The sequence below is a fragment of the Lotus japonicus genome, chromosome 2 (genome assembly GCF_012489685.1).
Source record: "Lotus japonicus ecotype B-129 chromosome 2, LjGifu_v1.2".
NCBI lineage: Eukaryota > Viridiplantae > Streptophyta > Magnoliopsida > Fabales > Fabaceae > Lotus > Lotus japonicus.
The window spans coordinates 77,188,275-77,294,945 of NC_080042.1; the positions used below are offsets into that span (position 1 = coordinate 77,188,275).

The 106,671-nt window shown below is 35.8% G+C and overlaps 15 protein-coding genes and 1 long non-coding RNA gene across 21 annotated transcripts; 10 read left to right on the forward strand and 6 right to left on the reverse strand.

The window, feature by feature from the left end:
- The first annotated feature begins 1,374 nt into the window (after positions 1-1,374).
- On the forward strand, positions 1,375-6,612 carry LOC130739759 (uncharacterized). Of its 3 annotated transcripts, XR_009019952.1 has the most exons (6): positions 1,804-2,332; positions 2,447-2,518; positions 2,656-2,800; positions 3,774-3,918; positions 4,130-4,204; positions 6,232-6,612. It is a non-coding gene; the product is annotated as an uncharacterized LOC130739759 (long non-coding RNA). The 3 variants fall into 3 exon arrangements; XR_009019953.1 differs by lacking the exon at positions 4,130-4,204 and having other exon boundaries at positions 1,375-2,332; positions 3,650-3,918; XR_009019951.1 differs by lacking the exon at positions 4,130-4,204 and having other exon boundaries at positions 1,826-2,332.
- A 1,456-nt stretch (positions 6,613-8,068) lies between these two features.
- On the forward strand, positions 8,069-11,848 carry LOC130739761 (probable leucine-rich repeat receptor-like protein kinase At1g35710). Its single transcript, XM_057592159.1, has 11 exons — positions 8,069-8,467; positions 8,572-8,719; positions 8,859-8,930; positions 9,645-9,716; positions 9,949-10,020; positions 10,118-10,261; positions 10,361-10,441; positions 10,548-10,619; positions 10,781-10,852; positions 11,447-11,518; positions 11,594-11,848. Exons 1-11 carry the CDS (start codon positions 8,374-8,376, stop codon positions 11,682-11,684), a joined length of 990 nt encoding a protein of 329 aa, XP_057448142.1. The 5' UTR covers positions 8,069-8,373; the 3' UTR covers positions 11,685-11,848.
- Positions 11,849-12,037: 189 nt separating this feature from the next.
- On the reverse strand, positions 12,038-14,673 carry LOC130739760 (pentatricopeptide repeat-containing protein At2g20540-like). Its single transcript, XM_057592158.1, has one exon. It carries the CDS (start codon positions 14,531-14,533, stop codon positions 12,980-12,982), a length of 1,554 nt encoding a protein of 517 aa, XP_057448141.1. The 5' UTR covers positions 14,534-14,673; the 3' UTR covers positions 12,038-12,979.
- Positions 14,674-15,802: 1,129 nt separating this feature from the next.
- LOC130739762 (remorin) lies at positions 15,803-17,951 on the forward strand. Its single transcript, XM_057592160.1, has 6 exons — positions 15,803-15,965; positions 16,291-16,376; positions 16,465-16,719; positions 16,794-17,163; positions 17,288-17,369; positions 17,587-17,951. The coding sequence occupies exons 1-6, from the start codon at positions 15,940-15,942 to the stop codon at positions 17,776-17,778; spliced, it is 1,011 nt and encodes a 336-aa protein (XP_057448143.1). The 5' UTR covers positions 15,803-15,939; the 3' UTR covers positions 17,779-17,951.
- A 453-nt stretch (positions 17,952-18,404) lies between these two features.
- On the reverse strand, positions 18,405-20,450 carry LOC130739766 (uncharacterized). Its single transcript, XM_057592162.1, has 2 exons — positions 20,138-20,450; positions 18,405-19,668 (listed from the first exon to the last, which is right to left on the reverse strand). Exon 2 carries the CDS (start codon positions 19,518-19,520, stop codon positions 18,735-18,737), a length of 786 nt encoding a protein of 261 aa, XP_057448145.1. The 5' UTR covers positions 19,521-19,668; positions 20,138-20,450; the 3' UTR covers positions 18,405-18,734.
- A 1,493-nt stretch (positions 20,451-21,943) lies between these two features.
- Positions 21,944-23,316, reverse strand: LOC130739763 (glycine-rich cell wall structural protein 2-like). The gene has a single exon (XM_057592161.1). The coding sequence runs from the start codon at positions 23,209-23,211 to the stop codon at positions 22,321-22,323; it is 891 nt and encodes a 296-aa protein (XP_057448144.1). The 5' UTR covers positions 23,212-23,316; the 3' UTR covers positions 21,944-22,320.
- A 17,422-nt stretch (positions 23,317-40,738) lies between these two features.
- On the reverse strand, positions 40,739-42,439 carry LOC130735704 (SKP1-like protein 1A). Its single transcript, XM_057587614.1, has 2 exons — positions 42,108-42,439; positions 40,739-41,628 (listed from the first exon to the last, which is right to left on the reverse strand). Exons 1-2 carry the CDS (start codon positions 42,390-42,392, stop codon positions 41,518-41,520), a joined length of 396 nt encoding a protein of 131 aa, XP_057443597.1. The 5' UTR covers positions 42,393-42,439; the 3' UTR covers positions 40,739-41,517.
- A 687-nt stretch (positions 42,440-43,126) lies between these two features.
- On the forward strand, positions 43,127-46,137 carry LOC130739767 (uncharacterized). The gene is made up of 5 exons (XM_057592163.1): positions 43,127-43,383; positions 43,558-43,690; positions 44,530-44,654; positions 44,778-44,924; positions 45,756-46,137. Exons 1-5 carry the CDS (start codon positions 43,183-43,185, stop codon positions 45,885-45,887), a joined length of 738 nt encoding a protein of 245 aa, XP_057448146.1. The 5' UTR covers positions 43,127-43,182; the 3' UTR covers positions 45,888-46,137.
- Positions 46,138-47,251: 1,114 nt separating this feature from the next.
- LOC130739768 (UDP-glycosyltransferase 708G1-like) lies at positions 47,252-49,107 on the forward strand. Its single transcript, XM_057592164.1, has 2 exons — positions 47,252-48,838; positions 49,003-49,107. The coding sequence occupies exon 1, from the start codon at positions 47,365-47,367 to the stop codon at positions 48,748-48,750; it is 1,386 nt and encodes a 461-aa protein (XP_057448147.1). The 5' UTR covers positions 47,252-47,364; the 3' UTR covers positions 48,751-48,838; positions 49,003-49,107.
- A 2,318-nt stretch (positions 49,108-51,425) lies between these two features.
- LOC130739769 (uncharacterized) lies at positions 51,426-52,587 on the forward strand. Its single transcript, XM_057592165.1, has 4 exons — positions 51,426-51,747; positions 51,844-51,933; positions 52,033-52,129; positions 52,255-52,587. The coding sequence occupies exons 1-4, from the start codon at positions 51,540-51,542 to the stop codon at positions 52,394-52,396; spliced, it is 537 nt and encodes a 178-aa protein (XP_057448148.1). The 5' UTR covers positions 51,426-51,539; the 3' UTR covers positions 52,397-52,587.
- Positions 52,588-53,794: 1,207 nt separating this feature from the next.
- On the forward strand, positions 53,795-61,833 carry LOC130739770 (uncharacterized). 3 transcript variants are annotated; one of them, XM_057592168.1, is made up of 15 exons: positions 53,795-54,001; positions 54,297-54,694; positions 55,907-55,984; positions 56,157-56,212; positions 56,672-56,791; positions 56,901-56,971; positions 57,649-57,742; positions 57,888-58,091; positions 59,380-59,631; positions 59,776-59,884; positions 60,042-60,109; positions 60,983-61,052; positions 61,136-61,210; positions 61,320-61,402; positions 61,532-61,833. In XM_057592168.1, exons 2-15 carry the CDS (start codon positions 54,377-54,379, stop codon positions 61,605-61,607), a joined length of 1,674 nt encoding a protein of 557 aa, XP_057448151.1. In that variant the 5' UTR covers positions 53,795-54,001; positions 54,297-54,376; the 3' UTR covers positions 61,608-61,833. The 3 variants fall into 3 exon arrangements, with proteins under 3 accessions (XP_057448151.1, XP_057448149.1, XP_057448150.1); XM_057592166.1 differs by having other exon boundaries at positions 53,796-54,001; positions 61,311-61,402; XM_057592167.1 differs by lacking the exon at positions 53,795-54,001 and having other exon boundaries at positions 54,278-54,694; positions 61,311-61,402.
- Positions 61,834-63,157: 1,324 nt separating this feature from the next.
- Positions 63,158-64,227, forward strand: LOC130735705 (hevamine-A-like). Its single transcript, XM_057587615.1, has one exon. It carries the CDS (start codon positions 63,212-63,214, stop codon positions 64,109-64,111), a length of 900 nt encoding a protein of 299 aa, XP_057443598.1. The 5' UTR covers positions 63,158-63,211; the 3' UTR covers positions 64,112-64,227.
- A 669-nt stretch (positions 64,228-64,896) lies between these two features.
- On the forward strand, positions 64,897-68,337 carry LOC130739771 (clp protease adapter protein ClpF, chloroplastic). Its single transcript, XM_057592169.1, has 9 exons — positions 64,897-65,032; positions 65,375-65,765; positions 65,874-65,933; positions 66,189-66,283; positions 66,435-66,607; positions 66,937-67,049; positions 67,515-67,560; positions 67,796-67,836; positions 67,907-68,337. Exons 2-9 carry the CDS (start codon positions 65,430-65,432, stop codon positions 68,048-68,050), a joined length of 1,008 nt encoding a protein of 335 aa, XP_057448152.1. The 5' UTR covers positions 64,897-65,032; positions 65,375-65,429; the 3' UTR covers positions 68,051-68,337.
- Positions 68,338-69,426: 1,089 nt separating this feature from the next.
- On the forward strand, positions 69,427-72,102 carry LOC130739772 (putative pentatricopeptide repeat-containing protein At1g69350, mitochondrial). The gene has a single exon (XM_057592170.1). It carries the CDS (start codon positions 69,637-69,639, stop codon positions 72,094-72,096), a length of 2,460 nt encoding a protein of 819 aa, XP_057448153.1. The 5' UTR covers positions 69,427-69,636; the 3' UTR covers positions 72,097-72,102.
- A 5,855-nt stretch (positions 72,103-77,957) lies between these two features.
- LOC130739773 (uncharacterized) lies at positions 77,958-84,965 on the reverse strand. 2 transcript variants are annotated; one of them, XM_057592172.1, is made up of 4 exons: positions 84,559-84,965; positions 81,824-82,066; positions 80,730-81,558; positions 77,958-80,397 (listed from the first exon to the last, which is right to left on the reverse strand). In XM_057592172.1, the coding sequence occupies exons 2-4, from the start codon at positions 82,046-82,048 to the stop codon at positions 78,203-78,205; spliced, it is 3,249 nt and encodes a 1,082-aa protein (XP_057448155.1). In that variant the 5' UTR covers positions 82,049-82,066; positions 84,559-84,965; the 3' UTR covers positions 77,958-78,202. The 2 variants fall into 2 exon arrangements, with proteins under 2 accessions (XP_057448155.1, XP_057448154.1); XM_057592171.1 differs by having other exon boundaries at positions 81,824-82,050; positions 84,559-84,964.
- Positions 84,966-91,953: 6,988 nt separating this feature from the next.
- LOC130737061 (uncharacterized) lies at positions 91,954-92,778 on the reverse strand. The gene has a single exon (XM_057588831.1). The coding sequence runs from the start codon at positions 92,776-92,778 to the stop codon at positions 91,954-91,956; it is 825 nt and encodes a 274-aa protein (XP_057444814.1).
- Positions 92,779-106,671: the final 13,893 nt, after the last annotated feature.

Genomic DNA, 106,671 nt, shown 5'->3' on the forward strand with positions numbered 1-106,671 from the left:
GAAGAGGATTGTTCCCTCTGGACCAAACCCACTTCACAATTGATTTGATTGTACCGATTCCCAAAGCCAGCAATTTCACCAGGGCTAACATCCTTAGGTATATCTTGTTCTGCAATATATCTGCATGTTTTGCTTCAATAATTCAATTTCATCAAACCCTTTCTCTGTATTAGGCAAAAACCATTTGCTTGTTTCTTCACTGTCTGTAATTATCAGCTTTCTTGGTAGTAGTAGTAGTAAGCTTTATGGCTCTAATTACATGATTAATTTTCACCAAGTTCTTGCATACATTACCCACAAGGCAAGAAGAATGAATGTTTGTATATCAAAGGCTAGAGCTACTATAGCATGCAGAAAGAGACAATTTTTGGAAGGAATGGCTGCTTTCAGTGCTTTCAATCCTCACAACAGATTAGTATATGTTAATTTATCATAAGTACTAGGCAGGGTTTTGGATTGCAGTATGCAATCTCAATTGCGACTGCAACGAAATGAGTTTTGGATCAGCATCATGACCACAATTGCAGCCACATCAATGAGTATTTGTTCTCGGTTTGGCAACGTAGCCGCAACCACAATCGCAACTGCAATATAAAACCCTGATTATATGCTCTATAAGCTATCTTTTGTTGTTGACCAAATTTGTGTATTGTACTGAACTTTTTTTTTTAAAAAAAAAAAACTTTATCCTTTAGACTTTAGCCTTGGACAATTTCCCATTTCCATGCTTGTTTTTGGTTTTCTATCTTGAAATCAGAACCACAGAGTTGTGTGAGAATGTTGTAGAAAAGGAGGAGGTGAATCTGAAAACAAGCATGGAAATGGTCCTTTTTGGAGAGAATGTGGTTGGAGGTGGAGGACTCAGGAGGACCCCATGAGTTTCATTAATGTGGAGCCACCAAGGACAAGGACGCATCTATTTATGGGTGTTGGTCCGGTTCTGATGTCATTATGTAATCATTCATGGAATCATGGTAATGTGTCGCTCAGCAACAATTTTCAACTTTTATTGTCAATTCTAAATATTCATTGCTAGTTGGTATTTGGATAAATGGATGTGACTTGTATGTATGTATACAATTTACGGAAGGTTTTAACTACAGGTGTATGATATGAGGAAAGAGATAGAAATAAAAATGTGTGGAAATAAAGTATATAAAAAATGAAATATGAACATATCATTATTATATCACTTATCATTGAAATGTATCCAATGTCAATGTAATGGGTTCTAGCGTAATTCAAGTCATTTCCGAATTTCGATAAAAAAAAAAAAGTGGATACGAATTTCTACACAATTAGGTCATAGTTGGAACCTTAGCACAAGAATATGTGGGTATATATGAATTTTAGGGGTATGCCTATTTCACAACAATAGTGAATTCGGGCTAGCAAGAAAAGACAATTAATCCAAGGTTCTTCTTCTCCTTAATTTGGTTTGCGTGTAACATGAGTCTATGATGTGTTAAGGCAAATTGTTTAATTACACCCTTGTGGTTTCGGGTCAGAGTTTGTTTTAAGTGTATGGAGAACTTTTAATGTACACTTATGTTTTTACAGAGCTAAAATTGAGGGTTCCGTTTAATCTTTTTCGTCTTTGGGTATTTACAAAGATATGGATATTAAGATAGAAAGTGATTATGCCACAACTATCAATATGTTGTCTTCTAGTGCTAGGGTTAGATCGCGTTAAACAGATTTAGATACACTTTATGCACTTGAGAAATGTCTCATCTAACGTATACTACTAGACTTTTCAATTACGGATCTCGTCGTCGCGGAAGCTTGTACTAAACGATAAACGACTGACTGCAATATCTATAACTAACTAAAGCTAGAGGGTTTTAAGCACTGTTCATCAAAAGAAATCTGCAAGGGCCGGGTCAAGGGTCGGGTCTTGGAGCGGTTTTTCGATTACCTATGCAGGAGAACCCGATACAGCTGCAAAGTAGGGCAGGTAGCCAGGTACGGCCAATCTCCTCCTGCAGATTGCAATCTTCTGCAATCTTCCCTCTACCGCATTTGCCCCTCTCCTTGAGCTTGAATATCTGAGATTGGTTGATGATGTTTGCTATAAAAATTGGATCGAGTTTCATACCCTGGCACACTTGGATCGGATAATTCTACTACGCTTCCTGATCCGTCGCTCCGGCAGCGGTCACTCGGCGCCGGATGAACGTCTCCGCCGAGACCCTCTTTTCTGACCCCTAAGGTGTTCGACTATTTCTCCAAACCAACCGTCCGCGTCGAACACCAAGCAGGTGCAGAAGCTCACTGGGTCCAAGAATGTGAGGATTAAGACCCAGCTTGACCCGAGTTTAGTGGCTATAAGGTATGGGAATTCATGGTTTTTTCTGTTCTATATTATATTTGGAAGCTCTTCTACAATTCTACCGCTGAAATCAATTTTGGGGAGAAGCTTATATGAGCTTCTTATGTGTATAAGAATTGAATCCGGAGAAAGAGAAATAGTAGCTGATTCTTCATCAAAGGAAAATAAAGCATAAGATGAAAAAAGGTGAGCATGAGATAAGTAATTTTTTCTGGGTGTGATATTTTTACTGAACTAGGCATTCCTATAAGAATTTTTATAATAAAGAAAATCAATGATTTGATCCTTTGATGAAAACTGTGATCTGATCCTGCTATGTACAGGAATGATTTTATGCCAGTTTGGTGTAGTTGGAAAGCAACATGCTCACAGGAGAGATGCCTCCAAGACTTGGCAAGCAGCTAGGACCAGAATTATTGTTTGGAAGAAACCATTCTGTTCAATTTAATTGGTTGGAACTTTACATAGGTACTTTACAATTCATAGGCTAATGCCCAAAATTAATTGCTAATTCACGATTTTGTGCCATGCATAGCCTTCAAGCTGGAGAAATTCTCAAGATTAAGTTTGATGATGCTAATTTCAGTGTTGTTGATGTTGCTATTGGTCATGTAGCTTAAAAGATTTAGTAGTGGTCCTATTGGATGTCTTTGTGTTTTGTCATATTTTCGTGTTCTAGACCTTCCATTTGCTTTCTAAGTTTACCCTTATCATTTTTGTTGCATCGTTTATGTATCGCTTGGCTATCCATGTAATCACCGGACTATGCTCCAGTTGAAATCTCTAATCAAGTTTCTATTATGTATATAAGTATTTTACATCATTCAAGTTATTACTGCTAATTCTTCTTCATTTGTGTCTTTCCCATATATTGTTTATAAAATGCTAGACTCATCCTATTGTTTCTGGAATCTAAATATGTTGGATTTTACTTTGAACTTTCTTTGATATACCTTTTGGTTTATGTTTGACTAGCCAAGCCATGAATTATGAGGGCCTGTGGTCCTCATTTTTGATTCCCTGGACAATTATTTTATGAACGGTGGATGTTCAAAGTTAGGATTTGTACAATGCTATATTTCCCTGTTGTTATTCATTGTTGTTCAGTTTTGCAGCAATGATGAATGTTGTAACATTGTAGGATCACCTTGAAACTTTATTCAATGAGCTACACTGCTACACTTATGTGTCTTGGTGAACTAGGAATATATGATGTGTTGTTTCCACTTTTATACTTATGCATTGTGGCTTTCAAAGTCTCCTTCAATGTGTCCTTTTGATTCTCATAATTTGCTCTTGGTGCCTCTATGTTTTTAGGTTCTTGAAGGATCACCCAGAGTTCCTCTTTCACGATTCTCATTACAATACCAAAGTGAATAGCTGTATGAAATGAATATTTTAAATACGAACAGTATTGAATTTTCGTCACCTTCTCTGGCAGGTACAATAAGCTATGCAACTTTATGAGGAGATGAAACATTTGTTGTGGATCCTCCAATTACCCTCTGGATTTTGAAATGGATGCTTGACTGAGATCTATGTTTTGAGAGCTCCCAATCACAACACCACTTGAATGAGCTGTCTGTGTAAGACATTTTAATGTGTATTTGACTAAACTTTGCCATATGATATATCCTGATTTTTTTAAATGGTGGGTTTTGAATCATTTATTTCTTGATGAACTTTGATTATTTATTAAGTGTTAAAGAGTTTAGCCCATACACTCAGTTTCCTTGAAAAGTGTTTTGCACTATCAAGAATGTTGCCTCAAGTTTTTATCATGTGCTTCTTTTTCAGATAGTTGACTGGTTTTTTGAACAAGGATGGTGATTTTGTTTCAGTTAGCTAACTAACTTAGGACCATGAATGCTGGTGAGTGTCCTTATAACACTGAAACTTTTTTTCTGGAGAGATTTTTGCAGGTAAAAGGATTTGGAACTCCTGCTATAACTGACAATGTAGTTAGTGTATGCATATCAAAATGAATATAGTAGCTTATGGCAAACACTTTAGACTAGGACGGAATGGAGCATAGAGCTGGCAACATCACTATTTTTTTCACCACCTTAGAATTACATGCATTTACTAAAAAAAAAAATTATGTGTGACTTATTAGCAGTTCTGGTGTTTCTGGTTAGAGCAAAATGCTTGGACATTTAAAGGGAATATGCTGACCTTAGACCTGCTATGGACATATAGTTTTGTGGGATCTTTTTAGTGCTCAAAATAAGGAAATTTCAGTGTATCTTATCATGTTTAAGCTATCATGATAAGATATTTTTCCTAGAGTTGTGTTGTGCACCTGTTGGATATTTATCTATTAATGATATATATTTGGTGTTTCTTTAAAATAGTTGTAGTCCCTTTCCTTGCTGTTTTTTTATTCCTCTCTTGGCGTTCTTTTCTACCAGCAAAAATGATTTATATCAGGTTTTATTATTTCTCCAACTACCTGATTCTGGAGAAAAATGCTTGAAGCTTTAAATTCGACATGAAGCAAGAGAAGACTTTTTTTTAGTCTGCGGCTAATTGTGCATAAGGATGACATTTAAAGTTTTAAGAAGATACTAGCCTGCTTGAAAGACAAATTTTAATTGTGCATAAGGGTGACAAATTTTTTATGATTGAAAGATTTAACCTCCGTGCATCCACGGGTTAAGCAAATACTTCTCTTCTATACTTGCCTGCAATCTTGCCTCAAATCTATCCTCTAACTCTTCAAAACAGATCCATGCAACCTGTCTCAGAAGTCATGATTAAACCACACTAACATCAGGCTCCAAATTCCTTCCTTTTGATTTGGACCAATGATAGAACACTAATTCTGATTCTAGGGGAAGTTTCATTGATTACACTGTTTAGTAGTAGATTCCAGAGCCAAGGCTTCTATAGATAATATTTCTAGACTTACAAAATACTCAAAACATAACTTCTCCTATCATATACTGTAATTTAGATAGAAACATAACTAACTTCCCTTCTGACTATAGATTCTGTTATTTAATTCTCCTTCACACAGTAACTGCCCTACATTGCAATTCCATTGGCCTTGTGGTTACTTCTGTGGAATAAACATTCTGAATGGTCGGTTTTCCCAGCACATGGTCCTCCCCTATCCAAACTAAGTCAGGGGTTTTGTCCTAACAGCTAATCAATTGTTGTCTAATTAAGTAATTATGTTTTGGGTGCCAAGAAACTTGAGCTCCATATTAAATTCTGGAGCACCTTCTATTAATCACTATTTTTATAATTATGCAACATCAAATTTCCTTATTGAAATTTCCAATCCTCAGGAGGAAAGCTTGCAGAGGCTACAGAAACGTATAGATGTTCCATATGATAGTTCATAGTTCTATAGTTCAGCACCAGGCAATTGTATTAGTTTTCTTCCCAAATAAGGGGCAATTTAGATTCTAATATTAAAAAGACTTCTATAGATGGAGATGGGGATGGATCCTCTATGTGAGATTTTCACTGGACACCTCGCCCCCTTATGGACAATTCAAATTTGTCACCCTTATCCACAATTAAAGTTTTAAAACTTTGATTTTTAAAGAAAATATGTTAGGATTATGTATGAAACCAAATTCTGCTTGATCTTTATCCTCTTCTGTATTGGTTTGTTAGAACTTTTTGTGTGCTGAATCCATTTGTGTTAATAATTGTCATGCAAAAACACCCTTTGTTTTAGTGACCGCTAATTTACCTTTGTTCTTTTTTATTAGAATCTATATACCTACACTGTGATGTGCAAAAATCCACTTTTGTTGAACCCATCTATTTATGGTTTATGGTGTGCAAAAAATATGCTTTATGCTTATCAGAATGTTGTTTGTAAATTTTAAATACTGGTTCTCTCTTTATGAGACTAATAAATCTGGTGATTAAATCTTTTGCAGGAATTGAAGGAGAAGAAGAAATTAGCATCAGCAAGAAGTAGCATGTTGAATTGAAGGAGATGGAACTAGCATCACAAGAAGGAATTGAAGGAGGATTAGAAATTAGTATCAGCAAGAAGTAGCATGTGGAATTGAAGGAGATGGAAGTAGCATCACAAGAAGTAATTGAGCAGTTTTCGTTTGAGAGAGAATGGAAAAAATGAAGAAATGTGAGCCAAGTATATATTTGTACTCATTTATCTTTATGTAAAAAACACAATTAATTGATCATTTTTCCCTTTATTTTGTATTAAAATCCCATTATCTGTACTTTGGAGCATTTTTTTTCCAGCTCCCACAAACGGTTGCTTGATTTTAAATAAAAATGTATGCTTCATGAAATTTTACTCACAACTAATATGAACATTATTGTGACAGACTTATGAGCAATGAATGTCTGAATTTGACTCTTCTTTTGACAAGTCTATATACATGCTATTGATACCCCTTAACTAAGGTCCAGTTTGGAAGAGCTTATTTAAGCTTATCAGACAGCATAAGCTCTTATGTCAGTGTTTGGGAGGGCTTATGCAAACAACTTATGACCTGCGATAAGCTATTTTCAGCTTATTTTCATAAGCTACTCAGGATAGCTTATGAGAAACAGCTTATGCTTATGTACAGCTTATTTTCAACTTATTTCAATAAATTTTTAAAAATAGCTTATGAATAAGCGCTTCATAAGCGCTTAATTAAACTGTTTTTCCAAACGGGGTCTAAACTTGCCTTGACTTCTTGTCTTTTCGTGATTTAGCCATTTTGTCGTGTAAATGTGAGCTTATTAATCTCTATAGATCCTATTACTGCCTATTAGACCCACGATAATGGATTCATGAACAATAAATTTCCCTTTACAATACAACGACAAATTAAATTATTGATTAATTGTATTACAACTAACATGTATATTATTGTTTAAGTGTATACATAAATTTAATCATTTTTTGTTCTACATTTGATACGATTTTTTTTATGGAAAGATTTAACCTCCGCGCGATGCACGAGTTGAGTATTTTTTTATAATTTTTTGTAGCATATTCTTGCTGGTGTTGTTACTCACCATCTCCGGCACCGTTCTCAATCAGTAAACATGATATTGCCTCATGGGAACACAGAGGAATGGACAATCAAATGGGCCACAGGCAGGCCTCGACAGGGTGTTTTTGGTGAAGGCTGGTATAAATTCTGCAAGGCGCAGAGATTTTGCGCTGGGGATGAATTGCTCTTTTTTATAATGCCAGATAACACTACCTTTAAAGTTGAATTCCATCGAACCTAAATTGTGGTGTGCTCAAGTGTTCTATGCTGAAGTCGTGCAATTTATTTCCAGTTTGTGTACTCTGTTTTGACCAGGTAAAGCTGGTTTTGCGTCTCCTTCGGACATCTTTGCCCGAATTTAAATATCAATTAAATCTAATTTTAAATTATATTGTAATTAAATATTTTTTAGTTAGAGCATTGATTTAATTTTAAATTTTAAATTTAAAAAATAAATAATATAAATATATGTTGTATGGTGGGATCCGAGTAATAATAAAATAATGAATCATGGTTGAATTAAATTAATAGTAATTTTTTCAACGAAATCAATGATTTAGAGCCCGTGCATCGCACGGGTATAATCACTAGTATACTCTATTTCTATGAATGATGACGGAACCTCGACATCATGATTAAAGGATAAAACGAACTAATTACTACATTTCACCTTATGGTTATGAGTTATGACAAGTGCAATTACTTTTTCTGGTAAATTCAGAACCAAGAGTGTAAAAAAACACAAATAAAATAGGAGGAGAAAGAAGAGTTTTCAGTGCCGACTAGTGTGTGTGAAATCTTTGTTTCCATTTTCCAACTTGATGCCGCGTTCGGCGAGTCTCTACTTCCATTAATCATTCACCAAACTTCCCACTCCACTTTCCTCATCGAATCGCAAATCTGCAAAATCTGAATCACAAACATCTCAATCTCATTCAACAATCACCACCACTTCAGATCTACGAGTCCCTTTTCGCAATCTCAGAATAGCAACAAACCGCAAGATCATCGAATTTCCCAGTGTGTGTGACAAGAATCAGCAGCAGCAGTAGCAGCGTCTTCAAAATGGCGCGGATACCCATTACTTCACTCACCCTCATCCTCATTTCCGCACTATCAATTCTCAACCTTGCGCACTGCAAGACCCTCAAGCGTGACGGTAAGGTTTAACCCGTTTCGTTTTCTGTCACCCTTTATCTGATTTCGCTTAATGGGGTTGTCGGTTTTGCATTTTCACGTGATGGGTCGAATTTGGTTTTGCAGTTAAGGCTTTGAATGAGATCAAGGCTTCGCTTGGTTGGAGAGTGGTGTATGCGTGGGTTGGTGATGATCCTTGTGGTGATGGAGATCTTCCTCCTTGGTCTGGTGTTACTTGTTCCACTGTCGGTGATTATCGTGTTGTCACTGAGCTGTGAGCTTCATACCCCAACTTCTTCAATTTGATTTGTCTTTTCATTTTCAATCACATTTTGTCTGGAAATTTGATTTTTAAGTCTAAGATTTGTGGTCTGACATTGGTATTACTGGGATTGTTATCTTGTTGGCTGCAGTGAGGTGTATGCGGTATCGATTGTGGGACCTTTCCCTACTGCTGTGACCAGCTTGTTGGATCTTACAAGGCTGTAAGTGTCTTCCTTAATTTATGTTACATTAGATTTTGATTCTGTAAATAGCTTGAGAAGTATGTGTTATTGCCTGGTACATATGGTTTGTTGAAGTTTGATGTCAGAGAGGACAATATGGAGAGTTATATGTGGATGCTTTTAATGTAGATATCCAGAATTGCAAGGATCTAAATTGGTCTTCAAATTCTAGCTTTCGTAGCGGAATTGGATTTCTGTCGTATAACAGCATATTGAAATAGTGATGGACCTATAAACTAGTTTATGCGGTATGATGTATAACTTTATTTACTCTGATGACTTTTTATGTGCATAATTGATCTAACACCCACGCGCACACAGGAGGGTGGGGTTAAATGGGTGTGAATGATAGGAAGCATAGAGATGACTAGATTAGAGCATATAAGATAAGCTAAGATCTAGACTACCAAATACCAATGAGCAGGATGAGTTACCAAGTGGGGGGGGGGGGGGGGCTTCAAGAGATTGATATATGATAGGTAGGTGGGTGGGAATCAAGAGAAGTGGCAATAGAAGGTTATGATATACATGTTAATGTTATGATGATGCACTGCTGGTTTGCTGTTAATCTATCTTTGATTTTCTTTTTGTTCATTTTAAATTACAATACTGAATACATGTAACATCAAGTACTTCCATTTTACTTCTCCCTTCCAAACTCTTAGTAATAGAGGCACTGTGTGCTTTTGGCAGGGATCTCCATAATAACAAGTTGACAGGGCCTATTCCTCCTCAAATTGGACGGTTGAAGCGTCTTAAAATACTGTATGAATTTTCTAATCCTTGTTTGATTCTGGTTTGTTTGTCTTTATATTTTTTATTTTACTTCTATTTTGATTTGATGTAATACAAGGGCATAGGAAAAATTTGCTTGTTAATGATTTGTGAAGATTATACTTTTTCCACTTCTTATATGTGAACAATTGTTGATCTTCTGTTCACTTTTGTTCTGTAATTTGAAACTTGTGGTTTATTGTTGGCCTTTATTTCCTTCCAGCAATTTGAGGTGGAACAAACTACAGGATGCAATTCCTCCAGAAATTGGCGAGCTTAAAAGTTTAACACATCTGTGCGTAACTTTTACTTTCCTGTTAACTTGAGGCTTGTTAGTCTTTCTTTCCCCATTTTTTAGTTTTATTTACAATTAATGTCATATCCTTATGCAGGTACCTAAGCTTCAATAGTTTCAAGGGAGAAATTCCCAAAGAGCTAGCAAATCTTCCAGACCTTCGCTACCTTTATCTTCATGAAAACCGTTTAATTGGTAGGATACCACCTGAGTTGGGCACTCTACAAAACCTTCGGCACTTGTAATATTCAAATCCTTTTAAAAATATCGTTTTACAGAGTAGTTTATTTATAACTCACACCAATTTACCTCATTTTGATACTTACTGTCATGTTTATAGGGATGCTGGTAACAATCATTTGGTGGGTACCATAAGGGAACTCATTCGTATTGAAGGTTGCTTTCCAGCACTCCGCAATCTGTAAGTTCTTGGTGGAGAATCATTTTCATCCTGATGTTAGCAATTGATCTGTAATAAATAAATGCAGTGATCTCCAAATATTAACAAGTTTTGGTTTGATAAACAGATATCTAAACAATAATTATTTTACTGGAGGAATGCCTGCACAACTTGCCAACTTATCCAGTCTTGAGATCTTGTGAGTATCATTTTTGTTCTTTCCCTCTTTACCCCTTATTGTTCCTGTGTGTGAGAGATACATATAGATGGACACTGTTGCTAAATAACAAATTTTCTGTTTCAAAATTTGTCTATTATTTCTTAGAATTCCATAACATGTTGACTGTTTGTTGGTGGCAGGTACCTGTCCTACAATAAAATGTCAGGAGTTATACCATCTAGCCTTGCTCATATTCCTAAATTGACATACTTGTAAGTATTTATTTCAACCTAATTCTTTGATAGTTTGTTGGACTAGTTGTTGAAGCATATACATTCAAACTAAAGTAGAATCAATACACATTAAAAGCATTATATATAAAATGTGGAGTCCTTTTTTTTTTTTTTCATGAAACAGTTAATTTTATGTTTCGTTGTAGTATACGTATACCTGTCCGATAATTTTCTTTACCTTCGCTTCCTAATATTTATGCATTTCTTCTATGGCTAACATAAAAGTTCCTTGATAACTTACTGTAAAATGTAAATAATTACTGAAAATTCAATGCATGGGCATTTTTGCCATATCAGCTATTCAGCTTGTAGAGGTCATATAGAAAGTTGATGCAAGTTTTGTCTGCCCTTCTCAGCGTTCAGTTCTCTGATTGCAAAATAAGAACTAGAAACTCATGTTTTATTTACATGGGGCTCAGATTTCTGTCATCATGTGAGAGTGGAAATGGGGATTTACTTGCCATCTGCTAGTTAGACTGACATATATGTGCTAAGACTAAGATACTAGCAAGAAATATGTTTGGCATCTTTGTGGAGTATTAGCAATTTGAAGATCTTTAATCTTTATTTCAGGTACTTGGATCACAATCAGTTTTCGGGGAGAATTCCCGAACCCTTTTACAAACATTCATTTTTGAAAGAAATGTGAGTTTCCAACAGAGTTGACTAAAGTACTCATCATCTTGTTCAATAAACTCAATAACTATGTGCTCTTTGCAGGTACATCGAGGGAAATGCATTCCGGCCTGGTGTTAAACCCATTGGTTTCCATAAAGTGCTTGAAGTTTCTGATTCAGACTTCCTTGTTTAATGAAACTCAACATATTTAGTTTTTTAGGAAGTTTACGTGTATAATTAATGAAACAATAGCTCCTCTGATTTTCTCAATGAAAATTGCTATATGGGTAATTCAATTTTTGTCACGGCTGTCTTGTCAGAAGAATCAATAAATAATAGTGTTTTTTAACTCTACTATTTATGAGCTTTTCATGTCTTAAAGAAGTTCATCAAATAATAGTTCTGGACTCTTCATATCAACTTAAAATAGAGAAAGTACAATATTTTTTTACGCTAAATCACAAATGCATTAATATTGAGAATTAGACAGCAAAGATGATCATTGTAAGCCAAACGGGACACAAAGTCTGTGGCCATATTAGAAGAAAAAGAAGTAATGGCGAAATACAATCTCAAACAACATAGCCAAAATAGAAACAACATCGCTCTTCCTCTGCCAAAGCTCAAACAAATTATAGCAAACTTGTCTTGATGTGAACATCCCAGAAACATAATCACACGCAAGGGAAAGAGCCCACTGAAGCGCTAGCGCCTCAGCGACCTGAGGTGAAAGGTCTTGAGCCACGATTCCAAGCAAGTACCGCTTGTGAGGATGAACTGAAAGAAGCATCAATTAATTTAGATAGCACCTTCCATAGGCTGCAACCACACATGCGTGTAGAGGAAGCAAGAGTGACATGAGAACAGCACACATACGTGAAGCACACAACAGGACATCTGCAACCTCTGGCCGAGCCCCCTCAAAGACCACCTTACTTCGACACCCTCATAGCGAGAAAGCCACAGCAAAGAAACACTTGACAGTGTCGGCCTCTATTTCCACTAGCAAACCAGCTAGAAACTCTGCGAAGGAACCTGCAGGACAACCATCCATGCACAACCCCAAAGGACTAGCAAACCAAACTGCTTGAGTGAGAAGACAAGAAACTAGAGAGTGAAGCATTATCTCAGGCTTGGCAACACACATGAGACACAACAAGTCAATCAGAACACCCCTTATTCACGAAAGAAGTCCGCATCAGCAGAATCACCATCAGAGTTCCCCTTAAGAAAGAAGGGATTTGTTGCATTCCGACGTCCATTCAACACCGGAAATAAGGTTAGTGTATAGTTGGATTTCTGGTGAACATAGTGCCAATCTAGTTTAAGTTTCCTGCAACGCAAGCGGGAAACCAAGCAGGCACTAAATCTTGGCAAATGATGTATTCATTCCACGTGAAACCGCATGGTTGGCAGACACTAGAATGGATGTTGTAATTAATAAACAAGCCAAGGGAAGCTACTTGAGCCCTGGATTATCTAATGATTCTAGTCTAATTGCAGATGCATTTTCTCCAAAATTGAGTGTATTTCGTCCATTTGTGGATGTGTTTTCTCACCAGCAATGAACTCCATGACAACCCCATCAATCTCAACCGAGCTGCAACCTGGTGCCTTGTCTACCCTTTTGTTTTTCATGACATCCCTCACCCTTCTTACGTCAGCATGTCTGCCAGACGCTGCATACAAATTAGAAATTAAAACATACAGCCCACTGTGATTATCTAACCGTACGAGTCTTTCAGCTGCAAGTGTAGCTAGCTGAGCTTGTCCATGATTGCAGCATGCACTCAGAAATGCCCTCCAAGCCAATGTTTCTTCAGAGCCATTGTTTGAATTGGTTATTCTTCTTATTATAACCATAGCTTCCTCGAAGAACCCAGTTCGGCTTAGTAAGTCCACTAGACAACCGTAGTGTTCACTTTTTGGCTCCATGTTGTACACACTGAACATCTTATCTAACAACTTCAGACCTTCAGATGCCATTCCTGAATAGCTACAAGCAGTAAAAACAGCTATGAATGTTATATCATCAGGTTTTATCCCAAGCTTTTCCATTTCTGAAAACAGCTTGAGCGCTCCTATTCCATCTCCATGCATTGCCAAACCAGAAATCATAGCATTCCAACACACAATGTCTCTGTCCGGCATCGAATCGAATAATCTCTTAGCCAAGTCCAAATTCCCACACTTAGCATACATGTCTAATAAACTAGTACTCAAACGAATGCTCAACGGTAGCCTTGCTCGATTCAAATATCTATGAACCCAAACGCCGGTGTCCAAAGCCCCCATATGAGCACAAGCAGAAAGAATGCTCACAAATATAGATTCATCAGGCCCTATATCAGTCAGCTGCATCAAACGAAACAAATAAAGACCTTCCTTGAAGCAATTATTTTGCACATACCCAGAAATCATGGCACCCCATATCCCCTTATCCTTCTCCGGCGTTTCATCAAAGAACAATCTAGCCGAATCAACATCACCCACCTTTGCATACCCCGAAATCATCAGACTCCATGATACTGCACTTAGGCTAGGAATTTCATCAAACACCTTCCTTGCAGCTACCATATCACCAGACACACAGTACAAAGCAATCAAACTATTACCCACAAAGATATCAAACAAAAGACCCAATTTTGAGCTATACCCATGAACCATTTCCCCCGAAGAACGATCTCGAAGCGCGGCACAAGCCTTCAACACATAAGGGATGGTGTAGTTATCAGGGCTCAAACCATTCCTCAGCATATTGGTAAAAACGTGAAGGGTGCTGTTGAGGTTACCATTGATGAGAAAAGCTTTGATGATGGTGTTGCATATACAGACTGTGGGGTGTTGAATGCGTTGAAAAACTCTACAAGCATAGGTGAGGCTTCCTTGATGAGGGTGTGAGCAGAAAGCCAAAACTCTGCTCAGAGCAAAACTATTGCTGTCAAGGCCTGAGGTGAAAACTTGGGCATGTGCTTGCTTGAGTTGCTTCATGTTCTTGCATTTCTCCAATAGTGTTAGGCATCTCTTGCTGCAACTTGACATGGGAATGAAAGGAATTGCAGCATTCAAATTGCCACATTCATCTATATTTGTGTTTTCTGATCACAGAAACAATTGCTTCCACCCTGCAATTTTATTCAGACTCATTTATTTTCACATGTAACAACATCATTTAACGAATTAGTTTATAGTATACTGATGGTAAAAGTTTCAATAAATCTAATTAAGAGTCCTATAAAACTGTTTTCCGATGTATAAAAAAAAAAGAGTCCTATAAAACTTGTTTGTGTTTTATTTATGTGATAAACCAATCACTTGGACTTGGCGAACTTATTTCAGCTTATTTCAATTAATTTGGTATCAAACAAGTTCAATTGTTTTAGTTTGAATTATCAGCTAGCCGGTTCGAATCGATGAATACCCCTTAATGTATATATATTATTTTTTTAAAGGAAATTTATATGTATTTTTTGATACAATTCATTTTAATTTTATTATTTGAATAAATGAGTATTTTTTGTGTTCTAATTATTTTATTGATTGTGGGTTGAGAAGATCAAGTAAAATTATTAAAAATGAAGTGTACTTATCATTAATGTATTTCGAATGTTTTAATCTAATCTATTTAAAAACTAAAGATCCAACTAACTTTCTATTTGTATTTCTTGGTTTTTTTTTTCTCATTCCATGACAAATGTGATTATGATGGCTGGTTCTTCATAAGTTAGTTTCTAGATGAGTGTCTAAGAAGTATTTTTCTTGTCTCTTGTATATCAATTTGATTAGGCAGTCCAAGATAACTAGGCTATATTGTTAAATGAAAAAATTGGATGATCCTTAAGGTGTTTTTTATTATGAGTTTGCATCGATACAAATGAAAGCCGTGTGCATCTCAAGATAAAAGTGAGTGAAACTTTTCTTATAAATAATTATGAATAATGCATTGACTTGAAAATAAGTTTACATTGCATTCAATTCATAAGGGTTAAGACTTAAACCACTGTGAATGTATGCTCTCTCATCCATTTTTCCTTTGTTACCATCAAGTATCCATAGATGCTCAAGACATGATAGAAAGTGATGTTCTATTCCATCCTTAATTAAGGTTGTTTAGGAGAATCTTCAAACATTCAGCAGAGAAATATGGATAAGAAAATGTGGTCCAGAAGGTCAAAATAAAATCCTATGATGAAAGCCAACTCAACAAAGAAGAAAAGAATCCATGTCTTCCCCCAAAAGGCATTTGAATTCCAAACCAGATACCACATGCAAAGTATATTTAACCTTGCTTCCTCTCTTCTTAATAAACAACCCATGACTAACCAAAAGAAAAATTTCTTTCCAAGGTTTCTTAGCTTTCAAATAAGCACATGTTAGTAGCCAAAGGAATGTTGACAAAGCATATTACTCATAGAAGGGAAACCTGAGAGCAGAACTTGTCCAGCAGAATGGAGAATTTGTTAAATCAAATGAGGTTAGTCGTTCTGGCTTTTCACCCTAAACTTCTTGGAAGATAAACATATGTTGCTATTTCATGCCAGCCATAGATTTAGCTGAGCTGAAAAGAAACAGACTTTCCTTTTGTACCATATTTACCATGTAACATGGCAACAAGGTTACAAAAGCTATGTTATCATGGTTAATTAGTTTGCAATAAATTGAATATCAGAGAATCCATCAGGTGTCTGATCAACATAAAGTACTTTTTTGTTCAACAAATATATTTTTACAGATATTGTATAAAACCAGAACTAAAGGCGCTCATAATTATCATCCTTCTACATGAACACTTTTGTTAGGGTGCAATTTTCTAGTGTGGAGCAGGACAAAGCTGATGGCACTGGGGATCAGAAAATACCAATACAGAAAACTCAATCTTTCAAAGGTATGGTTTTAATGTTTTCTCATAATTTTTTTGCTACAAAAAACAATGAGGTAACTTGTTAATAAACCATGGTGATCATTTTTAGCAGAGAGGAAAAAGGGCCAGAATTGGTTGCAGAAACAGTTTGTAAGGAAATCGAGTCGTGGTGATGATGATGACTCCAGAGAACTGGAGCATGCTGCTGCTGTAGCTGCTGCTGCCTTAGCAATTAATCAGCATGAATATGAGGTCTCTAAACAGAAGAGTGAGAGCCCGAGGGCCTCATTGACCAAGACCAAAAGCAAGGAGGATAGGGGAAAATCTTCAATTTCCCTGCTTGGAAGTTCATCCAAGCGATTCTCAGGTAATATTCACCATTTTGAGAAAAGCAAAAAGCAAAAATTCACAAGTATAATGAACTTGTGTGCATATCTTTAGGTTCATTTAGATCCAGGGATGAGCAAGGTAAAAAGGTGCCAATATCCTCACCTACAGAAGAAAAGAAGCCTGAAAAGGCCATTACCCTTGCACCATCAATGAAAAGGACTTCAACTGGTAAAAGACCTGAGACCTCAGCACCAAAAATTCCTCCACCACCGCCGCCGCCTCCACCTCCACCAATTAGGCAGGCTTCAAAAAAGCCTGGCCCTGTACCTAAGACTCCATTGAGACCAAGCACTCAAGAAACACCAATTAGGCAGGCTTCAACAAAGCCTGGCCCTGTAACTAAGACTCCATTGAGACCAAGCACTCAAGAAACAAAAGCAGATGAATGGGAGAGAACCGAGCTTGACAAGATCAGACAAAGGTATTTGGAAGTTATGTTCATTGAATTTCTACCAAAGAAACCGTTCTCGATCAGTAGTTGAGTTAAGCACTTACCTTGAATCATGCATTGTATGCAGTTTATATACTAATATAAAAAATGACAGGTACGAGAAATTGAAAGAGACAATAGATTCATGGGAAAACAAGAAGAAGATGAAAGCCAGACACAAGCTAGTTAAGCAAGAGGTAACACTCAGCCATTCTTTATACACTGAAATTAGACTTCAAGTTTTGGATAATTCTATAACACTACCATGCACATTTTAAGAGTACATCATGCTTCAAATTGTTTGATGAATGGACTTATTGGCTATTGTGTGGTCTTAAAAAGAATGTTTCTTGGAGAATAAAATATTAAGCCATAAAATTATTATAGAGTGCCTAATCACAAACTCAACTGCAGAGTGAACTTGAGCGGAGAAGGTTCAAAGCTTTGCAGAGTTTCCAAAATAAGATGACGAATGTAGATAAAATTGCAGAGGGGGCGAGAACCAAGGCGGTGGAAAACCGAAAGAATGAAGAGCTAAAAACAAAGGAGAAGGCAAATGCAATTCGAACAACAGGCAAGCTGCCAGGGATTTGTTTCTGTTTCTAAGATCACCAACTACATAACGTCGATGGGTTTTGGGAACAAAAAAAGATCTAAACATTTGTTTCATAGTTCTATCTTGGTCTTCATTTCTATTGAAACATGACATGTTATGATAAAAATTGAAAAAAGAAAAACTGTAAAGTTGAGCAAATGTATGAGTTACTTCTGGTGTGAAACTAGTTCCAGTTTTACTTGCTTTAGGTTTTACTTTAGGTACTAATAATCACCTCCACAGTTTGATAGTCAACTTTCAGGAATGACAAATTAACCCGTAAGATGACAAATGTTATGAAACTTTAGTGGTTAAGTATTTAAACAAGGTAACCCAAACTGTTACTTTCCCTTCATTTTCACCTACACCAACTTTGGAGGCCACACAAGAGAAAACTATTCTGAAGTTACATGGGTATTTAGGATCACTACATCGAAAATAATAGAAAAGAGGGTTTGAATTTAAGAGAACCCAAACAAGTAGCATGGATAGGTAAGCTACTATATTCAAGTGAATTTAATCTGGCAATTCAAGTAAACGCAAAAAATATTAAGCCAAAATGACACGAAACGCAGGTTATCAAGCCTACACTTCCAAATATTAATATTGCAAGAAACATATTCTACACGTAATCACATATCCAAAGCCATTTGGCACATAAAATTTTAGCCTGTAATCCTTGTTCCTTTGTACAATAGTTAATCACCCACTTCAAGAGAAAAAAGGAATTAAAAAGCAAATTACAACTGCCCAGAGCAAAGTTCTATTCAAGATTTTTATCTTGAATTTGATGTGAAAATGGCATAACTACAAAAGAAAGAAGAACCATAAAAACATGACCACCTACAAATAACAAAAAAAAAATACCATAAGGTAGAGGTTAGAACAATCAACCCAAACGTATATAGTGGAATTTGTTGAAGTTGAACTCACACGCTGCCATTGTCCGTAGAAGTGAGGCTGCATCTTAAGATGTTATTTCGGTTATCAGCCTCTGGATCGTAGGGAATGCAAAGTACAATACGAGGAATGATGGGATAGCAAAAAGAATAGTGAGTAGCAAGTAAATGACTAAAATGACAGCACTGCAGGGAATGATGAAAAAGGCAATCAAAAGGAAAATGATGACTAGTGGGAACTTGGATGTAAAATGAATGAAGAAATCCAGAGATTTATGTAGGGAGAAATTGTGTCTCTCTCCATCACTGATACCAACCTCACTGTTGGATCCCGACTGTCCAGAACGACGAATAATTGGGGAGGCCCTTCTAAGGTTACAAGTAGTACCTTGACTTCCCAGAAGGTTGCATTTGGGAGACCAATTTGGTTGGCTATCCACACAAGAGGAATGCTTGTGCCTATCACCGTTCCGACTCTCAACCATCCAAAGAAGGAAGTAGTTCTTACGAGGAAATTTCAAATTCCCCTTGTAAATGAGCCGGAACGATAACAGGTGGCACCATGGACAACAAATGAAGAGAGGAACCCTGACTTGCTGAGTAGGAAATTTCACCATAGCCCACTGAAGTCCAAGGACACAATTTTTACACAAGGTGTGGCCGCACCACAACACATAAGGCACATTCTCAACAATGTTGAAAGATTCCCAGCATATTGGACACTCTAGCCCTTCATCTCTGCTGGCATTAGAGCAAACCTCATCATCCGAGCATTCTGCAGAAGTATGACTCGGCTCCGCGGAGCGCCTTTTCTTTGTAATGCTCGTAAAGGCTCGCGACGCGAAACTCCACATCGTGAAAGACGAAAAAATTTAGAACGCAAAGGCAGCAATCAGTAATCACAGAAATGTCACAGCCATTATCCAGCAATAGAACCACTTTCCCGCGAAACCAGCAGTCACTCTTTCCCTAATTAGCCGCAGCCGCCGCCTCAATCAAAATCTATATAAATAAATAAATAAATAAATAACTTAATTTTCATTAGACTGCTTTACAATTTATATAAATAAAATCAATGACATCTGAGATTTAAATGCAGAAAGAAAAGCTAACCAAATTTCCAAGTACTATGAGTGTATATATCATATCAAATTATAAACAGCACCTCTTGGTTCTAATACAACTAATACATAACATAACCATAAGATTCTTCACAAAATTGAAAGGCTACAATATTCTATAAGTTGATTAAGCTTCTGTCCATAAACTTGAATCCCAAATTATAACGATTGATTAACTATTTTTTATTTAAATCTGAGATGAATTAATGCAATTATAATTTGACAAAAATTGAAAACCTAATTCGCATTATCTTCTTGTTCATGAGCTGAAAGAAACTAACGAAATTGGGAAAATGAAAAATCTAGGTATTGGTGCTGGAATCGCGCGAAGTGGAAATGGAAAATCTTACCGTGAGAGTGAAGCAGGTGATTTGAGAGGGAAGCGAATGGCATCTCGGGGATGAATCGGAAAATTGGAGGAATCTGGAAAAAGGTGAGAGGAAAGAGTAGAGATCGATGGAAGAAGATCGCGCTCTCCCTCTGTCACTCTCTCTCTCTCTCTCTCTCTCTCTCTCTCTCTGCAAGAGGAAGAAGAAGAAGAAGAAGGTGGTGAGGTGAGTTATATATGAGGAGAAGAAGAAGAAGAGAGGGAACGACGTCGTCGGAGAAGGTTTTGGTTTTGGGAATGATGGGGCTGGCAGGCATGGCCTATTTGGTCATAACTACTGTCAACATAAAACAAACCAACACCGGTCAATTCTGCGTTCTATGCGGATTTGTAATAAACTTTTTTTTTAATATTACATTTAAAAGTAATTTTTATTTTTTAACTCAAGACAAGAAAATTTCTGAGACCGGAGGGTGTAAATGACTTGTATCTTAATGTTTCAATGAAATTTAGATATCGTCACGTTTAATGTGGATCGGTTCATTGAGTCTAACGAAAATTCAAAAACATATGTAACGGGTCATCTAGGTTTATGTCATGTTTTCTAATAATAAACAAAAGGGTGGTGCTGACAAGATGTTTAGGAAGCCTAACAGCGCAATGGCAGAGCTTAGATGCATGAGGAAGCTAGATGACATTGAGGAGGCAGTTGGAGGCAGTTGTTGTCGCCACGGCACCTCCCTGACAACCTTCACCCGGCCACCACCACCACTCCTCCCCTACAACCGTACCCATTCCACAAAATGATATGCAACACTTTACACTACAAAAAGTTGCCATCACCTTCTCCAATGTCATAGCGATAGCATCCTTACACTCCTATATATTTTGTCATATGATATTCCTTGTCCTCAACGTCTCCTCCATTTTGCTTGTTTATGGATACGACCCGCATGAAACTACAATTCGATCTCCGAAATAAAAAAAAAGGTCAAAATAATGAATCATGAAATGTTAATTAGAATTCTCCAACAATTCAAGAATCGTTCAAGCTAAATATGGTTAATATGCGTTTGAGTTTTCAAATTCAACCCACCCTCCAAGTTATGAGAGGTTGAATCCAATCCAAAAAATGCCCTAAAAAAGCATTAACTTTCTAAAAAAATACTCCATGATGGTGGTTGTATTAGATTTGTGCACCAAGTGGTGGTGCAAATTGGGTTTTTGGGATGATGGTCGGGTGTGGGTCTAGCTAGAGGATCCTGCAATGATGAGAAGGAGGCGCGCCGGTTCTACGGCTGATTTGGCACAGTGACTCGAATACAAAAAAGACTTTTAAATAGTTATCAGGCCAGATGAGACTTTCAATAGGCTCAGGCCTAAAAGAAATTCTATGAAAGATAACATGCCAGACTCATGTCTTAAACTTTTTTAAGTAAGTCAAGCCTATTTAAGCAAATTCTAACCTAGCTCAACCTATTTCCATCCCTAGGTAGGACCCAACTTGACCCAATGCCCCGTGTCTCGACGATCAGAAGGTCAAACAGAGGTCAATACAACCCTAATTTGCAGACTTGACAATGTTCTTGGGTCAAAATTATCCAATCTAACCGTAACTCTGTTTTCCACCTCAAAACAAAAACTAATGTTGTTTTCAATCAATTCAAATCAATCCAAACATTTTTCCTTCTAAATACTTGGACCTTTGCAGATTGATGAATTTGAGTATTCTAAACACCTATGGCTAAACAAACAAAACAAAACCACCCTGAAATACCACGTACCCAGAAATGACAAAAGAACAATGGAACGAAAATTAAAACAACCATAAGAAGATTATCATGTAGTTTTATTTGAGTCCAAGGTAGAATACATATAAGTACTGTCATTGTAGAAGAATATACATTGCTACATATGAAGTAACTGGATAGCACTATAGCAGTAGAAGAACTCTCTTTTACAAACAAAAATACAAAACTATATAACTCATACACAACAAAATTAGGAGTCTTTACAACCAAAACTCAAAAACACATAAAAAGTAGAACATAGTGATGATACATACACAGATACACTAACATTGAAATACAATATATATAATTGGTGAAATATTATTCAGATTATGCTACACAAGGTTTCACCGGACAACCATTGAGCCATCTCAGTGGTGTATTATTTGGGCATAGAAGATCTCCATCCCTCAGTCTAATCACCATAACCGTATCCACCACCGGAGCGACCACCGGAACGATCCTCACCACGCTCATTCCCATATCCTCCGCCACCAGAACGTTCATGATCCCCATATCCACCGGAACGCCCTCCATCACCACCATGCCTACCGCCAGAACGACCATCACCGTAACCATCACCAGAACGTCCTCCATCGCCATAACCACCGCCGGAAAGGCCTCCGTCACCGTATCCAGCACCACCGGAACGCCCTCCATCATCGTAACCACCACCACCAGAACGCCCTCCATGGCCGCCGGAAAGGCCTCCATCGCCGTACCCAACACCAGAACGCCCTCCATCCCCATAGCCACCACTACCGCTGGAAAGGCCTCCGTCACCATACCCACCACCACCACCGCCAGATCGACCCCCATGATCCCCATAGCCGCCAGCAGAATGTCCTCCATCGCCGTAACCACCGCCGGTACGGCCGCCAGAACGGTTATCATCATCATAACCACCGCCAGAGAGTCCATGACCGGTGGTCTCAGAACGCCTACCCCCATGTTCATTATCAGAATGACGGTGGTCATTCCCATGTGAACCACCGCCGGAATGACCAGTGTTTCCGGCGGAGTTTTCAAACTGGTGGAGATAATCAGCTGCCATGTCAGCATACTTGCCGATGCCCTTGGACTCGTCTAGCTTCCCGTACTGACCAGCAGCGTCTAGAATATCGGCGGCGGCATCAGCAACCTTGCCCCTGTCCATGTTGGCTCCAGGTTCACGGTGGAGAACGGCATCGGACAGAACCTTGGCAGAGGAGAGCAGCTCGGAGTTTGAGTGATGTTGGTTTTGTTGGTGTCCCTGCTGACCATGACCGCCGTAGGAAGAGGAGTTGTTGTTGTATTCAGAATCCATTGTTGTTGATATTTCTTGCAAGAGAAGAGAAAAAAAACAGAGTGTTGTTTAATTCGTTAGCGGTGTAGGGGATTGGATATTTGTAGGGGAAAGTGTGCTAAAAAAATATCTATGATTTCTATGTATGTATGATGAAAATTTTGTGGTTGAAGTAAAAATGGATATTTAATTTGGGTGTGTCCTTGTATGTAGGAAGCTTTTGACCCGGAATCAAACTCTATGAACGAGCTACCACTTGCTTCCTCTGTGTTTTGTCACGTGTCGATGCATTATCAAACTTCCCTCATGATTAAGCTTGAACAACCAACGCTATTGGTGTCGGTTGATCTACACTTATTTTCACTCATTCTTTTCTACTTCTAGTTTTTTTTATAATTTCTACTTTTTTTTTTTTCTTTATCACATTACATATCATATTATTTAATCTCTTTTTTCTCTTACTGTTTATCTAAGTGGAGGAAAAACACAACCGTCAACAAACTTGTGCAATGATACATACACACTTCACTTTATCTTTTATCTCATATTCACACATTTTTCTTCTTATTTCTCGATGTATTTCCACCTTCATCTCCACTTAGATAAATGAGAAGAGAAAAGAGAGAAATAAGTGATATGATTTGTGACGTAACAGAAAATGCAAAAAAATATAGAAAAAAGATATGTAGAAATAAGAGTAGAGAAAAAATGAAGTGTGTATGTATTATTACTCATTTACCTTCTCCCTGATCTCCTCATGTCTTTGGGTCAAATTGGGTTGTTAACATACTCTTTTCCTTTCTTTATCAATTATATATCACTTTACTCTCATATGTGTTTGCTCTGTTTTTTTTTGTTTTGTTTTGAACACTTTTCGAATACACTTTCATCAGCATCAAAAGGAAAATAATTAATGTATCATCCACACACCCAATTTTACCATACACATAGAGAGAAAGAAATGGAAAAGTGAGAATTGATAAAAAGCAAGAAGTGAGAGATATGTTGATTGATGTATTAAGAAAAATATGTGAAAATGATATAAAAAATGTTGGGCGCGGATATATTAAAACTAGCATAAAAAATATGTTTTTCAATTGCCATCTTAGCCCATTTAATCACAGGATCAAGATGTGATTTGTCCTTAGATGTTCCTATCTCACAAATGAGATTGGAGCTACCACTTTATTGTCTTATTTCAAAATAGAAAGAGAAACTGAGTAAAAATAAAATGTAAAAAAATTGATAATTACATATTTGGTGTCCATTAGAAAATGAGCACTTTGCAGTTAGTCTTATTCCACTAAGGGGACAACATTCAAGTTATAGCATCAGATTCTTAGGAATAACGTTTTCATGAGTATTATTTGCGAATATGTTTGATTAATAGAAATATGATAAAATAAGTTTTTGTATATGGTAAAATAATTCTCACTCTTAACTACTTTTTGACCTAAAATTAGACCTAGCTCAAATTTTAAGATTAATATTTAATGTTTTTCAGGAATATTTTAGAAATATTTCATTAAAAAGAATAGTAGAATAAAGTTGAAATGGCAAGTTATTCCATTCCTATAAAAATGTAAATTCTTCCTCTTCAAATGGGAATAAAAGTAGACAAAGTATAAGTAAGTTACTAGTATGTAAATCAATAATCATTAGAATATAATTTTAACAACTTGTACCAAAACATGTGTTATTCCTGTATGAAAATTTATAAAATGGAACAAATAATTTTAACAACTTGTACCAACTCATATTTGAGCTCAATGGGACCTTTGATTTTAGGAGTTGGGCTTTACGGTAAAATCTTGTGGATACATAGTTTCGACATGGACAAGCCTGTAAAACAAAAAAAGCCTGTTTAGAGATGATCCAGCAATGGGCTTGATTTTAAAATTGAAAGCAATGAGCCTTGAAAGTTCACGTGTCTTGCCACTAGCCACTAGGAATGGCAACATCTTCAATGTTGCACTTTCATATTTAAGGTAAGCTACACCCCACCGCAAAAGAAATATGAGGACATCTCTAAGCTGTGTCGATAGAATGACAACATAATGAGCCGGTAATAGAATATGAAGTTGTCACATACTCACATCACTCTAACACATTCAATATAAAATACTCCCCATAATATAATGTATGACAACATGGTGAAATCGTGACAGGAAATGAGGTCTTATGTCACCACCAGATATTCATATAAAAAGAAACAAACTGAACCGACAAAGCCAATGCTTTCTTCCATTCATTCATATATTAAAGTGTTTCATACATGGCCAAACTAACAGATGGTCTATCTCAAAGGAGTGAGCCTGAGAACACAAGCTGAATTGGTTTGAATTGCCATATCACATACTGATATCTGGTATAGGCTTTATGTTGCTAATTTATTTTGTGTTCTCAGGTCACCCCTTTGAGCTGACCTGTTGAACTATGGTTTTACATTTGCAATTGTAATGGTGTTACGGAGATTATGTGTAAATGCACATTCAAACTTGCAATTTAACATAACATATCCAAAATGAACCCTCTTCTGTTGTTATGTTTTCAGATTTCAAAACATGTTGCAGGTTGCTCTGTGCTCCTTCTGAAGCAGAATTTTCATACCAAACCATGCTTGCCAAGCTTGTGGAAGGTCTTGGAATATCAATGGTGTTGTTCCTACACTTTATTTTCTATACTCTTACTTCATACCTTCCTTTTGTAGGAAAATGAAAAGGGAAATAAATTCCTCTTTCTTTTTTAAATAAAAGGGAGGTGTGGAGTAGAAGTGTGAAAAATAAAAAATACAAGAATAACATGATTGCATAAGTATAGACGGTTGTAGCAGTCGTTAACACTACAATTTTGATTCTTGCCACAGATCATTTTACATTAAAACCTCACTTTTGTCTCTATCTCTTTATTTTTTTATCACATCATTTATCATATTTCTGAATTTCACTCTCTTTTCACTTTAGGTACGACAAATATGTGGAAGTATATTTTTCCTTACCACAAATTTAACAGCTCCACACAGCAGAAATGAATCTTACAAGGAGATCAACTTCTAAAGGGAATCACGAAGGAATGCAAAATTGGAAGATACTGCACTTTTGCTTCATGTTAATAATATTTTCAATTTTTTTCAAGTCTCCAATAGCCTCATGTTTGAATTTGTACTTTTACTCTCTGAACCAAATTGTTGAAGAAACTAGACGTCGCATATTTTATCCAGTTCAGTGGCAGTTAATCAAGTTAGCAGCAATCTTAAATTCCAAAGGAGGATAGCCTAATTTGCTAGAAAATTAAGAACCAAATGTAGATTTTAGTTTTAACTTGCTAGCAATATTATACATCAAGGCGATCTGTAACAACTGCAAGGGATGAAAAATGTTGTAACACATGCAATAGGTTCATCAGAATTGATGCTCTTGCAGAGCTCCATTTCATGGAACTTAAACAAATGATACTAATAAAAGGGTCCTCTAACCTTAAACTAGATTCCAACTGTGATCAAGTGCAAAGAACTACAAATTAAACCAATTTTACATAATTCACATTGTGAATCTGTGTGTGTCTGTGGTTATTGAGCACAGTGCAAATCTCTCTTAGAAACTTGTGGATTGACTGTTTGTGCAATTTCTCCGGTGGTTGCATAAGCTTTGACTTGTAGGTGGACGACGCATTCTTTGGATCTTTGTTTTCGTGTGTTGTGTCTGTTTGGATTGTTTACCGGTTGTATGAGTTTTGGCAGTGTCCTGCAAAGGTCCTTCTTATGTTTGTAATTTATTTTGTGTTCTCACGTCACTCCTTTGAGCTAACCTGTTGAACTATGGTTTTACAATGCAATTGTGATGTGATTATGGATAATAACATCCATGCAGTTTTGGAATTTAAGATACAAAATGGCAAAATTACTCACAAAAATAAATCTCGCGTGAATGAGTTATGTAACAACTGCAAAAAAAGGGACAAAGATGGGAACATGCAGTGGATTTTGAAGCCATAAGCAATTAAGCATCAACTGTGAGTCTTACAGAGATAATTACATGCAGTGGAAACATGATATGGAAGGATATTAGTGCTAACCTCAAGAAAACCAAATTAGAAGGCCTCTAAACAGCAACTGGAGTTTTTAACATATCTGCCCCTTGTAAGAGACAACATATATGCTATGCATGTTTCATCTGTCCCTTGCCTTTCTTCATTTTGAAACTTCTTTCATTTGAATATGCAAAAGACCCACATTATAAATAAATGCAAAATTTAATATGACACATCGTAAATTCAATGCTTCCCAATAATTAACAAAGCCATAGCCATATCAAAGTGAAAAAGAAAAAAGAAAAATAAGTTATTGAATGAATAATTACCAGGACTGTGATAAACTCTGAAGAAAACTGAGAAGAATTGTATTGAAACTCACACTGAATCCAAGAAGATTCAGAGGAAACTCACAAACTACAGAAGAACCCACTGGTTATTCGAGAGACCAGACTCTCCACTCTTCCTAACAACTCAGAAGTCATTCTAACTACCCTGCTAACTACCCTTTATAGTAGGTAGTTGTCAGTTACAAGGGACTAACAGAATAACAGAATCCTAACCCCCCATGGAGTCAGTTAGAGTCAGTTACAGGGTTATTATCCCCTGCTACTCCCCTCTTTCTCCTAACATAGACCTTCTTGACTAAGGGTCTATACTTATCAATACCCCCCCTATGAATTTCATCTTGTCCTCAAGGTGGAAATCAGGAAAGACTTCCTGAATCTTGGCAGCCAATTCCCAACTGGTTTCACAAGCAGGTAAGTTTTCCCATTGAATCAACACTTCTACTTGACCAGCAGCATCCTCCCGCATGTCCAGCACAGCCTCAGGGACAGCTAGGAGTTGTTGTTCCTCAGATAGTGTCTCAGGAAGTGGTTGAGGCACAAACCCTTGGCCGACAGCTTTCTTGAGCAAAGAAGAATGAAAAACAGGGTGGATCCTACTATGTTGTGGCAAATCCAACTTGTAAGCCACCTGCCCAATTTTCTCCAGGATCTGATAAGGTCCATAAAAGCGAGGACTGAGCTTCTCATTCACCCGGCGAGCCAAAGATTTTCTCCTATAGGGCTGCAACTTCAAGAACACCTGATCCCCCACCTCAAAAACCACCTCTCTACGATGCTTGTTAGCTGCTTGGCTCATGAGATCCTGGGATTTCAACAAATTAGCCCGCAGATCAGCCAATAATTCATCCCTGGCAAGGGTAAGTTTGTGGACCTCCTCCAAATTAGAAGGTATGGAAGAACCCTGCAAAAGAGAAGGTGGGTCTTGCCTATTTAAAGCCTTGTATGGGGTCATCTTACTAGAGACATTGTAATTGGTATTGAACCAATATTCAGCCCAGGGCAAACAAGAGACCCATTGCTTAGGCCTGGACCCTGTCAAACACCTCAAATAAGCCTGGAGACACCGATTTACAACTTCAGTTTGCCCATCAGATTGAGGATGGTAGGCAGAGCTATACTTCAACTGAGTCCCCGCAGCTCTGAACAAAGCCTTCCAGAAGTTACTAAGGAAAACAGAGTCCCTATCCGAGACTATGGAACTAGGGAAACCATGCAACCGGACTATCTCTTGCAGAAAGACAGCAGCTACATCACTGGCAGAATATGGGTGACTCAAGGGAATGAAGTGTGCATACTTGGTCAAGCGATCAACCACCACAAAGATGGTATCCTTCCCCTTAGATTTAGGCAGCCCCCCCAAAAAATCCATTGAAATGTCAGCCCAAACTTGAGTAGAGACAGGTAGAGGTTGCAGTAATCCAGATGGGGATAAAGTGTCATACTTGTTCCGCTGGCAGACCTCACAAGCAGCCACAAAATTCCTGATGTCTTGTCTCATTCCTTCCCAATAAACCACAGCTGCCAGTCTCTTATAAGTTCTAAAGAGCTCGGAATGGCCTCCCACCAAGGAAGAATGAAATTCCCTAAGTAAAATTGGTATCCTGGCAGATAGCTTAGGTAGCACCAACTTCTGTTTGTAATACAACTTCTGGTTAAGAAGCTGATACCCCTTATGAGAAGTAGAGTCCACCAACAAGTCCTGTATAATGGACAGCAACCTAGGATCTCCTTGCACTTCCTCTTGCCACTCCTCTAGGTCCTGGATATGCACCACTGAAATAGCTGAATAAGAGGCCCTCCTAGACAAAGCATCAGCAGCTGAATTATCCTTGCCAGACCTATATTGGACCTCAAAATCATAGCCAAATAATTTGGACACCCATTTGAACTGCTCCTCAGCCCATAACCATTGGTCAGTGAGGAATTTAAGACTCTTTTGGTCTGCCCTTATGATGAAGTGACTGCCTAAAAGGTAGTGCCTCCACCTCTGAACAGCCCTCACCACAGCCATCAATTCCCGCTCATAAACAGATTTTCTCTGTCCTTGGTCTAACAAAGTGGAGCTCCAAAAAGCCAAAGGCCTGCCCTCTTGTAAAAGGACTGCCCCCAGACCTGTACCGGAAGCATCAGTCTCGATAACAAAGGTCTTGGAAAAATCAGGGACTGCCAAGGCTGGAAGATCAGTCATGGCATCTTTGAGCTGATCAAAAGCAAGTTGTGCCTCCTTACTCCACACAAAACCATTCTTCTTGAGCAGCAAAGTCAGTGGCCTAGCAATTTTCCCATAGCCTCGCACAAATCTTCTATAGTAACCGGTGAGACCCAAAAACCCCCTCAACCCCTTGACATCTTTTGGTACAGGCCAACACCACATAGCCTCAAGCTTCTTAGGGTCAGCCGCCACTACTCCATGAGATATAATATGGCCCAGGTATTCTAATTTCTCTTGGCCAAACAAACACTTTTTCTGATTCAGTTTCAACCCATTCTGGAACAGCAACTCAAAGACTTGTCCCAATTGAATTATGTGGTCTTCCATAGACAAGTTATAGACCAAAATATCATCAAAAAAGACCAAAACAAATTTCCTTAGTAAAGGCTTCAAAACCTCATTCATCAAGGCTTGGAAAGTGGATGGAGCATTAGTGAGCCCAAAAGGCATCACTAAAAACTCATAGTGGCCCTCATGGGTCCGGAAAGCTGTCTTCTCTATATCACCAGCTCTCATTCTAATTTGATGGTACCCCGATTTAAGGTCTAGCTTAGAAAAAACCTTAGCCTCTCCCAATTCATCAAGTAACTCATCAATAATGGGGATGGGAAATTTATTGGGAATGGTAATCTTATTCAAAGCCCTGTAATCAATGCAAAATCGCCAGCTACCATCTTTTTTCTTTACTAAAATAACTGGACTAGAAAATGGACTAATACTAGGCCTGATAATTCCAGCAACTAACATCTCCTTGACCAATTTCTCTATTTCAGATTTTTGGTAGTGGGGATACCTGTATGGTCGAATATTTGGTATGGTAGCTCCCTCTTGCAGGTGAATGGCATGATCTTGCACTCTACTAGGGGGTAAGTCCTGTATGGCAGTGAATAACTAAGTATAGGAAGGAGTTTCTGCCACTGGTAATTTCAAAGAATTCACCAGATCCTGTGAAATGAAATTGTGTGTGGCACCACAATCCACCAAAACAATGACCTTATGCTGCCCCAACTCTCCCCACACCTTCAAAGACCTTCTAGAAGTAAAACCAGCTATGCTCTTGAGAGATAACTGGAACAGTTGTGGCTCAACTTGGTCTGTGTCGGCTTCAAGATTTTCCTCCTGTTCTGGATCCTCAACCTCCCCTTCACCCAACAACATCACTCGTAGTTGCTTGTTCTTGCAAACATGGTTTGGGCCAAACTTTTCCTCACACCTGAAACACTCCCCTTTCCTAATCTTCTCTTGCATCTCTGCCTCAGATAACCTACGAAAACCAGTAGGTCTCACCCTTGGTAAACCTCTGTCCCCTGAACCAGTCCCAACTGCAGGCGCTGGATTGCTCACTGCAGCTGTTGAATTCGCAGGTCGCAACGGATTCCTCTGCCCCGTGTCCATCACCACTGATCTAGACGGAGGAAGGCTCCGAAAATTAGAGCCCGTTCTTTCCCCCCAACCACCAGTTCCTGCCCTCTGAACCGCACTGTTCTTCTGCTCCACCATTAACGCTTTTTTGACCAACTCTGTCAGATTCTTTGGTTCATAAAGCTTCACTTCTGCCGCTAATTCCTCCTTCAATCCGTTTAGAAAAACCTCTCTCAGGTGATCTTCTTCCACACCTTTCATCATTCCAGCAAATCTCTCGAATTGCTCCACGAATTCCGCGACGCTGCCACTCTGTTTCAGCGCTAGCAACGCTGCAAATGGACTCTGCGAAACAGAGGACTGAAACCTCTCCAAGATCGCACGCTTGAACTGCTCCCAAGACGCATGCAGGTGACAAGGTTCCCACCATTGATACCAGCTTAACGCTCTTCCATCCAAAGCTACAACCACCGCTTGTAGCTTCTCTTCCTCCATCGCTCCCTTGATACGAAAGTACCTTTCCAGTTTGTTGACCCATCCAAACGCGTCTTCGCTTCCATCATAGACTGGAATCTCCATTTTACGCCAGCGATTCGCACCTTGCGTCGCCGTCTCCGCATCCGGCGCCGGCACCGTAGCCGCCTCTGGAGTCGTGCGCGTCATCTCCACCTCCTCACGGTTGTGCGACAATCCTTCCAATCGCACTTCCATTTGCCTCAGTCGCTCCTCATTTCCTGCTCGATTTGCATCACGGTTCCTTCGATCTTCCTCACGATCCTGATCCAAACGATCCAGAACCTCCAAGATCCGCTCCATGTTGCGCTCCACACTCTCGATTCTTGCCTCCATTCTGCTCTTGACCATAGAAATTCGATACCACAGCTCCTGGATGGAGCTCTGATACCAATGATAAACTCTGAAGAAAACTGAGAAGAATTGTATTGAAACTCACACTGAATCCAAGAAGATTCAGAGGAAACTCACAAACTACAGAAGAACCCACTGGTTATTCGAGAGACCAGACTCTCCACTCTTCCTAACAACTCAGAAGTCATTCTAACTACCCTGCTAACTACCCTTTATAGTAGGTAGTTGTCAGTTACAAGGGACTAACAGAATAACAGAATCCTAACCCCCCATGGAGTCAGTTAGAGTCAGTTACAGGGTTATTATCCCCTGCTACTCCCCTCTTTCTCCTAACATAGACCTTCTTGACTAAGGGTCTATACTTATCAGACTGTGGGAAGAACTGATAGAACTACCATTGGAGTTGTGACACAGTTGATTAAAAGCTTCAGCTTCAGCTGATTTAGGATCACAGATAAATTATCTCTAGAAAACCTAAAAATAGTAGAGACATGAAGAAAATCATTGAGGGATATTTTAGTATTAGAAAGAAGAGAAGAAGAAAATGAAGTAAAGCCTCTAGAAAGAATTGGCAGACCTTGTCCACTGCCCACATAAACTTGCTCCTGACCAGCCATAATAATAGACTCCATGAGCTGCTGAGGGTCATTGGTAACATGCTAACTAGCCCCTGAGTCAGCTTACTAGCTCTGTTTAGTTGAAGGAGCATCAGCAGTATTGGCAACAAAGGCCAAAAGCCTACTATCATTGGTAACATTTATAGATTGATTAGCTTAAGCAGGAAGCTACTAGAATAACTAACTATTGAGCAAAGCATAACTGAATAACATGTGCTAGCTCATTATAACAGAAAGATAACAGCCTAGCTACTATCTTAACAGCATATGCCAATTAAGCATAACAGAAAGTATAACTTAAGACTAAACAGAAATAACCACAACAACTAATCAACAAATCATACATCTAACAAATTATAAAAAATAAAAATTCAAAATATAATTGAGGCTTAATACATAAGAAGGCCCCTGAAATTGTAAAGGGAATCAGTTCCAGGGCCTGTAAAATTTTCGCATCAAATTGGGTCCCTAAGAAATTTTTTTAATTCAATTAAGGCCAAATCTCAATTTTGTCCTAGTCATCAGTGACACCTGGCTTTTATAATTTTTTTTAATTAAAAAATATTAAAAAAATAATTTTTAATTCCAAGTCAACAAAATAATCAGAAAAAAAATTTAAAAAACTTAATAAAAACCTAATCTAATATTCCTAAACTAAACAACCTAATAATCTAATAAACCTAATTTAAAAATCTAATCTTCAACACCATCATCTTCATCCTTCTCATCTTCAACACCCAACACCTTCATCTTCTAAACCCAGTAACATCCACCCCACCTGCAACCTCAACATCCACCTCCAACACCATCCCCAAACCTCAACCTCAACCTCCACCCCCCACCCCCAAACGGCCAAACCAAAACTCCACCCAACCCCCAACTCCAACTCCACCTGCAACCGAAACCCCATCCCCACCCCCAGCACCACATGACACACAACCTCTCCTGGCTACCAATCCACTCACGAGCCACACACCACAACCCCACCCCCACCCTACAGCAACCCCCAACCACATCTAGATCGAGCCACCCCAACCCAGATCGAGAGACCAGGAAGAAAGGTGTGAATCAGATGCGGGTTTATCATCGCGGAGGAGAAAGGGAAGAAGACGAAGAGAAGAAAGGGAAGAAGAAATCAGAAACCTTCTCCTGAATGTCTCTGTGTTTTAACCCATCGATTGTACAAAATTTTCTCTTGGTTGGGGTGGTGGTTGGGTTGAAGCTGCGGGTTGGAGGGTTAGGGTTGAGGGTGGTGTCGGGTTGAGTTTCCTGGTGGGGTGGGGGTTGGGTTTTTTTTTGTTAATTTATGATTTGGAATAAAAAATTTAAGTTTTCAAAATTTTCAATTAAAAAAAATAGAAATGCCACGTGGAAAAGCTGAGTAGGCTAAAGTTCGAGCCACATCATCTGCTGGACCACTTTGTCCTTAATTGAATTAAAAAAAAAAATTTAGAGACCCAATTTGATGCGAAAATTTTTCAGGCCCTGGAATTGATTCCCTTTACAATTCCAGGAGCCTATAATTGAAAAAGACTGGATTTTCATCATGAAAATTTAAAATAACGAAGTTTAGCTTGAAAGCACCTCACATGGCTCTACTCTCAAGCATACCTCTAGCAATCATTTCATGAAAAAGTTTTTGTGCCTTATCATTCTCTTTTTTTCTAAAGAGAGCACAAATAATCTTGTATTGGTATCCCTGCTCCGAGTTCCTTGTTATTTATACTTTTATGTATCAACCATCTAGTCAATAGCAAAATGTAGAAGCTACTAAAAAGCAGGTATTTCCAGTTACAAGTTGACCTTAATTACCTTTTAATTTGAATTGGAATTTTTAATTGATTTTTGATAGGGTGAACTTGGGTATTTTGGTGTCTTGCCTCATTGGTTGTAGATATTTAATCTTTGTGAAGCATTTGATTGTTTTTAGCTGTGTTAGGACTTAGGATGTATTATTCAAATTTCTAGAGGGTGTATTAAACGACGCCTCATTGGTTTTAGAAACATTGAATGAATGTTTTTTTGTACAAATTATTTTTTTCCAGTTTGGATTAATTTCTTATGTATGTAAAATTAGGAAGCAGGGTGAAAATTTTCCTTTTTTTTTCCTAGAGATATGGCGGCGGTTGTTTATGATTTAGCGGCGGTTTGTACCGCTGTGAAAATATAAGAATGAATGTGTTGGGGTGGTGTCTTTGGCAACGGTTAGAACAACTGTTAAATATTGGGAGTCGGTTTGTGTTGCGGTTCTCCCAACCATTGTTAAATCTATTGGCGAGGTCAGTTTCTCGGTGGTTGGCCAACCGCAAGCACTCCCCTATAGCAGCGGTTTGAACTGCGGTCAATTCTACATACAAACGCCGTGAAGACCTTGTTTTGTTGTAGTGAGCTTTGATGCCGAAGAAGCGACCATACCTACCTGCTAGTCTTGTATCTAGCCCAACCAAGAAAATTCGCATAGGACTCATCAAGGGACTTCGTAATGGCTTTCGTGCAACCCGTCTTCGACAATTTGTGCAACTGGATCCAGAAGGGGACCTTTGTCAAAGGCACCTGAGCCGGGTCACTACAAGCATCGTACAAATTCAGGGCCAGCATATGCTACACCTATCAAAGAACTAAGGCACCGAGTGAAGGACAAGGTCCCTGTCTCGAGTCAGTGAGAATTTGAACGTGAATATATCCATTCCAACATGACGAGTTTCCACGTAGTCTCGAGACTGCCACAAATCAAACATCACAGTCTTGAAGACATTTGAGCTAGCAGAGTGGTGAGCAAGCACTCTGCCCACAAGGCAAACATCAACCTCTAATTAAGTTAGGGTCCTCCACTAGTGCTCCCACATTTAGACCCTGCACGCTCTCATCGCCGTCAAGTATGATCTTCGATTCCACCATATTCTGACCCATGGAAGAGAGAATTGTAGAATTCCAGCAATGGAGCCAAACACAACAAAAATAGTAACAACATAGTCAACGCACCAGGCACGTACGTGCAAGCCCTTCACTTCACCAAAGGAAAAATGATCACACGATGTCTCATGCAAACATACGAGAAAATTATACTTAGTCGAATGATTTTATTTGTTAAATATTTGAATGATCTTTTATATTCTTAATTAATGCTTATTATTTTTTAATAGTAACTATATTTTAGTTTTCTATTGAAAAATGCAAATTGTGGAAATTAGATTTTAGTTAACTAAATTCCGCATAATGAGTATGAGTATAGACATATACGTATGTAGAGGATATGAGGACGAATATTCAAGTTTCTATCCACGTGGGTATGAGTATTTAAAAAGAAATTAATATTCTGATGTATTTAATATTTTAATAATAATTTTTTTAAAAGTTAACTAGTGTAACTCAACACAAGTTCCTTTTGACCAGTTATACTAGGTTCATGAGGTTAATTTTATTTTATTAAAAAAAAGATATTAATAAATTAAGTAAATAAAAACCACATTTTATTTATTCATTATCACTTTCATCCTTTAACTCCAAAAACCCTGAAAAGGAAAAAAATTATTCACCTTCTTTAACATTCTTTCATCACCTTCATCCTCCAACAACCCAAATTTTTTTTACCTGTGTTTCATGTCTTGAACGCATGAAAACCCATGTCCAAGGAACTCAAACCCAGATCTGAAAACCTCTATCTTGCACTGTTTGGGAACCATATATGGACAACCCAACTCAACAACAAACCCAGAAACCCAAACCCCTCCTTCCCACCATTTTCTTCTTCATCTTCAGAACCAAAATACCTAATCCATAATAATTCCTCATCCCAATGCGACGTCGGTGATGCCTTCCTCCACCGCTCCCTTCGTCGACGAGTCATATTCCCACCACCCTAAGGCCCAATCGAAGGTCAATTATCGGCTTCCGGACAACATGATGGGCCTCTCTCGGCCAGATCCTCGACGATGAGCTTATAGGAGATCAGATCTGAGGACGACCTGTTCTCCATTACGTTGAGAAGCTCGGAGGAGCCACAAATGAATCGGGTCGAGGCGGAAATGGATCGGACCAGAGCGGTTACTGCAACAGCGTTCTTGGTGAGAGAAAGAGAGCCCCGAGAGAAAGAAAGGGACGAGATCGCAGGTTGATTTATGGGGTTGGATTTTGGAAAAAAATAGATATTATTGAAATAGAAAAATTAAATATTAGGAAAATGAAATTTTGTTTTATTTAGAAAAAATAAGAATAACTGGGTAAGGTTTAAACCCATCCAATGTACAATGTTACACAAAAATAAAATTATGTCAGCATAACCGGTTGCATGTCATAAACCGACCGGTTGTCAACCGTACCAAAAGTGTGATTAAGAGAGAGTTCTATTTTAGAGTGTGGATTCAACAGAGACATAACCTTGAGGGAGCCATTACACTTTACTTATCTTCTCCGGGCATTTGATTCATTGACAACACTTTGTGCTCCTCTACAACATTTACATTTTCAGGGGTGAGGTGAGAGTTTCTAACTAAGGTTGATTTTCAAATTTCCTTTCATGTTAAAATTTTCATTTTTATCAACAAAGCTTCAATTCAAATTTCCTTTCATGGGTAAAAGCCAAGCTGCACCTGAATTTTCACATCAAAGCAGATCAAAAGGGCCACCCACAACCATGTCTATGGCTCAACAAAATCCAGCAATTATGTTCATTCTTCGACCGCTTCTGGTGAATAAACGCCCATTCATGAGAACGAAGTATTGTATAACTGATGAACAACTCGTTAGAAAGATGGAGAGATTTACCTGGCAGAAGAAAAGTGCTCTAACAGTGGAATTTGTTGTGGGTCCGAAAGTGAGTGCTGAGAAGTATGAACTACTTCGGAATTAAATTGTCTTAGATTTGGTGACTGATGGAACAGTGAGTCGAATCCGCATAACTTAATCATCTCTTAATCAAGTTTGTATTGGACCCATCATCACCTTATTCCTTCTGTAAAATCTCCAGCCAGATACCGTGAGAGCTACTATTAATTCATTTTATTCTTAATCTCGCTTTTGTTTTTCCTTCACGCGTTGCGCTGTTTTTTTTTTTTAAGGAAAATCATATTTTTTTCAAGCATAAATGAAATGGTAAGAAAGGTGGGGTGGAGAGAGGACATCTTAGGTTTTAATTTTTTTTTAAAATAGATAAGCAAAATTACAATAAACCCATAACTGAACCATTTTTAAAAAGTAAAATTTGAGTTTTTTTTTTTAATATGATACTCATTCACAAAAAAATAGTGAGAGTATCATAGCAAATCTCATATTTATTTATATATATATATATATATATATATATATATATTAAACATGTATTATATGTGGTTTTTTTTGTAAGCATGTATTATGCGTGGTTATATAAACATCCATTTTTTGTTCCTAGAATGAAAAGAATCTAGAAGTGTCTAGATATACTTTAAGTTCATATTTAAAAAAAATACATATTAGTAATATATTTTTATAGAAAACTTATCAATAAATAGAATTGTGATTAAAACCAACAAAGTATAGCACAACTGGTAGGTAGTTGGACTCTTTAACCATCTAGTCCAGAGTTCGATTCCTGGGCGGTGCGTATGGTGAATCATTTGTTGGGAGAGGCCTACCCACTTAATGTGATCTCAGAGTCTCGAAGGATTAGTTTCGTGGCTGTTGGCTGTGGGGATACCTTGAAAAAAAAAATTGTGATTAGATGATTTCAATGTTCAATATTTCATTTTTTAATATTTAAAGTAATATATTTAGAAATTAACTATTTTAATATATATTTAATCTTTGAAAAAAATTATTATCGGTAAAAATGTAATAAATTAATTAAAAAGGACAGCAGATGAAACAACCAAAAGATGGAACACTTTTTGGAAATGAAATTAATCATCATTAGTTTTTCATTAACAACCACACATTAATATTAATCATCATTAGTTTTTCATTAACAACCTTACCTTATTATGAAATTGATAAATAACAAGTAATCATTAAAAATAAAATGTTAGAAAACATATTAATAATTTAAAAAATATAATTTTAATAAAAAAATTTTATTTTTTTTTTAAGGTTTTTAAGGTCTTTTTAGTTCCTTATTGAGAAAGACAGTCACTCAGTCACAGGTAATTAGCTAAATTAGCTGGCACCCAGAAAAGAATTACAAATAAATAATTTACACATCATTTTTATTTTACAAATAATACATTATACCCCAAATAAAGGGTTGTCTAAATGACCCATCTTAAAATTTGGGTTAAATAACCCAAGATCTAGGTGGACCAATCACATTTAAGATAAATTAGTTGATTTTTTTATATTTTATTTATTAATTTATCTAGGGTTAAATATGATTTAGGTCCCTGACTTATATACATAAATATAAAATGGTACTAAAAAATACACAAAAGTTTTAGTCCTTGAAATTATTTTTCACATATATTTCAGTCCCTCAAAAATTTCTCACGGTTTGTATTTGCCATAGTTTATTGCCATGGTTTGTATTTAGCAAACACAATACCCCGTCGATTAAAATTTTTCACCTTGCCATAGTTTGTTCCTCATCATTTGTACTTAGCAAAGACAAGACGACGTGGGTTTCATATAGATATATAGATCTACAGAAGAAAACATTAATTTATGAAACATAAAAAGGTGCATTCACAAAGGGTTGCATAAGATATAGTTACCCATGGCTGCGTTCTTTGATAACCCCAATGGTTGCATAAGCTGGACAATGATTTCATGGTGAATTTTTAGGTTTTGAAATAATTATGTGGGGAGAAGGACTAAGTTTAATGGAAGAAATTTTTGAGGGACCAAAATAGATGTGAAAAATAATTTCAAGGATTAAAACCTTTGCACTTTTTTTAGGTACCATTTTAGATTCATTTGTATAAGTTAGGGACCAAAAACATATTTAATGCTATAAATTAATAAATAAAATATACAAAATTCAACCAATTTATCTTAAATGTGATTGGTCCACCTAGACCATGGGTTATTTAACCCAAATTCTACCCACCCTGATTCCTATCATCTTCAACCTCCAGCCCCCACCACCTGTAGCCATTATTCACCACCTGTGCTGGGTTTTTGAACTGGGCACTTGAGATTGGTACTGAGACTTGCTTGGCAATTGCTCGATTGGAGATTGGTTGCAGATTTGGGAAGAGAGTGTGATGGATGGTGGACCTAACGTTGTTTTGAAGATGGGACCATTTGCAGATCATGGAGATGCATCTGAGTCATCAACGCCACCCAACTGACCCAAGAGAGGGGAAGAAACAGAAAACAAGCAGAGTTATTGTGTGTTTTGCATTTCTGGGTTTAAGCTTTTGGCTATGGGGTTTGCATTTCTGGGTTTGAAGTCAGGAAGAAACAGAACAGCAAACATAGTAACTCAAGAACCAAACTGATTGTGTTGTTGGGTGGCAAAGTAACTCAAAAACCAACTCAATTTCACACTCTTCTTGTTATGTTTTTGTTAAAAATTAAACTTATGAATTAATTGTGTTGTTGCGTTGTTGAATGAGCTTATGAGAAGGGATGGGTGGTGGTGAGAGGGAAGAAGAAGATGGTGGGTTGACAAGGGAGGAAGAAGAAGAGGTTAATGATTAATACATAAATTATTTGGATAATAATTATCTATGTTTTGGGTGTTATGTCAATTAATGAAATCTTCATTATGCAATTTAGACAGAACATTAACGGAATGAATAAAAGTGTTGACGGCAAAATCATATGAAATACAGATTGCCTCTTATAAAATAAGAGATCTAAATCGTACACTTGTGATTGATGAGGAACGAAAAGTAAAATTAAGCCATTAGTTTAAATTACAAAAGTGAATGACTTTTGGCATACCACTTACTGTGAGTGTACAACTGAAGTTTTTAAACTTCAAAAATAGTAATTTGGGTCTCAAACATCACACTCATGTCAGAAAAATTTCAAGTGAAGAGAGCCTTAGTAGTTGAGAAGACCTCGTCACTGAAAAATAAAATTAAATCATAAAATATATTAAAATTAAAAAATATATCAAAATTATTGTTTTGTTTATTACTTTATTTGATAAAATCTAAAATCTAATATATGATTGGAAAAACAAAAACCTAAACAAATCTAATGTATGCAGCGAGTAAAAGTGGCGGTTGGAGCCGCGACAACAACGAAGCCCGGTGGTGGTCTGTTGGGCTGCGATGTGGGGGCTGTGACGCGGAGGAAGACATGGTGGCTTGCTGGATTGATTATGGATCTAGTGGTGATATTGAGATCGTGACCACACCCATTTTTCTCCAATCTCTACTAATCCAGAAATTTCATCTCCATACAAGCAAAATATAAAACCCTATAGTTGAGGTTGAGGAAAGGTTCTGGAATAAAAAAGATAAGATGAATTAAGATGAAGAATAAAGAATGTGCGGGCAGCTTATATTGGTGAATTTAAGGTCCAATCCCCTAATAGGGTTTCACATCACTTAAAAATTGTCACATAGAACAAAAACATTTAGAAAATTAACGGAAAAGTGAAGGGGAATCAAAACCTTTGACAGAATATAAGGTTTGAGATCAAGAATGCTATTTTTGAAATTTATAAACTCCAATTGCATATTCACGTTAAATGAGGATTAAAAGTACATTTAAGCATAAAAAAAAAAAAAACATAATCAAATATACCCTTAATCTCGAGCTCCCAGTATTCGCACTTAAAAGGACCAAAAGCAAAATATTCAAATGCTCATGTGGAGTGCGCAAACATATAATTGTCCAATAAAATGAGAGAATCTGGGGCAATGTGTCAAGAAAACAAATATTCAAATGAACCAAACGTAGCTAATGTAAGAGACATTAAGCCACATGCAACAAAAGATCAGGAACAGAAGTTCAGCAGTATAATAAACTAAAGAAGAAAGATTTTCCTAATTTGATCAGGAGTCTTATTTCTGATCATGAGTTCCACAGTCTCGCAAGTGAGATTCAAAAGGTTCTTTATGTCCAAAGCATTTGCAGCCTGAAAGGAAGAGCAATGGAACATGGAATTAAAACATTATAAATTTGATACAGGAAAATGTCAATAGCAATTTCATGATAGATAACGCAAATTGCAAACAAACATTAAAAGTGCAAAAGCTGGCCGAGGCCACCAAGACCAAAGCCATATATGTAATCCATTACTGCGTAGTTGGGCATAAAAAATGCATACAGAATTCGAACAAATTGCATAATCATGAGAAGTAAAATGTGCAGGAATAGAAAAAGGGATAGATTTGCTTAAAGTATGCAAAATCCTATCAGATAAGTGTCCCATCCTCTTATGTAAGGAAGGGCTGCGATATCATAGTATTAGTAATGACATAAAAATCAAACAAATACCTTAATCCCAAATTTCATAATAAACGATTACCACATCACATAATAGTATTAAAAAAAAACTAAATATGAAAACACGAAATCTGCCAATCATAGAAAATATTGAGAAGAGATGCATACCTTGACGAGATCCTTGAGCGTGGGCACATCAACCTTGACGAAATCAGCATCCCATTGCTTGAGATCCTCGATGCCTGAACGGGAAGCGTCAACGTGTTTTTTGCAGTATTCAATAACCTTGGCGAATATCCTGCCGGTGACACTTGGAAGATCAATATTGCTGTTATCGGCGCAATCAGCCTTAATCATGTGCTCTATGCACCCCAACTGAAGCGCCACAGCCTCCTCGACCTCGAACGCCTCACCGTCAGAACTCTTTAGGGTGATCATTCTTGTAGATGCCATGAATCGCTAAGCCTAATATGCCTTTCAAAGTTTCAACTAAATTTGGAGTAATCTGCTTGTGCGTGATGCCGTATGAATCAAGATTGATGCGTCCCTCCGCTTATTTATAGAGCCAGCTTAGACGTTGCCTAGCAAAGATTCGTTTTTTTTTTTTACATTGTTGATTTTTCTTCTTAAATCCTAACAAAATCCCAACAAATTTTCTTTTGTTCGAGATAATATCTATATCTTTTTTTTTTGAAAGTGATAATATCTATATCTAATCTAATTTCATATCATGATTTGAAATAATATAAGAGCCGTTAAATTCTGAGGGATATATTTTCCAAATATAACAAAAAAATAAAATCTAAGGGATATCCGTTAATTTGAATGTTGATTAGTATTTTTGCTATTTTCATATTCAATATTTTATTTTGGGGTGTGAATATTGTTTAGTTCCAACAAGATAAACTAAAACTTGAAATTATTTAAAATTAAAATAAATTATATGCATTAAGTTGACATCGAATATAGTATTTCATTTCATCTAATATATTTTCATATTCAATATTTTATTTTGATGAAAAATATTTTTTTTTTAAAAAGCCTCCATCAATATTCATTAACAACAACCTAACCTTATTATAATAAAATTGATAAATAACAAGTATTTATTAAAAATAAAATGTTAGACATATTAATAATTAAAAATAATAATTTTAAGCAAACCTTTTTTTTAGTTCTTTATTGAGAAAGACAGTCACAGGTGATGAGACTACCCTAATTCAGAAAGCTTGGTAATATATCAATGGAGATGGAAGTAGACAGTGAGAAGAACCAGCAAGACACAGTGATGGTGAAAGAGAAGGATCTCTTCAAAGCTGCTGAAGAAGGTGACACCTCAACCTTCCAAGCATCGTCCCCTGAAACACTCTCCGAATCCCTCTCTCTAAGGAACGAAGACGCTCGCTCCCTTCTCCATGTTGCCGCTTCTTCCGGCCACTCCCAGGTACCCTTTTAACCCTCCTCAAAAGGGTCTCTTATTTTCCCTTTCAATTGCTGTAAAAACATGTTCTTTTTGCGTTTGGACCAGAACCGAAATTAGGGTTCGTAAATAGTGAATTCAAGCTTAAATTTTGGGGGAAATGTTAATTTGTCATGTTTGTTGATGGGAATGTATCAGGTGGTGAAGATATTGTTGTCTGCTGATGCATCAGCTAGTGTGGTAAATAGTGCTGATGATGAAGGGTGGGCGCCGCTTCATTCTGCGGCCAGCATTGGGAATTTGGAGATAGTGGAGGCTTTGTTGAGCAAAGGTGACTGCTTTATTACCTTTAAAGTTTAAGAGATTTCCTGATGAAGCAGGCTGCATTTTTCTGATTATTGTGTATTCCTTGACAAATTTTATTCAGTTGAACTTAATTTTTTAGATTTAGATAGACTTTTTTTGTTAGTGATGTTTTCCAAGGGGATATGGTGATTTCAATTGAATATTACATTTGAATAGAGTTGAAATGTATCTTCTCCAGCTTGATGATGTTTATGCCCCTTCCCCCACTTAAAGCCATCTTTTAGCCCTATTCAGATAATGGCCTAGCATTAAGAAGCTTCTGAATTTAGGTAGAGCATGCTATTGAAAAAGTGGTACTGGTTACACAGTTAGTTGAGCGCTGTCAACAAGAAAGCTGTACCCATGTTGTGTTGAATTTCAGTATCTCTTTGGATGCTCCTAGTTGCATTTTAGAATTTCATACTAACCTGTCAAACATTCAGTCTCTCTTTTGATTTAAAATTGATGTTTTGAGTTAAGTATATACTAACATATGTGATAGATTGTAGTGAAATGTTGTGTCCCGTGATTTTTAGAAATTGATTCCTGTGTTCGCTTTGTATTGCATTTGGGTCTAATGTTGTATCTGTGTTTTTTAGGGTGTTAAATGCTTTTTTTGGTTAATTTTCATTTCATAGTTGTTAATTGAATATATTATCGAGTGCTGTCTATACGTTTAAAATTATGGAATAGCTCTTAAAAAGTTCACAAATCTAGTCATAGAATAATGCAGTACCATTGCATTGACCAATACGTCCATGTTTATATTTCATTTACAATGTATAAAATTTATCAACTATCTTGAATGTTCTCCATTTTTGTTAGGAGCTGATGTTAATCTAAAAAATGGCGGGGGCCGAACAGCTTTACACTATGCCGCCAGTAAAGGTCGGGTGAAGATTGCTGAAATACTCATCTCACATGATGCCAAGATTAATATAAAGGACAAGGTTGTAGCATGGACACATTTGATATATGTGTGGCATTGTCGTCTTCATGTCCTCCATTTTTCATAACCACATTGTTAAGATGACATATATAATAATTTAGTGTATGTCTTGTACTATAATCAGGTTGGTTGCACCCCATTGCATCGGGCAGCGAGCACTGGGAACTCTGAGTTGTGTGAACTTCTGATTGAAGAAGGGGCAGAGGTTGATGCTGTAGATAGAGCTGGTCAAACTCCTTTAATGAGTGCTGTAATTGACCGTAACAAAGAGGTATACTATTACTTATTCTATTTGTGTGCTTGCTTGCTCTTATGGTTACCTTATTAAGAACCATAGGTTGACTCATTTCCTGTCACTGATTAACACTTTCATCACTCATGTTATATTTAATTGATGATAAGTGCCCTAGCAATAGTATCAATCTTTTTTTACACTAAAAGAACAATTGATATTCCTAGCATGATATTTAAAGACGTTAAAATAATTTTCCTTTCTACTATTGAAAGAACATTTACATTCCTCCTTGTGTATCTTCCTTCTTCCCCCTCTGGGACAAAAACTATCTTAGAGGGATATATCCAAAATTTTCACTCATCTTTCAGCAATTTTTCTCTACAACTATGTATGCCTTTTATATTAATAAATAGATTAGACGTTTTAGGTAAGATTAAACAGCAAAGAATAAGGATTGACACCCAAATATTTGCTAGTCATGACTTTATCGTACTGCTTACAACTATTTCGGTTTAAAAGGAAATATCGGTTAGTAGTAGACTAGTAGGATGTTATTGTTATCAAATGTGGAAAAATTGGTTGGAGGCATATGGAAAACTTCAAGATACTTATTGGTAGTTGATATGTACCTCAGAACACTTTTTCTTTAATTTTTTTTATCAAATATGTTCGGTACATATTATCACTTACAGGATTAAGTATCAATGGTAAGTTAGTTTTAGAGTTGACTTCATTAGTAATTTTGTAATCAATATATACATAGAGTAGATTGGTGTCTATGATGAGTAGTTATGTTATTAGAGTCTCATAATTCTGGAACAACACACATTTATTCATGTTCATAAATCTCTATGTCTGGTTTCGCAGATCGCCCTTCTTCTTATAAGACATGGAGCAGATGTGGATGTGGAGGACAAGGAAGGGTACACAGTGCTCGGTCGAGCTACAGATGAGTTTAGAGCAATATTAATCGATGCTGCCAAGGCCATGCTTGAGTAATACAACAAGAAGAAATTAGAAAATTGTCATTGATGCAAAGAGAGCACAATACAGCAAATTAAGGTTGCTTTTGTTGAAAAAAAGTGGTCCTCCGTACTTTGCCCTGATCATAGAAGCTGTTTTTAAAGTGAGATTTTACTTGTTTTTGGTGTTTATGTATACAATCAGAGCTTACGACTTGTTAGATCATGCAATATGCTCTATGTAATGAAAGGTACATAGTATGTTGAAAGGGGTTATTTATGCATTATTGGTATGTTATGTTGGCAGTTTAAAAACAAATTAGAGATGGAAGATTAGAACTTTTCAGTAGAAGTGTGATAGGCATGCAGAACTCAAATCATAGACAATATCAAACTCTATGATCCAACATAAATTTATTAGATAATCACAGTATTAACACAAAACACCACTAAAAGGAAAGGTTTGGATCAGGAAGAAACGGTAAACTTATCATAAAGCACAGAATTATTAAAAATTAACGCAAGGGGAAAATGGAAGTGGATAAAAAAGAGCAGGCATGCTTCATCTCCAAGGATCTGGTGAGAAAACCTAGGTTGTTGAGATTTTTTTTTGAAGTTTAGCAGCTTCTGCTGTTGTTGAAGATAGGTTGTTGAGATTAGGCTGGTAAGTTAAAAAATGTTAGAAACTTTTCTTTTGTCAATTCTTACATGGTAGCTTCACACTGAAGATTTGAATAACTTTTTAGAATATTTATTATTGTGACTTAAATATTTCTACATGATTATTCCCTTTTCTTCGAGTGAAAACATATAAAATTGAAGGGAAAGAATCCATTTATCAAAATTTCACAAATTCTTATTATGTGATACTTTTGTATCTATTTTTTGTATATCAATACATGATGATAGAGAAATATGCATAAGTTGAATTCCAAGGGAGAGTAATGGGCCAGCAGACCGGTTCGCGAAGCTAGGAGCGAGTGCAGGTCCGCCAGGACTTCAGATTTGGCATGAACCTTGTTTTGAAGTCCAACCGCTTCTTCTTAGGGATGAGCTAGCTCTTTAGTTTTTTGTTTTTTGTCTTTTAATTTTCCGTTGTACCAAAAAAAGAAGAGAAATATGCATAAAAGATACACACAATAACATCATGGAATGAGGTTCAATAAATTAGGCATGAGTTTCAACTCTCAACTAACTTTGACTAGCCAATGAAATGAATTAGGAATTTTTTTTTGGTCAATAATGAATTTGGAATATGAGTCATGTCATGATGTAAGTTCGTTGAATTAAGCAGGATTTGGATTTTGAATCCTCTCAGGCTGCTTCACCCGCCGCCTAAGAGAGAATGGTAAAATAATTAAATAATATTTCTCTTTGATTTAATCCAAGCCTTCAAATTTTAAAATGAATGGTGGTCCAGACATATCAGGACTTCTATCTATGCAACATTTCTCTCCCTACCAATTTCCAATACACAGAAAGCAGAGCAGAAATCATCAGTGAGTTGCTAAAACATGTCTCCTGCTTCTGTTGTTCATGTTGCTCTATTGCCAAGTGCTGGCATGGGCCATCTCACTCCATTTCTGAGGCTAGCTGCTCTGCTTGTTCGCCACCACTGCCATGTAACTCTCATCACCCCTCAACCCACTGTCTCAAAGGCAGAACAACACCTTCTCACTCGGTTCCAATCTTCTTTCCCTGATGTCAACCAAGTCCAGTTTCATGTTGTTCCTCCTGATGAAGATGTTCCCTCTGCTGCTGACCCTTTTTTCCTCCAATTTGCAGCCATTCGTAGATCTTCCCACCTTCTCTCCCCTATACTTGCTTCACTTTCACCACCTTTGTCTGCTTTTGTCTATGACATGACCCTGATTTCCCCTGTTCTTCCCATTGCTAACACCCTGGGTGTCCCTTACTACATCTTGTTCACTTCTTCAGCTACCATGTTCTCCTTCTATTCCTACTTCCCCAGTTTACCTGCACCTCAATCCTTTCCTGATGTTGTTGAGATTCCAGGAGTTTTAGCCATACCTAAATCGTCAATCCCTCCACCACTTATGATCCCCAACAGTATATTTGGTAACCTTTTCAAGGAGGACTCTCCTAAGCTAACAAAACTACATGGGGTTTTCATCAATACATTTGAAGGACTAGAAGCAGTGTCCCTGGAGGCTCTTAACTGTGGAAAAGTGGTCAAAGAATTGCCCCCAGTTTATCCAGTTGGTCCTTTTGTGCCTTGTGAGTTTGAAAAGGTTGACCAGAAGGGAGCACCATTGACATGGCTTGATGATCAACCTGATGGGTCTGTGGTGTATGTTTGCTTTGGCAGTAGAACTGCCCTGGGGAGGGACCAAATAAGAGAGTTAGGAGATGGGTTGGTTAGAAGTGGATGCAGATTTTTGTGGGTGGTGAAGGACAAGAAAGTTGACAAGGAAGATGAAGAAGGGTTGGATGGGTTGCTGGGGGAAGAGCTTGTGGAGAGGATAAAAGAGAAGGGGTTGGTTGTGAAAGAGTGGGTGGACCAAAGTGAGATTCTTGGCCACAAGGCTGTGAGAGGGTTTGTGAGTCATTGTGGGTGGAACTCAGTGATTGAAGCAGCATGGTGTGGTGTTCCAATTTTGGGGTGGCCTCAGATTGGAGATCAGAAGATAAATGCAGAAGTAGTGTCAAAGAGCGGGTGGGGTGTGTGGAAGAAAGATTGGGGTTGGGAAGGAGAACGTGTGGTGAAAGGTGAGGAGATTGGAGAGGCTGTAAAAGAGATGATGAATAATGAATCTCTTAAGATCAGAGCAGTGCAAGTCAAAGAGGATGCAAGGAAGGCCATCAGTGTTGGTGGGGGATGTGAGATTGCTCTTCAGAATCTAAGGGAAGAGTGGAAGAAGATTGTTAAGAACATTTGAGAATCAATGATTTGGTGCTTTCATCTATTGTTGGAGTTGAATCTAATAGGAAGCAATGATTTTGAATAGCACAGTACAGTAAATTAAGGTTGGTTTAGCTGAACACTTGTCTCTGCATATAAATGTCTTCTTATTTTACCCTCAATCCTTCCCCTGATTTTCCCCTCAATCCTGATAATAGAAAGAAGCTTGGCATGTTGCATTTTTTTATTTGTTGAAGTGAGATTTTGCTTGTTTTTAATTTTTATGTAGGTAATCAGAACATGTGACTTGTCAGGTCATGTGCTATGCTTTTATGCAATGAAAGGTGCATACCATGTTGAAAGGGTGATTGATGAATTATTAGTATGTTCCTTGTTTGGCAGTTTCAAAACAAATAAGAAGACTAGACTCTTTGATTAACATAAACTTATCAGCTAATCACAGTATGAACACAAAACATCACTCGAAGTCTCGAACGAAAGGGGGATATAAAAGAAGAGCAGGTAGGCATGCTTCATCTGCAAGGATCTAGTGAGAAAACACAGGTTATTGAAAAAAGGACTAGTAAGTTAAAAATGTTAAAAAACTTTTCTTTTTTATATTAAAAAGAATGACTTAATTATACTTATGGTCTCGTATCCATTGCAATTATGCGATTTCGGTCCATTTTCTTTAAAACGAGCGAATTTAGTCGTCATTTTGAGTAAAACTAATTTGGCAAAGTAAGTTTCAATATTTTCACATGTATTTTTTTTTCCTAAAAATATTTGGATGACATATCATCACCATCGTTGACCTCCTCACCCCCTCTAAGCACTAGTTCGAGGCTGTCTATCCAACACTCATCTAAGGCTCGGACGTGAGAAGGCTTAACACCTAATTTCAATATTTGAATAGTAAAAAAACATGTTGAAGTTGCCTAAGAAAAAATAATTTTTTACATGTCAAGGAATAATTTAGTCGGTTTCTAGTATGAGTTTGTTATGTAAAATCAGTTATTTAATGGTTGAATCAGTTATTTCTGATTATGTAACTTTTCTATTATGTTTTAGAACTGAACGTGAGTAGTTAATCAGTTATAAATAAGATGTGTCATGTTGATTAATTATCAGAAAATTCTAAAATAAAGGCTTAATTGCAATTTTGATCCCTGAAATGATACAATAATGTGATTGTGGTCCCTTTTATTTTAAACGAGCTATTTCGAACTCACTGGTAATGCAATTGTTCAACTTTTGTCCTTCCGTCACATTTCCGTTCAAAATCTAACGCTTATGTCCACATAGCACTTTTATTCACACCACCCTCACTTCTTTCTATTATTTGCACAACTTTTCTTCTATTCTCACCCAGACACATCAATAGTTAAATTCAAAGATAAAATACAAATAATTTGAAAATGAAATAATGGAAAACAAAAAATCTAACCCTAAAAATTCAAAAAAATAAAAATAAAAAACACACCGTACCACACTGCCGCCAAACCCTTTTTCATCTTTATGTTTATCTTTAACCCTCTATCTTTCTTCTTCTTCTTCAACCATTCATTCTTCTTCAAGAATCCAAACCCTTTTTCTTCATCTTTCTCTAGCTATAGGTAAAAAAATAACTCATTTTTAGTACATCAGAAAAATAAATTACATCCTCTAAGGATTGATCTCGGGACTTTTCCCTCCCCAACTCATATCTCTCAGCTCTTACCACTTAAGCTATCATTTTGGGACATATTAATGATTGAATGTTTGTTAGAAAAAATAAATATATTTAGTTATTTTATTTGTAATATTTAAAAATAAAATATATTAAAGCTTAGAAAGTGAGGGGTATATAAAACTCTTCATCGTTGTCCCACCCTCATATGACTTTTCCTTACAAGGTCGAGGGGAAACTAACATAACTATTCACTAGGGGTGTACAAGAACCGGCCCTACCCGCCAACCCGTCCCGGTCCAAGCCTTTAGGGCCGGGTTCAACCCGGTCCAATCATTAAAAGAGACCGGGTTCGGGTTGATCTTTGAGTTATCCAACTTCGGGTAGGGTCGGGGTCGGGTTGACACTCGGGTCACCCGACCCGTCCCACATATATATTTTATAAAATTTTAATTTGTTATAATGATTAAAATGTGATACATGATGCTCAAATTTATCTTACCATATAGATGAAATTAAAATGTTTAACATTTATCTTATGAATTAAATAAACGTTTGTCAAACTATGGACACTTTCATGCTCTAACAAGAGAAAATCACGTGTGTGTATTATGCATATATGAGACAAGTGAAGAAATGATCAAACAAAATGTAAACCTCTCAAGTGCAATAGATTATGAAAGAATTGGATCCTTTCAAGTTATTTCTTCTAAAAAATAGTTCCAACTTATAACTCTTTTGGTATGTTATTATCTTTAAATCTTACAATTAGTATCAAATAGTCTTAAACTTATTGTCCCTCGAGCCAACCCGGTCCCGTCCTACATAGACCCGTCCTAAATTGGACCCGCATAATGTCGGGTTGCTTCGGGTCTAGGGACGGGTTAGGGTCTATGAATTGACCCGATCAATATTTAGGGCCGGGTTAGGGTTAACCAAAACCCGTCCCAACCCGTCCTTTGTACACTTCACCCTCACTTTTCCTAGTGAAGGGTAAAATAGTAAGGGGAGCCAAAGTTGTTTAATTGAAAATGGAGAGAATATAATCAAAGAAGCAATATCAGCCTTGTGTTTCTGCTCTCCCTTATCTCCCTCACGCTTCCTTCTTCTTCTGAGTGTTCCACAGAGGAGGGGAGAAGCCAAAGCCAAAGCCAATCATGGGTGCCTCTTCACTACCATCTTTCATTCAGGTGATGCCATCTTCACATGAAAAACTCAGCACCCATCAAAAGAAGTTTCAAATTGGAATACCAACAAGAGACACACAGTTTTCTTGGTCTTTTTCTTCACCTCCTTCCTGCAAAGTTCTTCACAAATCACTTCCTTTGGCTGCTTCAATTGCAATTCTTCTCTGGTCAAGCCCTGGTAGGTATTAAATATTAATATCCACTTAGCTGAACTTCCATTGTATATATACACACTTATGCACTAAAAAGCTTGAGCATTTTCTTATTTTTGCAGCACATGCTGGGTTCATGTCAGGAATCTCTGGATTAGAGTCTGTTCCTGGTCCTCAGCTTCCTCAGATTGACTTTCTCAGCCGCAGAAATGGTTTTAACTTTTGAACTATTTGAACATGCTTAGTGATTTTTTTCGGAAACCTCAATTTGATGAAACTAATTAACATTGGGTTTGTTTTTTATTTTACAGAAGAAAACCAGAAGATGTATGCTGAGAATGATGCAAGATTTAAATCTTCTCCCCTGCTGAAGAAACTGCTCGAGCAATCTGAGTCCAAAAAAGAGAAGTAATTCTAGAATTAATTATCATAATTATATCTTGTAATGTGATGACGTTTATTTCAAACAAAAGAAAAAGTTCAGCTTCTGTTATTTATCAGAAAGCTACAATGATCCTTGTCTTGTTTTTCAGGAACCGTAAAGAAATTGAGAACAAGTATTGCTTACGTGGAGCAGAGTGGGGAGTTGGGGATTGTTCAGCAGAGGGAATGACTCCAGATGAGAGGGAGAAATTCATAGCAATGTTGAAGCAGAGGGTTGAAGAAAGTAATTAACATGATACTGATGCATAGAGAATGAATTTAAAGGTTTCTTGTAACTTTGGCATGTAGGATGTCTCTAGGTGAAGAAACAATTAGGCCTCTTGCAGAGTTTCAAAATATTGTTTTTGAAGTACCATTTATACATGGACTGTTTTTATGTTTAATGTATAATTGTGAAAGAAAAATCTCATACATTTAGCCTTTTTTCTTAGTTTAGATTGTTGATAGTTAAGCTTTGCCCTTCATTTGTTTCTATGATTCTATCCTTATAGGTTCACCTGAAGTGAAGTGAAATATAATAGACTAATAGCAAAATGTAAATGAGAATCTGCAGAATTTATCCTAGGATTTGGGTCCTCTAAAGTGATTTCACTTCACAACTATTAATAGTGATTATATATTTTCAAAAGTCAATTAAGTAGCTCAATTAATGAATGTGATGACTTATTTTACCTTATAAGCGAGTCTCTCATTTTAGAGGAGTCGAACCCATTTTCCTCTTGACCACGTCGTTTTTTTTGTCTTCTAACTAAATTGAGAACCTAGCTTGCCTTATTATACCAAGAGATGACTATCTTAGAGTTCATCTTCATCATTATTTTTTTTGAAGGCAGAGTTCATCTTCAACATTACTGGAACCTAGTTTGCCTTATTATACCAATACCTTATTGGTAGAAATAGTTGCTATACATTGAATGTTTAATGATGAGATATGATTAGAAATGTGTATAAACTTTTTTTTAATCAATAGACATGTATATAAACGAATAATAATATCTCCACACCTAATTTTTTAGGTGTGGTGAGGTGGAGAAAGAGAAATAAGAAGAAAAGGGAGAGAAAGTAAAAATGTGATAGATGATTTGATTGATAGTAAAAGTGAAATATATAGAAAATGAATGTGGAAAAGAAATGGGAAGATGTGTATATATCATAACTCTATATAAACTACTTAAGCTGAAAACGTATACCAGTTAAATTAACTTTAAAAAAAGACTTTGTAAAGAACTATGAAAATGTTGAATCGGAATAAATTATTCAAAAACATCATTGTTGGAAGTAAAATGTGAAATAAAAGCAAGCAGAAGTTTACAAATTGCTTTAAGTAAAAATGAAAAGTGCTTTATAGACCAGGCAGGGCATGCCAAATTGCCAACAATAAAAAACAACTAGAAAAGGTTTATGAGATAAGGCTATGAAATGACTCGTATATTAACCAATTGGTAAAATTAAAAGATAACATAATATATCAAATATCTTTAAAAAAAACATAATATATAAAATAAATATAAATTTAAAAACGTAAATTTAAATTGAATTATTGGTATTTTCAGAGCATAATTATCTGAAACTTAAAGTCTTACATTAATCATTGGTATCTTCAGCATCTAACTCAAAAAACGATTGACCCGGAAAAATACAAAACAAAATTGAATTATTATTTTTTCCCCTTTTCATTTGCTAAGAAAAAAAACCTCGCAAGCTCATCGTCCCGTGGAACCAGCGACAACAATAGTTGTATTTTCTTATCATTTGATTTGATTCCAAAAAAGCAAACTTTCGTGGAAACAAGCGAATGATTAGTGTTCTTCTTCCATACCCAGATTTCAATTCCAGGTATTTTCTGCTTTTCAAATCAAAATTAAGATTTTCCCCCTTTTCATACATGTAGAAATTTAATTTTCCTATACTTTTCAAAGAGAAAATTGAAAAATAAGGTTTACCCATTTTCACATAGCTTAAAAAGTTTAAATATTTGGTTTTATATTTTTGATTTTTGATTTTTGATTTTTTCTCCCTGTGGCTGCTATAAAATGATAATTGAAGAAATGGGTTGCCCTCAAAATTTGTTTTAGAATTGTGGTGATTGCATAGCTAAGGTGTGAATTTTGGGTTGTTGATGTGATGTTAGAGTGATTTTGGACTTGGAGCGGTAATTTGGAACCTTAACAAGGTGGCTGGCTGGTGGTGTTGATTGGAGTCCCTCCTGAAATGTATAGGCCTGTGGCTGCAGCTTCAGCCACGCCGCGGGGTGGATTGCCGAATGACAGTGTGGACTCTGTTGTGACTCTAGATCAAGTGCCGCGGTGGATTGACGCTGAGCATTCGTTGGGGTATGATAATGGGGATTCGTCGTATCCTAGCTCGTATTTTCCCGATCCTTTGACGTTCCAATCGGGATCGGAGAGCGGCGGCAGTGGTTCGGTGTCGAGGTTTCCTGTTGACCATGAAGTTAATTCGAGGATATACTTGTGGAGGGGGACTCCGTGGAACCTTGAGGTGGATGCTGTGGTAAATTCTACAAATGAGGTGAATGATGCACTCACATTTAGTTATGTATGCGTTTTGTGGCTTTCTGTCTTTTCACTACAATGCGTTGTGCAAGCATAACAGGACGCTAGGGCCTTGTGAAAGAACTTATGCTTACTTGATTATATGGTTCTATACTTGAAGACAATTGAAAATGAACGAATTTAACAAATTAGAACTTTTTCCCAGTGTTTTGAAGTTAAAGCTTAACCTCCATTGTGTTGCACTGTTATGGGTTATTTTCTCCTCTTCAGAATTCAGATTGCTTTAGTATTTCTTGTATTCTTCATTGTTCTTTCTTTTATGAGATATTGATCCATAAGCTTTGCTAATTTTTTCCTCCTATAGAAGAAACAAATAGAACCTGTGGTAAAGGCACACCACCTTCATCATTATGCTGTCAATCCCACAACTAATCCTAGATTTCTATGTGATCCCTCCATGAGCTTGACGGGGGTGTGATTATAGGCATTACTGTATGAACAATTAGACTTCGATAGATTGTTGTTAGTTAGTTGGGTTAGTTGGAGATTGACCAGTCAATTATGTAATCACATGGTTGCAACTTTGCAATGATTACTCGTAGGCAAGTGTACCTAATCGTTAATTCGTTATGTAGTAATCAAAGATTACCATCCTCAGAGATTGGATGTTAGATACCAATTTAATTATTTTAGCATTGAATGAACGGATCAAATGCTTGAATTGTTGGTATTTTGTCTTTAGCAGTAAATGACAAATAGCAATTAGAAGATGACTGTGTCAAACAAAAGAAAGACGTACCAGGGAGATGATTTCGTTAACCTAATCACATGTTCTTACCCAGTCCATCTATATAAAAAATAATTCAATTCACCCAAGGTGCCAATTATAGCTATCCACCCACTAATCCCTTAGTCAAGTGAGCCTATTAATTGAACTACTAGTATTAGTTCCTAGATAACCCAATCAATGCAGTAAAGAATCCAATTATCCAAAGAATTCACAATTAGATATTTCTCTTCCCTATGATGACAGAAATCCCAATTAATTCCCTTCCAAATCCCCTAATCCACACTAATTGCTTTTCTGCGTGTCTATTTGTGACCTTTAAAACTGAGTTACATTCTCTTGGTTCTCAACATTTATCTTCCACCTCTGACCTGTACCTCTAGTAAATTAATGGCACTAATAAATCATATTTCTTATGAGTTTTTCATTTCCTGTCAACAGGTCTTGGATGAAGCACACAGCAGCCCTGGTTTGCATGCTGCTGCTGGACCTGGTCTTGCAGAAGAATGTGCCACTTTGGTATAGATTAATTGCTTAAGCAAAATGTATTGTTATGTGCTTGATGTTGATAATATTTGAGCTTGTATATTTGGTAATTGAGCTAAGATACTACCATGCCAGGGAAGCAGCTTTCTGGAAATGATGTATGAATATGGTAATATTATTGACATCACTATCTTATTCTTGACAGGGTGGGTGTCGAACAGGGATGGCAAAAGCTACCAATGCATATGATCTTCCTGCAAGGTTCGTATATCCCCCTCCCCTTCCTATTTTTCTGAAGTAAAAAAGTAGTTGTCTCTATTTACTGTATAGGAAGAGATCGTGCGTTTACTTTTTCTGCCTTCTGTCTGTGAGAAAAGTCACTGCGAAGAGTATCTTTAAGCTAGTGCTTGTTGCATTGATGCAAAGGTGCATTGTCATGTTGTCTTTAATCTCTTCTGAATCGTGGTTGCGTTGACATGGATTTGTAGATTATTACATGTGCAATTGTGGATGCATGTGTATAAATGTTAAACAGCTTACAGGTTGTTTACTCTTTTCCCGTGTTTTGCTCTGAAATCAGTTATTCATGTGTGGTGCTGTTCCAATCATGTTATGTTTTGACCCATATTTCTTCTTCCTTATTTGCATGCAACTCTCTTGACTAGAAGTTAGATTGCTAGAATTTGATTTTTGTTTTTGCCTTTATTAAATTTCCGCCAGGAAAGTTATCCATACTGTTGGCCCAAAGTATGCGGTGAAGTACCACACTGCTGCAGAGAATGCTTTAAGTCATTGCTATCGATCTTGCCTGGAGCTTCTAGTTGAAAATGGGCTTCGAAGGTTTTTGTTTCAAATGTTACATCATTATTTTCTTCAAGCTGTTTGTTAGGGCATCTCCTATGTCGCCTCAAATATCTAAAACGTGCTTTTTAAAAATGTATTGATGCAGCATTGCTATGGGCTGTATTTATACTGAAGCGAAGAACTATCCCCGTGAACCAGCTGCACATGTAGCTATAAGTGAGATATTTTGTCTTCATATTTTTTCATTTTCTGCATTGATTCGAACCTGATAAATTTAATAGGTTAGCTTTATATATCTTGTAGAAATTAAACTGCCCAACTTTTGGTATATATTACTTCTGTTTTATCTATATGATAATGATAACTAGCAGTCATGATTGCCGAAAACCAGAAAAATAATATACTGACTTCATCTTAAATGGAAGGAAGGGAAATCTAATTGGGGGAAGCGGGAAGAGAGAAGATAGAATGACAAATCATGTTCTCACTTCTTCAAATGGTCAATCTGTTGTGATTTGCTTAATTTTACATCTTACTAACTGGTGTTTAGATTAAAGATGGAAGAGACGACAGGTCAGCATAAGTAGGTAAATAGATGCATGTTTAGTTGCATCTTTTGGGTATAATTCTACCATTTTGTGCAGTTTCCAAAACCTTTATTCCATTCTATTCGACCCATCCCATCCCATCGAATTCCAATTCACTCATCGTTAGATATCCAAGCCTAGACTTACTCAAGGTATTAGTCATGCACATGCTTAATACATCTATTATATGGTGTATGGTTATCTATGTCGTCAAGAACTGTTTTCTCATGCCTAATGGATAAATATATTATTATTACGCTTCTTCACCTTGTAACGTTTTATGGTTTCTTCTTATGTCTTATTCAGGAACTGTCCGACGGTTTCTTGAGAAGCAGAAAGACAATATAACAGCTGTTGTCTTTTGCACTACCAGCACAGCTGATACTGAGATATATAAAAGGTAAATTCTTTCTCTGTTGTTGTTAACTGCAATGTTTTAAACGAAATGAACTTCTAAAAAATTATGCTAGTTTGTTTTGTTTGCTTATCAATATTGAAATTTGTTTTACTTATTCATCCTTACCTTTTATATTGTTTCCATGTAGGTTGCTACCACTTTACTTTCCTCGGGATAAACATGAAGAGGCAGTGGCTTTGTCAAAGCTTCCTGCAGATGTTGGGGATGAGAATGGTGAGACCACCATAGATGAGCGTAAAATCAGAATCAAGCCTTTGCCTAAAAAAAATGTTCCAAAACCTCCTAAAGATCCAGTTGATCTTCCTGTTAGTGATGTTGGCATGGTTCGCAGGTCAGTCAATTTTATTTAGGATGATATTGGTAGGTATTAATATTTTCTTCTAGATTGCATGGTGTGTTCCACTTTGTCCAGATACTTGAATAGGTATTACCAATCTCACCATACACAAATAGTGGACTTCACAAGATCTGATAATTTACTGTAGACTAAAATCTGTGTCCTTGAAATTTTCATTTATAATTACTTCAGTCCTTCAGATTTCATTTTCTTACTTTAGTCCATGATATTTATGAATTCACTTTAACTTAGTCCATGCATCAATATAATAGTTATCTGAGACTCGCTTGGAAAAGATGTTACTAATTGACTTGACAGTTTGACAAAATATATTGGGATAAGCCATTCAAAACCTCATTATTTCATCTTCACATGCCATTTGAAACACAGGATGGGTTCTTTTATTATTGCTCTTTTTCTTTTCAAAATGGCAAGTGAAAAATGAAATTGTCTTGTTTGATTTATTTGTCCAGTCATCTCCAATCAAACTGTCATGTTTGCAGATATTGATGCCACAACATCTCTAAAAGTGGTAAATCAGCCTTTCTTGTTTATTAGATAACAGGTAGATAGTGGGGCTACATTAAAGTGAGTTCATAAATGTCGGTAACTATAGTGAAAAATAAAATGTCAAGGACTAAAGTGAGAATTTAAACAAAGGTCAGACCAGAATATGGTTTCTGTTACAACTTTACACTTCTACTCTGCTTCATCTTGTCAGCAAAATGTTCAGGGCTTGTTTGAAATTATTATCTGTTTTTTATTTTCAAAACTTTTTTTCAATGAAGTATTAAGAATTTACTTTGAGTAGAATTTTAGAAAACAAAACAAAAGTAAAATTTGTTTGGATAAAAATAAGTTTCTAAAACAGTTTTAAAAGAATTATACATGAGATGTCGACATTGTAACAAGCTGCACGCCATATGAGATAAAAAAGGTGCTTTATTTCTAACAAGAATGCCATCAGACACAAAAACAAAAGAACGAAAACATGTATGAGCTGTTTCTGTTTTCTTGTTTTCAGAAATGGAGTTTTGGGAACAATTCTCAAAACAGATAAGCTAAAAACATTAATTAAACATGTCTTTCTGTTCTTTTGTTTTCAATAGTCAAACAAGGCCTCATTTATCTGTTTGCCCAAACATTTCCTGATGCTCTCCTTGTAGTTTTATATTTGGATGCAACTGTATTAATTATCATTAGTTTTATTCTCTTGGAAGATTTTTCATCATTTTTACAATTTGTACATGTGGAAATTTCCTGATTGATGTGGCTTTTATAGGACTTCATCATATTTAGATTCATTTCTGGATCCTGCCTTCATGTCCTTGATTAAAGACCCTGATGAAAGACGTCTGGAGCAGTGGGAGAAAACTGTCCAAGCACAAAGAGGCTGGAACTTTGCTAAATTGCTTGGATTTGGTGACCTAGGTGCACCTGCATTATCTGCTGCCGAAGAGTATTCTCTGCACTCTAGATATCTTTCTAAAGCAAATTCCTTAAATCTTTCTGAAATTGCAGAGATGAAAATTGTGTAAGTGTCCATCTATTTAGTTACACTGAAGTTTTATGTTCTTTAAAATTTTCTTATATTCATGCATTTCTTATCCTATCAAAATTGAAAGTTTCAGATATGCATTCAGTTTGACACTAATATAAATTTATTTATGTTTTTCAGCTATCGTGGAGGGGTAGATAGTGAGGGTCGTCCTGTCATGGTTGTTGTGGGGGCTCACTTCTTGCTTAGATGTCTTGATCTGGAAAGATTTGTGCTTCATGTAGTGAAGGTGAGTCAGTTATACTCTTCACCTTGACATATTTTAGTGTTGACAACTTAAGTATGGCTAAAGTAAATTTTCATCATCTACGTATCTTTAATTTTTTTTCTCCCTTACCCTGTTCACTTCTCAAATATCTGAAAACTATCTTTGTGTCAAATTTCAGGAATTCGAGCCTATAATACAAAAGCCTTATACTATTGTCTACTTCCACTCTGCTGCATCTCTGCAGATGTAAGTTTTAAATAATGGAGTTCCAGGATTTACAGATTAGTTTATTCTTTTATGCTATAAAGGTATGAAATATGCTATGGGTTGTCTTAGAAAAATATTTGAATGTGTAAGAGGAGAATGTGCTAACTCTAGGCTATTAATTGGTGAACTAGTTGTTTTTAACAATCAGCCTATGGAAAATATGGCTGTCTTGCATAGTGTTTTATTTAATTGCCAAACATCTCACATTGTATCAGTAGTTCTTTTAGTAGTTGCTGGAAACATTTGCTTGGCAGTAGTTGGCTTAGTCATGTATTAGCTTGGAATCTTGAAGTTACTTAACTATATGTATTTCATCTAACTCTGTTGAGGTTGATTCTGCATTACATATCTCCATATTTAAATCAAGCAATCCTTTGGTTTGATGCATTGTGGCTTAGCTATATGCTGATGGCAGATTTGCCTGTCTAACTGATAGAGGTTTGTGAAACTGATGAAAATAAATAGTGAACGTCAACATTTTACTGTCTAATATAACTCATGTTAACTTCTAAAATTTTTAAAATGTTTTTTACAGTATGTGTTGTGTTATAGCCATGTCATGTCCTATATTTTAACAATTTGTGTATCCCCATATCCGTGTCATATTATATCCGAGTCCCTTGTCATGTTCATGCTTTTTTAGATGAAAGCACACTTGAATTAAAGGAAAACATAGGAATAAACTGTTCCTTGAACATTGGTTAAGAATATTTTAGTTGAGCAGGTTGCTTCAAACTGTGATTATTTATAAGTAACTCCTATCTTTGGTTGCTCTAGATTTCTCTGCAATGCATAGTAGTATGGTTTCTTAACTATTGCTTTTAACCTTTGTCCACCATTTTGTATAAATAGGCAACCAGACCTAGGTTGGATGAAAAGATTGCAACAAATACTTGGACGGAAGCACCAACGCAACCTGCATGTGTGAACTATTTCTGTTTTCCTGATGTATTGCTGTTACACATTTATATTATTTTCTCTGATTTCTTGGTCTGATATGCACAGGCAATATATGTCCTCCACCCAACTATTGGACTAAAAATGGCAGTATTTGCGCTTCAGTTGCTTGTGGACAATGCGGTATGTGAATATCAAGTTAGTTTTTAAAATTTTATTACCTGACTTAAACCTATTTAAGCACATCCTGTATTTGTTATTGTCATTGACGATTATCTTTTAGGTTTGGAAGAAAGTGGTTTATGTTGATAGATTACTGCAGCTCTTCAGATACGTACCTCGTGAGCAGTTGACCATCCCAGATTTTGTATTCCAGTTGAGTCTTTAAGTTTTCATGTGTTGTCATCATTTGTTTTTCCTAATGTTATTCCATAAAACATTTCATTCGATTTCTGAATGTATTTTAGATTCTATGTTATGATTTTTCTTCTTTTATTCTGATAGGCATGACTTAGAAGTGAATGGAGGAAAGGGTCTTATTGTTGATCCCAGAACAAAATACGTTTACCACAGACCATGAGAGTGTCATGTGCAGTTCTACATCAGCTGATGAAAGTGCATCACTTGCTGTAGTTTCTTTATTATTTGTATGCGTTTGTGTAAGGATGAATTTCATTTTTTTACTTTTTACAATTTTTGAATCATTCGCAAGTTTCTCTGTAAGTAAAATGGTATTATATTATTTTCCTTCTTTGTAATCTCCTGAGTTCTGAATAAAATTCAAGGTGGTTTTGATCTTTGTTGAAGCTGGGCTTTGTGCAAGTGTCTTGTATATTTCAGGCTTTGAAGTTTTTTTATAATGTATTCATTATCATATCGTGCCTTATTGATAACTTAAATGTAAGAGGGTCCTGCAAAAGATTATCTTGAAACTAATCTTGACGTTATTGAGTCAAAGCTAAATCTGAGTGAAAGCTTTATCTCCAATGGGTTGATTGTTAAGATGTTATTTACATTTTCAGGAAGAATAATTTATCAGCTACATATTTTCTTCACTCTACGTCGTTATTTTTTTATTCCTTCAAATCTATAATATACACGGCAATTAAATTGGACTATTGTGGACCAAGGAAGAAAACGATATATCTATCCAAATTATCATTCGAAGATTCCGAATTTAGAACTCAGCATGTCGCACACATCAAGTTTTAGTTTCCCAAAGGTGGTATCCCACATGTGATGAAAATCATCATACTAATCCCTAAGGTTTGGAGATCACGTGAAGTGAGTGAATTTACCCGGGGATCGAATCATAGACTAAACGTTTAGGGAGTCCAACTATTGCAGGCATCATTAGTTTAGGATGTGTGTCAATACTCTGGACTGAGAAAAATATGGTTCACAAGTTAAAAGAGCTTCGGTGCAAATTAGTTTTACCGCATAAGGATATATTGCAAACGATATGTACTGAGTTGTAAATTTAAACTCAAGGTTGGACATGATATGGATGTTACCGACTTGAATATGATTGCCTCTGAAGAAGGACACCTGTCTCAAACCAAAAAACTCAAGGTGGGACAAGTTTTTAACAAGGGTCATGATAGAAATGTTCATATATCAGAATTTAAATGGTGTTAACATGTCTTGATAAGAACATGATATGGCATTTTTTAAAATAGTTTCTTATTCAACTTTATAAAACTACTAGAATATCATTTAAAAAATTAAAGTATGGAAAAATTGTTAAAATGTGTTTTTAGTTGAAACCTTCTCTTTTTTGTTAAAATTAGTATAAACAATAAAACATTTAGCCTGAATTTGCACATCAGTTTCCACAGGGGAAATGAAAATACTGATAGCTATCTAAGCAATAAAGGAAATTCATAGATTTATGGATTATATTTGCAAAAGTGGAGTGGAAGAAATCCAGCAGCATAAAAGAACAAGTAGATGCTGGCCAATTTACGTGCTGCTTCCTTGAAGAGTTAAAAGTCAACATCAATGATCAGAATTTTGGACTATTGATACAGTGTGACTGCCAATCCACTCTATTTAGTGCAAAAGCAAACAGAATGTTTACAATTAGAGTAGTGTTATGTTACCCCTATAAAAAGCCCTTCTCTAGCAGCATAGTTCTACAAAAAAATATCTCAAAGTTTAAGTACATAGATATACAGATTTTGCATGCAATTGGGAATGGCAAAGATGGCTGCTTCAATTTCATTCTTCTCCTTGATCCTATTGGCACTAGCACATAGTTCTAATGCTGGTGGAGGCATTGCAGTCTACTGGGGGCAAAATGGCAATGAAGGCAGCCTTGCTGAAGCATGTGCCACAGGGAACTACAATTTTGTCATCTTAGCCTTCCTTCCAACATTTGGCAATGGCCAGACCCCAATGGTAAACTTCGCCGGCCATTGCGATCCTTACAGCAACGCGTGCACAGGGCTAACCTCTGATATCAAGTCCTGCCAGGCCAAAGGCGTTAAGGTCTTGCTGTCTATTGGAGGAGGGGCTGGTAGCTACTCGCTCGCTTCCTCTAAGGATGCGAGCCAAGTAGCTACTTACCTCTGGAACAACTTCTTAGGAGGAAGCTCTTCCTCCCGCCCTCTCGGGCCAGCCGTTCTTGATGGCATTGATTTTGACATCGAAGGAGGCACGAACCTATACTGGGGCGATCTTGCTAGGTCTCTGAAGGGATACAACAAAAATCTGTACCTGACAGCAGCTCCTCAGTGCCCATTTCCTGATGCTTGGATTGGAAATGGGCTCAAGACCGGTTTATTCGACTATGTTTGGGTCCAATTCTACAACAACCCTCCTTGCCAGTACAGTGAGAGTGATATTAGCAATCTTGAAAATGCTTGGAAGCAGTGGACATTGGATATTCCAGACAAAAAGGTTTTCTTGGGATTGCCAGCTTCCCCTGAAGCTGCAGGGAGTGGATTCATTCCAGTTACTGATCTTACTTCCAAAGTGCTTCCAGCAATTCAGGGATCTTCTAAATATGGTGGTGTTATGCTGTGGTCTAGGTACTATGATATTCAGAGTGGATACAGTTCCTCCATCAAGAACCATGTCTAGAATCTAAGTTTATATGGGTGTGTTTTGGTGTATGTTATATGTAATGCTTGTCTTTGTACTGGTGTGTGATGTGAAGAATGTGATCAATATATATGAAGTTTCTGTGAATTATAACACCTATATGTGTTCTATAATCTCATTTTAATTACATCCTCGCACAACATCGTGGAAACTTGTGTTTTGAGAAGCACTGAAAGCACATGCACTAGTAAAGAAAGGAAGAAAAAAACCACAAAGGAGCACATAGATAACACAAATTAATTCTTAAAATTTTCAGATTCTCATTTGGAGTTCTAAATGTCAAAATTACAAAATGTTAAAGTATGAATCCAACTACTATCCAACCCGAACTCAAAATACATTTTTTTTAGTTTGAACCACATGTATCATCCACTGAGACAATCATGCTCAAGTCAGGTAGAACTTCTATGGACGACTAAACTCTACTACAAAGTATTTAACGCAACTGTATTCACGACAACTCAAAATACACTTCAATTATATGGCACAAAAGGCTCGAATGAGAAACTTACACCACTCACCAGCCTTCCGAAAGTGAGAAACACTAGTAAAATAGAAAATTTAAAAAGAAATAAGAATATTATTTCTCATTTGTAATGTGCAAATCTTTTAATGGACTAATAAATAAAATAAAAATGAAAAATATATTTGAGGAATTAAATTCAATTGAATAAAATCAATTATAATCATAGGTGCCAAAAAAATTACCAAAATAATAAAGGAGATGTATATTTTGATTTTAATTATCACAATTTTATTGAGACCAAGAAAATGAGATAGAAAAAAAAAACAGTTTTCTTCTTTTTCTTATTTGCTTTTGTTGCTTGCTTCTGTGACTGTGAGGCCATGGACGCTGCTTGAAATCCTCTGCTTCTACTTGCTTTTTCTGGCTGACCTCTGGTAACTATTCTTCTGTTTGTTTCCCTAGAAAATCTAATTCGTTGCCAAGAAACTTTCACTGCATATTTTCTTCATAGTTGTTGCATTCGAAGCCTATCTTTGATTCTGAAAATCAAATGGCGTGTTTAACTGATACCCACATGTTATTTCCTGCTTCCATTTGTAATAATCAATTTTCTGAACATACCCAGATTAGAAATGGTTTAGTTGAAGCCTAATTGAGCAGAAAGTTGTTAACTTTGAGCTTGAGGGGCAAAGGGATTTTTTTGGGGGAAGTTTTGAATTTGCAGATTATTGTTTTCAAGCTTCATAATTTCCATTAATTTCTTGTTATTGATGCAGAGCACAACACAAAAAGTGAAGTTTTGCTTGTGTTTTGGTGAGAGTTTCCAACAAAATGGTGCAAGGAATGTCATTGAGCACTATGGTAACATGTGGAAAGAGCAGGCCCTGTGGATCTTCCTTAAATTGGATGACACCCTTTGAGCCATTTAAGAGATCCCATATCACTTCCACCACTGGGAAGCACTTGGTTTGGAACCAGTGTGTGCAGAGCTTGTTCTTAATGGGGTACCCTTATGTGTCAAGGCGCGGCGACTTTAAGGCTGAAGCAGCATGGATGTTTAGAGGGGGAGGAGAGCAGGAGTTGGATGCAAGTGTAGAGCACAGTGAAAGCGCTAATGAGGATATCTTGATGTTCTTTTTTCAGTTAGACTTGGCCACAAGAGTACAGGTCTGGCAGCTCTTAACTCTTGTTTAAGCAGTTAAGTGGTGTTGTGTATCTCTCATGTTTATGGAAGAACTCATAATGCTTCATTTGTCTTGAACGTCTGAATGTCAGTATGCTTTGAACATGGAGCAGTATGACATTGCACAGCAGCTGAGAAATAAACTATCTGAGGTTAGATAAGTCAGCCATTAATCGTGTTTACTAGGGTTACTAGGAATTTATACTTTTTGGTTTCTGTGAGTGATTTTATTTTCTTTCACTAAATGATACCCTTGAATTTTGTGTTTGTGTGTATGAGTCTAAAAAATAGCATTTGTATTAGTGTGAATCTCTATTTCCATTTATATGTCATCAAGTTATCTAATTTTTTTTTGAACTGGAGCATTGAATGATTTGTTGCTTGGTTGAAAAATATTGTTATCGAAGGTTGAAGAAGATATAATCAAGCAACAACAGTCAAAAAGGGGATTGTCTTCAAAAGGTGAAGCCCAAGATAAAGGTTTAAGTATTATCCGTCTTCGGTGAGTTTTCTTCATCCTTCAAACCAAGCTTACTTGTTCTCAATGATAAATAGGCTTTCTTTTCTTATACTTATTTCCTCTATGGAATGTACTGGTCAACTCTAAGTATTATTCATCTTCCATGAGTTTTCATAATTTGTTTTCCTTGCAGTTCAGACCTTCAGAGTGCTATTGAGAAAGAGGATTATGCCTTGGCTGCAGAATTACGGGATAAAATTTCCAAACTTGAAGCAGAGTCTCTAGCTGCATCAGCCAAAGCTTTGGCACATGAAAATGCACAATACGCCTTCCGCTTGGGGCAGAAAGTAAGGCATAAAATATTTGGTAAGTAGTTGAAATGCCTTCTGTTGGATATGACAAATCACTATTAATTGCATTTCAATGAGATATAACAATAACAATGGCGCTTCTTGGTTGTACTCTGAAGCTTTTCATGGAAAAAGTCATGATTATGGAGATATAATTGCCTAACAGTGCTGCTTTGTGGAATTTCAAATCACTATAATGCAAGCAAAAAGAACCTGATTGGACACCTTTTAAATTGGAGTCTTTGATGTGGATGCACACATAATGATAATCGATTACCTCATTAATATGGAGGATATTGTTTCCTTCCCCCTACCTGTATTCTGATTACTCAATCTACATAACAGGCTATACAGCTGTGATCTGTGGAATGGATCCAGTGTGCTCTGAATCAAGTTCATGGATGGAAAATGCAGAGATTAAGAAGTTGTCTCGTGGTTCCACTCAACCTTTTTATCAGGTTTGATTAACTTCAGCATATAAATTGCATCTGCATGAATTATTCTTTTTCTATGAGGTCAAATTTAGTTTTTAGCAAATCATAGTTAAGCATACTGCAATAGCATATTGTGAAAGATGTTACTGCAAGTGATTTCATCCCCAATTGTTGCATGTTTGTTATTAAAAAATTTGTCTTTGATGGTTTCTGAATTTCTGCTATCATTTGAATGACTGCATTAAAGGTGGTGGCAGGACCATCACTCTTTAAATTGTCTCTTTTCTTACTCAGCAAACATTTTGGATAGAACATTGTTTTGATGATTACTTGCATAGCAGCCTAGCAGGCAAGACAGTGTGATTGGAAATATATTTGCTGTTTGTTGATCTATTGCCTGATTGGTGTATCTTATTTTGTTAATAGCTGAATAGGCTTTGATTAAGTAATGCAACGTCTTTAATCCGTTTCCCTTTTTCTAATGTCTAGATTCTTGTTGATGTACGTGCTGAACCAAATCTACTGGTGGCATATGGTAAAGCTGTTTTACTTAATTCCCTAGGTTTATGTGTTTGTTTACATTAGGTGTAGTGATGTTTATTACCTATTCTTTCTTGTTGACAAACATTTTGTTATTTATCTATTATTGCTTATCTGTACATTACTACATTTCACTTACCAGTGGACCACTTATTTTAAGTTCTTTGATATCCATGGCTTCTTGCTGAAGACAAATGACTTATACATTGATTTTTTCTCATAATTTGCAGTTGCAGAGGAGAATCTTCTAACCCCTGACAAACCAGACATGGTGAGTAGGTCTATACCATGCATTATACTATTATTTCTGTCATTTAATTGGTGCTTTTAACGATGTCCAGGGAAGGTTTGATCATCCCTACATCTCTTTTCTATTCTATGGAGTGGATTCTGCTGGAGATTTCATCCCAATTAAGCAACTGCGGGAGAAGTACAATAAACCACGTCATGAATTACCCACTGACCCACCAAACGATGAAAGTTGAGCAAAAGCTTACATTACTGATGTGAGACTTCATGCACTAGTCATATGGCTTATAGGAATCGAGAGATTATGGCGTATAGGGATTGAGAGGTTGAAACTTTTGTGACAATTTATTGCATGAATCAGTGGATCGGCCATGCTGGAAACTAAATGACATGAAAGAATTCCTAGTGTTGCTTGTACAATGATCACTGCCTTTCCTAGTGGTCACTCCCATATGTACATAAGAGTTCCTGGAAAAAGTAAACTTCTATTTCCATCCTGAAATGGGAGAGCTTGTGTTTATAATTGAGCATGTTTTTCTACGATTCCCATGTACAACTTGTGCATGTTTGGTTGCACATTTGGAATTAGCATTAGACCTCAAAATCTTGTTAATCCATAAATGACAACATGAAGATTTTCCGCTAAGGTGCTTTGGAGTGTGTGTTGAACACATCCAAATATCGCATTGTGATGATCATCTAAATAGTAAATACCATCTGCAGGAGTAAAAGCAGCAGAGCTTGCTTTTTATGATTGCACTTACAAATTAAAATTAAATTTTAACATACTTCAGACACTTGCCTCTGATCAAGAGATATAATCTTATCTATGATCCATGGCTATTGCAGGGATCATTAGAGGGTTTTTGGCAAGTTTTTAAATTTTAAAATCCTGATTTTGCTGCATTGATGATCCCAAAATACATTCTGTTTTCTATTTTCAAAGTTTTGTAGAGGAAAATAGTAAAAACAGTTTATTGTTTTCACTATCTACGGTGCAATTTTTTTAAAACTTAAATAAAATGAAAACAATGTCATTTTATAATGAAAATGGGAAACATTAGATGAAATAAAAAGCAAATATACCCATAATTTTCAAATTAGCCCTCTCATCTATGTCTATTAGAAGGGTGTTTATGTTAACACCTTTAATTTTGTTATTTTCCAAAAAAAATCAACTTTGTCAAATGTCTCCTCCACCTTCATCTCCAAAGCTTGGTGGTAAATTACATTTTTGTGTTGGACTATCTACCTAATGCAAGTTAAAGAACACTTGTGTAGTTTATGTAGTGTATTTGTTAGGAGTAGTTAATAAGCTTCAATAAACTCTAATTAAGTTAATTTCGAAAGGACTCTTTCTCATTTGTTTATATTTCACAACTGTTGTAAATACGTGATCACAAATTTCAACCGTAAGTTGTCACTTATGACTTATTTTATAAAATATGTTGTCTTCACACTTCTTCCCCTCATACTTTAGAGAGATACAAAAATAAAAGATAAAGAAATGAGTGGTGTGATAGAAGTGTATGAGAGATAAAAAAGCAAAATAGAGTAAATAAAACAAAACGTTAGAGAAATGTGACTGCTTTATTTTTTTTCTTTGAAATGAAATTTAACCCTTTATTACTTGATCTAAATAAATAGTGATAACTGCTAAGAAGTCAATTTGCTGCAACTCAAACTCAAATGACTCCATTTCTTTTTCTTTCTGTTCCCGCGAGTTTAATGATTCATCTTCAACCATTAGCTACCTAAAAACCAGACAAACACCACTTGTTTCAGTTTTGAGGATCCCCAGACAAGAAAAAGAAACAAAAACATGACACTGTACATGCCATTGTTCAGGTCATGTTCTAGCCTAAGACCACTCACCCAGCTCCACGCACACCTCGTCGTCACTGGCCTCCACCGTGACCAACTTGCCTCTACCAAGCTTCTCGAGTCCTACGCTCAAATGGGTTGTCTCCAATCATCAAGACTCGTTTTCTACGCATACCCATCTCCTGATTCCTTCATGTTTGGAGTTCTCATCAAGTGTTACCTCTGGAACCACCTGTTTAACCAAGTGCTTTCGCTTTATCATCACCAAATCCACAAGGGTTCTCAGCTGATACAGAACTGCAGCTTCCTGTACCCTTCTGTTCTGAGGGCTGCTTCTGGTGCTGGTGACTTGGTTTCAGGCAGAAAAATGCATGGGAGGATAGTTAAATCCGGGTTTAGCACTGATCATGTCATTGGAACCTCGCTGCTGGGATTGTATGGGGAGTTTTGCTGCTTAAATGATGCTCGGAAGGTGTTTGATGAAATGTGTGACAGGGATTTGGTTTCCTGGAGCTCCATTGTTTCATGTTATATTGAGAATGGGCAGCCGAGAGAAGGACTTGAGATGTTTCGTTCGATGGTCTCCGAGGGAATTAAACCTGACTCGGTTACGTTGCTTAGCATAGCTGAGGCCTGTGCCAAAGTTAGTTGTTTGAGGCTAGCTAAATCTGTTCATGGATATGTGATAAGAAAAGAAATGGTTGATGATGCCAGATTGAATAACTCTCTCATTGTTATGTATAGCCAGTGTGGACACGTGTGTAGAGCGAAAGGGCTTTTTGAGTACCTCCATGATCCAAGTACTGCTTGTTGGACTTCTATGATTTCATCCTATAATCAAAACGGGTGCTTTGAAGAAGCAATTGATACTTTCATTCAGATGCAGGAGTTAGAAGTAGAACCCAATGAAGTGACCATGATTAATGTTCTGCATTTCTGTGCTAGATTAGGCCGGTTAAAGGAGGGGAAGTCAGCTCATTGCTTTATTTTGAGGAAAGCAATGGATGCTGCTGATCTTGATCTAGGGCCTGCACTGATAGATTTCTATGCTGCATGTTGGAAAATAAGCAGTTGTGAAAAGCTTCTTCATTTAATGGGAAACAATAATATTGTATCATGGAATACACTTATATCTTTCTATGCTCGGGAGGGTTTAAACCAAGAGGCAATGACACTCTTTGCACTTATGTTTGCAAAGGGGCTAATGCCTGATTCATTTAGTTTAGCAAGTTCTATTTCAGCAACTGCAAGTGCTGGTTCAATACAATTTGGACAGCAGATACACGGCAATGTCATGAAAAGAGGCTTCATGGACGAATTTGTTCAGAACTCCTTGATGGATATGTATTCAAAATGTGGCTTTGTGGACCTGGCATACTCGATTTTTGACAAGATTACGCAGAAAAGTATTGTGACATGGAACTGTATGATTTGTGGGTTTTCACAGAATGGCATTTCAGTAGAAGCTCTCAACCTATTTGATGAGATGTACTTCAATAGTCTGGAAATTAATGAAGTAACCTTGTTAAGTGCAATCCAAGCTTCCACCAATTTGGGTTATCTTGAGAAGGGAAAATGGATTCACCACAAGATCATTGTTTCCGGTGTACGGAAGGATCTTTACATTGACACAGCCCTGGTAGACATGTACGCGAAGTGTGGAGACCTTCAAACAGCCCAAAGAGTTTTTAATAGCATGTCAGAGAAAAGTGTGGTGTCATGGAGCACCATGATTGCCGCTTATGGCATCCATGGTCGAATAAATGCTGCCATCTCACTCTTCACTAAAATGGTTGAGTCAGGAATTAAACCAAATGAAGTAACCTTCATGAACATCTTATCTGCCTGCAGGCATGCTGGATCAGTGGAGGAAGGGAAATTATATTTCAACTCAATGAAGGATTATGGCATAGTGCCCAATGCTGAACATTTTTCCTCCATAGTTGACCTTCTAAGCCGCGCCGGTGATATCAATGGAGCATATGAAATAACTAAATCGATGTTCCGGCCTATAGATGCTAGCATATGGGGAGCTCTGCTGAATGGATGTAAAATACATGGCAGGATGGACATGATTGAAAACATCGATAAAGAACTTAGAGAAATAAGTACAGATGATACGGGGTACTATACTTTGTTATCTAACATATATGCAGAAGGAGGGAACTGGTATGAATCCAGAAAAGTGAGATCAAGGATGGAAGGAATGGGCCTGAAGAAGGTACCTGGGTACAGCACAATTGAGATAGATAGGAAAATCTTCAGATTTGGAGCTGGAGATACTTCTGAGTTGCTAATGAAAGAAATTTACATGTTTTTAGAAAAATTTCAAAGCTTGGCACAGGAACAAGGATGTGATGTAGAATGCTATAGTACAGTGTATGGTACTAGATCTAGTGTATTTCTTGAGGATTGTAGTGTTCATAACTTGCAGAGAGAAGATAGCAGTTGCACTTGAGATAAATCAGTCCAATTTTAGAATAATACCATTATTTTTTGAGAAATTATTTACAGAGATTCAATCATTACTACAATGCAAACCAGCAGCGTCCAATAGAAAAAAAAAATTATATTGGATACTACTCCATCGGTTCTTTTTAGATTTATTCATTTCCAGACCATTAACTTATCAAATTACATCCAATGCTGTGCTAAACTTATTCAATATCCAATACTACTATAACAATAACTACTCAATGCATCACCATATAATCAGGTCATGCAGATGAAAAATCCTTATATATCAAAGTACTTAACCCAATACATCACCGATGTCTTTGGGATTGCATGTTATCCATGAGCCTCCTGGTATTGTTTTTTTTTTTGGGTCAATAGCCCCCTGGTAGTTGTAGGAGTCTTTTGTTTCAGGATTTTATGGGAGTGTCTTTTCCGAGATCAGTAGCTAGTTCGCTTCTTGTTGTTTTCGGGCTTGGCCCATCTACTAAAAAAAGCACTACCCCATTGAGATTTAATTTAAATTAGGCTTAATTGCACTTTTGCTCCCTGATCTTTCACCTTTGTGCGATTTACCTCCCTCATCTTTAAAATGAGCGAATTTCCTCCCTCTTCTATTAATATGTGCGATTTAGGCCCTTCCGTTAGTTAGCCGTCCAATTACTAACGGCGGTTGCTATTTTCACCCTCCCTTTTACTAACCACACCCCCATATCAGAAATAAAAATAAAAATAAAAATAAAAAAAGGAGGTAAATTGCACAAAGGTGAAAGATCAGGGGGCAAAAGTGCAATTAAGCTAAAAAATAAAAAAATAAATGAAATAAATTAAATAAATTAAATACAATTAATAGAAAATAAAAAAAAACTGGAAAAAAATATTTTTATAAAAATCAAAGAAAAAATAATAAAATAAATGAAATAAGTTAAATACAAATAATAGAAAATGAAAAAACATTTATATAAAATAAAAAAAAAGCTGAAAAAAATATTTTTATAAAAATCAAAGAAAAAATGTTTTTATAAATTCAAAGAAAATAAATTATTTTTTTTAATTGAAGATAGAAATTTAAAAATAAAATAAAAGAATATTATTTTTAATTTAGTGTAGGTGGTGCAAATAGAAACAAATTCTTCTTTTATTTTATTTTTAAATTTCTATCTTCAATTAAAAAAATATGTTATTTTCTTTGACTTTATAAAAACATTTTTTTCTTTGATTTTTATAAAAAAAAATTCAGTTTTTTCTTTGATTTTATAAAAATATTTTTTCATTTTCTATTAATTGTATTTAACTTATTTCATTTATTTTATTATTTTTTCTTTGATTTTTATAAAAATATTTTTTCAGTTTTTTTTAATTTATAGTTTTTTTTTATTTTCTATTAATTTTATTTAATTTATTTAATTTATTTTTTTATTTTTATTTCTGATAAGGGGGTGTGGTTAGTAAAAGGGGGGTGAAAATAGCAACCACCGTTAGCAATTGGACGGCTAACTAACGGAAGGGCCTAAATCACACATATTAATAGAAGAGGGAGGGAATTCGCTCATTTTAAAGATGAGAGAGGTAAATCGCACAAAGGTGAAAGATCAGGGAGCAAAAGTGCAATTAAGCCTTTAAATTATTATTTAATAGTAGAAATTCAATTTAGCTACATATGTGGTTATAATGTTCAGTTGTTCACATTAATCAGTTTATGCTCTAGGTATTGTATGTTTGAAAGGCAGAAAAATCTCTGTTTAGATCCTAATAAAACAATATTGATTTTTTTTTCACACATGTTTTATTCATGGCAGATAATCAATCATGCTCGAGTTAAGAACATACACCTGAAAAGTTAACTCTTGCGATGACATCTTTTTTTCCATTTGCAAATACATAAACTTAAAATCTTATTTAAGAGAAATAAGATATGTACTAGAAAAACAACATTGAGCGTGATATCAATAAATTAAAAGAGACTTTTTAAAAAAAAAACATGGCATAAAATAAACACAACAAAAAGATGCAATAAAAATTATTTATTTAATAGTATTTCATACCATTATTCATCTATGAAGAACTCAAAAAAAATTGAGATCAATGTGTTATTTATCGTAAAAGACTTTAAGTCAATTGTATTATGAACACACAATACAATGTATTAGAGTTTGCTTTGCTTGACAAAATTATGTTTAATATAATTAAGTTTGACAATGAAGTTTAAAAATATGAATTGGACCAACACACATTGACTCAATTGGTAAAAATTAATAATTATCTATTAAAAAGTTAAATTTTGATTACCAATATAAATGTTGTGTTAATTGATGATCTATAAATATTCTTTATATGTGTACGTACACTTTTTGGTGGACATACAAGACACATGCCGCACTAATAAAATATGTCCAAATAACATTTTCTATAAAAAAAAAACAATATGCATATATAGATGAAATTTAATTCTTAACAACATTTTTTTTATAGGCAAATGTTAGTGATTAGTTGTTAGTAAATTAGAAAATTTCTTCAAATTTCCTTCCTAGGATTCGAACCCTGGACCTTCCCCTCCCCAACCCTTATGTCCCATAACTCTTACCACTTGAATTAACCCTCGGGGACAATTTTTAACAACATTTAATTTAATATTCTCAAAGTAGTGAGAGATTGAAAAATGATGAGTTCCGAGCAAAAAAGGGTTGAAAAATTGACATGAGAAAGAGGAAAAGAGAAAGGTGGGTGAGAAGAGGAGGAAAACGACAAAGTTGTAGCAGATGACTGAAAAGGAGTATCATTCATGAGTTAGGTCTGTGTTTGATGCTTTGGGGAATGACAAGGAAAGTATGTCTCTCTCTGTGACGTGAGAGTGAGAGAGAGATAGAGAGAGATAGTACTGGTAGCATAGCAACTCTCTCTCAAGTACAACTAGCCAATAAGAATAGGCGACTATTATTCTATTGCTTTCTCTTTCTTTCTCTATGTCTGACTAATTAACGTGTTGAAATCCCAACAATTCTCAGACTGCTGCTAAGATCTAAGCTTAGGTAAGGTACTAGTACAACATTACTACAATATATATGGATCCAATATTTTATCCTTTCTCTCTCTCTCTCTCTTCAGTGCCCATAACATCAAATAATATTAATTAATTTAATAAACAAATATGCTTCTTTTTTGCTGTTGTCTCCTCGCCGACGCCACCACACACACCCTCGTCAACTCCTTATCCTAGTACTATTTTAATTTTCACCAATCACTGGAAAATGTTTTTTCGATCCCGGAACAGTACCGGCGGTTTCAAACTACTACCAAACCACCAAACATTTTTCTATAAATTAGTAATAGTTTTTCGGATTTATATCTATTTGGTTTGATAGTTTTTACTTTTATTAATAATTCTAAAAACATCACTTTCATTTTAAAATATTTATACGGTAAATAATTATTATTTTTTACTTTTATTGTAGTATTAGTACAAGTTGTGTATAATTAATTATATGAAAAGAAAAAGAAAATAACGTGGCTTTAATTTATGATTATTGAAAATAGTTAGTAAAAAACTTTTTTTCTTACAGGTTAGCACTACCAAAGGTAACCTTGTTCGAGTCGGAAACATTCATATCGTAGTAAGATTAACTTCTCCAACGAAAGTTTATTTAATCCACAAGACTCGAATGAGAGATTTTACTTAAAAGGAATAAAACATGTAGCACGTGAGTGAAAGAAAAATGTTATACATTGGGCACTATATGCCATTATCCGATCCCACAACTTCTACACATAGATATGACTTGTAAAAAAAAATCAAATAACTAATATTACTTTGTAAGAAAATTATTAAATAATTGTATGGCATCAATGTAAAATTGATAAATTGAAGAGTTTTTGTGGTAAAAAATTGAAGAGTTTATTAAAACGGTGAAGATAAATAACAATAGAAAAATACTTCTTAAAATGGTCTCAAATTCTTTTGTGGGATCACAAACCTCAATATGTTTTAATATGTATTACATTATTTCGCTTATTATTATTGTATGTGAAAAAGTGTAAATAGTCATCCTTAATTAACTCCATTGCAACTTCTATTTTACTAAATTTTATTTAAAGTACTTTTATTAGTTGATTTAGAAAAATAATATAAGTTGTATATAAAATATGTAGTATATATATGTTTAGATTTATCTAAAACTCAGACGATACAAGTTCGATTCTAACGTGTCAATTTTTTTAAACATGTATTCTATACTAAGTTAAAGCTCTCAGCTAACTATTTAACACAAATGCATTATAGATATTCTAAATGAAATCTCTATGCTTAAACTAGAATAATATTGAATTAGTTGATCTACCCAAGGTAAAATTTTACTCTTCTAGTATCAAAAAAAAAAATTTTACTCTTCTGATTGTGTGCCGGGGGACACATTGGAATAACCATATGCACATCCAGTGAACAATCCTTTTGGAATCTTGCCTTATTTACTTTTCCTTCCATGTCTTGACCGTGTCAGACAAGCTGGTGTGTAAGCATGTCAGAAAATCATTCAATCCAGACCACAACCTTTACCTTTTTCTTTCTATTTTTGAGTTAAAGAGAAAGAAAAGAAAAAAGAAAAAAGGGGAACCATTTACAGTCTCCAAAAGACAGGTACGGCTAGTTGTAGACAAGCATGCTTTCTGTTTTTTTGTGCTAAACTCTTACAAGTTGCACTTCAATTTTGTTGGTTCACTGATTCTGCATATTGATGTACAGGTAACATTAGTTGCTCAAACATCCATTTATTATTTATATATGATCATGGTAGTGCTGCTATTCTTGGGTGCTAAATTCACACACTTCTCATTTCCTTTATTTTCTCTATATTCACGGAATTAAATTGAACTTTCTGGTCACCCTCAAATAATCATTTATCCATAAATATATAATTCAATGAAGATGTCAAGAGAAGAAAAAATCAATGAAAGTTAACATTAAATATTAAGATGAAACTACTCAGATTGATTTAGTTGTACAATGGCGTTACGTTTCTCTTAATTAACAATATTCTATTTGATTGGTGTCTGTGATTGTGAAATACGTTTAGCATCTAGTACTTTTTCCAACAACCAACATGCAACATAGTGAACAAAAAAATCGTGTATCAGATGATTATTTGTTTTCATACAGACACAAAGGAAGAGGTAAACATGGCGCTGCCACATTCTCTGCACTTCAATAACTCACTCATGTGTGCTCCTCAAGCTCTGCGATAGCCTGAGACTCCACGATGATGGGAGACAAGTTTGAGAAAACCACGATGATGAGAGACAAGTTTGATTTTTCCCTCTAGCAACCAGAAACTAGCTTCAAAAGACCAAAAGAAGAAAAGAGAAAATCTTACACAAAACACATGTTTTTTTTTTTTGAAAACGAAACACATGTTGTTCTTTGTTTTAGTGCATGTTTTGAAAATTCTTCTATAATTGATTCTAAAATTAAAATAAATTCTAGAGAGAAGCTGCCCTGAGTAGCTTTTGGATGTCAAAATTGATTATGAGAAAAGAAAATTGATCCAAACATTTTAAGCGAGGTGGATAAATGCCTACCAGAAGAGTAGGAATTGCAATATAATGGTAAATTTTTCCTTAATATCCTGTGATTCCTTTGATAGAAACAAAACAGAACCTATTACCTATGATATGTTCAATTATGCTACAGAATAGCTTGTGATTGAGGATAACAATACCATCATACACATCCATAACAAAGTACAAATCTAATACTATACCATATGCTAATTATAGTCCTATTAGATGAAGGCCAACTCATTCAGCATAGTACAACAAGTCAACAACCAAGGGTGATCAAAAAATTAGTAAAAATCCCACAAAATGAGTGCGCACTGAAATGAAGGGACACTGGTATATATCTCAAAAGTTCTATAAAAAGATAATAAGAAGAAATCATGCAACATTATTTAAGAATAATACAAGTTGGTATCACCCGAAGACTGAAAATCAAGCATATACCCAAATACGGGTTGAAGAAATTTACAAGACAAATCCTCATGCCTCGGAACGTCAATGTAGAACTGATCCTGCTTACCTCTATATATTCTCATCTAAAAATCTTAAGCCTCTTGTGGTGATTAGGTTAACGGGATCAATGGAGGATTACCTGCAGGGCACCTTTGTCGGCGGGGCCTTCTGGTTGTCTTGCCCCAACCTGTTAGGCTCCTATCCTCCAATCCGACTTCAATATTATTAAGCTGCTGCATCAGCGGGGTGCTAGTTTCATTGGTTGGTGCTGGTGGCGGTGTCGGGGGAGAAGGGGCAACCTGAGCACGCCGCCTTCCCCTCCCACTTCCATTCCTGGATGAGGTTCTCCTGGTCAATCCTGAATTCCATGAATGACCTGCTGCTCGCATAATCCCTCCAAATGTCTGAATATCTTCTGTCACTTCATGCCTTGATAAAGACACAAGGCCTGGAAGGATGTCCCTTTGGAAATCCCTCCGCTGCCTCCCTCGTCTTGCTGGCCCCCTTCGTGCCCGAGTAGGTACCGGAGTTGTTTCTTCCACTTTGAAGTTTTCTGGAACAAGAGGCTGGGGCATGTACTCTTCTTCCTTCATCTCCTTCATGTTCAATGTCATGTACTCAAAGTAATCCCCTGGGTCAGAGGAACACTCATTATCTTGACCATTATTTTCTCTTGAAAGACCACACTTGCCCTCAGGATTATCTTTATATGAGGAAACTACATCCACAAACCAACTTAGCGGGTCCACCACTGGACTTTCTGATGGACTACTGATCACAGCATCCAGTTGATCACAGGGAAGAGATGACAGCGCCACGATTGCGTCTGCTGCATTTTTCACAAGTTCATCCTGTTGCTGTTCAACCCTGTCTTGTGGGCCTTGTGGTGATGCTACAGAAGCTTGAAGCTGCTTTTCCGCAGGAGCATCCTCCTCCTCCTCCTCCTCCTCAGGAACAGCAGGGGCTTCTAGATCTATTTCTACCCTCATTTTTATATCGGCACTTGGTACAGTTGTCAAAGATTCTTCATCCTCACTCATTGTCAAGTTCAGATCAATTTGGTGGTTTGCTCCTGTTGTAGGAGATCTTGTCTTACTAACAACAGTTTCAGTGAATGCTTCTTTGTCCAACTCAACAACATCAGCATCACAAGGCAAGTTAATATCAATTATCTGGCTTTTCTTTTTAGTTTCCACCACTTCTACATCAGAAGGATTGGGAATTGTCATCACGGGAGAAGTGATTGAAGACAGCTCCTTGGGAGAAATATGAGGCATATCAAATATGGAAACACCAAGAATTTTCTTATTACTAGAGCTTTCACTTATCCCTGTCCTCCTTGGCTCAATATTATAAGAACACAAAACTGAAGTTGCACTGTGCATAAATTTTCCGCTTGGCCCCTTTCCAGTTTTATCTTTGTTGGATATTGAAGCAGCATGGGAAAAACTCGAGTTTCCTGTAGTACTGCCTGTCTCAGTATTTTGTGCTTCATTCTTACAAGTAGTCTTCACTCTAAGCCAAGGAAGCACAGCATGACGCTCCTCATGCTTCAATTCTCCATCCCTTATCCCCACACCGGACTGGGGAACTAAGTTGTTGCACGAACCATTTGAAAGAATCACATTCAAGTCAATATCTTTTCCAGATCTCTTTCCATTGCAATTGGAATTTGAAACCTTATAATCATTGTTGATGAATCGTTCAGGAATTATCTTACAGTCATTGTTCAGATAGTCATTGTTAATAGAAGAGATGTTTATTGATGGTTCCTTGGACACAGATGAAGACCCAGGGTAAAATCTGTTCTGTATAGGTACATCATATTGAAAACCTGGGTTAGGCTTGGAATTGATATTTAGAGGCCAACTATCTTCCAATATCCCATTGACTTGACGTGACTGGGAACCTCTACTCAACGCACCAGGTACATTTAGATATGGAGGTGTCTGAACAGATGACAACTTCTGGCTCAGGCTGCTGCTTGCCATGTCCCAAGAAGAAGCTGAATGAGACCAGGACTTAGATAGATCATAGGAAGGAGCAACCGCTGAAAGCCCAGGTCGATGTAGAGGTGCCACAGATTCAAGATGCTTATTAATGGAGTATTCATGATTTCTTTCACCCATATGTAAATCACTAGCTGTCTTTTCTCTCCACATATCACCCTTTCTTCGACCATCCAGACAATCAGATGCAGGTTCATGAACTTTACTAATTGCATCTTGCATTGTTTGGGAAGATAAAAGTGATTTCTCCAGTTTGAGGACTTGAGGAATGGGTTGTAGGTTGCTTTTAGATTGCCCTGTCAACATTACAAACATGATTGTTATGGAACAAATTTAATCAGATGTGAAGTCTGCAAAGAGTATGGTAACCCATCAGCTCTAACAAATCCTAACAAAACCCAAGTTTAGTTCTTCCTGTCTCTTTTATCTGCTTATTTTAACAAAGTCATAATAAGACAAGATAATCTTAATAATTATCAGCTTTTTCTTAAAGACTAATTTTGCTACCAATTCTCTAAGAAAAATAAGACGGTCAGTTGCAAAATTCAACATAAAAACAACTTATATGGGAGAAGAGGGGGAGAAAGAGTGTTTGAGGGGGAATATGAAGCAACTCAATAAGTCTAACCTGCCTCCACCGATGACGGAATCCACCCTTTACCAGTCTCATTGTTCTTCAAATATCCATTATTTCGGGCCCAACTGTCAGTTCCATGATGTGAGTTTGGTAAATTTTCCCTGGATAAACCAAAAAATTGCGACTTTTGTTTGGAAGTGGCAGTAAGATCGGAGCATTCAGTTGCAGCTTGACGGGAAGTATGGCTCAGAAGGTGAACATAAGGAAAATCATATGTTTCTTCCACTTGAACAGGTTCATTCAAGTCAGCCAAACCATTTCTTATGCTTAAAGACTGCTCAGATCTTGATGCGTCCTCCTGGCTACCAGTTTTCACACCATTGCCATAAAAATGTTTCCCATCATCCTCTTTTCCATTTTTACAATTTCTATCAGAAAGAAATAATGTTGGACCACCTATCTTTTCATTGCTGAGCTTTTCATTTTCCTCAGTATCATCAATGTACTCATCTGCAGGGAGATGGAGGTCAAACATTCTTCTCCTAACCTTTGATGGTCTGGACTCAAGCGCATCAACATCCTTTAAACTACACCCATTTGGGGATGGAAATGGACCATCTTGCTGGCTCATTCCTTTAATGGAACCCAAAGGAGAATGAATGCCCTCAGCACCTGAAACAGATGTTTTAGCACAAGTAGAACTTCCTATGGGAAAGCCAGAGGTATGCCATTTTTTGGCATCTTCATTCGTTATTTGAGATGTCAAAGGACCTGCGGAAAATGATGCCTCAGCAGGTATAGGGTTTCTGTGAAATTCTTTCCTTTTATATTCGCTCATCAAATCCCTTTGTATTCTGTATAAACGATGAAGTTCATAGACCTGCACGACAATACATGGTTATAAATATTAAATATATCAATATTCAATAGATTCACCAATCATGGTGTAAAATATTAAATTAAGTTCAACAAGGCCATCATTTGAATCATTTTAAAAGAAATTAATTCATCTAAAGCTGAATAAACTTAATCTTGTAACAGAAAAGTTATGATCAGTTACCAAGGCCTCAATACCTAAACACCCTAGCCTAGACATGCTACAGGACAAGGAATAAAATTAAAGTTAAACACTAGAACCTTCATACCTGATTCTTAAATATAGCCTCGTGCTCAAGCATCATCCGCTTCACAGCGTCCTTATCATACACCGAACATGCATCTGCAGTAGGACTTGGCAGATAACTATTATAATGCTTCCCATTTGTCGGTGTTTTATCTCCATAGAATAGGGGCCAGCCACAGCTGCTGGATTCCTCATTAAGATCTCTCATTGAGTAATATCCTGGCGGATTCTGGACTTTGGTTCCCATTCCTGATAATTGATCACACTATATGCAAATTAGTATTCTAGCACAAGCTGACATTCACTCATGTTGCATCACATCAAAAATTAAAAAAACACTGTACAATGAGCAGCCAATATAGCTAATGTGTATGTAGTTATGTACTTCAACTAAGATAGAACGGTTCACGGATTGATTAGATTTTATGTAAATTGGTGTCTCCTTAAAAATGAGAGTGAAAAAAATACATAACTATATGAAAAACTGGACCATAAAATCATCACCTTAGTTTTAACAGGATACCAAACTAACTTGTACCATCCCCCGACCCCGTTTTCCCTTATTCCCAAACTCCTCATAATCTCATATATGTACATGCATAAATCACAGCTATAACCAGTTTTTTTACTTTAAACAGTGTTAAATGTCATTTGACCACACATAACACAATTTATGCATAAATCCACGATATTAAAGATCCTACTAGCAAGTGTTATGCGGAATACAGCATGAATCATAGATGCATAACCAATATAGGAATGGAACAGCATGCATTTAAGAAACGACTAAACTAGAAATCATAATTTACAAACGCTTTCTAAACCTATGGCAAATAGGTAGCAAACAGCTTCTAGCTTAAGCTACCTTCATCCTATCAGAGTAAGCATCTAATTGGATCAACCAAATTGACAGCATAACCGAAGTGCTGGGTTATACATAAATATTGAACAAATTCAAAGTGTTAGAGACATGGACACGAAGAGAGAGCTACATAAAACCAAACAAACTTCGCTATTCATGTGAACATCTCTAGCTGTGCAAAAAAACTTAGGTGCAAGGAGAAACAATAACCCTAACAATTAGCATACATTCATCCTACCAATGAAAATTCAAAACTTCGCTATTCATAAGTATCAGAAACTACCATATCACATATAATTGTAGTAGGACGTAACAATCACTACTTCAGACTACCATAACAAGTAGAGAATTCCTGAAATTACCAAAATGTTGCAGTTTGGAGGATGAGAAACGTAAGAAATATCCCTGAAGATTAAATTTTAGGTCACCAAATGCACAAAGTCATTACTGACAGTAGTTTAAGGTTATACTACGACTGCTTAACTTGACATATTAAAGCATTCCAAGAATGGGGTTTACTGTTATTGGCATGGAAAACTTACAAGCACAGCCTATCTGATAATCTTGCTGAGCCGAGGACCAATTATCCCTACTATACTCCAACCTTCAACAATGCTAAAGATGCAATAATAGCCTTTTAAGCCTATACAAAGGCAACGATCCAAACAAAAAAATGGGCCGGACTTTATCCCAACTGGGAAATGTTTCATTACATCAAATATCAGTCAAATGCCATTAGTGTATTCTAATTTTATTGATGAGAACTTTGACCAAGAATAAAAGTGGTCAATTCTGACATTTAACTTGCCTTTAGCATATTCGAATTTTATTGATGAGAACTTTGACCGAGAACAACAGTGGTCAATTCAAACCCGAAACGCATATTTATAAGCAAGAAACTATTGGTCCGTTGGGGATTTCTGACCGACCAGGGTGCATGTATCCTGCCGGAATCCTAGCCAGCTGACTAAGCACACGCTTATCTTATCCACTTGCTAGGATGATGTCCAGGTGCATTCCCCCAGCACCTCATTATTAGGATCCCCAATTCCCTAAATAATCGTAATTACATGATTCACTCTCCCCCACCGATCACCATTTATAAGGCAAAGCAATACCATTCTTGTCCTACTTTGTCTTCCGGGTTTTTTCGTGCACACTTATCATTCCATGGCAGTAACAACCACAGTCAAAAGAATCATCGGCAAAGTTTACGAATTCATTCATTACCCTGCTGAAGCAAACAACAGCTGGAAAAAAACTCAAAAAAATGCAGCACAAGCAGAAGAGATTCTAACAAAATCTTCACAACGTAGATAACTTTCAATAATATAAATTTAATGGATGTTTCAAATGCATTAAACCAAGCCACACTACACCAATTAACCTTTGACATGAAAATTTTCCAAAATCTTTATAAAAAGTTATTTGTTTCAAAGGCATTAACACAGCATAGGCGCATCACTGAAATGAAAAATCTCCAGAGTACTGGAACAGTAGCAAACCAGGCACACTATAAATTCATCCACAATTTCAGGGAACACGTGTCCTTTACTTCAATTCTGAGTCAAAACAATTTAATTACACAGATCCAACACAACAATCATCTGAACCAACAGAACAAGCATTTGAAATACTCAAATTAATTATCAGAACATTCCACCCCCAAAGCTCAACCAAATTCTCAAAAAAATAATAAAGAAAAAGAAAAACAGTTATGTGATTGATATGTCAACAAGTTCATTGGAAAAATCCCCAAATATCAGGAACAAAGGAACCTCATCATAATCAAAACAAAACCAAATAAAAACAAAATACTAAAACCAAAATCATCAAGTAAAAAATTATGCATAATTACACAAATTAATTAAATTATACAGAGAGAAGTAATTTACCTCAGACCCACATCCTCCAAAGAATCTCACATGGATTCCACCATTCAAGACACCAACATCATCAGAAGGGGGCAAAAGATTGAGAACCTTTTAGACTCCCACTATTTGAGGCCTAGAAAAAGGTACTAGAAGTGAAATCAATAATAATTATAGGGACAAAAAAACAAATAGCAGCAAAGTGTGTGGTGTGTTTGAGCAAACAACAACACCATTGAAGGAGCTTCTTAGATCGTCATAAGGTTGAAGAAAAGGAGGAGAAGATTTCGATCTACTGGGCCAGCCACTCTTCTCTCTCTCTCTCTCTCTCTCCTCCTTCTCTCTCTATATCTCTGAGAAACACACACAGAAGAAAGAGAAGAAAGAAAAGAGAGGTTTTCTTTATTTATTTATTTTTTTTTTAGAGAGAGAAAGATTTTTAAAAGAGAGAGATCCCAGATAAGAAATCTTCACACAAACAAACGACCTTCTAAGAACAGTGACATGAAATTTGTCAACATCCGGTCTCTTTTTATTCTCTGCTTTTCAATCACTCCTCTCTCCCTCTCTCTCTTCCTTCCTTTACCATTTTTATAAAATAAATTTTTATTTTACTTTTTTTTCCGTGTGATTTTTCACCATATACCATTCTCTCATTCATCGATTGAAATTTATGTCGTATATCTACTAAGAACACGGACTCGGTTCTTAATCAGTGGAACCCACATAAATTGTAATCATCACTAAAAAAGTGTTAAAATGAGTGTTGCTATCGTTGGCTACCGGTGATATGTAATGTGATAAACTAATAAACAAATGGGCATTATCTAGATTCTCTCCACCTTGCTTTTCGCTACTCTTATCAATAATTATCAATTAGTATATTATTATTAATTATAAAAGGTAACTGAAAATGAAAATCTCTTATAATTATTTGTTTTAAATTTTTTATCGTCAGAAATTAATTGCTTACCTTAATGTTTTATTTACTGTGCCAGCGTAAGCGGCTATGTAGTAAAAAAAGGGAATAACTGTATTGAGACAAACGGTGTGAATAAGATTGGTTTTGGTGAATGTGTGTAAATGACTCAAAACAATAATAGGCACAACTAACTTGACAAATCCAATCTTTTCTCCTAACCCCAGTTGTTAAGGTTCCATTAGGGCTAATTAATTAGTGTTAGTAGTTTTCTGTCTCTCCCAAGAATCTGAAGTAAAGTGGGGCCAACAAAAATCTTATTTTAGTTTTCCAAGTATCTCCACAGCTGGCTACAATAAGACTAGTTTTTTTCGAAATTCGGAGATCACATTAAGTGTATATGTTTCTTTCAACAAATTTCTCTCCATACACACTATTTTGAGATCGAGCCTTGGATTGGATGTTTAAGTAGTTGATATTTATTTTTATAAGCAGTTTTTCAATTGGCTAATACAGCAACAAGATACTACAAGTGGGGCCATGCAAGAAAGATGAGGATTTTTTTAGAAGGGTTGGTAAGTGGAAATGCCCTTGTGGGTACAAAATATTTACAAGAATGGGATTCTTCTGTGAAGTTGTCATGGTTTTTGATTGGTGGAAGGAGGATCCTCTTGTTCTGTGAGTACTTGCTTTTACTGAGTAACCTCGTTACACAAAGAAACACACAAAATGCAGGTGCAGGTGTATCACAGTCATAGGTTGTGATCCTCACTCACAGGTGGCTGCTTTTATGGCTCTCAACCATCTTGATTTGTGTACAGCATTGCCTTTACTAGAATGTTTAATTGGGATTTATTGCACCATAGCCTAGCAAATAAATTACAATTTATTGCTTTGCATTAAAATTTCATTTTCCTATTTTAAATTTTAATTGAATGGCAATTTTTTTTAAATCAAATAGATAAATTGCACCTCCAGGATTTATCCATGAACCTTCTCATCCAACTCATATATCTCATAGTTTTGCTTATCAAAAAAAATATCCTAGTTCTTATCATTGAACTATCATTCTAGAATAATCGAATAGCAATTTAAAGATTCCTGCATAACAAAATTGAATGAGGAAAAAAAAAACTTTCTAGTTTCTAGTTTGTTTTTGTTTCTATTAGAAAGAAAATATATATTATTTTACAATCCATGAAATGACATTTTTATTTAAATTAGTAATAATATAACTAAACTAAATGAGGTAAGTTTTGTAATTATGGATAAAATTTAAAGATAAACCATTTCTATAATTAAATTGGGATATTGGAAAACCTAATATTTGGGGGGGGGGGGCTTGGATTTGGATATAAATGAGAATGTGATTGCTTATGAATCTGTATCCTCTCCTGCAGCGTTCCCCTACAGCTCCGTCCAGCAGTATTTTGAACCGTTTGATGCATCCTACGGTAATAATGAGAACTGCCGCTTGTACCTTTGTTGTAGTTGTGAGAAACAAAACAATCGAAGTCCAATCATATCAAGCATGATGCAAGAATGACTTATTTATTTTTTATTCTATATTTTTTAGGTTTTAACGTTATATAGTATAACTATGATTGAAGTTTCATACAAAAATTAAATCTTAATTGAATTAGCTAAATCTAAAATTATAAAATGAGATACAAGAATGATTAACATTAAAAAAAGGTTCAAATGATATACATTTTTCTGTTGCACATTAATTTATTTTTCTACAATTATATATATTAAAATTAATTCAAAAAGTGTATATTAATATTAATTAAAAAACTTAGCACTTTAAATATATTTAATATTATTTAATTTGCAACAGTATCTATATATAATATTATGTTGATTTTGTAAAGTTTTTATATTTTTTAAACTAAATTATATAAGTTTTTAGTAATAATATAACTAAACTAAATGAGGTAAGTTTTGTAATTATGGATAAAATTTAAAGATAAACCATTTCTATAATTAAATTGGGATATTGGAAAACCTAATATTTGGGGGGGGGGGCTTGGATTTGGATATAAATGAGAATGTGATTGCTTGAGAATGTGATTGCTTATGAATCCGGATCCTCTCCTGCAGCGTTCCCCTACAGCTCCGTCCAGCAGTATTTTGAACTGTTTGATGCATCCTACGGTAATAATGAGAACTGCCGCTTGTACCTTTGTTGTAGTTGTGAGAAACAAAACAATCGAAGTCCAATCATATCAAGCATGATGCAAGAATGACTTATTTATTTTTTATTCTTTATTTTTTAGGTTTTAACGTTATATAGTATAACTGTGATTGAAGTTTCATACAAAAATTAAATCTTAATTGAATTAGCTAAATCTAAAATTATAAAATGAGATACAAGAATGATTAACATTAAAAAAAGGTTCAAATGATATACATTTTTATGTTGCACATTAATTTATTTTTCTACAATTATATATATTAAAATTAATTCAAAAAGTGTATATTAATATTAATTAAAAAACTTAGCACTTTAAATATATTTAATATTATTTAATTTGCAACAGTATCTATATATAATATTATGCTGATTTTGTAAAGTTTTTATATTTTTTAAACTAAATTAAATAATATAAGATTTAATTTAATTAAATGGCTTATATTTTTAAATTTTTGTATAAACTTAAATCTCAATTATACTATATAACATTAGAAAGTAAAATAAATAAAAAAGGCACATGCAGACATAAATACTAATAGCATCATGCATGATATGATTTGACAATTGATTGTTTCTCATAGCTACAACAAAGGTACATGTGGCAGTTTTCATTATTACCGTAGGATGCATCAAACGGTATAAAATACCGCTAGACGGAGCTATAGGGGGAACGTTGCACATTAATTTATTTTTCTACAATTATATATATTAAAATTATTTCAAAAAGTGTATATTAATATTAATTAAAAAAATTAGCACTTTAAATATATTTAATATTATTTAATTTGCAACAGTATCTATATATAATATTATGTTGATTTTGTAAAGTTTTTATATTTTTTAAACTAAATTATATAAGTTTTTAGTAATAATATAACTAAACTAAATGAGGTAAGTTTTGTAATTATGGATAAAATTTAAAGATAAACCATTTCTATAATTAAATTGGGATATTGGAAAACCTAATATTTGGGGGGGGGGCTTGGATTTGGATATAAATGAGAATGTGATTGCTTGAGAATGTGATTGCTTATGAATCCGGATCCTCTCCTGCAGCGTTCCCCTACAGCTCCGTCCAGCAGTATTTTGAACCGTTTGATGCATCCTACGGTAATAATGAGAACTGCCGCTTGTACCTTTGTTGTAGTTGTGAGAAACAAAACAATCGAAGTCCAATCATATCAAGCATGATGCAAGAATGACTTATTTATTTTTTATTCTTTATTTTTTAGGTTTTAACGTTATATAGTATAACTGTGATTGAAGTTTCATACAAAAATTAAATCTTAATTGAATTAGCTAAATCTAAAATTATAAAATGAGATACAAGAATGATTAACATTAAAAAAAGGTTCAAATGATATACATTTTTATGTTGCACATTAATTTATTTTTCTACAATTATATATATTAAAATTAATTCAAAAAGTGTATAATAATATTAATTAAAAAACTTAGCACTTTAAATATATTTAATATTATTTAATTTGCAACAGTATCTATATATAATATTATGTTGATTTTGTAAAGTTTTTATATTTTTTAAACTAAATTAAATAATATAAGATTTAATTTAATTAAATGGCTTATATTTTTAAATTTTTGTATAAACTTAAATCTCAATTATACTATATAACATTAGAAATACTAATAGCATCATGCATGATATGATTTGACAATTGATTGTTTCTCATAGCTACAACAAAGGTACATGTGGCAGTTTTCATTATTACCGTAGGATACATCAAATGGTATAAAATACCGCTGGACGGAGCTGTAGGGGGAACGCTGCAGGAGAGGATCCGGATTCATTGCTTATCGGATCAAAATTTAAGTAGATGTTAAATTTATTGAATTGCCACCAAACAAACAGTATAATATTAATGTCCGTCTTTTGTATCATGTCTCACTTATTTCATTTTTTAAATTATTTCAATTTTTGTTTTGTACTTTGAACGGTGCACGACACAGATGTTAAAACTCAGATAATTTTTTTAAAAAAATTACTCTACTTATCTTGAAATAAACTTAGTTTCGTGTTGAATGTAAATGCCAAAAATAAAGTTATCAATTTAAAAAAAAAACAAATTATATTGACTGAAATACTATATCATCATATTAATTAATATTTTTCTATATAATACCCCCTATTTAAATATATTAATTGAATTAATTAATGTTTTTTCATATAATGTCCTTAATTAATAATATACTTTATCACTTATGCGTCAAGATGCGTAAGCATCCTATGACAGTTTAATTTCAAAAAAAATTAATGTTTGCACCAAGGGTTTTTTTTTCTATTTAGCTTCTGCCACACATTTCACACCAATATCAGGGCTCCACATGAGGATCGCCTAGACACACAACTACAGTTGATTGTGCACACTATCTACATATCATAGGACTTTGCTATAATTTTGAAGAGAAGAGTTTCGCTTAACCATGATATATGTCACTTAGCAAAGGAAGCAAACCTTCCCATGAAGGAAACAGATTTTGCCTAGCGAGAATAAGGATCTCTAAGCGAAAGTAAGGCGGTTCAAAGGAGATTATCAAAATTTCGCTTAGCGATCAAATGTTTGCTAAGCGAAAATCCACGACTCTGGTTCATTTAAATAGCAAAAGCTCACCAGTTTTTGGACAATTTTGGAACTTCTTAGAGAAAAACTTCAGAGAGAACGAAGAGGGTAGTTGTACACAAGGATTCTTGACCCTCCGACGTGCTGGACACGGTTCACGAACGTCATGGATCATCACCGTCATCTTAGTTCTTCTCTTGTAAGCTTGAAGGAATCCATGAACTTGGGTTTCTAAGTTTCTCTTGTTGAATTTGAATGTAACCTTTAACTATGATGTGTTCTTCTTGATTTATATATGTAATATAGTTTCTATCACATGATTCAATGGTTTTCTCTTGTTCTTAATGCTATGTTTTAGTTTGCGCACCTATAACATATGACTTGATTCGGCGTAAGAGCGGAAGCTACGACGTCTAGAGTCCGACCTAGGATTACCATCTAATAAACCTAATGTCTAGGAATGGAATTAGGCTCGTTAGTCATTTAAACACCTAAGCTTAAAGATAACTTAGCTTTTCTATGCATGTGAGAAATCAATGTTTAGGAAAGTGAGTTATATGTATCCACTCATGTGAGGAATCAATGAAGTAGGGGAGAACTGGTGTAGATGAATCATAGATAAGAATGAATTTGCATATAGAATCATAGGACACTAATAGTTAAACGGTGAACTCCAATTCCAACAGCTTTCTCATCTTGATATTCAATCGCTTTTTATTCTCACTTTGTTTAATTTACACGTGCCTTTGTTCACTAAAAATCTTCAACCTTTTGAAAATCTATTGGTTGAGTAACTTTACTAGAGAACGACATTTGTGTTAGCAATTCTCTGCGGATACGACAAAACTCTATGCTATTCTACAATTGAATCTTGAGGATTTTAAAAGTAGTATCGGTGAATAAAAATCTCTCAACAAGAGGCGAGGTGGCGATGGTGGATGGTCGTGACAGAAATGTGAAGGGTAAAGGGTTGAGAGTGTGATGGCTTGAGGGAAGAGGTGGGGCGGCAAGGAGTTGACGGCAGGGGGAAAGGTGGGCGACATCAGATAGGTGAAATAAGGGTATGAGAGTGTGGGGTGGGGGTTTGAGGGGGTAGAGTATGAGGCATATAAGGACGACCAGGCCTTCAAGCATAAGAGATGGGTTTAATAGACTTCACATAAGCATCGATCGGCCAAGGCCAACGCTAAGTCGTACATTAAAATTAGCATCGGTTTGGAATCACCGCTAATGAACTGTAGGTAGATGCTACATTGACCAATGTTATTAACGTCGGTTGAGACTGACACTGATTGACGGAATTCAACACTATAATTAAGTGAAACAAAATTTTACATCAACTCATTGAGGGAAATACTAACTTTTTACACTAAAAGCCTAAAATGACCCTTTCTTGTATAGTGGATATAGATACCATTCATCAAAACACAACACCTTACAGTCTAAGGAAATGGTAGGCCAAAAATAAAGGTTTTTGCTCATCTATTCATGATTATAGCAACGCCTAATTGTTCCAATTCAATTATAGCTGACGAATGGATATACTGTATATCGTTGGATGTGCTATTGGACTTGGTTGAAACCAGGGGCGGATCCAGACCTTGAATATCAGTGAGGCTAAACATAAAAGCAATCATAGACTGAAAGAAAAATATTATAGATAAAACCATGAGAGAAAGTTTCTCATGGAAATAGAAGAGTTTACATTATAGTCCAAGAGTTTACAATGAAAATCGTCTACTATCCATTATTTGAAAATGTGCTAAAATAACATCATTGTCAATTGTTCCAAGAACATCTCTTTCTATAAAAGTTACAAGACGATCATTTAACCATTGATCACCCATTTTGTTACATAACTGACTCTTCACAAACTTCATAGCTGAAAACACACGTTCCACACTTGCAGTAGCTACCGGCAAGACTAAAGCCAACTTCAGAAGCTTATAAACTATATCAAATGTGTTGCACCTTTTTGTTTCCACAAGTTTTGCACAAAGATCTGAAAGTCCTTTTAACTTTGCAAATTTTGGATCACTTCGAACATTTCTAACATAATTCTGAAGCTGATGTCGCACTACCACTTCCGGCACATCAACAAAATCATTTGGATAAAGTTCAACCATCCTCAATAATTTTTTCACATCAAAAGCTTCAAAAGATGATGAGGGATTCAAACATGAAACACATTGTAAAAGTTCAGTATTCTCTTCATCAAACCTAGCATTGAGCTCATGCAACTGCAAATCTAAAACACTAAATAAACAATCATGCTTATAATGATGCAAATTAGAAACACTAGAAGTGATAGCATGTCGTCTAGGTTTCTTCCCTTGCACAAACGGTGCATCCAAATCAGGCACATCAATATCATGCTTATTGCAAATTTTCATAACCTTAGATATAAGTTCTTCCCATCCATCATTCCTCATTTCTTGCAATTCTTCTTTGGTGGCTTGGACAAGTGATAAAGCATTCAAAAGATCTTGATCACGCTTTTGTAGTGCTTCACTTAAATCATTTGTAAATCCTAAAATCTCAACCATCATGTATAACATGAAAATAAAATTAAAGGATTGAAGCACTTCTAGCAGAGTGAGACTGAGAACAGAGAAGAAGCGTGCGTGTTTGAGAACTGGTGATAGAAAACAATTAATTTTTCTTTTTTTTTAACCATATAATTTTTAAAAAAAAAAAACAATAAAAACCGGTGTGGCCAATGCCACACCTGGCCCCTTAGTGGGTCCGCCCATGGTTGAAACTGTCATGTTAGATTTGTTGATCGATCGAGCTCAAGTTCCTGTTTGCAAATATTGCTCATTTTGTAACACCACGTTTTCAGATAACAAACACAATCACGCAATATTCATGATAACCAGTAATTGAATTATGCAAGCAAACCATCCAAGATCAAAAACTAACTGAGATCCTGAGCAAACTTATTGCTTGCTTGGATCTTGTACCTCCAAAAAAACAATAATGATGATATCTCCTGCTATATATATAATAAAACTTGAACCGCAATCACTGCATCAGAACTCGCTCAAATTGGCAAACTAGGTGACATTATGCTATGATACCCTCTCTGATTAATCATTACACACTATGTATATACCATGATGTTAAACACCCCACGATATGTTTTATCTGTTTTTCCCTCATAATTTCAAATAATAACACAATTGGTAATATCTTCACCATCTTTCGTAATATATATATGCAATTTGAGAAGTAGATCTATATACTACATCATGAATTGTATTCATGATAGCTTGTATAATAGGATGGTCCTGCACCCTTATATTGTCCTATATAAGCGATATCATTTGGAGGATATTTTACTTTGAGTTACATAAAATGATGTCTTATTGTGGCATCCATGTATTTTGAACATTAATTCATTCCATGAGTGTTTATGTTCATGTAATGAACTTGCGAAACGACAACCTTAACATATCTCATACTTTCTTAATTTTTATTTTTATTTTCTCTTCATTCCACCTCTTTTTCACTTAAAATTGATGTGAAAGAACTAATTATGCTAAAAATCAATTTTGTTAATGTTAATCCAAACACGCACTTAATTAGCGGTATACCAAACTTAATTTTTTAGATTCTAATATTTCTAAAAACATAAAAATGTGCTCTGTCAAAGTGTCAGTCTAATCAACTGGACCGGACGAGCCCCTATAGGAGTGACGCCCTAAGGTAACCCGCCTTTGGCGGGTCAGATTGGCCTCTAGGCTGGGCCTGAATGCGTGGCCCATTAAGAATAAGCAAACACACGGGGCCCGCACTCCCACACCTATAAATAGGTGGCAGTTATCAATTGTAAAGGATGTTTGCTCATTTCTCAATATTACAAGTGAAATTCAGTTACATTCTCTTTTTCTACACTCTCTCTCTAGTGCAATCTCTCTACTCTCTAGGTACTACCTACCTCACAATGCTCCATACTGGAACATCAACCTTCTAATCAGGGACGGATTTAAGTGTAAGGGTATGAGGGCAAGTGCCCTCACTTAATTTTGGAAAAAACATTAGAAAAAAAATATTTAGTGGTAAAAGTATGTGGTTTTTTATGGTTTCTTTGATAAATAATACCCTCACTTATGTTTCACATTGCTAAATGCCCTCACTTGTGTCTCACATTGCTAAATGTTCTCACTTGAGTAGTAAAAGTATGTTGTTTTTTATGGTCCATTTGGTAAAAAGTGTTCTCATTTGTTAAAAAATGTCCTCACTTTTAGTATATGTTAATTTTTTTTGTTTCGAATTTATATGTATACATTGCTCTCACTACATCAAATTTCTGGATCCGTCACTGCTTCTAATGATGTATGTCATCAGATATATATAAAAAATTGATTGACTTGGAAATAAAGGAAACGAATTAGTTAGCAAAGAATTCTTTTATTTTTAATCAAGCATTGATCAATTTCATCAAAACTTAGGAATGAGTTTTACAAACTCCGAATAGAGGATTACCTCCATATCCCACGGGAGAATGGATACAATGCCACATGATAAAACTTATGACTAATTGCTAGCTTTCACACGCGCATGGTCCCCTTCACTAATATCAGCTGCAACTCATCAGGGTGACATAGTATAAACATGTATCTAATTGATTTTGTCATTTTTGCTTTTGTGGGGGTGACCAGAACAAATTAAAATAGTGTATAAAGTATAAACACCAACCATGTCGTTTTATTTTCTATTCGTTCTTTCGATATTGGTATGTGTAAACTAGTTAAAAATGTTATGTGGATCACGAGGATCTGACAGATGTTTAACCATTCAAATTTAATGGTTTAAAAAAACAGGTAAAATTTAAAGAGGAGAAAGAAAAAAAAAGTGAATCTATTAGCATACTTTATTGTAACATATAAATATTTAGGGAATTGTTATTCAGACCTCCCACCCCTATTTAGACCGAAGGAAATTTTTGAAACCTGAAATTACCCATTTCGAACGCACCTTTGTAGTGCGTTTCTCTCACACCTGCCCACGGAGCGACGTAGACGCTCCTTAAACATGCGTTGTAGGCGCATGTTGAAGGTGCGATTAATTAGGGTTAGAGTTGATGTCCCAGTGTCTGACTATACATAGGAGAGACACATATGCGCCCTTAGTGAAGTGCGTTAGTCGCGCAGTTACAAAGTGCGTGATATGAATAACTCTTTTTAAAGGCGTTACCATCGCACCCTGAGCGTGCGTGGTTGACGCAGTTCCGTAGTGTGAGTTTTTGCAGAAACTTGACAGAAACAGGAACTCCAACAGAAACATAAACTTTAACACAACAGAAACAGAAACTAAGATTATATTACATCTGTCATTGATACATTAAGAAACTTCAAGTTAATTCTTACATTATAATCTGTCATTGATACATTACAAATAATATGAAAATTTGCAAACTAATCTTTAGCGAGATTTATGATTCCTCCATCGACCTTTTCTATGTTTGCCTTTCGGAAGAGTTTGTTGAATAGGGTCATGCGATCTAGGTATGGTAGCTGCCAACCACGAGCTTCAACAGTACAATGATAAATCCATTGTGGATTAACCGTTGGCAAAGTAAAGTCAGTTGAAATAATGTGGGAAGTAGAGAGTGGGTTTGGAAGAAGAAAGAGTATGTGGTGGGAGGGGGGGGAGTGAGGATGGAGGGAGGGGTATTTTTCAATTTTTTTCATTAAGGGTATTTTAGACATTTCCCATATTTTGGGGGGGTCTGAATAACAATTCCCAAATATTTATCCAGTAAGTCAATTCTATTTAGACCATTCTATTTAAACGGTGAATATTCACATCTTAATGCGAATTAACCTCAAAGCATGAGTTTTTTTAACTATTAGCATACTTTATTGTAACATTAAATATTTATCCAGTTTTAAAAAAAGAAACATATAAATATTTATCCAGCGAGTCAATTCTATTTAAACGGTGAATATTCACATCTTAATGTGAATTACCCTCAAAGCATGAGTTTTTGTATACACAAAACTTAAAACTAAGATGTTATGTATGCTATATGCATGAGAGTTTGCGAAAAGAGAGAAAAAAAATGAGAATTACAAAAGAGAGAAGAGAATCAATCTAGTTTGCTCGGGATGATGGATTGTAGGTCCATTATATTTTTATGATCACTTCAAATTAAGAAGAAAGGGGAAAAATGTTTTTTTTTTCGTATTTGGCACCATAAAATTCTTACTTTGACATAATTTCTGAGAGTTTCAAACAGGTAAAAATGCAATTTTACATTTTTCAATATTTTGTAGCTAGTGTCAGTTAAAAATTGCTACGGTTTATATATGTCAACTGTATGTCACAATATGCTAACATAGTAACATTCACATGTTAAGGTTAGTTTTTTTATATAGAAGAGTCAACATTTAAATTATGAAAAATCAAGCTTAATTATACCATTTACTAATTAGTTTAGTCGAGTAATGATATATACACATCTCATTTTTTTTCTATTTTATTTTCACACATTTTTTTTCTATCTCTTTCTGCATTTCTTATCATATCACAAACCATATCACTCATTTTTACCTTATTTCATAACATGGCGCGGTAGAATTAATTTGTAAACTAAACATTATACAAAGTAACATGGGTTGCGAGTCAATTAAGAAAAGGGTTATCACTTATCATCATTCCAGATAGATATGTATTATTAATTAATTCTGTAAAGAATTACGAGTTGAATGTGGTCCCTGATTTCCCTTGGTCACTTTCAGGGAAAATAGGTGAAGCTTTCTCAAGTCCCCAGCTAGTGGAAGATTTGGCTAACTAGATGTGAAGGGGCCCACTAAGTTTTATTTTGTGGAAAGCCCCACAACCCTTCTTGATTGATATGATGGTTTGATTTTTGGTCTTTGATGTCACGATTTCATTTCCACTTTTATTAAACAACTTGATTAGTACTATGAGTATATGATTTCATTCACAAATATCTCAAAAAAGATTGAATGGGAAAAGCACTTTGGGTTACAACGAGAAGCCTTCTTCTACGTGGTCAAAAAATAAACATAAGAACAAAGACTTTTCTCCTTTTCAGTATCAAAATGTGTACTCAATTAACCGTAAATGTGATGCTATATTGGTAAACATTTATGATCCTAGCTTTATGTCTCACACATCATAGCAGCAAGCAGCCCCACCATGTATTAATATATAGTACAATTATTCATCTAACCTTTGCACAGAGAATATGAATACTTTATTTATTCATCACATTAGACAAATATTTTGTATGTAAGGCTAAGAAAGCTATGGCTATATGAGATGATAATACAAATTTGTATATCAAGAAAGATATTTGTTATGAGAGGCATACAACCGTTACTTTAATGAACGGTAACATCTATTACATCTATTAAAGACCAACAAAAAAAATTGAAACGAGAATTAGAATGTACAAATGAAGCTCAATCGTCTTGATATTTTGTTGATTTTTTTTTGAGAAACCACGAAGTACCCATTTATATTTGGTGATTTAGGGAAAAGTCCACTTTCTCTTTGACTCGTAAATTCGATGGAATCGCAAGTTTGTCCGAATCGAATCTACTGTGACTACATTGATTTTGGCCAATTCCATATGAATTTTAGAGTTTGCTTGCAAGACTCATTTTGGGACCTTAAATATAGAATGATACAATTCTAACTAGTTTAACAACACTAGTTACCACAATCTCATACATGTTTAATTAATTAATACATTATAATCAACAAAAATTAGCATGATTGATAGACATAGACCATGACATTCGTGAACCAGCTGCTCGTGCACCTATAGTGCAGCCAATGCCTGAATTCATCCCAAGATCTTCAGTGCAACCAAGACCTCAAGAAAAGAAATGAAGATGTAGGATAGTAGGAACTCCTATTTTTGTCCATGTTTATAGTATGGAAGGGGGAATTGAAATTTTGGGTGGAATTTGGGATTATTATATAGGCTTAAATAAGTTTTTGGTCCTTAACCTTTATTAAATGCTTGGTTTTCGTCCCTCGCCGGAGCAAAGGTGGGTTTTAGTCCCTAACCTTTACCAAAAGATTTGGTTTTCATCCCTCCGGAGCTCTGGGTCAACGCCGGAGCTCCGGTGACCCATGTGGCAATGCCACATGAGATTGATGAGCTGATGTGGAATTTATGTAACGTTTAAATTAAAAAAAATCTAATTAATTTTTAAAAAAGAAAAAACAAACCATTACCGTAAAAAAATAATCATTAGATCTGTAACAAATCAATTTAAATTGAACGAATTCCACTTCAAATCCTATCATTCATCTTCTTGACCCACTAATTACCCTAATCTCTTAATCTCCTCTCTCTCCCCACCTCTCACCATCGTTCCTTCCTCTGCAATGACAACTTCCACCCCAACACCACTTATCCTTTTCTTCCGATCAGATCTGGGCCTTGTTCAATGAGAAAAAGGTGTAAGTTTCAAGCTTTTCAACCCAGAACAGATGAGTGAGTTCGATTGCTGGGTTTGTTTCCGGATCCAAGAAGAGAAGCACAAGATTAATATGAATTTGTTGGGAGGAAAGAAAAAGATTATGGGGTAAGATGAAGGGTGCTCTCCTTCCTGGATCGTGTTCTCTTCGTTTCTCAGTGGTTGTGTTGCGGTGAGACCACAGATCTGGTGGTGGTGGCGTCAAGGATCGCAGTCGTACCTGCTGAGTTTGTGGCGGTGTTTGGCCATTCCACTGCCCCTGTTTCTGCAGATCTGGAAGAAGGGAAGGTGATGACCCTATTTTAGTAGTGTTTTTAGGGTCATTTCTTTGTGTGTTTTGAGTCTTTTTGTTGAGTCTCATGTAGTGTTTCATGCATTCTCATGCATTTTTATCTTTTCTTTAGTCTTTATTTTGTTTTGGTAATTTAGTAGTTTTATAGGGAGTTTTCTTGCATTTTAAGTAAAATTTAGGACTTGCATGGTTTTGTTGTGTTTTGTGAAGGACTTCTTGTGCAAATGAGCTCTTGGAGCTTCTAGAATCTTCCTTGACTTGTTGGTTAGGTTTGGAGAGCAGAAACTGAAGGAGAAAGAAGGCCAAGAAGCATGGAATTGATGAAGAACTTAAAGACGATTGAAAAGAGGAGTTTCAGAAGCCAAAAAGTCATTTTCAGGCGAGCTTAAGCGCCTAGGCGCTGAGAGTGGGCGCCTAGGCGCCAATTGGGTCCAGAAGCATGTTTTTCAACATGCAATTGGCACTCAGGCGCTCTGAATTGGCGCCTGAGCGCCCAGTTTCGTTTATTCTGCCTATAAATAAGGCTTAGGCCAATTTCTTTGACAATTTGGACATTTTACTCATTTTTGATTAAGTTTGAGAGCTGAGGAGAACTTTGGGGCCAAGGGAGGCATCCAACTTGTATTTTCTCTCAGGTTTTCTTTATACTTTCTTCATGAATCCACTAGCCATGAGTGGCTAGTTTACTTTTTGCTTTGGGTTAAGAGATTCTATGAGATTTTAGTTTGTTAAATCCTATCTCTATGCATGAGTCTTGATTTAATCTTGTATTTCAATTCCTTATTGCATGCTTAGCTTTGGTGCACCTTTGCTATAAGCTAGATTATAATCAAATAGAAATTTGTTATGATTTAGGGACATGAATTGGAATAGATACTTCTATACTTGCTTCTAGGAATAGAGTGAGGGTAGGGTTTTGTTGGCCTGATTATACATGATATTATACCTCTTATGAATGTTTAAGTACACAAGGAATTGAGCTTAACTTTCAATTTGAGAGAATTACTTTTGTGAGGAATCAACTAGTAAGTACATAGGCTTTTACAACGAGAGTTGAACCAAGGTTTCACATGCATAGGATAGGTGGACTAAAATGGATTAGATGATCAAAAACCCAAGGCAATTTTCCATCATTTGTTTTTCACAACTTATTCATCATTGCTCTTTTGCAAAACTTTTGTCACAATCAACCAAAACCAATCTTTGAAATTTTCTGCTTTAAGAACTTGCAAACTTTAGGCTTAAATCAACAATTCTCACTCACAATCCCTGTGGTTCGATATTTTAAAACCCGGAGGTATTCGTACACTTGCGAATTGACCAGCAGAAGGGCGGTGACATGCGGTGGTGGCAGTGATGGGTTTGCTGAGTTTGATGGGTTAAAAAGCTTGCAGCTTTTACTTGTTGAAGATGAAGGGAGAAGCAAGCGTAAAAGCTTTTGTGGTGCTGTTACAGTTAGATTATGGTTAGAGGATTGGCGCCAGGATGGGTTATTCCATGGGGTATATTGTGTTGTTGTTGGTGTTGTTTAGATAGAGTTTGATAATTTTTGGGTTGGGTTTGTTGTTGTTGATAATTTATGGGTTGCATTTGTTGTTGTTGATGGGTCCTTGATAATGATGATGATGAAAAAGATGAACCGATGAATTTCATGGGTTTCTGGATATTAATGACTTTATTAAAATTAAGATAAGTAAGTTTAGATTTTTTTTTAGAATTAAAAAAATTAATTTTTATAAATTAATTAGGTTTTTTTAATTTAAATGAAAAAATAAATTCCACATCAGCTCATCAATCCCATGTGGCATTGCCACTTGGGCCACCGGAGCTCCGGCGTTGACCCAGAGCTCCGGAGAGATGAAAACCAAATCTTTTGGCAAAGGTTAGGGACTAAAACCCACCTTTACTCCGGCGAGGGACGAAAACCAAGCATTTAGTAAAGGTTAGGGACCAAAAACTTATTTAAGCCTATTATATATATGGATGTCATGTTACTAGAGCTGTCAATATGGGCCAGCCCGGCCCATATGGGTCAACCCGTATGGGTTGGGTTGAAAACGGGTTGGGTTGTGTCAACCCGGGGTCTTAACGAGCCAGGAAAATATGAACCCAACCCGGCTCGCTACGAGCTCGCGGGTTGGCGGGCTAGCTCGCGGGTTGAGTGAAATAAATATAAAAAATAGATAAATTGGATTAGAAAATGTTTAAAATGTTATTAAAAAAATAATTTCAAAAAAATACTTACAGAAATTGGTACCAACTCATAAAAAAGAGGTTTATTATCGCAATTACTTTTATCTCACATTTGAAATATAGAAAAAGAATTTAGTTTACAGGTTTTGAGAACACAATTATTTTACCGTCACATTTAAAATGAGATAAATAATAGAATAACAATATATAAAACACAAAAAATCGACTCAAATTTAAAGAAATGAAAATTTTCATTTTTCTATCTAAAAATAATCCATAAAAAAAACCTGAAATTAAAGACAAATAAAACAATTTTTTAATAAAAAATCAATCTAACCCGACGGGTTGGCTCGCTTGACCCGCGGGTTGGCCCGTCTAACCCGCGGGTTATACGAGCCGGGTTGCACTAACCCAAGTTCTATTCGAGCTGGAATTTAACCAACCCAACCCGGCTCATTTAGCCAACCCGTCGAGCTGGCCCGCGGGTTGGAACCCATATTGACAGCTCTACATGTTACCTTATTTGTCTTTTGTTTATGACTTTAAAATCAATATCTGAGCCAATATGTAATATGTGGATGTTATGTATTTCATGAATGTTATGTTATTGAAGTGATGTTATGTCTTTTGTGTTTATAATTTATTAAGTTTGAGTGTCTTGTTACAACTTCATAACCATAACGGCCAACGATGGATATAAAATGGTTTTTCAAAAGACCTAACACTCTATTTTCAATTAATGTTGGTGGGAGTGATCTAAACTTTGGAGCCAATGAAAAAATAAAACAAGCTGGTGATGCTTCAGCTAGCTTGTTAGCAGAATTCACCTTTACAGCATGATGATACTTGTTGCGTTTCACTAACGGGACTGGTGTTAAGGAAAAATGTGGCCGATGTTTGAAGATTTATGTCTTTTTTAGACTATTTTCTTGTTCCATGGACGACGCTGCTAGTTTACTCATGTAGAGAGAAAAATATGAGAAATATAATATATTTTATAAATTGTTTGATATAAAGGAAATAGAAAAATCAGGTGGAGGAAAGATAAAAAGTTTTTTAATACTAAATATCAATTTTACCTAGGGCCTTGTTTGGGAGAGAAGATATAGAGAAGAGAGAAAGAGTAAAAAGAGACAGAGAAGAGAGAGGGTCTCACCCACGTTTGGTTTGCGTCACTATAGCAAAGAGAGTTAAAAATGTGAGGCAAACATGCTTTTTTCACCTCTCTCCAAATTGAGGAGAAAGTGGAAAGCTAGCGTTAAAAATTTTCTCCCTCTATTCATGTCCTTTGACGGGCATTCAAAAACCTCTAGAAGTGTATCTAGGACCGCTAAAAATTACTTGGAAGATAGATAAAAATGCAATTTGATAAAAAATAATTTTTTCTTTTTCTTATTTTACTATCCACCTCACTATTTCTCTTCTATCTTTATCATATCAAATGACCTACACAATTTACTATATTTCTTACTTCTATCTACTCATCTTTTCTCTTATCTGACTCTCTCTACTCTCTTTCTCACATTTACTAAACAAATCGTAATTGAACATTTTTCTGGCAACTAAAACGAAGTTCATGGTGGTTTAAAACCACTAGAAAGGAGGAAATAACAGCCAAAAAAATGTTGCTAGTAGATGTTTTTTTAGGTAAATGTTAGTTGTTAGAAATGTTTGTAAATTAGTCCTTTCACCAGGGTTTAAACATTGACCCCTTCAACCTTCATTCCCTCCAACTCTTATATCTCCAACTCTTACCACTTGAGCTAATTCTAGCAGATGTGTGTTAAGTGTCTGGACTGGGCGAGCCCCTAGAGTGGCAACGCCCAGCATGTATCCCGCCCTGAGGCGGGGCCCTGGCCTTCAGATGGGCCTTGATTTCGGAGGCCCAATTGCATTTAAAAGACACCCTTAGCTCTCGTACCTCGAGCTCGGTGTCTTGTGGACTAGTGGACTGGGCGAGCCCCTAGAGGGGCAACGCCCAGCATGTATCCCGCCCTGAGGCGGGGCCCTGGACTTCAGATGGGCCTTGATCTTGGAGGCCCAATTGGCCCAATAGGTAGTACTCAAGCTCTATAAATAGGAGGTAGTTATCAATTGTAAGGGACTTTTGGCTCATTTGATGAAATAACACTTGAAATTCAGCACTCCCTCTCACTCTCATTCTCTCTTGGCACAATCCCTCTACCTCTAGGTACTATGCCTCTCTTCAATGTTCATTCCCAGAACAGTGTCCATTTTCATCCAAATTGAGAAGACCCAATAAGATGACGGAGCCCACAACCCAAATTTATACTCTCTCCCTTCACCCATCTCAAACCAAACAAGGTAACTTTACTCTCACTTTCCTAACTCTCTCCACGCTCTTTCTCTCTTCCCAAACCACTCTCAAACAAACAATGTGTAAGAGAATTTTTTGAATGATCTAAAATCAACTTTTCTTTTTTAAGAAAAACTCCTTAACCTAGTTTAATTAGTAAATAAATCTTACCTGACTTGCACCTCGTGTGGGCTAGTCTATAGATTCTTAACGGGTCACAAGCTTATCCCATCTCAACACATGGTGTCTCAATTATATAAGAGAATCTATAAACTATTTTGTTGCCGTGAATCAAGAAAATTGGTGCAAACACCACCAGTCCTTCCCATCCATACAATTAATGAACACTATACTTTATTAGAGAGACATCTCTCACGAGGTATATGTATATGTCATTTTACTTTCCTCTTCATCATATTGGAATGAAGACAAATGTTTAATTAATATTTAAAGAAAAATCAAACGATTCTGTAGAAAATTTGAGGATCTGATGTAATATGCTACCAAATGAAAGAATTCTGTTACTGATGGGTACAACCGCCAAATGGATCATAAATTGTGAAGAATTATTGAGCTAATTGACCCTTGTGGTATAGGATGATTATAATAATTACTTGATTTATTCATTATACTAGTAAAATTGTTAAACCACTGAGAGTGGAAACAGTGCATTTCTAAAATCACAGTAAAACCCAAAGAGATACTCCCTCCGTTCCCTATTATAAGTCACATTTTTTGAAAATTTTTTGTTACAAAATATAAGTCACTTTCTAATATCTAGGAAGCATTAAATAATTTTTCCAAGTTCACCCTCATATTTAATATGAAAGAGATGATAAACTTTAGAAGTATTAACTTGGAGAGAGAAAATCATAGGAAAGTAAATAAGGGTAATCTAGGAAAGTAAATCATTTTTTTTACAAATTTATTACTAATAACTACTTTTCTTAATCTAAGAGAATTAGTTATTTGTGACTTATATATAGGAACGGAGGGAGTATTTTGGTGCATGTATGGCACAAAACATTTGTCCAGCTATGCATGATTTGACCATATGTGAGTAAATGAGGAGAGACAGAATCAATTCTGAACTGTAAGAACAAGTTAGATATTGAGTAACTCTTCTGAGGAAAAGTGAGATGTAAAGCTAGCAACATTGATTACAGGAGCTAGATAATCTGTTCATTGAAATTCAAAGCTATTATAAGTGTCATTCGTAAGAGATAATATTGTTTCGAGTTGGGAACATAACATTATGAAAAATTTAGCGTTTTCAATACTACAAAACTTAAACTCGAGACCTTAACTTAGATAAATAAAATATGTGTTATTTGAATCAACCATTGGTATTAAGCAGTTTTCTTTCCCAAGAAAGGGGCACAATTTGTCTGCTGTGGTAGTCCTTTACTATTTGGATCAATTATTAATTGTTCAGCGTTCTAAATTTTTTAATACATTCAAAAATTGTTATTGTAAGTCTAATTCATGTTTGTTACCTAATTTCATATCTGTATTAATTCCATAAGTTGAGTTTACACGGAGTTGACTTCAGCACTTAATTTTGAAGCCATCATTATATTCAACATCTCAACAAATCAATATTGGAAAATCAAAATTCCATTGAAGGAGAAAAAAATGCACAGGGTGGCTTGATTACAACATCATATATTTAGAGGTAGGAAATTAAATTGGAAATTGGAAGACATTCTTGATTATATTATACATACATGTTTGGTGGTGAACTTGGAATATACCTTTTGAACACTGCATATCTGTAAAAAGCTTCAAGCTTGAGGCATGAACTTGGCATTTGAGGAGGCAACAAAAGTGGCATTACTTAAGGTATGTGTCTGGGTAAAAGAAGCAAGCACAAGGATTGGAAATCATTATGGTGGGCATTCAAAAGGCAACCAGGGACAGACTGATTTTGGTTTAGATTCTTTAGTTTAAATTCTTGAGAACTTGCAGGGGAGTGAATGTGGAGGGTCCTCCAATGTATACGTTTTAAAATATATTTCTCATTTTCAAATTAAGAGTTTTTACTGAGATTTAGTTTTTTTTTGAAACAGAGATTTAATTATAGTAAAGTTAGATCCCCGTAAGGCGAAGGGACAACAAAAAATGAGATTAGTCTTGCCCTCAAAAAGGGGATGTCTATCAAAAAAAAAACAGAAGCTACATTTAGATGAAAATATAGATTTTATCAATAAGGAAAAAAAAGAGCCACATGTAAAAGAGACTATCTGGCAGTGGCGGAGCTTGACCAAAATATTAGGAGGAGCTAAAATAATTTTTTTAACACATAAGCTAATTTTTATAAGCTCAAATGTATTCAATTCAGTACAAGGGTGTTTAAACCTACATGCAACAAATTTCAATGGCTCTAGTTCAAAGAAATCTTACTAAACACACACCTACAACAAACCCCTCAACTAGCAGTAAATGCATCAGAAGATATGGTTCCCACAAGGATTAGCTTAACTGGCCGAAAAACATCTCCTGAGATCAATAATGAAATTTGGTGAGGATCTTTTCTCAAATTTAACCTGCACCATGCCAATCACCATGCCAATAAGGTTCCTTTCAAGAGTTGCAGTATAAACATTACATTAGTAATTCAAGAAAATGTGGTTAAAAAAAGCTTTGAGTTTGAGAGCTGCACCCAAAGAATATTGATGTGAGAGCAAGAAAAAGATTAAAAGAAAAATGAAGATAAAAAGGTTGTGTTAGAGTTAGAAACCTGGAGTTTTGCACAAGAGGGTGAAAGTTTGGAAGCAAAGTTACTTTACTTTCTAATATTTATCATTATTATAATATATCTATATGAGAAAATTGGTTTGACAGTGAGAATTGTGATGTGAGAAGCTTCACATTTTTGTTTTATATGTCTGGCCCACTCCTTTTACACACATAATATAATAGTATTACTACTAGTACTCAAAAAAAATTTGGAGACAATGGGGGAGCTGAGGCTCCTCCCAGTCACTTAAATGCTCCGCCACTGCTATCCGGTGAATTTCCAAAAATCATGTAGGAAAAAAAAACCACATCTATGAAAAAGACTCGTGAAAGCAAACTTTCTCATTCTTGTGATAACTCTTCAACTCATTTATTTAACTCAAACTTTCTCATGGATTATTTAGACAACTCCCGGTAAGAAAGAAAAAAAGAG

Excerpts from the sequence above, each read along its gene's own strand:
- LOC130739762 (XM_057592160.1), top strand. The coding sequence starts at position 15,940 with ATGGAGAATTTGTTAAATCAAATGAG. Across the intron at positions 16,377-16,464 it reads GAAAACTCAATCTTTCAAAG|AGAGGAAAAAGGGCCAGAAT; the intron begins GTATGGTTTTAA and ends CATTTTTAGCAG. Across the intron at positions 16,720-16,793 it reads TTCATCCAAGCGATTCTCAG|GTTCATTTAGATCCAGGGAT; the intron begins GTAATATTCACC and ends GCATATCTTTAG.
- LOC130739770 (XM_057592166.1), top strand. The coding sequence starts at position 54,377 with ATGTATAGGCCTGTGGCTGCAGCTTCAGCCACGCCGCGGGGTGGATTG. Across the intron at positions 55,985-56,156 it reads CAGAAGAATGTGCCACTTTG|GGTGGGTGTCGAACAGGGAT; the intron begins GTATAGATTAAT and ends TATTCTTGACAG. Across the intron at positions 56,972-57,648 it reads AGCTGCACATGTAGCTATAA|GAACTGTCCGACGGTTTCTT; the intron begins GTGAGATATTTT and ends TGTCTTATTCAG.
- LOC130739760 (XM_057592158.1), bottom strand. The coding sequence starts at position 14,533 with ATGTCAAGTTGCAGCAAGAGATGCCTAACACTATTGGAGAAATGCAAG.
- LOC130739772 (XM_057592170.1), top strand. The coding sequence starts at position 69,637 with ATGACACTGTACATGCCATTGTTCAGGTCATGTTCTAGCCTAAGACCA.
- LOC130739768 (XM_057592164.1), top strand. The coding sequence starts at position 47,365 with ATGTCTCCTGCTTCTGTTGTTCATGTTGCTCTATTGCCAAGTGCTGGC.
- LOC130735704 (XM_057587614.1), bottom strand. The coding sequence starts at position 42,392 with ATGGCATCTACAAGAATGATCACCCTAAAGAGTTCTGACGGTGAGGCG. Across the intron at positions 41,629-42,107 it reads CGCTCAAGGATCTCGTCAAG|GCTGCAAATGCTTTGGACAT; the intron begins GTATGCATCTCT and ends TCTTCCTTTCAG.
- LOC130737061 (XM_057588831.1), bottom strand. The coding sequence starts at position 92,778 with ATGGTTGAGATTTTAGGATTTACAAATGATTTAAGTGAAGCACTACAA.
- LOC130735705 (XM_057587615.1), top strand. The coding sequence starts at position 63,212 with ATGCAATTGGGAATGGCAAAGATGGCTGCTTCAATTTCATTCTTCTCC.
- LOC130739773 (XM_057592172.1), bottom strand. The coding sequence starts at position 82,048 with ATGGGAACCAAAGTCCAGAATCCGCCAGGATATTACTCAATGAGAGAT. Across the intron at positions 81,559-81,823 it reads AGGCTATATTTAAGAATCAG|GTCTATGAACTTCATCGTTT; the intron begins GTATGAAGGTTC and ends ATTGTCGTGCAG. Across the intron at positions 80,398-80,729 it reads TCCGTCATCGGTGGAGGCAG|GGCAATCTAAAAGCAACCTA; the intron begins GTTAGACTTATT and ends TAATGTTGACAG.
- LOC130739766 (XM_057592162.1), bottom strand. The coding sequence starts at position 19,520 with ATGTGGAGTTTCGCGTCGCGAGCCTTTACGAGCATTACAAAGAAAAGG.
- LOC130739763 (XM_057592161.1), bottom strand. The coding sequence starts at position 23,211 with ATGGATTCTGAATACAACAACAACTCCTCTTCCTACGGCGGTCATGGT.
- LOC130739767 (XM_057592163.1), top strand. The coding sequence starts at position 43,183 with ATGGAGATGGAAGTAGACAGTGAGAAGAACCAGCAAGACACAGTGATG. Across the intron at positions 43,691-44,529 it reads GGAGGCTTTGTTGAGCAAAG|GAGCTGATGTTAATCTAAAA; the intron begins GTGACTGCTTTA and ends CATTTTTGTTAG. Across the intron at positions 44,655-44,777 it reads AGATTAATATAAAGGACAAG|GTTGGTTGCACCCCATTGCA; the intron begins GTTGTAGCATGG and ends TACTATAATCAG.
- LOC130739761 (XM_057592159.1), top strand. The coding sequence starts at position 8,374 with ATGGCGCGGATACCCATTACTTCACTCACCCTCATCCTCATTTCCGCA. Across the intron at positions 8,468-8,571 it reads CAAGACCCTCAAGCGTGACG|TTAAGGCTTTGAATGAGATC; the intron begins GTAAGGTTTAAC and ends TTGGTTTTGCAG. Across the intron at positions 10,853-11,446 it reads ATTCCTAAATTGACATACTT|GTACTTGGATCACAATCAGT; the intron begins GTAAGTATTTAT and ends TCTTTATTTCAG.
- LOC130739771 (XM_057592169.1), top strand. The coding sequence starts at position 65,430 with ATGGTGCAAGGAATGTCATTGAGCACTATGGTAACATGTGGAAAGAGC. Across the intron at positions 65,934-66,188 it reads TGAGAAATAAACTATCTGAG|GTTGAAGAAGATATAATCAA; the intron begins GTTAGATAAGTC and ends TTGTTATCGAAG. Across the intron at positions 66,608-66,936 it reads AGTAAGGCATAAAATATTTG|GCTATACAGCTGTGATCTGT; the intron begins GTAAGTAGTTGA and ends TCTACATAACAG.
- LOC130739769 (XM_057592165.1), top strand. The coding sequence starts at position 51,540 with ATGGGTGCCTCTTCACTACCATCTTTCATTCAGGTGATGCCATCTTCA. Across the intron at positions 51,934-52,032 it reads CTTTCTCAGCCGCAGAAATG|AAGAAAACCAGAAGATGTAT; the intron begins GTTTTAACTTTT and ends TTTATTTTACAG. Across the intron at positions 52,130-52,254 it reads TCTGAGTCCAAAAAAGAGAA|GAACCGTAAAGAAATTGAGA; the intron begins GTAATTCTAGAA and ends CTTGTTTTTCAG.